A 144,179-nucleotide genomic window follows, 5' to 3' on the forward strand; every position below is an offset into this window, starting at 1 on the left:
CTGTAGCCAGGAGCCTCTGGAAGGTGTTCCAAGAAGTGAGTATGGAGGCTGCTGTGCTTTCAGGCCGGGGAAGGGGGCCAGCCCTATGCTGGGAAAGGATCGTGGTTCTTGGGGGTCCTACCTTCCCAACTCCTACTGGGGAGGTGGAAATTGGGTGTAAGTCTACACCTCAAAATTAAGTTGACTTAGATCAACCTGTGGCCATTGCAGTACTTAAAACGTTTTTGCAGGTTAGCACTTGCACCTTCTGTCAGTATTGTGCACCCTCACCAAGAGTGCTTGTGTAAGTCTTCTGCCAGGTAGCACCAGCAGCAGCCAGGACTGGGTTCAATATCTAAGGGTTCCTCTGCATCCATCCAACATAAAACTGGTGTGAGCCTCCACTCAGTAACCTGGGAAATTCAAACAATACTCTATGGGTGCCTCTGAGAGGCAATGCTTCCCTACTCCAAGCAGAGAGTCTGAGTGGAGAAAAGAAACCTTTAATAAAAGGGGAGGGAACTAGTGTGTCATTAATTTGGGAAAAACACATGGTTTGTAACCAAAACCATGAGAAACAGTCCTACCCCAAGTAGGTTGGACACTGTCCTTTTCCTCTTGACTTGTTAAATCCAGCAATGTAAATGTCCCCTTCATGTGCCCAATCCTTCTCTGCACACCACTCACAATTGCTGTCCTTGGTCAGGACAAACCCAGAGTTCAGAGGTGCATCTGCAGAGTTCGCCTCTCGTCCTGAGTGGGGGGAGATAAGGAGGCATCTTACTCCATTAGTCACTACCATCCAGCTGCTCTCTGCATTGCTGGCCATTTGTCTCACCTTGCTGCTGTTGCTCTGCTGGCCGCTCTTTACATCTCTCCATCGCTGTCCTGCTGGCTGCTTTTTTGCTTCTCCATTGTCACTCTGCTGGCTGTTCATCGTGCTGCCGACACTCTGCTAACCACTTGTCAGCATCTTTCACTGGCTTGTGGTGAATTTGGCTCTGGGCCAAATTTAGTGATTTCAATTCTTGGCCCAAAGTACAGTCCAGCCACAAGAAATTCCAGCATACATTAGAGTAATTTTAAACTAATAAAGAGACTCCTTATGGCATATGCTCTAGTTCTATCATTAGAATAGAGTGCAGGGGGGAACAGGTTGAACCCATCTTATAGCTCACACCTGGAGGGCATGTAGCTTGCCGATTCAGAGCATTCTACTCTTCCCCCAGATAAGGTCACAAAGCTTTGGCAGGTGAGACCTTGTGTATCCAAGGTTCTTTACACTGACATTCTCTCTCCTTTTGAACTGAGCTAAACACAGACTGACTTTTCTGCATTCCTACAATAACTGCAAGCACTGGTGATCATATCTCAAAATTCCTGAATTTAGTGTCAACACAGTTTGTGACTCTGTGACAACCAAACTGGTTACAATGAGCAAAACACTATTGTAACAGCTGAATATCTAACACATCTAAGCAAATCAGGGGCAAACTGTATTTACATAAACACATCCAGGATTTCTTTCCCGTTCCAACCTGCTGTAATGGAAGCATTGATTCAGACCCTGCTTACACTTGCAATAATTTAACTGTCAGTGTGAAGCATGATAGTGCACTGGCAGCTGGAGTGCTCCACCAGGATAGGCAGCCAGCTAGAGTTATTATTTTTCAATTTGTGATAGAAGGAATCTTTCCCTCTTCCTTCCCTGGGCAAGGCTGCTGCAACCCATACCCCTCAGTAGTTATTTACAGCATCTACAGAGAATGCATTTAGATAATGTTAGCACAATTTTCTTAAGCTGTGGAAGTAGGAGTACTGCAGCACCTTTAGCAGGACAGAGAAGCTTTTAACTTAGATATCCCAGTGTATTGTGACTATTACTAAATGTTGCTTTAGACCTATGTGGAAAAAAAACCCCTCACAGATTAAAGAACTTTTTGGGCAACTGGCAAATCCATAAAAAAGCCCAACCACGCTGATTAAATACCAATCAGGTGATGACCCTGGCAGCTGGAATGCTACTACTCTGAGTATCAGCTCAGCACAGTGGGCTTCTGGTCTTTTAACTGCCAGTCTGATGTAAGCAATGTAGTGTCAATGCTAATGCAGCATTGACAAAACCATATTGACCAAAATTGTCACACCTTTTGCAGAGATGAAGTTGTTCAGTCAGTATACTAGGTGACTTGCACAAGCAGGAGCAATATTGTAGTGTAGAAATAAGCCAATATAAGACAGCTTCCATTAATCTAACTCTGTAGTGTAGACCAGGCCTAAGTTAGGTATTCCTCTTGCATCAATAGCCCCCTAAGCCCATAAATCCTGACATCAGTGTGCCATAAAAGCTAATCTTTGGGATCTGCTGGAAGGTGGAACTGGCTATTTTTTTGTGCCCTATCTTGCAAATTATACAGCTTAAATATATAAAATTTATTTTCCAATGCTTCATCAAAAACCTACAAACAAAAAATGTTATTGCAGCTCAATGCAACACTACTACAAAAAACACAGTCTATACTGGGATTCTAGGGGAGCCTGTTGAATTTCAAGTCTTCAGTTTTCATTGGAATATAGAACATAGATACTACAACTGCACCTTTAAAATCTGGCTCCAAATTTCTGATCTGACATTTTGATCCTTTGAGATTTTGGCCAGAAATTGGATAACCATATTAGTGAAATGGGGAATAAGTGTTGCCTCTCCCATTTAATCAAAATAATCTGGCTCTCAGCACTTCCTGATAAAAGCAACTTTCATGTGCTCTAATTTGATAACTGTATTGGGCTGATTGAAATAATCTTGATCTGCACTACCATCTTCTAGTTCTGTTGCCTAAATTTAGTCATGGTTGATAAACATTTATTTTTTTCTTTTTCAAAATAAACCTCTTTAAAATGTGAAAACGTGGCAACCTATATTAAGGACTAAATTCACTATAATCTGTAAAAAGTAATTTGAACTACATTTTTAAAAAAGCATGCTTCCTGCTAGTTCTGTAACCTTTAAAACTTTAGTGGAAACCACTGGCTAAAGACCTGGAACCAGGTTTGGGTGAACACCTGCTTTTGACTGCAGTAGTCTCTTCTGCAGGTGAATAGACTATATTTTCTTCTTTATTCAGCTAATTCATTTAAATTAAATGATTAATTCATTCAAAGTTGAAAAATGGATTGGGAGTTAAAAAAGAAAAGCTTGTTTTTCTTCTTGCAATATGTGAATAAAAATGAGGTGTGAGAAGATGAGATTAGCTGGAGTTCAAATCTTGAAGGACGTGCTGACTAGAAACAACCTTCATTGGCTTTTGTTTGAGTTTATGACTTGTTTACATGCTAGACTCCTTGGCCTATTCAGCAGGCTATTCAGTAGGCAATGTACAGAAAGTCTGTTTATCTCTACTGGCTTTCAAGTCTATGAAAACTCCCCAATTCAATTAATTAACTACAGATAGTTACTTTATTTAATGCATTAATTAGTTTTGATAAATTTAGGATTTCCCCCCTTATTAATCATGCATATTTTAGGTAGTTTTTAATTAAAAAATAAAATTGAACAATGCTGGTTTTGTGCATTTTTAATTGAATTTCAAATGCATATTTCATTTCAAAATGAAATAATCATAAAAATATTCACAATTTTCAAACATAACAAATGTTAAGATTAGGGCTCTCCATTAATCACAGGTAACTCGCACAACGAACTACAATTAATTACACTGTTAAACAATAGAATGCCAATTGGTATTTCTTAATATGGATATTCTAGGATATTCAACATATTTATAAATAAATGATCTGGAGAAAGAGGTAAATAGTGAGGTGGCCAAATTTGCAGATGATCCTAAACTGTTCAAGAAAGTTAACAAAGCAGATTGTGATGAGCTTCAAAATGATGTCACTGAACTAGGTGATTGGGCAACAAAATGAAAAATGAGTTTTAATGTTGATAAATGCAAAGTAATGCACACTGAAAAAACCAATCCCAACTATACATACAAAAGGATGGGGACTAATTTAGCTGTAACCACTCGAGAGAGCTCTTGGATTGGATAATTCTCTGAAAACATCCACTCAGTGTGCAGCAGCAATCAGAAAAGCAAACAGAATGTTAGGAATAATTAAAGGGGATAGAGAATAAGACAAAGGATCTCTTATTGCTGCTATAAGTCCACGGTACACCCACATCTTGAATACTGCATACAGATGTAGTCACCTCATCTCAAAAAAGATATATTGGTGTTGAAAAAGGGTCATAAAAGGGCAACAAAAATTATTAGGATTTGGAATGGGTGCCTTTGAAGAGAGATTAAAAAGACTAGCCTTTTCAGTTTAGAAAAAGAGGAGATTAAGGGAGGAATATGATAAAGGTCTATAAAATCATGACAGTTATAGAGAAAGCGAATAAGGAAAAGTTATTTATTTGTTCCCATAACGTAAGAACTAGGGGTTACCAAGTGAAATTAATAGGTAGCAGGTTTTAAACAAACAAAAGGAAGTTTTTCTTCACACAGTGCACAGTCAGCCTGTGGAACTCCTTGCAAGAGGATGTTGTGAAGACCAGGACTTTATCAGAGTTCAAAAAAGAACTAGGTAAATTCAAGGAGGTTAGGTCCATAAATACTTATTAGATTGGGTAGGAATGGCGTTCCTAAACTTTTTGTCAGAGTCTGGAAATGGATGACAGGAGAGGGATCACTTGATGATTGTTCTGTCCACTCCCTTTGGAGCATCTGGCATAGGTCACTGTTTGAAGACAGGACACTGAGCCAGATGGACCTTTGTTCCAACACAGTACGACTGTTTTTATGTTTTTCTGCATCTTCAAATATATTAATTTATATTCCAATGCAGAACAAAAAGTGTATAGTGCTCACTTATTATAAATATTTGCACCGTAAAAATGATTTAAAAAATATTGGTTGGATATCCCTGTTCCGGCACCCTCAGGATCTGACCAGTCCCAAATGAGAGAGATTGCCAGACTAGGAGAGGTTCCCTCCCGATGCAGGCTTGCCATCCTGTTTTACTCTTCCCTGCTGTCAATGACAGTGGATCCCCAGCTGCCACTGGTCCTGTTGGGAATTCCCCATGCTGGGGATCCACATCACCCTCCCTCGGCCTGCAATAAGTGCCCCAGCTATGAGCTTTTTCATTCAGCAACGTTATCAAGGGCCATAATGGATTCTTCATCACTGACTATTTTAAATAAAGATTAACCATTTTTTTGTGAAGTAAATGTTGTAGCAGTTATTTTGAGAGAGTTCTGTGGCATCTATTGAAGTGGAGGTCAGACTTGATCAAAATGGTCCCCTCTGCCCTTGGAATCTATGAATTTCTGTAGTGGAAGTAATCTCTCATAAACTTTGGCAGTGAACATCTACTTCTCTGATATTTTTAATATAATTCTAATCATTTCAATATATTGTGTTAAGCTTAAATCTTAATGTAGGCTGTCAAATTAAAACTAATGTTTAAAAGTTTTTAACATTCTTAATTTATATTTAAAAATCCAATTTATATAAACATATTTTAACCTGTTTTCAACTGTGCTTCTGTTCTGAAAATTTCTGTCTAAAAATGTCATGGTCATGATTGGCATGTGTTAGCATGTTTCATATGAAAATCATTTTATGTTTGTAAGTAAACATGTTTTTGTAACTGCCAGAGCTGCAAAGTCAACATGGGACTTTAGAGAAAAGTTAGACTTTATTCTTCTTTAGCATCATCTGCAGGCCAAATAAGGTTTTTAGTTACACTTGCTCAGCTCAATTTCTTTCAGTGGAGCTACACAGATGCTTCTGAGTGCTTCTTATACAAACTGTCTGACTCACTAGTTCCTCGGGAACGTAATGACTGTTTATCTCATATATTCTAGTTAATTAAAAGTAAGGAAGCATCACATAGCTTATTAGCTTAAACCTGAAACTTCTCTATGTACTGTAAACATATATTATTTTTCTTAAAAAAACCCAAACAAACCCAAAAGTGCCCCATACAGCTGCAGTGGTATCATTTTACTCTGTTCTGTTATCAGCTATCATTTAGAGAAATTATCCTAGGAGGATGAGAGAAAATTCAGTTGGTATATTAAGGGGTTTGTTTCAAGCTATTTTGAATACAGAAGCTGCTAGGAGCTGAGATCACCAAATCATATTCATAATACTTTTTTCCTCTGTATTATAATTGTTAAAAGTCAGATTTGCCTGAGAGTTTTCTCAAAGCTAATAGTATATTGGATGGAACATTAATATGAAAACAAGTTACCAAGTGATGAATTGTTTGGATGAACTAACTGCCTGCCTTAAGTGAGCAAAGTACAGGTTGTACCTCCCTTAACTGGGACTTTCTGCTCCAGCAGCATCTGTAGTCTGGAAGGATCAAGGATGTTTCTGTACGAGAGAGCCCTGGGACAGGAGGCCCAGCAGCTGAGAGCCCGGAGAGCTACTGGTAGTGGGGCTAGAGCTGCAGAGCTGCAGCAGTCCAATTGAGGCCCCGGCAGCTCAATCAGCAGTGCAACCTGGCAGAGGTAGCCTGGCCACAGCCACTACAGTGCACCAGGGGCTACGTGCCACCCAGCAGCAGGGCAGGGTCACTTGGGTAGCATTGGGCTGGGGCCATGGCAGCCTGGCAGGGAAAGTCTGGTCGAGACCACAGCAGCCTGGTATCAGAGCTGGTGCCATGTAGGGTTGCCAGATGGTTGAAACAAAAATACCGAACACCACTCCCTCCAAAAAAAAAAAAAAACCACCGGAAAAAAATTCTGTTGAAGGGAAGAAAAAAGGGAGGGGGAGGGGGAGAGGGAAGGAAAGGACTCCAAGAACTTAAGCCAAAAAATGAAATAAAATAAAACAGCATTAAAACAGCATGTCCCCTTTAAGAGTGTGTGCAAGGATAGGAACAGGGGAGCGGTGGAGCACTAAGACCCAGGGGAAGCATTGCTTCCCCTAGGTCTTTTGGCCGGCAGCCATTTTGTGCCAGCAGCCTTGGGGAACCAAGTAAGCATGGGGGCTAGGGTCCGGGAGTTTGGGGGGGAGGAGGCCAGATGTTGAGTGTTTGTAGGGTTGTCAGGTGACTGGCATATTCGCCTCCTGGCCTGGGAAAAATTCAGAGAATACCGGACATCTCTGGTGTCCGGTATTCTCTGAATTTTTTTACCGGACAGGAGGTGAAAATACCGGACGGTCTGGATGAATATTAGACACCTGGCAATCCTAGTGCCATGGCTTCTGCCGCCTGGCAGTAGCGCGGAGAGTGCTACCTCAGCTCACCAAGATCCCATCCCTTCCACAGGTTTCACCGCCTGTGACCACTGCCAAAATTGGTGAAGTGTCCCCCTGTGACAGGGTGTATCAACCCCGCACTGTAGCTGATTGGCTCAGCTGGCTGAGAGGGCCCTACCTCCACAGCCGTGCTGGGCATGTTCCAATAGGAGGATGGCTATAAAAGCCTCTGGAGCAGCTCAGTCAGGGCTGACAGCCAAAGGGGAGAAGGTACTGGAAGAACTCCAGGGGAGGAAGCGCAGCCAGACCAAATGGTGGCAGCCGGACAGAGAAGGGATACAGTAGAAGCTTCTGGACCTAAGCTAAGGACAGAGAGGACTTCTGACAAGATTTGGTGGGAAGTCGTTCCCCAAGTGCTTAGTGTGTTGTGGCAGGATTCCCTGCTGAGGGAGCAATGGACTGTGCCACTGCCAACAGAGCCCTGGGCTAGGACCCAGTGGAGAGGAAGGGCCCGGGTACCCGTACTCCCTCCTTAGATACTCCTGCATGGAGGGAGCTTTTCCTATGACATACTGACTGAGTCCACTGGACCATAATACCCTAAATATAGGGGGTGGACATTGATTGAGGCTGCTGGACTGTAATACCTTGACTATAGGGGGCAGACCTATTGACTGAGACTGCTGGGCCATAATGCTATGAATATGGGGGGGGGGGACACAGAGTATGTCTACACTGCCACCCTACATCGAACTAGGGTGGCTAATGTAGTCATTCGAACTTGCAAATGAAGCCCGGGATTTAAATATCCCGGGCTTCATTTGCATGTTCCCGGGTGCCACCATTTTTAAATGCCCAGTAGTTCGAACTACCTGCCTGCGGCTACCCGCGGCACGGACTAGGAAGTTCGAATTAAAGCTCCTAATTCGAACTACCGTTACTCCTCATTGCAAGAGGAGTAACGGTAGTTTGAATTAGGAACTTTAATTTGCAAGTTCCAATGACTACATTAGCCACCCTAATTCGAACTAGGGTTGCTAGTATAGACATACCCTGACTGAGGCTGTTGAGCTGTAATACCCTGAATATAGGGATGGACATATTTACTGAGGCCATTGGGCTATTCTGTAAACAGACTCAGTGGCTGCTAGGTCAATCAAGAGAGTAAGTTTGAGGGGCCTTCAAAGGCCTGTCACCCCTCCAGAACGTGAGCATTAGCCCGATCCCTCCCTCACGATAAAGGGACAAGTGGCTAGGTCAAGCAGGCACTGTAAAGAACCTAGGAAAGGGAAAGGGAGCTAGTAGGATTGAAGCCATGGATCTTGGTAAGCTGTTCGAGTGGCTGCTGGAAAGCCAGCTGCAGCAGCAACAAAACCAGTTACTTCAGCAGTTGGTTACGCAACAGCAGCTGCAAACAACCCAGCAGTAGGAGCAGCGACAACAACTGCTGTGAAAGCGTGCCGCTCAGCAACAAACTGAGCAAAACCAGTGGCTCCAGCAACTAGCAACACTGTGGAGGTCTGCTCTGGCCCTGGTCCCTAGCCCACCAGGAGATGGGGGAGCTGCAGCAGCTGCCCATGTGTCTCAGCAAGATGGGATCCAGTGATGACCATGAGGCCTTCCAGGTTACCTTTGAAAGGGTTGTGACAGTGGCCAGGTGGCCAGAGCAACATTGGGCCACTATATTAGTGCCATATTTGACAGGGCCAGCCCAGGTGGCCTACCGTAATTTGGACCCCTGAGATGCTTTGAACTATAACAAAGTCAAGGAGGTAATTTTAGATCAGACAGGCATTAGCCCGGAAATGTACTGGCAGTAATTCTGCCAAGAACGATATCTTCTGGGGGCCAAGCCACAGGCTGTGGCACAAAAGCTGTGAGACTATTGCTGGCTATGGATTGAACTCAAGAGGTGGACAGGAGTGTTGGTCTGCTGCCTTTTCCTATCCTGGCAGTGTCTCTGCAGCCCTAGTATACTCAGGCCTTGCCTCAGGCCCTGCAGCCTGGGAGTGAGGTCAGGCCAGAGCTTCCTAGCTCTGCCTGCCTTTTTCCAGCACTTCTGTCTCAGCCTCCGGCTTCACTGGCATCCAGATCCCTCCTGCTCTCCAGCTAGAAGAAGGGTGTCTGCTCCTCCTTATCTCCAGGAGCCCTCATTTATGCAGCCCCATCTGGGCCCTAATTGGCTGTCTCTGCCTCAACTGTGGACTCCACTCTCTCAACACTCTACTAGGGCTGGGTTTTAACCCTTAAAAGGCAAATGCGGGACAGACGCCCCATCACACACTCCTACAAAAATTATCCCCTCCCCCCATCTTAAAGCATTTGAGTAGTCCTATCGAAGTCAATTATGAATGTGCCTAACATTATGCATATCGAGAAGTACAATGCTGTGCCAGGGCCCCGGATTGCTGTCATGCATGTAATCTTACTAAAAGTAGACCTTTAGATGGTAAATGTTTATTTAAAAAAATAGTTGATGTGGATTTGCCTGACTGCTGTTAATGTCTTACAGTGCTAGTTTTGCTGCTCCAGCATTTGAAATGAAGACTTAAATAAATAGAAGCTGGTTCTTCTAATTAGGGTTAAAGGGAATAGTTTTTACTAAATCAGTTTAAAACCTTTCTTATATGCCAAATTACACACTGGGAGATAATCAGGTCATCAGATTTCTCTGTGTTGGAAAATAAATATGAATATTTATTTGTTAGTAGTATCTATAATGTAGGTTTTAAAAGCTTTTGAACAATTCAAGGAAATAAAATAGCAAATGTGCATGGATCACAGCCATATATGTTTGGACAAGCATATAAAATTTATGAATGCTTTAAGGTAGACAGTGAAATCCAGTGTGTCATTTGTTTAAAATGATATACTAAGGTAGGTGATGAATATTAATAACATTGAGATGGAGTGGACCCCTTGCTGGAGGTCTTGTGGTCCTGTCTCTCTCTGCCCCAGAAAAGAGCAAACCAGAAGTCCTCCAGGAAGCCTAGAGTGGCAGCAAGGGAGCAGCCAATCATAAGGACCATGAGAGTGACTAGTCAGGGCCTAGAAGGACCATTTAAAAGAAGGCAGCAGAGGCATAGCTGTCAGTTTCTGCTGGCTGGCTGGAAGAGCAGTAGACTGTGAAGAGGTCAGTGTGGGCAGGCTGACCCCAAAGAACACAGACCAGAACATAGCCAGCCCAGGTGAGGATACCGTGATGAGCCCTGCTGGTCTGGTTGAAGACTGGATGCTAAAAGGACACCAGCTGACATAGACCTTGGTTGGACTTTTAAAAGAAGCATGGAGGCTGAGAGAGAAAACCAGTCACTATATCTCGAAAGGGAGGTCAGCAAGTGTGACTTGCCTAGATGGCTGAGTTGCTAAAGATGTGTCAAACAGCCATTGACCAGAAGGATCCTCATGAGAGGTGGGTGCCACCCATTTTAAGAAGTGAAAGAAAAGAATACTCATAACCGATCAGTGAGGGGGTGTCAGTAAGATGTAGGTGCCGCCTCATTCAAAAATTAGTGATTTCAATCATGTATCTGCCAGAGAAGGGCTGCCCATGAGAAGTAGCTGCAGATGCTTCTACGAACATAAATTTGAAAATGCAGAATGGAGTGGGGGAACATAAATACCTAGATTCTTGTAGTCATTGAATCATTTTGAAGCTGACTATTACAATCTGGCCTTGGTTTTCTCTTCAGGATAGACTCCAGAGTGTTATATATGGATCCAAAGTGCTGGTAAGTCATCCTCTTCCCTCCAAATCTGAGTAGTGATTGGTCAGTGAACCTTGTTCTGATCCTCTGGGTGCATTCCTGCATAAGGATTCAGTGTCTTCCACTTCTTGAGTAGTGGAACCCTGCAGTTCAGGTGCCTTATGCCTCCAAAACCAGTGTTTCAGCCCTCCTGAACTTCCTGTTAAGCATGTTCCCTTCCAAAATTCCATATAGCTTGGGAATTCTGTTTTCTAGTTAATCCCTTAATTGACAATATGATAGGAAAGCAAAGAACATAGGCCTAGCAAAGGAATTTCTTAAGCATAGTCATTCTTATTCTTGAAAGCCCTGGAGAACTACGAATCTTTGAAAAATAACAAAATCCTGAATGCCACTTTCCCTCTCCATTAATTTGATCTCATCTTTCCTTTGAGTCAGGTTTGGTCATTGTCCTTAAGCTAGGTGTCTTCTTTCCTTTTAATCTGGTCATCTTGCCTTTGGTGGTGGTCTAGCTCCTTGTGCAGAGATGCATCCACCATTTAAAACAGTCTGTGTTTTTGTTGCACCAAGTGCTTAACCTGAGGGAATTCTGATCCCTTCACTCTGGTTCACTTCTGTATAGAGAGTCATTCAAGAATTCTACCAGTAGAAAACATGTTGTTCCCATAGGGAAGAGTCACTTGTAATCAGTGGCCTTTAACTCTTATTTTTCACCTTCTTGAGATGTCCCACACCTCAGCATGCATAGGACAGTATCCAGACTGCTGAGTATTAGACAGGCTTTCAACACAAACCAGATGTTGTAGTCCAACATGGAAATTTACACTGCCAAGTGAAGGTCATACTACAGGTTACAATAAAAAAAGTCATTCACAAAACAAGTGGGTCTCCCCATTTGATTCAGTTATAACACCAATTTCTCACATGAACCTTCAGTTATTTTTTCTGCATTTTTTTCTTTATTTACTATATATTTGAGGGAATTTGTCTGTCTGTGAGCAAGTGAATCTGTCTGTTTTTGTTCAAGAATTCTTCCTAAGCAGTAAGAGTTAAGATCACCAAACGTAGCAGGCAGCTTCCTCTTACCATAATTTAAAGCAAGGAAAGGGTTTGGTTGTGCCAGGACAGTGGGATGTGCCTGGAATGCAATTGTTTCTCATAACGTGGAAAGGGAAGGTTCTGCTCACAGTCCTCTTTCCCCAGGGTACCCTGCATACTGAACTTCTTTTCCCTTACCCACCTCCTGTTGTCCCAGGCACCCATCAGGGAGGATGGGGGCGGACTGATTTGTATGGGGACATGGCTGGCTTATCCATTTGTCAGGGAGCCAGGAGAAAGTGCAGTTTTCTGCATTCCTCACCCTGGCGGGGGAGTGTAGAGACAGATGAGGTGGTTTCTCTCCCCAGGGCAGCTTGCATACTGAACCCCTCATCTCTAGCCTTACCCAAGCCTTCCATTCCCCAGGTGCCCTTTAGGTATGGGGAGGCTGAAGCTCCACTCACCCCATGTCCCCATTTGTATGGGGACATTGCTAACCTGAGCAACACCAGGTAACTCTTCTGTGGGTTGAACCTCTCCAGTCAGTCACACCCTGGTCCGGCAGCATCCAAACATCTGTGGTCCAGCATGATTTTAGTTTGCCAGGTATCCAGTTAACATGAGTGTGGCCAAGTTTCCTGCGGTACCATAAAATTTGTTTACAGGTTTTTTTGTTGATGCCAGTCCTGGCTCTCAGTGTTCTGTGCTGTTATTTAGCTCTAATTTACCCCTAAATTTCTTCTTTTAAGGCAATAATTTTTTGGAGGGGGGGGCACACCAAGATTTTGGTAAGTGGTCAAGGGCCTGGCTTTTCTTTAGAGGGAGTGCGTGGTCTAGGTTGAAGGTTGGGTGCAGAAGGGCACACAGGGTAAGGGACTGGGGTACACGAGATGGTGTGAGGTCTGAAAGGGTGTTTGGGTGGAGGTGGGGGTTGTGACCTGGGTCAGGGGATTGGGGTGTAGGGTCAGGGAGAGCATGTGGGTGCAGAGGATTCTGGCCTTGAGGAGGGGTGTAGAAGGTTTGAATTGTGATCTGGGGGATAGAGTTAGGGTGAAGGAGGGGCTAGGGTGCCAGAGGCAGGTGCAGGCTGGGAGGAGTTTACCTAAGTGTCAGGTGGGGAAAGAGGCTTGTGCTGTTCCCCTCCTCCCCTTCCCCCCCCCCCCCCGCCGTCTCTCAGGCCAATCTCTCAGCTCCAATTGGCTGGCTGTTTCCAACCAATAGGAGCTGAGAGATTAGTTGAGATCAGTTCTTATTAGCCAGTTGTCTGGCCAGTAGGAGCTGAGGAATGGGCTGAGGGTAGGGAGATTGCATAAAGGCTTCCCCTTCCTGCAGAGCAGAGAGCCATAGGGACTGTGTGTTACACGCGGCAGCTGCATGCCTGAGGGTCACAGCAGAGGGGTTCACGGGACAGATCCACAAACCCAGGCCTGTCTGTCGGTGAGCAAGTGAATATTTTGCCCAGCTCTGTTCTAAGAGCTACTGTGGCAGCCAGAGCCCCAGACCCCTTTGAATTTGCATGGGAGAGCTGGGGCCTAGAAGGGGGTAGGTTTGGGTGGTGCTGAGGCTGACTGCTTTTGGCCCTGCCTCTTCTGTCATCAGTCTGAAACATCACCCCACCACCTCCTTGCGTCCAGGGGCATGGGGCCAGCTCACTTTGTACCTTGCCCCAGGGCCCAAGGTGGCTGGTGGCCCTGCTGGTTAATACATACATTTTACAATGATATTGATCACCAGGGTGGTGTTAGCTTTCAGTAAGGAGTTCACCCTTTACTAATATAATATTGTACATACAGTATTTTGATTCAATTCTTTATTACTTGAGATTCAGCCCCATGTCATTGCAATGTATTCTTCTGAAAAGTAAACCTCAGATGAAGCTTCTGTGTCCTGCTGGGTGTAGATGTCTTCTCTCCAATTTGTTACTGTGATATTTGCCTATACCACTCGGTACCTTAATTGTTTCGTTTGCTGCTTATATGTAAACTGAGGTAAGAACACATTCCTTTTTTTTTTTTTTTTTTTAGGATAGACCCCATGACATACCTGGCCTATGCGCATTTTAGATACTCCAGTATACATCTGTAACTTTTAATACCCATTACATATATATGTAATGGAAGAATATTATGATCAGTGAGTGATCAATTTTAAGTTGAGATCTCAAGAGCATATTTTGTACAAAGTTTATTACAATAGGAAGTGTATACATCAGAGGTAGGCAAAATGGCCTCCACTGCCAAGCAGATTGATCCGGCCTGCGGAGACCCTGTTGCTCCCCTACCCCCAGGCCAACTAGGGCCTGGGGGCGGGGGAGCACGCAAAGCTTCCTCCTGCCTTGCCAGGAGCATGCAGTGCTTTGAAGCATCATGTGCTGCTTGTGGGGTGGGAGGAGACGTCACGCACTCCCCCGCCCCCAGGCTCTGATTGGCCTGGGGGCAGGGGAGCTGTGAGAAGTTTCCCCCCCGTGCAAGGAGCGTGCGGCACCTCAAAGTGTAGTATGCTTGTGCAGGGAGGAGGCAGGGTGAAGGACGCTTCCTGCAACTCCCCCGCCCCCAGACCCTGATTGGCCTGGGGGCAGCGCGCAAAGCCTCTTCCTGCCCTGCCAGGAGCATGGGTGCCTAGTGGGCAGGAGTTTGGGGACCAGTTATGGTCTGGAGATGGAGAAGCTCAGAAGCATCTTGGCCGTGCCCCTTCTGGGGTGGCCCGGGACCACTTCAACAATTTTTTGAAGTGGCCCCTGGCCAAAAATTATTGCTCACCCCAGAATACAGAGATGCTTAATGGCATAGGGGCCAATACAAACTGTAAGAAAATAAAGAAAAGTCAGGTTTATAGGAAGCAAGGTGTCATGTAAGAGAAGGCCAGGTTCGCGGAAGCAACAGTTATCTGTTAAAGGAAAGAATAAAGGAAGAAACCATCCTGCTGCCACTTATTTCACATATCAGTTCCTATAAAGCTCCTGTTTTATTTTAAAATGTCTGCTTTTGAGTCAGTATTTCTCAATTTTCAGTTATTTCCTATGTATAAATATAAAGCTCAAATGTAATACAGTGATTTTCCTCTTCAGTGTATATTTTTTGAATATTTGTTGATTGTTCTTCTGTTTCCCTCCATACTGCAAGTTAAGCAAAACAGCACTCTTTTAATATGTGCTCCTATCAGTCCCTTCACTGGGTGTGATCACAGTAGAGCTGTGTAAGATTTGTGTTTGTCTTGTTCTAAAGTATTTTTTGTATTTTTGTCTGTATTAAACCAAAAATGCATCAACCTTTTTTATTGATGAATTGAATTGCAATGTGTTCAGTTTTTGCCCCACCACTCTGTTTTGCTTTTCAGGTTTCTCCTTCCCATTAAATACCTCTGAATAATTTTTTTTGTTGATTATCAGCTTTTGCACAAGCTGAAGCTGTCATTTTGTATTGTCTTCTGCTTATGTTTCTAATTTGTCTTGAATTTTTGTATTATTGCTGTACTGACTGGTATTTGTGGCTTCTCTGAATTAATATCTGCTACTCATTCCACTAAATGCTGTTAACTCTTTTTCTAGATTCTTAATGCAATTTAAATAATTCCTTGGTTTACAATAGCTGATACTTACTGCCATTTCTCTTTTCTCTTGTCTTGAATCCAAACACACAGATTTTTTTTTCCATCTATACTTTTCAAAGTTGACTCATTGTGCATACAAGATTGTTACACATGACTTTGTTGGCATCTCTTCTTCCATCTCCTATGTAAACTATACTTATCTCTGTTGACAGTCAAGTTTTGAGAATTCTACTATATTAGTTTGCCCATTGGTTCATCGGTTGATGAAATTGGGATTAGATCAGAATAAATTTTTAAAGACTGCAATAACTTTTCTACATACTACACTTCACTCAGACAATTATGCAAAATATTTTTGCTCTTTATCATATATTCAGTCAACACAATGTTACTGCTAGAGTATAAATTTGAAGCTGATGTACTTACTTTGAAAGGTTGCAAATTAAGTAGTTAATTTTCCAGTGAGATTTTCCTTTGCCATTTGTGTTGCTGACTCATATAGGATTTATCCTCTTCCTTCATCAACAAGCGACTGTGTAAATGAAACTTGGTCCCACTGGGCATTCACTGCTAACAGCATTTGGTAAACCCTCTAGTTGGAAATTATAGCAAAAAGTGGTACGGCAATATCTCTCTCCTGAATACTGGTGGAATACAAACCAAAAAATTATGTAACTATTAACGCAAGGCATGCTTATCAGCTAATAGTAAAGAATGTGCAATGAAAAAATAGACTCCTTGTAATGGGGTGGCACTTGCGTCCTGTGACCACCCCTGTTTGGTCAAGGCCAGGTTCCTGCACTGCCTCGGTCTCCCTCACCAGGTCCCACCACCTGCCACTGTTCCTGCTGTTTCTCCTGCCTCTTGGAGGACTTGTCTATGGCCTTAAGGCCTAGTCCCATTACACTATTATACATTTCATGTTATACTTCCAGGCTGTGTCTCGACTGGCCAGTTTTTCCGGAAAATCAGCTGCTTTTCCGGAAAAACTTGCCAGCTGTCTACACTGGCTGCTTGAATTCCCGCAAAAGCACTGACTTCCTACTGTAAGAAATCAGTGCTTCTTGCGGAAATACTATTGTGCTCCTGTTCAGACAAAAGGGCCAGTATAGACAGCTCAGATTTGTTTTCCGCAAAAAAGCCCCGATCGCGAAAATGGCAGTCGGGGCTTTTTTGCGGAAAAGCGCGTCTGGATTGGCACAGACGCTTTTCCGCAAAAAGTGCTTTCGCAGAAAAGCGTCCATGCCAATCTAGATGCTCTGTTCTGAAAATGCTTTTAATGGAAAACTTTTCCGTTAAAAGCATTTCCGGAAAATCATGCCAATCAAGATGCAGCCCCAGAGTGGTAGAATATGCTGACTAGAGAAATAAGTAAGTAAAAGTTTTCTTACTATAATGTATTTATATTTAGGAACAAAAATTGCTGTGGTAGCGTAATGTCAACAGACCCAAGTCATTGGTGGCTAGGATCAAACCTGGGACTCTTGAAGTTTAATGCATGAGCCAGTACTGCATGAGTTTAAAGACACACCTCTCTTAGTTGAGGCTGTAGTAGACTCTTGAATATCTAATTGCCACTAGAGGAAGACAGAGTGCCACAACAAGCAGACATGACTTACAGTTAGTGTTCCCTCTAAGCTGGTAGCATCACAGCTTCACAAGTGATTAATCAGCCCCTCCCAGTCAGTCAGCTCTTCACCTGTGAAGTTGTGCCGCTGTGCAGCTTAGAGGGAACACTGGTTACAGTAGTATGCAATCATGTTGTGGTTTATTAAATAAAATATATTGTAAACATCTTTGAGCAAATTCAATGAAAAATCATTTAGTTTTCAAATTACAATGTAGTCCTATTAAAATTGTTGGAGTTTAACTAATATGGAGCAGCAATATAATATTTATTATTCGTATTGTAGTAGCATTTAGGATTTCCCATTAGTATTGGTTCCCCATTGTTCTATGTTCCATATAAAAGGGGTTGAAGGATATTCTTTGTCCCAAAGAGCTTCAGTGTAATCCTTAACCAGCTCTCTTATTCCTATATCATACTTGTAGAAACACTATTTTTTCTTAGGACAATTTTCTGTATTTCCTGAGCTTACTTCTTTTTGTTGTTGCTATTGTATCTCTTTCCTGTTGTGCCCAGATCTATAAGAATTGCTTGCTCAGTCAAATTCTGTGAGCTTTTCTATTATGAAAATGTGCTATCCTCTCCTGAACCACAGGATACCATCAAGTGGCTGGCTGTAGTGTGTGTCTGTGTTTGGGGGTTTCTTGCTGTGTGCTGAGCTTGTGTGTCTGTTTCTTCTTCTTCTCTCCTCCCCACCCCCTCCCCGAGTGTGTGCTGTGACTGGCAGGTGGAAGCTGTGAGCTTCTAATTAAGTTTCGAAATCTAGAAGCCTTTGCTCACTGGTTGAGTCTTAGCCTCTCCCCCTGATTATCAGGCAATCCACGGCTTTATAAAGCAGTGAGTCAGCGACCAGGGAGCTTGCAAACAGGGGCTGCTAATGGAGTTTTGAGAGGGAGTTGGGAAGGATGTGAGAGACACTCACCATTCTTTAAAATCTTTTTAGTAACCTATTATCAAAACTTCCTGAGTTCTGGTGGGGCTTCAGGCTTGATGGCATCAGAGGTAAGGCTTTAGCCGGGCCTCGTCTTAGCCTTTTTAAAAAAAAAAAAAAAAAAAAAAAAAAAGGCAGCCAGAGTGAATCCAGAGAGCAGCGAACAGGGCAGCAGCCAACATGGGAGCTCACCCTGGGAGACCCCTCCCCCCATAGTGTGGGTGCTCTTTTTCCTTTAAAAAAAATTATTTCTTGCCCTTCAAGGAGGCATTTAACATCTGAGGAATCTCTCAGAAGGAAGGCAGGTATGGATAGTGATAAGTCTGCTGTTGTTACCTGCACAGCATGTACCATGTTTGTCTTCTTCCCAGAAGAAAGAAGGGATTTCATCTGCACTAAGTGCAAGCTGGTTGCCATTTTGGGAGAAAAAATTAGAGAACTTGAGGCCCAAGTATCAACCCTAAGTTCCATCAGAGAGGATGAAGACTTCCTCGACAGAAGGCAGCATTTAATCCTGCAGGCACAGCAGGCTGAACAGCCAGTGAGGGCACTACAGGACAAGGAAGAGAACTGGCAGCATGTAACCTCAGAAGAAGGAGGCCGACTCAGCTATCCCCATTCCTGTAGAGGTAAGTAACCGCTTTCAGGCTCTCTCCAGAGGCACTGCGGTGGAGAATGCTTTGGCAGGAACATCTCAGGGAAAAAATCAGAAGGGAACACCATCTACTGGAAGGCATGGGATGCATAGTCCTAGGGATGGGGGTTTCACGACTACCCACTCTCCCCCAAAAGAAGACGATGGGTGGTGGTGGTTGGGGACTCCATCCTAAGAGGGACAAAGTCATCCATCTGTCATCCAGGCCTGGAATCTTGAGAAGGAACTGACATTCAATGATGTTACTGAGAGTCTTCCAAAACTGATCAAACCTTTGGATCGCTCCCCCTTCCTGCTTCTCCATGTAGGAACTAACAATACAGCCAAGAATGACCTTGAGCGGGTCACAGCAGATTATGTAGTGCTGGGAAGAAGGATCAAGGAGTTTGAAGCGCAAATGGTGTTCTCGTCCATCCTCCCTGTTGAGAAAAAAGGTCCAGGTAGGGATTGTCGAACTGAGGAATTAAATGCATGGTTGCACACGTAGTGTCAAAGAGAGGGCTTTGGTTTCTTCGACCATGGGGGAGACTGTTCAGGCACAAGGATGGTTAGGAAGAGATGGGATCCACCTAACCATGAGAGGAAAGAGCATCTTTGTGGGCAAGCTTGCAGACCTAGTGAGGAGGGTTTTAATTTTAAACTAGGCTCGTTGGGGGACGGTGACCAAAGCCCTGAGGAAAACGAGGAAGTTGGATACCAGGAAGTTGGATACCAGGAAGAAAAAAAGGAGGAACGAGCAACAAAGGAGAACCACTGACTTGAATGGAGAAGGTAGGGCGATAAACTGGTTATCTAAGGTGTTTGTATACCAATGCAAGAAGCCTGGGAAACAAACACGAAGAATTAGAAGTCCCGGTCTAGTCAAAGAACTATGATTTGATTGGAATAATGGAGACTTGGTGGGATGACTCGCATGAGTGGAGCACTGTCATGGATAGATGTAAACTGTTCAGGAAGAACAGGCAGGGAAGAAAAGGAGGAGGAGTTCCATTATATGTAAGCGAGCAGTATGATTTCTCCGAGCTCCAGTATATACAGGGAGAAAAGCCTGTTGAGAGACTATGGGTTAAGTTTAGAGGTGAAAGCAAAAGGGGTGATATTCTGGTTGGTGTCTGCTATAGACCACTGGATCAGGTGGATGAGGTAGACGAGGCTTTCTTCGGACAGCTAAGAGAAGCTTCCAGATCACAGGCCCTGGTTCTCATGGGCGACTTTAATCACCCTGACATCTGTTGGGAGACCAGTACACAGACAATCCAAGAGGTTTTTAAAAAGGGTTCTAGAGGTGATCCTGGCAATTACAGACCGGTAAGTCTAACTTCAGTACCGGGCAAATTAGTCAAAACAATAGTAAAGAATAAAATTGTCAGGCAAGTAGAAGAACATAATTTGTTGGACAAAGTCAACGTGGTTTCTGTAAAGGGAAGTCATGTCTTACTAATCTATTAGAGTTCTTTGAAGGGGTTAAACATACGGACAAGGGGGATCCAGTAGATATAGTAAACTTAAAATTTCAGAAAGCCTTTGACAAGGTCCCTCACCAAAAGCTCTTGTGTAAATTACCTTGCCATGGGATAAGAGGTAAGGTCCTTTCATGGATTGAGAACTGGTTAAAAGACAGGAAACAAAGGGTAGGAATAAATGGTAAATTTTCAGAATGGAGAGGGGTAACTAGTGGTGTCCCCCAAGGGTCAGTCCTAGGACCAATCCTGTTCAACTTATTCATAAATGATGTGGAGAAAGGGGTAAGCAGTGAGATAGTAAAGTTTGTGGATGATACTAAACTGTTCAAAATAGTCAAGACAGAAGCAGACTGTGAAGAGATCTTTTTGAAGTTCACCAAACTGAGTGATTGGGCAACAAAATGGCAAATGAAATTTAATATGGATAAGTGGAAAGTAATGCACATTGGAAAAAATAACCCCAACTATACGTACAGTATTATGGGGGCTAATTTGGCTATGACAAATCAGGAAAGAGATCTTGGAGTTATCGTGGATAGTTCTCTGAAAACTTCCACACAGTGTGCAGCGGTGGTCAAAAAGGCAAATAGGATGTTAGGAATTATTAAGAAAGGGATAGAAAATAACACCCAGAATATCTTACTGCCCCTGTATAAAACTATGGTACGCCCACATCTTGAATACTGTGTGCAGATGTTGTCTCCTCACCTCAAAAAAGATATTTTGGCCTTGGAAAGGGTTCAAAAAAGGGCAACTAAAATGATTAGGGGTTTGGAGTGGGTCCCGTATGAGGAGAAGTTAAAGCGACTGGGACTTTTCCATTTAGAAAAGAGGAGACTAAGGGGGGATATGATAGAGGTATATAAAATAATGAGTGGTGTGGAGAGGGTGAATAAAGAAAAGTTATTCATTAGTTCCCATAATAGAAGAACTAGAGGACACCAAATGAAATTAATGGGTAGCAGGTTTAAAACTAATAAGAGAAAGTTCTTTTTCACACAGCGCATACTCAACCTGTGGAACTCCTTGCCAGGGGAGGCTGTGAAGGCTAGGACTATAACAGCGTTTAAAGAGAAGCTAGATAATTTCATGGAGGGTTAGGTCCATAAAAGGCTATTAGCCAGGTGATAGAAATGGTGTCCCTGGCCTCTGTTTGTCAGAGGCTGGAGAAGGATGGCAGGAGACAAATCACTTGATCATTGTCTTCGGTCCACCCCCTCTGGGGCACCTGGTGCTGCCCACTGTTGGCAGACAGGCTACTGGGCTAGATGGACTTTTGGTCTGGCCCAGTGCTGCCATTCTTATGTTTTGGAGAATGTTGGAGATAACTTCTTGGTACAAGAACTGAAGGAACCTACCAGGGGCCATGCACAGCTTGACTCCCTGCTCCCAAACAGGGAGGAACTAGTAGGTGAAGTAGAGGTGAGTGACAACCTGGGAAGCAGTAATCATGATGTGTAGATTTCAGGATCCTGACCAAAGGAAGAAAGGAGAGTAGCAAAATACACAACTTGGACTTCAGAAAAGCAGACTTTGACTTCCTCAGAGAACTGATGGGCAGGATTCCCTGGGATGCTTACATGAAGGGAAAAGGAGTTCAGGAAACCTGGCAGTATTTTAAAGAAGGCTTATTGAAGGCACAAGAAGAAATCATCCTGATGCGCAGCAAGAAAAGCAAATATGGTAGGCGACCAGATTAAGCTCACCAAGGATTTTCCTGGTAAGTCAAACACAGAAAGGAAGCTTACAAGAAGTGGAAGCTTGGACAGATGACTAGGTAATAGTATAAATATATTGCTCGAGAATGCAGGGGAATTATCAGGAAGGCGAAAGCGCAATTGGAATTGCAGCTAGCAGGAGATGTGAAGGGTAACAAGAAAGGTTTCTACAGGCATGTTAACAAGAAGATGGTGATCAGAGAGGGTGTGGGGGCCCTTACTGGATGAGGGAGGTAACTTAGTGACATGTGGGAAAAGCTGAAGTACTTAATGCTTTCTTTGCCTCTGTCTTCACAGACAAGATCATCCCCCAGACTAATGCACTAGGTAACGCAGTATGGGAAGGAGGTGGACAGCCCTTGGTGGGGAAGAAACAAGTGAGGAACTATTTAGAAAAGCTAAACATACACAAATCCATGAGTCTGGATTTAATGCATCTGAGGACACTGAGGGAGTTGGCAAATGTCATTGCAGCGCCTTTGGCCATTATCTTTGAAAACTCATGAAGATCGGGAGAGATCTCAGATGATTGGAAAAAGGCAAATGTAGTGCCCATCTTTAAAAAAGGGAAGAAGGACAATCCAGGGAACTACAGACTGGTCAGTCTTACCTCAGTCCCTGGAAAAATCATGGAGGGGATCCTCAAGGAATCCATTTTGAAGCTCTTGAAAGAGGGGAAAGTGATCAGGAATAGTCAACATGGATTCACGAAGGGCAAGTCGTACCTGATCAATCTGATTAGCATCTATGATGAAGTAACTGGCTCTGTGCATATGGGAAAGTCAGTGGATGTAATATACCTTGACTTTTTCCTCCCACAATATTCTTGCCAGCAAGTTAAGGGAGTATGGATTAGATAAATGGACTGTAAGATGGATAGAAAGCTGGCTAGACTGTCAAGCCCAACAGATAGTGATCAACGGCTCCATGTCAGGCTGGCAATCAGTTTCTAGCAGTGTGCCCTAAGGATCTGTTCTAGGACCGGTTTTGTTCAACATCTTTATTAATGACCTAGATGAGGGGATGGATTGCACCTTCAGCAAGTTCGCAGATGACACTAAACTAGGGGAAGAGGTAGATACGCTGGAGGGCAGGGATAGGGTCCGAATGACCTAGACAGATTAGAGGATTGGGCCACAAGAAATCTGATGAGGTTCAACAAGGACAAGTGTAGAGTCCTGCTCTTGTGACGGAAGAATCCCAAGCATTATTTCAGGCTGGAGACCGAATGGCTAAGAAACAGTTCTGCAGAAAAGGACCTGAGGATTACAGTGGATGAGAAGCTGGATATGAGTGAACAGTGTGCTCTTGTAGCCAAGAAGGCTAATGACATACTAGGTTGCATTAGGAGGAGCATTACCAGCAGATCTAGAGAAGTAATTATTCCCCTTTATTGGGCTCTGGTGAGGCCACATCTGGAGTATTGTCTAGTTCTGGGCACCCCGCTATAGAAAGGATGTGGACGCATTGGAGAGGGTCCAGCGGAGAGCAACCAACATGATTAGGGGGCTGGAGCCTATGAGGAAAGGTTGAGGGATATGGGTCTGTTTTAGTCTGCAGAAGCGAAGAGTGAGGGGGGATTTGATAGCAGCCTTCAACTTCCTGAAGGGGAGGTTCCAAAGACGATGGAAAAGGGTTGTTCACAGCAGTGATGGATGGCAGAACGAGGAGCGATGGTCTCAAGTTACAGTGGAAGAGATCAAGGTTGGATATTAGAAAAAACTATTTCACTAGGAGGGTGCTGAAGCACTGGAATGGGTTATCTAGGGAGGTGGTGGAATCTCCATCCCTAGAGGTTTTTAAGTCTCGGCTTGACAAATCTCTGTCTGGGTTGATTTAGTTGGGATTGTTCCTGCCTTAGGGAGGAGGCTGGACTTGACGACCTCCTGAGTTCTCTTCTAACTCTATGGTTGTATGATTCCTCTTTCAGAATTCTTCTAGGGCACAACTTAATCTTCTTGGGTGTGGTCCAAACCTGTATTACAGAAGTCCAACAGAAACCAAAACCATTTTTTTAGACATAATACAGTATTTTGATTGCCAAGTCACTCACTATACTTTTCTTTTTGGGACTATTGATAGCATTGCCTTTGTTCAGTAGCACAGGAACTGCTATATGTTGTCAGGCCAGCATTCTGGTCTGTAGACAGTGGCCAAGTTACCAGACATAAGAGGATGATATAAGAACCCTGTAGTGGACATCAGTAGAACAATCTGTATCCTCCAGTAGATCTGTTATTCAAAGAATAGCTGAAGCCCCAGTACAAGATTTAATAGCCCTTCCAAAATGTTTGTCATTCATTAAGACATTTTCGATACACTTAATACCATTGTAAGTATTCAATTCCCATATCATAGAATCATAGGACTGGAAGGGACCTCGAGAGATCAAGTCCAGCCCCCCGCCCTCAAGGCAGGACCAAGCTCCGTCTACACCATCCCTGACAGATGTCTATCTAACCTGTTCTTAAATATATCCAGAGAGGGAGATTCCACCACCTCCCTTGGCAATTTATTCCAATATTTGACCACCCTGACAGTTAGGAATGTTTTCCTAATGTCCAATCTAAACCTCCCTTGCTGCACTTTAAGCCCATTACTCCTTGTCCTGTCCTCAGAAACCAAGAGGAACAAATTTTCTCCTTCCTCCTTGTGACACCCTTTTAGATATTTGAAAACCGCTATCATGTCCCCCTTAATCTACTTTTTTCCAAACTAAACAAGCCCAGTTCATGAAGCCTGGCTTCATAGGTCATGTTCTCTAGACCTTTAATCATTCTTGTCGCTCTTCTCTGTACCCTTTCCAATTTCTCCACTTCTTTCTTGAAATGTGGTGCCCAGAACTGGACACAGTACTCCAGCTGAGGCCTAACTAGTGCAGAGCAGAGCGGCAGAATGACTTCACGAGTTTTGCTTACAACACACCTGTTGATACAACCTTTACTCATATTTGCTTTTTTTGCAACAGCATCGCACTGTTGACTCATATTCAACTTGTGGTCCACTATGACCCCTGGATCCTTTTCCGCCATGCTCCTTCCTAGACAGTCGCTTCCCATCTTGTATGTATGGAACTGATTGTTCCTTCCTAAGTGGAGCACTTTGCATTTCTCTTTATTAAACTTCATCCTGTTTACCTCTGACCATATCTTTAACTTGCTAAGGTCATTTTGAATTATGTTCCTATCCTCCAAAGAAGTCGCAACCCCACCCAGTTTGGTATCATCTGCAAACTTAATAAGCGTACTCTCTATCCCAATATCTACATCATTGATGAAGATATTGAACAGTACGGGTCCCAAAACAGACCCTTGCGGAACTCCACTTGTTATCCCTTTCCAGCAGGATTTAGCACCGTTAACAACAACTCTCTGACTACGGTTATCCAGCCAATTATGCGCGCACCTTATCGTGGCCCTATCGAAGTTATATTTGCCTAGTTTATCAATAAGAATATCATGTGAGACTGTATCAAATGCCTTACTGAAGTCTAGGTATATGACATCCACCGCTTCTCCCTTATCCACAAGGCTCGTTATCCTATCAAAGAAAGCTATCAGATTAGTTTGGCATGACTTGTTCTTCACAAACCCATGCTGGCTATTCCCTATCACTTTATTACCTTCCAAGTGTTTGCATATGATTTCCTTAATTACCTGCTCCATTATCTTCCCTGGTACAGACGTTAAACTGACCGGTCTGTAGTTTCCTGGGTTGTTTTTATTCCCCTTTTTATAGATGGGCACAATATTTGCCCTTTTCCAGTCTTCTGGTATCTCCTCTGTCTTCCATGATTTTTCAAAGATCTCCACTATATCAAGGAACTCCACTATACAGTCATGTGAAAAAGCATGTTCTTTTATTGATTTTGAGTTTCCCAACTTTTAATTTAATGTCCCTGTTATTTTTTGGTATACGGTTCAGACCAGTGAGGTGTTGTAATCACTTTGTCCTATGACCCTGGGAATCTTATAATGCTTTTCTGCTGTAGCTCTAATGTCTGGATATACCAAGCCAGTACAAATATGTTTTGGGAGCCTGTGACACAAGCATCTCCGGGCCAGTAGCTCTAAATCTAGCCACCTTTATTTAAAAAAACAAAACAAAACACCACAGCTACACCTTGGCCTCCATTAGCCTTAATTACACCTGACAAAATGACCTTGTTACCCTCCTTGAGCTTCAAATTTACATCCAAACTGTATGCTCTCTAAAGTCAACCTCCCTCTTTTTTCAAGTGAATAGTAAGGTTTTTCTTCTTTAAAGAGACAATCTGCAGACCTTTTCTCTTTACCTAGAGCAGTGCTCCCCAAGCATTTGGCGTTGCCGGGCACCAGAGGGTGGGGACACTCGTGCACCTGGGGGCGGGGCTGCGCATATACCACACCCCCATGAGCCAAGTGCCTGGGACTGGCGCCCCCCCATAGCCGCGCACCAGGGGCTGGCGCTCCCCGTGCGCTGTGCACCCGGAGTACGGATGGCGCCCCTTCCCCCCTATAGCCGTGCGCCCGGGGCCGGCGCTCCCCATGCGCCGCATGCCCGGAGCATGGATGGTCACTTCGCCGCACGCCCGGGGCTGGCGCCCTCCCCCCCCCCCCCCCCCATAGATGCGCACCCGGGGCTGGCACGTAACCGCGTGCCCGGGGCCGGCGCTCACCGTGCATTATGCGCCCGAGGCCAGCGCATGTGCCACGTGTCCGGAGCCAGGCTAGCCCCGAGCACTTGGCGGGCACACACAAATGCCCCTGCGGGCACTGTGTTAGAGACCACTGACCTAGAATTAACGATCAGTTCAATTCAATGTTCAGCACTTGGTTGCTTTAGATTAAATGTAAAACAAGTTTATTAACAAAAGGAGAGTGAGTTCAAGTATGAAGAATAGAATTAAAAATAGTTACAAGCAGTGTTCCCTCTAAGGTATGTATCTGCACAGGAGCACACCAAGAATTTGAGGCCTTCCCACCTCTTCAGCAGAGGTGTGTAGAGGCTGCTCAACTGCTCTGGGGCAAGATCACATGGTGGGCAGCTGTCCTGCTCCAGGAGCAGCAGGGCAGCCACCATATGGCCCTAGTCCTAGCTTCTGCCCTTCCCCAGAGCTGGACCTGTGAGCCGTGTGGTGGGCAGTGGCTGCTCTGGCAGCCCCAGCTGGGGCCAGAGATGGAATCTCATGGTGGGCAGCTGGCCAGTGAGGTTTGGGCAGGCAGGGCCGCTCTGGCAGCTGGGGCCATATGGTGGGACTCCAACTCTCACAATGTATGTTCCAAAATTAGTACAGCAGTAGTAAATTTATCAGCTATCAGTAATTGTACAAAATATATTGCAACACATACCTGCATGTAAGGTTAATTTCAAGTCTTTGGGTTTTTTTGTTTATTCTTACTATTCTAATTTATTGGTTGGGGAGAAAATTAATCCACATGCAGGGGGGCCCAAGCAGTAGTATTTTATCTTGACTCTGCACTAGGATGAATTTTACTTTTTTTGTGCTAGCCATGACAACATACAGGTATTTTATCACATTGTGTTTTAAGGTTCATTTTAATCTGAGCATGTTTTAAAATCTTATTTGATTTATACTCTACTCTTTTAGCTGCTAATGAGGTCAGGTTAACTCTCCCTGACAAACCAGCCAGCAGTGAAGAGTTGATAAGTATAGAAGTAGTTATATCAAAAAGTACTATCACTGAAGTCATTGAATGCTTCAAACTTTTATTGCTATCCTCCCCAAAGTCCCTCCAAAAGCACTGTAAAAATCTGGAAATAATTTGATCTATCTGCAGTTACCAGTTCATGAGTTATAGAATATATGTTGGGAACTAAATGCATGAAATAATCTGGATTCCTGACAAGAATTAATGTATCTTTTCTGGTTTGTGCTCATCAGATTTCATGAATTAGGATTTCTTAATATGAAATGACAGGATGCATTTCAGCTCAGTGAGAATGCCTCATCTACTGTCTTAAAACTATTTTGTCCTAATTACTTTACACTTTCAGTTGCCCATCGCCATTCAGTCACACAAAATGACAATTTACATCGGTGCAGGTTCTGGTCCTTGGTTTTTCCTTTTTCAAATTTATCTGCTTGGAACCAGTGCTCCCTATAAGATTTTTTCCATCCATGAGTGGAGTGAGTTTTGTCATGTGTGCAGAACTTACTATAGTGCTGTAATGATGGCACCAATGTGTGAGTCCCATTCAAAGCTGAGAAACATGATCATCACCTTGCAGAAGTTTGTATTCTTTGCTACCAATCAGTAGCTAATTAATTTGGTTTTGAAAACCATCTGTTGGAGATGTTGTCTCAGATGTGTGTTATTGCCCTGGATAATATGGCTTGGCAATGCAAATGTGTGAGTATTATCTCCTGTGACTGCTTGGGGTTGCCAAATTGTATAGGGACCACTGATGGAATGCATATGTCTATTTGCCTGTCCCCCTGTTTGTCTTTTTCCCATACACTCTCCAAGCAGACCTTGGAGCTGATCAGCAGAAAAAGGGTGATATTTTCATGATCATGCAAGATTTGCTTGATCATCTTGGCAAGTTCGCTAATGAGGGTTTGGTCCTATACAGGAACTTTAGCAACTCATTACGGTTACGTGCATTGAAAAATGGAACTCTTGTTCCCATAATCGCTATGAACATTGGTGGTGTATTTTCAGCTTTTAGTCTACCTGATGTCATATCATTAATTTTAAATGGGAGTACAAGCCTCGTAGCGATATAAATAATTCCAAAATAGCTCTCTCTCCTCTTCCAGAGTAGTTATAGTGGAATAAAATGCAAGATAAAGCAAAAAAATAATTATTTGTGTGGATACAAGGCAGATTACGCTGGACAAACTGAAAGATAAACTCTACACATTTTCTCATGTAGACAAGGCCTGGGACAGATGTTCTGTGGAAGACAGATCGTATCCTCCTTCTCTCAATGAAGTTTTCAATCCTCTAAGTTGTAGAAATATGATCAGACCTACTAAAAAGGGATTGTGGATTGGACTCACCTTTTGTAGAACTCTTCATAGAAATTTTAAAAAATGTTTTAATAATTGGTTGCCAGTAAGAAAATTTGTATTTAAAAATACAAGTAAGGGTACATAACCTTTTCTGAGTAATTTATCTACAGTTGAATGCTTGTATCAAATCCATGATGCATGCCATCTATAGAGGGAGGTTAAAATACTGACCAAATATCTAAATGTAATTGTCATTCTTTTTAAAAATTGGCTACCTGGTGTGTTTCCAGGGTAGAGTTAATGCTGATGTTTGGACACACAAAATCGTAAATGATTTAGGGTTTTTCCTTCATGTAAAGGTGTCCCTCTCCCTATGTTACACTTCCACAGTTGAAATTGACAGAAGTTTTTCAACTGGAGACTCTTGGTATGAAAGAGAAATTGCTGTTGAGTAAGTGTCCTTTTCCCTTTGGAAATTTGCTCCTCTCCCCACTTCCCCGCCTTTTAGTCCACAATAGACTGAATTTGTTCACTTTTAGGGTTTTTAAATAAAAAGGGCTTCTGACTTAACAGAATAATACTGATGGTATAAAGCACAGAGAAAAGTGGAGACTATTTCTTGTTTTTAGTGTATCATTATTCAGTGATTGCTATATTGTTTAGGATTCCTACCTACACATTTATTCTGATTGCATTGGTTTGTGTTAGGTTGCTCTTGTCACTTTAAAAATACAAACTGGTGAAAACAGGTGAACTCTCTTACATTGTGATTGCAAGAATATAATTTCAATAGTCACATTATATATTTGTTTATTATGTTTTACAGTGAATAATCCTATACCTTCCAACTTGAGGTCAGAAGCAAAAAAGGCATCCAAAATATTACGAGAATTTACAGAAATAACTTCCGGAAATGGACCTGATAAGATCATACCAGGTTAGCAGAGATACAAATTTGTTGTAGTTGAAAGGCCCACTTCTCCAGAATTCTCTTGAGCAAAATTACTATTGTTTTCTTCACTACCCAGTATGTTCATTGTACATGTTCTCCAAGTGTAATAAAAATTTGGACCTCAAGCTATAATTTTTGTCAACTGAATTTACTGTTATGTAAAATTCAGTCTCATCCAGAGGTCTTGTGCTGAATCCTTCTCATGGCTTATCTCCCCCCTTCCCTTACCTCAATTAGCAGAAACTATTGTTTGAATGGCAATGTAGGTGGACCTCTGCATGCTGTGGAAGACATCTCCATATTAGCCTGGTATAGACTGGCACGTAAAGAGGATCAAATATAATAATTAAAACCTGTACATCTGTAGTAGTTTTAGTACAACCAGAGTCCTCAGGATAGAACTGTAGCCTTTATATATGCATTTTGAAAATATTATATAAAGAAAATCACATCTAAAGATTATTTTTATAATCTAAATCAAAACGGAGGTCAGTGGAGTTATACCAGTTTTATACTGATGTAAGAGGAGAATCAGGCCATCTGACTCTTTCCCATGGCCCTTCTTTTTCCTGTTATGTCTGTCTCTTGCCACCCACCCTCCTCACGCCCCTCGTGTTCCAATTTCTCCTCTTTATCTCATATTCCATGTTTTCTTTGAATTTTAAACTAGCTGTGTTCCAAAAGAGATAATAAGACTACATTTTCTTTTATGATCCCAAATATTGAATAACAATTATTACAGATTAACACATACTATGTTCTATAAAAATTGTCCACTTGAAAAAATCCATCTAGGCAGGGTTGTTAAGTCTCCATTTCTTTTTTGTATTTCACTAATATAGCTTACTATAGCACTGTCTTTTTTTTCTTTCTCAAACTTGTTAAACTTATGGCTTTTTTTTTTTTTTTTAAGTCATGAATGTGTTTTAGTATGTTCTTTATGGTTTTTTTGAAAATGCTAATTTTAACTGATTTTTTTTTTCAGCCAATGTAATAGCTAAAGCTAAAGGACTTGCAATTTTGTCTGTTATCAAAGCTGGATTTTTGGTAACTGCTCGTGGAGGCAGCGGAGTTGTATTAGCACGTCTTCCTAATGGAAGTAAGTTGCCGTTTCTCAATCAAACAAAGAATTATAGTGTTTATCTTTTCTACCTCAGGGGAAACTTCAATATAAGTGTAATTCATTTTTCTTCCTTCCTTCTCCCCACCCCCCCTTTTTTTAATAAACTGGAACATAGGAAATGTCATACTGAATCAAACCAGTGATCTGTTTAGTCCAGTAAGTAGTCTGTCTCTAAGGCTGATTTTGACATTAGAAAAATTGTTGTGTGTTCTTCAGCAACCTTGCAACTGTTGACTGGATGTAGCATCTTTGCTGGAAAACAGCACAATGTTTTCTAGTGCATGTGCAGTGTAATAATAGTTAGTGCTAGAGCCTTTGAAATACAGTGAACCCTTTGTTATCTGGCACTCTGTTAACCAGAAAACTTTGTTAACCTGCATTGCCCCCAGCCACAAAACTCACATCTTCAGGTGCACAGGCTTAGCTTGGTTTACCATGATTGGCTTAACATTTTTTTATTTAAGTAGTACTAATCATCTTTAACTCAAAATAGAAATGTGAGACCAACTGCCTCATAGTACAAAACTACTAATATTAAAAATTTGAGTTTTACTATTACTATCCATTGGTTTTTCCTAGGGTGATGGGACCCTCAGATAACCGGAATTTTTAGATAACCGGAACACCCTAATCCCCGAGCGTACTGGATAATATAGGTTTTATTGTAATGTGGAATATCACCATAGTGATATTAAAGCATGAAAGTTAGTATCTCTTGTAATATTTTAACCTAGTAGGATATCCACATATTATCATCATTATAATTTGTGTGATATTTTGCAAATATAGTTCATAGGTTATTTTTATGTTATGCTTGGAAAACACTCCAGTTTAAAAATTAATAAATTTAAATGGCCTTTTGCAGCACTGCGTAGGAAGAAAATCTTATACAGGTCAATCTTTATGAAGTGCACTTGCATGATCATTATTCTAGGAGAGCTCAAGCCTGCCCACAGAGAAGGCGAAGGGGTCAATGCTCATAAGGCCAGCTATTTAAAAAGACCCAGGTGGTTGGGATAGGGAACATATATTTTTTAAATAAAAAATGGGATTAAAAAATGCTGTACCTCGTTGTTTGTGATAGTAAGGTTTGCCAGAGCATTGCTGCACCCTGCTGGTCTGACAGAGTCAGCAGCAACAGCCTAGGGTCTGTGGAACTTTCTGCCTTTGGCTGTTGGGTGCCACTATGCCTGCCATGATGTCTTTGCAGCAGTGGAGCTGAGAGCAGGGAGACTTTAAAGAGAAACAAGCTCCCTCTGTGCTACCAGATTCCACATTTTCCCCCCCACCTCCAAGGCCATAGCTCCTCGCCAAATACAAGGCAGCAAGTTCAGTCACTCAGTTGAGCTGCTCAACTTTGCTTAGACACAGCCAGAACTAGCTCCCCCATTCGCTACTTCTGGCACTGGTTGAAAGCGCACTATGGTGGGCCACCTCCACTGCTCAGCAAAGGTGTGGCTTTTCCCTTTGCCTCTTGAGCTTCCTCAGAGATCTCCCAGTAAATGGGGCATACCATGCCTGCCATTTCCTCATTTCCTCTGGTTATTGATGTCCACCAGTAGTATAACACTTGTAAATTGTAAATATGTTGTTCACATTCAATTAAAATCTTGTATATCAGTTTTTCCCTTATTTTTACCTTACATATGAATCTCAAATAATTGATACATTAGGTGTTTTCTTACTTTGTGATTCTTTAAATGTTGTATATATTAATTTCATTCCATAATATATTTATTTATTTAAAATATATAATTCATAATAAATTCTACATCTTATATTTAAACTCACAATTTATTTAACAATAAAATTAAATACAATAATTTACACGGGGGGGGCCCTCTATTTTTTTTAATCTCTTTGATAATGCAGTAGTGTCATAAACCTTGGCCATCCCTTTCTAGGGGGGTCATTAACTTTTCTGCCCTGGGACACTGAATTGCTGTCAGCAGGCATGGGAATGCTACCCAGAATGGAAGAATTTACTTGCAAATAACCAAGTGTACTGGCTCAGACGTATTGAGGGGCAGGTAGGAATTATGTCCAGAAAATAAGTTGTAAAATAGTTGAGTGTTGAATTGAAGGTCATGTCTACTGGGTACCAAAACTATAAGCATTGTGATATTCTTAATATTTCTTCACCTGTGTTAGGTTGAGAGGTTATAGTTCAGCTCTTAGTTACATAATTTCAAGTATTCTGTCATGGACAAAGCCCTAAGTCAGAAGCCGAGCTACACTGAAATGCTGGGAGCAGAGCTATAACAAGGCATTTTAGCACTGGGGTTAGCAAGCATATTTCTGGGGCATATTTCTTTCCCATTTTTTTTCCTCCATGACTTTATGCCCTGGGCAACTGCTGCTTGCCCTGCCCTAGTTATGGCCTTTTTCACAATGCTTGGTGGAGTTTGACACTCATCATGCCTCTCCTGTTACTCAGCTAGCAAGGCTTATTTGTCTCTTGATTTATAATTTAAAATAGTGTGGTTTGTGTTTTAAAATCTATATTTACCAGTACAAGTATTACAATAAATTACATTAGGTAATACGCATTAGGAATTTAATATGCAGAAACTTGCCACGGTATTATGAAATAGTTCATCTTAGCTAATGAAGATATTTAGTGTGCAATAGATGTCTGCTCTAATGATCAGTTTAAATATGAGAACTGATTCTTTGTTTACAAAAATGTTGTGAAAGACACGAAAGCTTAGCAATGAGAAATAACGGTTAGCAGAAATACATGACCACTACTAAAGGTAAGCAAAACCAAATGTTAACTACATTGATGCACCCCATAAAACTTCAAATTGTCAAACCACCAATGTTCTGTGTGAAGTATTGCGATACCTTTATGAAGTATTGGTATTCAAAAGATTAACTGAACCTAAATATATGATGTTTGAAAGATGCTTTTGAAAACATGCACCTTAATATATTAAAACAAATTGCAGACAGTTGGCCTAAAGTAAGAGTTCTTTATTGTAAATAGTGGTGTCTTTGAAATAGTAATCAGAATTACAGTGGAATTTCCAATGTTCAGTATTTTTTCAGTAACAATGTCCTTTTAACTATTGAAATTCAATAAAATAATATTGCAACAGTAAAGAAAAAATATATCAAATAAACTGCCCGCATGTAGCACTGGTTTCACTTGCTATCTACTTGCTTTTGCCAGTTCTCCACGTGCTTTTCATGAAAAGCAGTTTTTGTTTTGAAAACATGACTGTCAAACTCAGTCAAAAAGCACTCAAATTCTCAGGCACATTTCAAAACCAAGAGAAAATGTATTTAGCTTAGTAATTTTTTTTTTTTTAGGTTTCAGTTTGAAGATTTGGATGTCAAATACAATGACTTGTATTATTTTTCATAATGGATTAGTTGACCTTTAGTTTCTATACTGCTTTTAAATGGGTATATTGCTGAAATTTTGTAACATGTATCTTATTTTGGGTGAGTCAGGTTGGTCTCCTCCTTCTGCAATAGGGATTGCTGGCCTTGGTGGTGGATTTGAAATTGGAATTGAGGTAAGGGAGAATAATAAAATTGTAATATCTTACAAAAGTAGAGGTCTTTATGCTACATCCATAATGTGTAGAAATATGCATTGTTTCAGTGTACATGAACCATAACTAAAATTTATTTTGCAATTATACATGCACAGTATGAATTTTCTCATGTTTTCATAAAATGATATGTTTTGGATGGGATTTAAAAGATCCAGCCACTAATAGATACATTATTAGCTCTCTGTGTTAACTGAACTTATCTGATGTCTTTGCTAATTAACTGAAGTACAATTAAGCATCAACTAAAGAAACAAGTGGTCTGTTGATAAATAAACACTGTATCTGTGATAAAGAAGCGAAATAAAGGTGATGGAATATTTTGTATTTGGACTTCATGGGATTAGATACGGATTTTGTTTGCAGATAACATGACATGAGATAGCTGGGTGTGCTAAATAGTAAGAAGAACTATAGTACAAAAAAAATTGATGGGAGCAAGTGAAGGTAACTTACATAAAAACAAATAAGCAAAGCTGCCCTTTTTTAAAGTTAAAGCTAGCTAAGTGATTACAATGGATTACATTAATTAACAAAAAATTTAAGTTTTACATGAAAATCACTTTAGCATATATCAACAGTAAATTTGCTCTTAAATAGTGTGCGCTGTTTCTGAACATTAGAAAATGAAGTAATAAACTTCTCAGTGCCAGAGGTGAAATATTCTCTGCTATAGTGAGAGGCACCCAATGTAAAATGTGTAAGGTTTCTTACAGTGGTCTCTAGAGAAAAACACATATTTTGATTCTTTTCTTACTGGCTTTGCAAAGCATGCTGTAACAGTCAAGGATTTAAATTTACATTTATGTCAGGCCCAGACTTGCTGTACTGTATCTTGGGGTGGTGCCAAAAATAATATCTCTTGACAGAGAGGTGCAACTTTTTAAGTAAGGTGCACATGAGCCATCAGGACAAGAAAAAGTGCCTAATCATTCAAATTCTAATGCATGTATGTTTTATATGTATTTCTATAACCACACAACACTTGATTTTTCTTTTTCTTACTACAGTATAATATGTGTGTGTACTTCTTTAGATTAAAGTGCAGGACAGACTTCCTCCTGCTTCCTGTAACACTAATGTAAATTTTTATGCATCAAAGCACCTTGTTACCTAATTTCACAGGAGACCAATCCAGGGTTACACATATACTGATTTAATCAATGCCACTATTGGATCAAGTGAAAAAGTAATGGAACTCCTCCACACATGCACCCCCACATTCATACACCTAGACAGTCATACACTTACACATGTGATGAGTTGCACAGAGAGGGCAGAAGATGCCAAGCATGGTGGGTGCTGTGTGTCTGCCTGCCGTAACCAGTCTGGGCCAGCGAACTGATCATAGACTTTAAGGTCAGAAGGGACCATTATGATCATCTAGTCTGACCCCCTGCACAGTGCAGGCCACAGAATCTCACCCACCCCTCCTAGAATAATCATATGGCCCTTGGTCTACATGCTTTCTTCTTTTCTGAGCTGGGTGGCCTCTCACATACACTCAGTTCTTTCTCTGTGTCTGTCACCGAGAGGCCCACTCTGATCTCTTTCGCCTCATGCATATTCATTTCTTCTTCTCATCTTCACTGTACCTCCATTTCTTTCCTTTTTCATGTGCAAGCGAAGATCAGATCAGACCCCACCTAGCTCCTGGCTCCAGGTCTGTAGCCTCATGGCTCCTCTCCTCAAAGGCACAGACATTACCCTATTCACACTCTCTCTCCATTCACACCCACCCACCAACTCCCTTGTCACGGAATAGAGCTTAAAGATTATCAATTACAAAGCTTGCAAGAAGTTGCAGAACTTGAAACATTACATGAAAGTTGCAGAAAGTTACATGGTTTATAATAACAGAAAGTTGAGCTGGCTCACAATGACTGAAACTTACATGACTTAATTGAGTGTTACATGGCTTACAATAGCAGAGTTACATAGAACAACTGAGTCACACAGCAGAGAGTTACATATTAAGTCACGTGACTTTTACTAGCTGAAAGTTACAGACTTACATTACAAAAAGTTACATATTTTACATCCACATTATACTGGACTGGGCGGAGCACTTCGAGAATTTCCTTCTTCCTAGCTCCTCCAGTATCTTGGTATACTTTCCTTATATGCAATTGGCTGTTCATATGGCACATTTTGTTCCAATAATTATTCAGCTCATATAACTTAATTCTATGTAAGTGTTGTGAATATAAATTTTACTATACACAGATTGACAAAAATTCCATTGATCATAAAAATGTACACCTAGCAAAGTAAGAAAAATGCCTGAGAAGCTTTATTAGAATAAAAAAATCCAGTAATTTAGACTTTTAAATTAGGCTTGATACAAATGGATTAGTACAAACATGTCTGATTTGTTGAATTAAGAATATTTACTTTGAATATTTAGATGTGATGTTGACAGTTTTTGTTTTAAAGGTTTTAAAACTTTAGTTGCTGAATCTCAGCATTTATGGTTAAATAGTTGTTGGAACCCCATAATTTCTCACAACTATAAGCATTACAGTCAATAAAATCTTTAAAATAAATATCAATGTATTATCTGTCAATTATGAAGATGAAATTCTGCCAAGCCTGTCTATAAGAGTTCTTCTCTAGTGTGTGTTTATGTAGTTCTGAACCTGATAGAATCCTTACTATTAGCGAAGTAGTAAACAAAGGACTATTTCTTAAACTTGTTTATTCCCTGAAGGTCAGTCACTCAGGGAGCCATGATTTTTATATTTTCAGTAAAATGTGATTCTCGACAATCCCTCCATAATGTTTTGCGTGTGGGTCCAACAGGCAGCCTATCTACTGGGATGCCATGTCAGGACAACAGATAGGTGTGTCCATCCCCTTCTCAGAATTGAATCTCCGATCACCTCTACTCTGCATTTCCTTCTGGGAATGATGGCTACAGGCCTCACAGCCTTGGGGGTATACAGCTTCTCCTCCACCTTAGGGGGTGATACCTCATCTCTTGCTGGCAGAGCAGTATAATGGTTCTCCATCACCATATGGGAAGGGTTGAATGTAAGAAGTAAGCTGCTCCTATTGTCCTCTGTCTGACAGAGCCCAACACTTCCTCCTCTAGTGGTGTGACAGCAATCTCCTATAGCTGGACTGCTTCCTTAGCCTTGGATGTCTCCACGTGAATATTCCTGAGGACTTTCTCATGGGCACAGATGAACCTCAGCCTAGCTACTTCCTCCTATAGCTCTTCCACATGCTTGCCTGAGAGATTCCACTAACTGGCAGCTTTCACATTGGATGATTCCACTCTCCCAGCCTGGTTTTCTGTGAGTGGAAAATGCAGTCCATGTGATATCTTAAAAAAAGCTCAGCCTGCTTACTGGTCAGGGTTCTCTGAGGGGTTCTCTACCCTACAAAATTAAGTTGACTTTAATTATAGCAGTGGCGCTAATTAAAGTGGTTATCCACATCTGTCAGTGCTGGTCATTCTCACCAGGAGTACTTACACCAACTGTTGTGGGGCATTGTAGGACACTGTCAGTTGGAGCCTGGCATCCCTGGCTGACATCTCAAGCTGTTGGTGCCAGACTGTATTGGTGTGGGGGGTTTCATCCGTTAGCTCTTCTTAGGACTGACCGCCAATAAGCTATGTAAGTAATGCACTGTCTACATGGGCATTGGGTCACCCTCACTACATCAACATAAGCACTACACCTCTTATTGTGCAGTTACGTGGGCTTAGTGGTGACTTCAGCAAAATCAACATTGTAGTGTAGACAGTGCCATAATTATTTGACACAAACAATGTAGTGTAGACCAAGCCTAATTAGAATTGTCCTTTATGTTTGTTCCATTATTTTAGTTAGAATAAAAGTTTTAATATTGCTGTGCTGTTTGCTTCCCTTGGATGAAATTCACAGCCCAAAAAAGTGGGAGCCTACTGATTAGTCATTCTACCTTTGTGATCCTGGGCCACCCAAGTCACTGGAAATGCCACAAATGTAATTTAGAGCATGTCTACACTGGGGAGTTATTTCGAAATAACAAGGCAAGTGAACACACTACGAAGCCTGCTATTTCAAAATAGTGGGCTTGTTATTTTGAAATATTAACTCCTGCTTATGAAGAGGAATAAGCTTCTTTTGAAAGAGTTATTTCAGGAGTTATTATTTTGAAATAAATAATCTGGTAGTGCAGACATAGGCTTTCATTGCTCTCTAAGGCTATCTAAATTATAGCAGACTCCTTGGGCGGCTTTGTGGAATGTAGTGCCATGTGCTATAACCCTGCACTAGCATGTACCTAGCCAGCCAGCCTGTGCTTTTTGCAAAGCATTCTTAATAAGCATTTAATCGGTATCAGCGGCTCCATTATCTTTTCAGGGATTAGTGTCAGCCTGGTGTCTCATTTAATTGGCAAACCACCATAATTCACTTGCTGTGGCTAGAAAATGTTTCCATTGATAATGGGAAACCATAATCATAGGTATTTTCCTAAATGGCTTTTTTTTTCTTTTTCCTATTGCTTCCTTCTTTCAGGACAGGTGAATGGTAAGCGAAGAGAGAATAGCAACGACAAAAATGTGTCTGCTGCATCCTTGGTCATGTGGTCACAATATTTAAATGGTCAAAAGTAATACAAGTGCTCAATTTCTTAATCTAATTTTTCACTGGGTGGATATATTAAAGCTGGTTAACTCTAGAAAATGTTTAATATACCCCTGTGTTCTTGCTCACCTGCAGATTTGCATGTTTATGTTCGTTCTTTCTTGAGAGAGATGAACTTTCAAATATTTGCTCTAAATAGCGCAAACAGTTGTTTTTACTTGATTTATAGGTCTCAGATTTAGTGATAATATTGAACCATGAAAGAGCAGTTGAAGCTTTTGCGAAAGGTGGCAATCTTACACTTGGAGGAAATTGTACAGTGGCAATTGGGCCTTTGGGGAGGTGAGTATCATTAACATATAAAATTATTTAAATATGTACATTAACAAAAGTGTACTTCCATAATCCTATTTAAAATATACTTGTAAGTTTTACTTAAATTACTAAGTAGTTTGTTAGAATAAAATATTCTTTCCTTTACCTGAATACCAGAAGTACTCTTAATACTTTTGTTCACTTGACCAGTGATATAATATGCCAGTTTAATTACACACAGATTGTGCAGTCTCAGACTATATCTACCCTACAGCAGGAATAATTGCTTTCAGATCGATCCACCAGTGGTCGATTTAGTGGGTTTAGTAAAGAACCTTCCAGAGCAACTGCAAGTCATTCTGCAGTCAACCCTGTGCTTTATCCCTGACCAGAAGAGCTAGGTAAATCAACAAGAGAGTTTCTCCCATTGATACCCCATCATAACTTGACCTAAGATACATTGTGCACCCCACAGTCATTTGAAATAAAGTATGTTGACTCCAGGTACATTATTCATATAGCTGGAATTGCGTACCTAGGGTCCACTTTCTACAGTAATGTACACATAGGCTCTGTCAGGTCTTCCCTTTCTCTCAACCAGGCCTGCAGAAAGCAATGGGAAAGAGCAATGTAATAGAAGTTCAGTCTAGTTTAGATGGAGATTGTTTGTAGGTGGGAAGAGGTATTACTTGCCTATTTCTGCATATAACAGAGAGAGAAAACATCAGGTAGGTTCACAAAGGCCCTAAATTTGAACATCTGCAAATTAGTATAGGAAGTTCTTAGTGGAGGACCCTAAGTTATAGAACTAGATTAACTTATGGTCTTTTTCACTCAGTCTTTTGCATGAGAGAAATCACTGTGGAGAACATTCTAACTTTTATTCTGATGTGGTCATTTGTTTGTTGACCAATTGTTTAACTGCTAACTTTGTCAAATTTTTGTCAAACCTACTTTTTAATAGAAAATTATGTATTAAACAATTTTGTGAAAAGTGCCTGCTTTTCACAGAGTTTTGGTTTAAAGAAACTCCATAAACTGAAAAAAATAATTGCAGTCAAAATTAAATATTTTGATTCGGTTATGTTTGCTACCTCATGGAAGTTGTATTTCTGTTTCTTCAAGTCCCCATTCTCCCCTTTGGGCCATGAACATTGATAAATGTTCTGGAAAAGTGGCATATTTCCAAAATTATTCAAAATAGTTAAGTCCAAAAATACTGTCAAGAGTTTCAAAGGAACCTCAGAAAACATGGTGACTGGGCAACAAAACGACAGATGAAAGTCAGTGTTGATAAATGCAAAGTAATGCATGTTGGAAAACATAATTCCAAATATACATACAAAATGGTGAATTCTAAATTAGCTTTTCCCATTCGAGAGAAATTTTGGAAATACCAAAGATATCTACTCAATATGCAATGGCAATCAAAAACAAAAAACAAAAAACCCACCCCTTAACAATGTTAGCAACCATTAAAAAAGGACTAGACAGAAAATATAATGCCTCAATATAAGTTCATTTACACTCACATATTGAATATTGCATGCAAATCTGACCATCCCATCTAAAAAAAAGATGCAGAAAAGGGCAAATAAAATGATTAGGAGTATGGAACTGCTTTTCTATGTGAAGAGATTAAAAGACTTGGACTTTTCAGCTTGGAAAAGAGATGACTAAGGAGAGATATGGTAGAGGTCTATACATTCTTGACTGCTGTGGAGAAAGTGAATAAGGAAATATTACTTACTCCTTCATATAACATAACAACTAGGGGTCACCAAATGAAATTAATAGGTAACAGGCTTAAAACAAATAAAGGGAAGTATTTTTCACAAAATACAGTCAACCTGTGGAACTCTTTTTGCGTGGAGATCTTTTGAAAGCCACAATTATAACCGTTACAAAAATCTGTTAAGTTCACTGATGGACCTATCCTCTAAGAACATCTCTAGCCTCTCTTTTCTAGAAGCTGGGAGCTATTAGCAAGCTTACTCCATAATTGAGTGTGACAGGGGTTCTCAACCTTTTTTCCACATGAGTTCCCTCCATCATACTATAAAAATGATGCTTGGCCCATCTATAACAAGTGTTTTTCTGCATATAAAAGCCAGGGCCAGAATTAGAGGGAAGCAAACAGGACAATTGCTTGCAACCGCATGCCACTCAAAATAAAATTTCAGAATTCTAATTCAGACACAGGTGGTGGGGCCTCGTGGCTTCTGCCCTGGACTCCAGCAAGTCTGATGTTGTCCACCTTGAAGCAAAATGCAGGACAATGTAGCACTTTAAAGACTAACAAGATGGTTTATTAGATGATGAGCTTTCGTGGGCCAGACCCACTTCCTCAGATCAAATAGTGGAAGAAAGTAGTCACAACCATATATACCAAAGGATACAATTTAAAAAAATGAACAAATATGAAAAGGACAAATCACATTGCAGAACAGAAGGAGGATGCGGGGGGGTGGGAAGGGGGAGGAAGGAAGGTAAGTGTCTGTGAATTGCTGATATTAAAGGTAGGGAGAGTGGGATGTTTGTGAGTTAATGGTATTACAGGTGATAATTGGGGAAACTGTCTTGATAATGGGTGAGAAAGTTCAAAGACTTGTTAAGTCCCTGGTGGTAAGTGTCGAATTTTAACATGAATGACAGTTCAGAGGATTCCCTTTCAAGTGCAGATGTAAAAGGTCTTTGTAGCAGAATGCAGGTGGCTAAGTCATTTAGAGAGTGTCCTTTCTGGTTAAAGTGGCAAGAAACTGTTTTCTCTTTGTGATCTTGTCTAATATCTGTTTTGTGGGCATTAATCCTTTGGCGAAGTGTCTGAGATGTTTGTCCAATGTACATAGCAGACGGACACTTTCGGCACATGATAGCGTAGATTATATTTCTGGATGCGCAGGAATATGTGTTCTTGATCTTATAACTCACTTGGTTAGGTCCAATAATGTTGTCCACCTTGACAGTCATGGCCTCAAATGGGACCCCAGATTCCTTGTTAAGAACCCCTGCTCTGAAGCATCTGGTACTGGCAACTGGTGGAGACAGGATACTAGGTTAGGTAGACCTTGGACCAAAGAAAATGTGGCAATTCCCATGTATCTATAACCTCCTCTGCAAAGCAAAATTCCTACTAACTGCTCTGTTCCCCAGCATAGCAATACAAATTTTGGTACCAGTGATGTAAAAAACTGCATTTCAAACATACGGAAAATAGTTATTTTATCTTTAAAATGGAAGTAATATGTCATTGAGTTGTCTGAGAAGATCTTTAAAAACTAATTTAAATGTATATTGCATTTTAAAATCTCCAATTGAAATAATAGGATTGAATAGAGGGGAAAAGGAGCAGATAGTCATGAAGCAAAGGGTTTAATTACAACTTATAGCTTAAAAAAAATTATAGGTGAACACATGGCTGCAGCTCAAATCTGTATATCTATTTCATTAAAAGAAAGCACGATTGCTATTTTCTTCCCTCACAAAACCCAGATGTAAAAAATAACTAAGAAATATATTTATTCAATTGTAGTGGAGGGGGAAAAAAGCAGAATAATTGGACAATAAGAAATACAGATGGTCAGAAATCATATGATCAAGGTCTCATCAAATTGTAAAATTTAAAATGAACAATTGTCAATTGTTGTCCTAGTTAAATATCATATTAAGAGTCATACAAACTGTTCTGTTTTGTAGAAATTTAGAAGGTGATGTTGCCGTACGAAGCTCAGCTGCTGTCTATACATACTGCAAATCACGAGGGTTATTTGCAGGAGTATCTTTAGAAGGAACATGTTTAATTGAAAGGAAAGAAACTAATCGCAAGTAAGTCCAGTTTAAAAAAATAGAATCAAAGGATTAGAAGGGACCATAAGTGTCATCTAGTCTGTCTGGCAAGAGGCAGGATTTGTTGTGTCTAAATCATCCAAGGTGTAAATGTCCATAATCCTCCAGCTCATAGAAGGCTGATGACTACTTTCCAGCCTTCTTGTGAAATGCTCCAGTGAAAAAACTTCCATGACCTCCCAAGGCTGTTTGTTTCATTGTCCTGTATTTACAGGTAGGAAGTTTTTCCTGAAATTTGATCTGTGATATTCCTGTATGTTTCCTCCATATCTTGCACTTCATTATCAAATGGGTATACTGAAATTTTAGTGGAATGGATCTTTAGGAAAATATTTAAAATAAATCTTATAGTGCACTTGTAGAATGAGATACTCTGTACTAGTTTTCGTTGCGTTGAGTACACAACAAGTTCCCTAATTTATAAACAAATCGGGGTAAGGTAATTTGTTGTTCAGATTCGTAAAATGTCTACTGTACCCACAGGGTGAATATTTGCGATATTTTGGTATAGTGGAACAAATTCTGTCTTTGGAATGATTTCTGTGAGAACTGCAGGTGATTATCCAAAGCAAAATTTGGCCAATGGTATCGCCAAAACATAGTAGTATTTTGAGTACTGGAATTATATTGCTACAATATAACATGCGTTCCACTGAAACATGCCAAAGTTTAATTGTGATGTGAGTTATTTATCTTTTTTTCACTAAAACAAGAAGTTTTTGAACTTGAAGTAGGTACTGAAGTGTTGGATTTGGCAGGCAATGACAGACATCTGTATCAATGTCTTTTTAAAAAATAAATTAGGGACTATGTTCAGATCCTTCCTAAAGAACTCAAGAGTTACTGCTTAGTTTTGTTTTGTTTTATTTTACCTATATCTGACTATCAAAACTGTCAGAATTGATGAGAGATTTAGGTTGTTCTTCAGAGCTGTCTTTGTGGGTGTTCCACGTTAGGTGTTTGGGTGCCTCAGTATGCCTGGCCAGAAGATTTCTATAGCAGTGCTTGTGAATAGCTTGTTCCCGTATGCACAGTACCCCTCACGCACCAGGTAGCCCTGATCCCTTCAGTTCCTTCTCTGCCGCCCAGCGCTGGTTGAATCCCGAAGTGAGCTCTGCATTGAGTGTCTCAGTTAGTTAGCCTTTTACCATAGCGTTTGTCAGACGTAGGTTTTAAAATCTTTTTCCTTCACCCTAACCCCCCCCAAAACCGACGTTCTTTGCATTGGACCGCAAATACGTGGAGGCTTACTGCATGCTGCTTTTCCCTTATGGGGATCGCTCCACAAGGGCTTTCCCCTCTACGTTTTGTTTTGGGTTTTTTTGGCTGGTTTTACTATTTTTATTATTTTAATCTTTTTATCTGCCTGAGGAGATCATCTACAGTGACTACCTCAGAACCTCTCTCCCCTGCCCCAAGTATATACCATCGTGGCTGGTGCTCAGACTCCACCTATTTGCCACTTGTATATTTCCCACCCAGATGGGCGTTCGTTTATTTCCACTTCCTGAGGGTGTAACACGGAGTACTTCAGGGCGTTCTTCGCAGAGCCCTGATTGCCAGAGCAAATATAGCAAGACAGCTATTTCACTTGGACAGCGAACTGACCAGACTTAGTTTCTGGGTTTTTCCTGCATCCCCGCTTACACTCTCTCATAGCGATGTCAGACAAGGCGGCTGCATCTGCCTCACCTGCGAGTTCTGCAACCTCAGTCTAAACGATCTAAGAAGATAAATGCAGATGCAACAGGGAATCCTCTTCACCCAAGAAAGGGTGATGCCACAATTCCAAGCCAGTTCCATCCCCTATGGGGGCTCCGCTTGCCAGGACTGCAGTCCCACTGCACCCTGAGAGTCCCAGGACCTGCCTACAATGCTGAAACAGGCTAGCAAGCCCAAGTCACCTACCCCACTCCCTGGCAAGGCAAAACGCTCACAGCCACAGTACCCCCTGTCGCCTATGCCTCAAACTTATTGTTTTACATCTATGGACCAGCTAAAGGTTACCTTAGTACCCACTACTCTGCTTTTCGGTACTGACACCTCTCCTACACTTTCCAGGTTCTCTCCAGCAAATATAACAGCTCCTGCACCTCCTTTATATAGTAAGGAGGAAGCTGTGTCTCTGTCAAATGCTGTCTCACCCAGGCACTCCTTCCCTAGGAGGAGAACACCTCAGCCACAACCAATGACACTTCAGTGGGATTCCAGCCAGTGGCTACCACCTATCATTTCCATGCCTCTCACTTGGCCATACTGGGACCCATGGGCACCTCTCAGAATCCACCAGCAGCAGCAACAATACCAGCATGCTGGTCAGGCTCCACTCAAGACACACTTCTGTGACATCCCTAGATGTGTCCAGGGATCAAACTGACTCCAATCATGCTTTTAGTGACTATGACTCCAATGATTCATCATATCCGCCAACTCAGCTCTCCTCTCCCCTGGAGAATTCCCTCATGCCACTGCCTCCATCAGTGGGCAATGATTTCAGGGCATTTCAGGACCTTTTTAGAAGGGTGGCTGATGTGTTAGAGATCTCATTAACGACACAGCCCAACAGCCAACATAAGCTCACCAGCATCCTATGTGCTACACCAGTGGTAAAATTAGCGCTTCCCATGGATCCTGCCCTCATGGATCCTGCTAAACACCTGTGGCAAACACCAGCCACCATAACCCCATTGGCAAAAAGGCGGATAGAAAATATTATGTCTCCTCACAGGGTGTGGAGTTCCTCATCATACATCCTCATGCCAACTCCCTCGTAGTTGATGCTGCCAACCAGAGGGCCAAATGTATCTTACCAAAATCCACTTCCCCGATAAAGAGTGAAAACAGCTTCATCTCATGTGTAGGAAAGCCTACTCATCTTCCTCCCTCCAACTCCACATCTCCAGTTATACGGCTATGCTGGCAAAATATACATGCCACATTTTTTAACAGATATCCACTTTTATTAAGTATGTTTCAGAACAAAAAAGGGAGCAGTTTAAAGCCAACACAAATGAGGGCTTCCTAATAGACAGGACAGCCCTACAGGCCTCCCTCGACTTTGCTGACACTGCCACTCATTCCTTGCAGACACATTACTGATGAGGATATCATTCTGGATCCATATATCTGACTTCCCAAAAGGGGTTCAGACAAAGGTCGAAGATCTCTCATTCGAGCGCCAACACTTTTCGCAGAGTCCACTGACACTTGGTTGCACGCCCTGAAAGATTCCAGAGCCACCCTTCGCATGCTGGGTATCCAGGTTCCTGTGCAGAAACATAAACAAAGTGAGAGTTGTACTCAGATGCAGACCTGCCTTCTTTACTGAACCACAAAGACAGTATGACCAGAGAAAATGACAATGCCAGAGCAGAAGGCGACAATCTGCCAAACAACCCACCACATCCCAGCCCTCTAATAATAGACAAATATTTTGAAGTTCAGGTCGGGAATAGTCAAACTCGTCCCTCCCCTCCCATCCTTCGTGGCACTCCAATATCCACACAATGCCTAGAACCATTCTATCACCACTGGTGCCTCATAACATCTGACAAGTGGGTGATGGACATCATAAAGAATGGGTACTGCATTGCATACTGTTCCTGTCCTTTCCAAAACCCCAGCCACTCACCCTGTTCCTCTTCAGGGACCCATCTCATGAGAGCATCCGATGCCAAAAGATCAACCACCTGCTCTCCATCAAAGCAGAGGAACGTGTTCCCCACCAGTCCTGCAATACTCGCTTTTATTCTAGCTATTTCCACATAGAAAAGAAGTCAGGGGGATGGAGGCCAGTCTTAGATCTCAGAGGCCTCAACAGGCATGTCTTTTCCCAACACTTCCGCATGATTATCCTCCCCACCAGTATTCGCTCCCTCAACAAAGATGACTGTTTGGTGACTCTTGACCTCCAGGATGTATATTGCCATGTGCTTATCCACCCCGCACACAGGAAGTACCTCCGATTTACTGCGAGTGGATAACACTTCCAGTACATGGTACTCCCCTTCAGCTTCTCCACTACACCGAGGGTATTCTCCAAAGTACTGGCAGTAGTTGCTGCTCATCTGCGCAGGCAGAGTGTGTCCATGTTCTCATATCTGGATGACAGCACGATAAGAATTGACTCCCTTCAGGAGACACAAGAAGCAGTTAATACCACCATGGAACTCTTTTGATCCCTAGACCTCCAGATAAACCTCTCCAAGTGTCAACTTCAACCAACTCAGGTGCTGAAGTTAATAGGGGCTCCATTAGATTGTACTACTGCCACTACATCTCTGCCCCACCAAAGATTCCTAGCTATACGGGAACTTACTCAGCTTCACTGCACAGCTCCCCAACTACCTGCCAAAGCATGTCTCCAGCTCCTAGGCTACGTGGCAGCAGCCACCACCATGGTCCCTCATGCCAGATTGCATATGAGGCCACTACAGCATTGGCTCAGCACAGTATACAGACCAAGGAGAAACAGCCTCCTCAAGCTGGTCTTGGTGCCACTCACCATCAGGAAGTCACTCCAATGGTGGCCAAATCCACAAAACGTGTGTGTTGGGGTTCCCTTCCATAAACAAGCCCCATCCTTTACGATCACCATGGACACATCCCAAATAGGCTGGAGAGTCCACCTTGGCACCCTTACCACACAAGCCTGATGGTCGCCCGCAGAGACCACTCTGCACAGAAATATCCTCGAGCTCCATGTGGTATTGTATGCCTACTGGCATTTCTGAGGCCACATCTCCAATTCCACTGTCCAGATCTTTACAGACAGCCAAGCTGCAATGATTTATATCAACAGGCAGGGAGGGGTCAGGTCTTACCCCCTCTGCAAGGAAGCAGAGAACTTTCTGGGTGTCTGGCTGATGAGTCTTGCCCACATGCTCAGGGTTTAGCTGATCGCCATATTTGGGGTCGGGAAGGAATTTTCCTCCAGGGTAGATTGGCAGAGGCCCTGGAGGTTTTTCGCCTTCCTCTGTAGCATGGGGTACAGATCACAGCTAGAGGATTCTCTGCATCTTGGGGTCTTCAAAGTATTTGAAGGCTTCAATATCTGAGATATAAGTGAGAGGATTATTCTGGGAGGGGTGGGTGAGATTCTGTGGCTGCACTGTGCAGGGGGTCAGACTAGATGATCATAATGGTCCCTTCTGACCTTAAAGTCTATGAGTTTGTTTCCGGACTTGGTGCAGTGCACACAATATAACCTTAATTGCCTTTCATCTTTCAGACCAAAAAAACACTACAACGGATTCTCTCAGCAGGAACTTCTCCTCCAACCATGAGTGGGAAATAGATCCCCACCATCTTTCACAAAATCTTCCAATGCTGGGGTTTTCCCCAGATAGACCTATTTGCGACCCAGGCAAACAAAAAATGCCTGCAGTACTGCTCACGAGTAGGCATTGGCTCTCACTTCCCAGGAGACTCACAATCCACTGGGGCATAGCACTCCTCTATGTTTTTCCACTGATACCACCTCTTTGAGTGGTGAACAACATCCGATTGGACAGGGCCAACATTATCCTCATAGCCCCAGACTGACCTAGTATACTTACCTGCTCCAAATGTTGTTCAGGCAGCCATGGCGTCTCCCTCTGCTCCTGCATCTCCTCACCCAGCATTGCAGTCACCTCCATCACCTGCACCTCTTCACTCTCCAGCACCAGGCATGATTCCTCACTGGCTCACTCCACTAGAATCACAATGCACAAACCAAGTCCAGTAAATTATTCTTAATAGCTGCAGAACATCTACTCAGAAAACTTACCTGTACAAATGGCAGCGCTTCTCTGCTTGATCCCAAAGAAACAACCTCAATGCAGCCTCAGCTCCACTACCTGAGATCTTGCAATACATCATGGAGCTTAAGAACTCAGGTCTCTCCATGAGCTCCCTTAAAGTCCATCTCACTGCATTCAGAGCTCTACACCAACCAATAGACAATACATCGGTGTTCACACACCCCATAACTAAAAGTTTTCTCAAAGGCCTGTGAAACACTTACCCGCTCATCAAACCACCAGTCCCTGCCTGGGACCTCAATCTCGTTCTTATGGCCCTAACAAGAGAGCTCTTTGAACCATTGGCAACATGCTCACTACTCCCTCTCGATGAAGGTGGCTATAACATCTGCCAGATGAGTGCGAGAAATTGCGGCCATCATGATGGACCCACCTTTTATGGTCTTCCATATGGTGCAACTTAGGCCCCATCCAAAATTTTTGCCAAACATGTCCTCCGTGTTCCACTGCAATGGGCTTATCAACTTACCTGTCGTCTTTCCCAAACCTCACAACAATGAGACGCAGGCAACACTTCATACCCTCGATCTCCACATTCTATCTACATAGATAGAATCCACAGAACCAACAGATCCACATGAATTCGCAGAACCGGATCCACACGAATTTGCAGAACCAACAGATTATTCATTTTGACTACAGAACCATCTTTGGGACTTCCCATCTCTTCTCAGAGACTTTCCAAATGGACAGTGGAGTGCATAAGACTGGCATACTGAGCCTTTTGGCAGAGATCTGCCTCCACAACATCATGTACCTTCAACCAGAGCCATGGCTGCATCAACTGCATATATCCAGCCCCCCACCCCTCCATTAGATATTTGTAGATCAGCTACCTGGTTGTCCACCCATACTTTTGTGACCCACTATGAGCTTGATATATACCCCTCTAGGGGAACCCTGTTCAACCACTTCATCCTGATCACTGTCCATAACAACACTATGCCAACCGAAGCACCTACCTCTAGTGGACACACTGCTTCATAGTCACGTAAGGTGGAGCACTCACAGGGACAGCCTTGGAGAAGAAGAGAGGGTTACTCACCCTGTGCAGTAACTGAAGTTCTTTGTGATGAGTGTCCCTGTGGATGCTCCACCACCCGCCCTTCCTGCCCTCTGCTTCGGGGCATCCTCACACATGCCTCCTGGGTCAGAGAAGGAACTGAAGGGATTGAGGCTTATGCATGCACATTAGCTGCCTGGTGCAGGAGGGGTGCTGTGCATTCACAGACAAGCTGTCCACAAGCACTGCTATAGAAATCTTCCAGCTGGGTGCCCAAAAACCTAAGGTGGAGCACCCAGAGGGACACTCATCTCAAAGAACTTCAATTACTGCAGAGGGAGGAGTAACCCTCTCTTTTCTAAATCTTAATTTTTTTTCATTATGGTGCCATTGTTGAATATATACACACACTAGATTTGTTTAACTTTGTTCTCTGTTTTCTAAGATAGTAGCAGTGCTATAAAATCAAAATTAGTCATACATAATATAAAACAAAAATCTTTCCAACATATTGCATTTTTCATCTCTTCTCCCCCCAAAATATTCAATTACCTTAATATATGGTTCCAAAGTTACACTAACATGAGGTTTCTCATGCTATATTGTAATGGGTTTGAAATCTTGTTTGAGTCAGACCACTTGGTTGAATATTACATTAAAATCAAACCTGTCTTAGTTAGAAACAATTAAAATTGTAAATTGAATGGGAGATTTTTAGAAAAAAGGAGACATTCTCATATTGCTGTTTATAAGAGTGAAGATTTAAAAAAAATACAAAATGTACAGTACCAGTTTTAAGCTGTGCAGTAGTTAAAGACATTAATTCATATTTAATAAAAGCATGGTTCTAATAGGCCCTTACATGAGAACATGTGGAAGATATGGAGAAAATTATGCAAGGAGGTTCTCCCCTTGTACAGCTGAGACAAGACCAGCAAGGAAGATGCACACAGGAGGGAGAAGAAGTTATGGACATGTCTTCCTTTGGAACAGGCAGTCCATACTAGAAGTCCTATAGGTTCAAGTAACCTGTAAAGTAGGCCACTCAGTGAGCAGTTATTTGTACAGGTTGGACCTCCCTGGTCTAGCACTCGATTGGTCTGGAACAAGGGAATTTGCCAGACCAGGGGATGTCAGGCCTCCAGGTTCTCCTGGAGCTCCTCTCCTGGCTGCTGCCTCAGGAGAACCCGGAGGCCTGACCCCCTTTGGCCCACCTCTCTGGCTTTGTTTCCCCCAGCCTGATCACAGGACTCTGCTCCCTGTCCCCAGCTCTGCATAGGGTGGCAGCTGCTCCTGGGCTTCTCTGGCCTTGACCGCCCAGCCTCATGCAAAGACAGCTCCTCCCAGGTCTCCCTGCCTTTGGCTATCTAGCCCCACGTGGGGTGGAAGCTGCTCCTGGGGCTCCCTACCCCCCGGCTGCCTGGCCCCATGCAAGGCAGCAGCTGCTCATGGGGCGGCTCCCTGCCCCCACTGCCTGGTCCCGCTCCGGGTAACCGAAGTTCCTGCCTTCCTCCACTTCAGGACAGCAGCCTCTCTCCTGGCTCTCTGTCCCCAGGTAATTGGCACTGCAGGCTGCCACCTGCCAGACTGCTTCTGCTCCCAGCTCCTCTCAACCTCTGCAGCTGGGGCTCTGGTCTAGCAATATCTGTAGTCCTGTCAGACCATGGATGTTGCTGGACCAGAGAGTCCTAGGCAAGAGAGGTTCAATCTGTACATGGTTAGAAACAAATAATGCATCCACTGAAATATTTAGCATATTTATAAAAATGGATACTGTTGAACATTACCGAGAATTCAGTGTCACTTCTTCCTCTAATATGAAAAGACACTTTAAATAAATAAAATCTGTAATCAAAATTGGGCAAGAAAATTTTAGCAAGTTTCCTATGGTTTGCCAAAGTTATTGTGATCAGTGCTAAGAAGGACACTTTAAATTATGACAGTTTTCTGTGAAATCACTATTATTTTCTTGTTTAATGCTGACTATGAATTGAGAGGGTGATTCTGAAACTGACACCACTGTGCTTTTCATTAGAAAATGAGCTGGAACAAAAAAATCACTGGTGGAAATTTAAGCTAAAGTAAATAATAAAAGGAGAAAAAGTCTATTCCCCATACTTTATTGTTCTCTATTTTGAACATAAAACTACTTCTACCATTCCTTCATGGGTAATTAGCTTAAAAAAATCAAGTAAATGTTTATATATCATGTTGAAACTTCATAAATATTGTGCAGTCTTTGAAACTGTTTGCTAATCTAGAAATATAGATGAGATGATGCTGGGTTAAAGCAACTGATATACTTTTGTGATATATTTTTTGGTAGGTTTTATGGTCAAGAGATTCGAGCTAGTGCCATTTTATTTGGTGATGTACCTCGTCCTGCTCAATCAGATGATCTGTATGAAATTCTGGATTCCTTTACTGAAAAATATGAAAATGAGGAGCAGAAGAACAATGCAAGGAAAGCAGCATGGGAACAAAGAAAGGTTTGCACACATCTTTTCCATATTAGCTCTCTATTGCTAAATGCTTCCTCAATTAGACCTAATCCTAATATTGTTGTGTGGGCGGTACTCACATTGAAGTCATTGGATCTGTAGAGTGCTGATGAATGGGAGGATGAGGGGTCTTTTTTTGGATGTGTGTGTGACTGTATTTACTCTAGTCTATTTTTCAGTATTGCATGGTAACCTCTTCTATAGAAGAACCTTACTATTAACTTCCCAATCTAACAATATAATTGTTCATTACGTTGTTTCTGCGAAAGCCACCAGTTTAGAGGGACATATATGTATTTGACTCACTACCCTCAGAAAAGTTAATTCAAAATATGCTTTTCAGCTGCGGCTTGTTTTTTGAGAAAAATGTTAATTCTTAAGAATATTTGGAATAAGTTGGGGGTTGTTAGTTGAGTTTATCTGCTCCTTCTGTTTCCAGTCTAAAATTACAACTCTTGGATTGGGCCATCATATTTAATCACTGAGAAGATATTGAGAATTATGGGAAAAGACATTGTCAATATATGGACAATATTATCTGTCTAGATGTAACAGTTGATGCTACTGAGAGAGAGATTACAATATAATTTATTTTCTTGTCTTCAAGTTAAAATATCAAGCAGTTCCATTTGTAGTTTAGGCATATTACTTCATGGTGAATTATTGTGCAACTATATCAAAATCAGTCCTTAGTTTTACCGTTTGAAATGTAAGTTTATCAAGAGGCAATTTCTGGTGGGTGGTTCTTAATTTCTTTTAGACTCTCTCTAGCTCTTCAGTTACACTAACCTTTATTTGCTAATGAAATGTGATTTCCCCCCCCCCCCACACACACACCCTCCCCTACTTCTTAAATTATTGATTTTAGGCATCTGAGCCACCTGTTAAACCATCATCAAGGCCACAGTCACGTAAGCCACCAGTGTGTCCTGTACCAGGAGGTATGAAAATGTTTGATGATAACATGAAATTGTTGCTATCTGTCAGATAAAAGTATTAGAATTACTATGAGTATTGGGCTACATCTACACTGGCCCCTTCTTTGGATGGGGCATGCTAATTTTTCCGGCTTGGGGAAAGTAGGAATAAGAGATCCTCCGGAAAAGGGCTTTATTCCGGAGGATCGCGCCAGTCTAGACGCTTTTTTCCGGCTTTTCCCCAAGCCGGAAAAAAAGCGGCGGCCATGTTTATTTAAATCCCGCGGGGGATATTTAAATCCCCCGTGGATTTCCCTATTCCCAAGTTCAAAATTAGCATGCCCCTTCCGAAGAAGGGGCCAGTGTAGACGTAGCCTTGATGTTTTTATACTATCCAACACCTTTTTCTTATGTGAGATGGTAATTCTCTATAACAGCTTGCTTTGTCAAAAAGTAGAAGTATTTTGAGAGAGATTCATGAAAGATAATGGGTGACACTTTTATGCTTAAGTTTTAATAAATATTCTTTTATCTAGTTTTTAAATACAACATAACATACTTACTAAAAAGACACAACAAAATGGTTGATTTTGTTTTTACTGCTTATTATAGATGACAGCTGAATATAGAAATTAGTGCCAGTTTTACAGTCATGAATGAAATAGCTCAGAAAAGATATTAAAATTAATTGACTAAACAATTGTCCACTGTATGTGATAGACTTTTTTTCCTATTAAAAAGGGATTGTATACCTTTAAAAACTACTGGATTTTAACAGGGAGTTAATCTCTTCTGGTCTGGGTCCATTGAGCTACTACTTCAATGTCCTCTTCAAATAGGTATATGGATCTTTCATAAGTATATCGCCTTAATTCCTACTCTCTAGTCTAGTCTTTCTTCTGCCACAGAGCAAGTAGGCTATGTGCTACTCTTGCTCATATTTTTTTCCTGCAACTCCTTTCCTATTTTTTTGGGGAAAGAGATGAATTGAGATTTCTATCTCTTAGTCCTGGTTCAATAAATAGCTATTTCTGCCATCCACCGCCACTTCTTGGCTAACTACAATAATTTTGTGGATCTTGAACATGTATTACAGAGTAGAAAACAAAGCAAATTGACCTGTTTTGGTATGTTATATAATTTACATTTTTTTCTGCAGATGTAAAAAATTCACAGAAACTTTATCCTGAGCTTCCCAATTGCCATGCTTCTGAAGGTAAGTACTACACTTTGAATTTATTTTAGAAATGCCACCTGGAATTGGTGAGACCTCATGGGGATATTTTGGAAAAATTACACTTTAAAAAATGTGTGCTTGTATCACTTTGTCATCTTTATTATTTAGACTCATCCTGTGCATTAAACAAATTAAGAATACCTTATGCATTTTTTTATGTTTTAGAAATGTTTTATAAACATCTTCCCTTATCTTGTTCCCTGACTATGCTCAGGCAGCAGGTGAATCTCACATTACTTTCTGTCTCCTTGTGGCCTAACATCTTACATTTGAAAAATCCTTTTTCCTATTTCAAATACATGTCCAGTCCAATAACTACACTATATTTGATGATACCACCTTAATGAGGTAAAAGAAACTACTTTGACATGACATAATCCTGTGTCCAAGTTTACCTATCTGTGCATAATGTAGTGTAAATCCTGCTTTAAATAAACAGGCATCCACAATGGTCAAATCTGATTAGCATCATAAGGATAGTTTGCCATTGCATTTACATCCTTTTACAGGATTATGCAGTGATTTGAGATTATAAATATGTTTTTTAGTATAACAAAGAGATCACTTGTTGACTGTACAAACCACAGCACTGTTCTGAAGTCAAAACAGAGGCCTGTCTCATTTTCATCCCTAACTTATTTATGATTCTGTGGCACCCAGCACCACTTATAGTTTATGGAGTTAGAACTGTGAGAGCTTAGCATCACAGACTATTAGAACTAATTCTGAAGCCCAGACAGTTCAGATTGTTCTACACCTGATACAAATCTATGGGCCAAGTGGTAAATTCACTTAGAGAAGGCTAAAGCCAAACGAGCTTTTGTTTCTTCAGGTATGTCTCACCCTTCCAATGGAAAAAGCAAGTTTGCGTTGATCCCCTAGAACCACAAATTGTTTTGCAAGTCAAAAAACTAATATTTTCCCCAAATAAATTGGATAGGCTTATTGAGCTATACGTTTCTTTCTTGTTCAACACTAAGGGTGCATCTAAACCAGTGTTTCCCAATTTTATTTGGCCATGGAACCCTTTTCAAAATTCAAGGAACCCCTAGGTTTGTCAAGCCAAAAAAAAAAAAAAAAAGAGAGGGAACTCACCAATGCATGAAAATCACATTCCTTCCCCAAGATCCCACCCCTTTGAGGCCCCATCCGCTCTGTTCCCCTCCTCTCCATCGCTTGCTATCCCCAGCCCTTACACACTCTCACTGGGTTGAAATAGGAGGTGCGGGCTCTGGGGTGGGAATGAAGGATTTGGGTGTGGGAAGGGGTGAGAAGTACAAGCTCTGGGAGGGATTGGATGCAGGAGAAGGGGATTCTGGCTCGGGAGGGGGCTCCAGGCTGGGGAGTGTTGGGCTCAGGTGGAAGGTTGGGGTGCCGAGCAAGTCACAGGCTTGTGGATGTGAGGGTGCAGGAGTTTGGGTTGGATATGTGAGGGGCTCAGGGCAAGGAGGCTGAGTATGATGGGCTCAGGACACAGATTTGTGATGTGTGGATGGTGCAGGAGTGTTGTGGCAGAAGACTGAGGATGAGGGGATGCAGGAGTTTGGGGAAGTAAGAGGCTCAGGACGGGGTTCCAGAATTGGGGTCAGGTGGTGCAGGAGTGTTATGATGCTGCAGTGAGATGGGGATTTGGTCCCAATTGGGGGCATGTTGGCCAGGCTTCATTTTTAAAAAAAAAATATTATGTCAAACTCAAAAGGTTTTAGCATCGTCTTTATTTATGAAAGGGGCAGGGAACCTGTTTTGAGTCAAGGATCACTGACCTACAGAAAAGTCAGTTGGGGCCACACAAACAAGATGCAAAAAAAACCCCTCCAAAACCCCCCAAGCCTCACTAATGTGGTCCCAACTGTGCTTGTGGGGACAGGGTGCTAGTGGGTGCTGGGGCTGGGGAGAGGGTGCTGCTGGATGACAGGATGCTGGCATAGGTGATGGGGTGCTGGGGCAGGATGTTGGGGTTACGGACATGGTCCTGCTGGGCACTGGGGTGGGTGGCAGGGTGCTAGGGCTGGGGACAGCGTGCTGCTGGGTGCTGGGGTGAGTGGCAGGGTAGTGGAGCTAGGGACAGGGTCCTGGAGTGGATGGCAGGGTGCTGCTGGGTGCTGGGGGGGGGGGGCAGGGCACACGTGGGGGGTCTGGACAGGAGTAGCTGGGACCAGTACCTGGCAATTCTGCAGCACTTCTGGGTTCCAGGAAGTGTGCGACTGTACTTCCTCTCTCCAAACAGCTGGCGTGCACGCTGCCTGAACAGCAGGTGCTGTTGCACTCCAGCAACTTACTTCCACAATGCCATCCTGTGGGCGGGGGGAGGGTGCGGGGAGTCCCAGGGCAGAGAGCACTGCCTGTACAGTCAAAGCTGCGCAGACCTGGGTCTCCTGACCTCCCTCTCCTCGCCCCCACTGTGCAGAAAGGCCGCAGAACTAAGTTACTGGGTGCCACAGCCCCAGCTGTTCAGGCAGCCCATGCTGGCTCCTTTGGGGAGGGAGAAGTGCTTCCCTCCCCGCTGTGGGTCACGTGGGGTCACCCCTGTCCAGCACCCCTCTAGTGTGCCGGCTGGGAGCAACTGTTCCCCTCTGCCCCCGTCTCGCTATGCCTCTGCATTGCCAGGGAGGAAGGGGAAACAAGTGTGCTGCCTCTTTAAGAAGCTGGTTAGCCGGTGCTCTCTCTTTCAGAAGGGGCAGGGGAGTGCCAGCTCCTTGCGGAATCCCTGCTTTCGCTCCGCAGAGCACCAATTGGGAAACACTGGTCTCGATAGCACCCTTCTGTTGGAATAGCTACGCAAACTTCGTAGCTTATTCCGAGTCTAAATCAAAAGAGCTTATTTTGAAATTTGGCACTATCTAAATAGCGCCACATTTCAAAATAAGGCACTGTTCCGACAAATCCCTTAACCATTACAGTGACACCAGAATAGTGCACCCACTATTTTGGTAAATAGCAGGTGCTTTTGAAGATGCAGCATTGCTATTTTGGGGGTACTTCCAGCATCCCAAAATAGTAACACAGTCTAGATGAGGTCTAAGTTTTCTACAGATAGTAATACTGACCAAGACTTACTATCAGATCCTAAACATTGGCACCACATAAACACATTGTGTCTCAGATACACAGTGCTTAAAATTTAAAACTTTCACCAAAATGTTTTAATGTATTTTCAGTTTAAAAAATACAAATCAAAATAACCACAATAGTCCAGTTACGTTAAAAACATTGTGTTCATAATGTCCACTAAGTATGATTTAATTTAACCTAAGGTCCTGACAAAAGTATCAAAGTACTGATGTTTTTTCACATCCATGAATCATTAATAAATGAACAAGAATTACACAAAAATATAAAAAATGTTAAAATTTATAATACTTTAAAAAATTCATCTTCATTTTAAGCATCCTTACTCATTCATCTCTGTACTCAGCTTTCCTTTTAAGAAAATACAAACAATTACTTGCCAATTTCTTGTAGTAATACAAATTCTTGTTGGGGAAAAGCATTTAATTTAGGATTAGGGTCAGCAACCTTTCCGAAGTGGCATGCCAAGATTTAACCATCCTGCCATGGGCCATGCTGTTCTCCCAGGGGGGACGGGCTCTCCACCATGCACCCTGTGTACTACCTTTGTCAATGCAAACCTTTCCACGGATTACCAGTTGCTAATGGAAACTCACTGTTAATTACATAATTACGCCAGAGCCATTTTGCTAGTGCTGTAGCTGGGGAGAACAGTTTTATTTAATTATTAAACAGATTAAGCGTTTTAACTTTCTCATGTTAGTTTATCAAATTTCATTTTAAATAAAGTAAAATATTATGTCCAATACAAAAGGTTTCAATGTCTTCTTTCTTTATGGCAGGGGTGGGGAACCTTTTTGGGTTGGGGACCTCACAAGTGATCCACAGAAAAATCAGTTGGGGACCACACAAGAGAGAAGCAAAAAAAAAAATCTCCTCCCAAAATCCCCAACCCTCACTGATGTAGCTTTCAGCTGAGACACCTCACTCTTCTGGCACTCCAGCCTCATGGGGTGAGGCGAAGGGGCAGGGAGGGTTCAGGGCTTTCCTTAGGCCAGATTTACTTTTCTGGGGTTCCAGAATTAGTGGATTTTTGTGGACCCCCTTAGGCTCTGGAGTGGGAACAAAAATGAGGGGTTCAATGTGTGGGACAGGGCTGCCAGCGAGTGGGATAGGGATGCAGGATCTGTGTGAGAGGTGGGATGCAGGGTGGGGTGAGAAGGGCAGGGTCTAGAAGGGAGTTTGGTGGCAGAAGAGGGTGTGGGGTAGTGGTACAAGAGGGAGTTTGAGGGTGAGAGAAGATTGGGAGAGTAACACAGGAAAGATGAGAATGCAGCCAAATAGCTAGTTAGGGAGGGAGGCAAAGAAGTGGAGAGTAAAGGAAGGAGCAACTTCTGCAAAGTAAAATTGTATCTTCCCCCCCCCCCCACCCCTCACATCTTCTCTCTGCTCCATCCTCGCTCTCCTCAACCCCATGACCCCCCCCAGCCTGATCCCCCTGCATTGCCCTATGCCCCTTAGTGAAACCCCTGCCCTCTCCCATCCTGCTCCTGCATCCTCCATCACACCCTCTCCTGCTCACACTGTGCCCCCAGAACCCTCACTGGTAGGTCAGCAATTCTGGGACGGGGAGAGGCAGCAGGGTGTGGGGAGGCAGAGTCTCTTTCATGCCCGGCCCAGTCCTTTGCCTGCAGGCTGCGGCTCCAGGGCTGAGGCAGGCAGAGCCCGGGGCTGCCCAGGGCTGGCTCCAGCCTAGCCGGGTATAGCAGGACACTGGGGAAGGGGCTTCCTAGTCCTGCACACAGCCCGTGGGGATTAGCACGGTGCAGCACCTGTGACTTGCCAGCTGAACAGGCCCAGCCCCACCCTCTCCTGTGTGTGCCTCTCCCATCCCAACAGTTGCTTTGGCCTGCAACTGTGTGGCTGAGGCGGTAGCTGCAGCACGAGCTTCCCCGTGTGTGTGAGAGGAGCGGGGCTGAACTCCCTCCCCACGTGCCAGTGAAGGTCAGCTCACATGCTGCTTGTGGCATACCTGCCAGGGGTTGACAACCCCTGATACAGGCAATAGGTCATCGAGTCCAGTCCAGGGCCAAGCACGGTTTCATCCCTGATAGATGTCTGTCAAACCTGCTCTTGAATATCTCCAGAGATGGAGATTCCACAACCCCGTTCCCTCCAGGAATTTAACCACCCAGGCAGTTGGGAATTTTTTCCTAATGTCCAAAGTAAACCTTACTTGCTGCTGTTTAACCCCATTGCTTCTTATCCAATCCTCAGAGGTCAAGGAGAACAATTTTTCTCCCTCCTCCTTGTAACACCCTTTCAGATGCTTGAAAACTACAATCATGATCTGAGGAAGTGGGTCTGGCCCACGAAAGCTCATCATCTAATAAACCATCTTGTTAGTCTTTAAAGTGCTACATTGTCCTGCATTTTGCTTTAATTCCCTCTCAGTCTTCTTTTTTCTAAACTGAACAGGCCCAATTCTTTCAGTCTTCCCTCTTGGTTTCATTTACAAGTTTGACACCTTGAATAGAGGTTTAAACAAAGACCTGACCTGGATGAGCCGCTACATTACCATAGATAATCTGACAATTTTTTCTCCATTTTTTCCTGTTATCTTTCCCTTCCCATCCCCTCTCTTTCTCTGTTTATTTGGACCCTGGGCTCCTTAACTCCATTTATCTGAAGAAGTGGGTTGTGTGCACGAAACTCATGGTACCATCTACATTTTGTGTTAGTCTCTAAGGTGCTGCAGGACTATTCACTCTTTTTTAAATTTCCTCATACATCATGTTTTCTAGACCTTTTATCATTTTTGTTGCTCTTCTTGGGTCCTTCTCCAGTTTCTCCACATCTTTCTTGAAATGTTGTGCTCAGAACTGGACACAATACTCCAACTGAGGCCTAATCAGCCTAACCTAATAACATGGTTTCAACATTTAACATAAATCTCTTCTATTGCCAGTGCAGAAAACTACAATAATTTGAAGGTAATGCATAGAAGTAGAAATAGAACAAATCCTCTGGAAGCTATGATTTTGATTTTATGATACTATAATAAACATTGCTGCAGGAATACTGCATCTTGGCATATAACTATAGTACTTCTAGTGTCATAAGTAGGAATGAATTAATCCTCCTCCCCAAAGAGGAGGGGGAGAATGATAAAACTAACAGACGGGTTGAAACATTCTATACTTCTATTATGTTACATTAAAGAAGAATTAAATTTGTGTTTGAGGCATTTTTAATTATCTGCTATGGTGACCTTCTGAGTTATCTTGTTGAGTAAAGTAATATAACCTGTTTCAAGTCCAAGACAGACTATTAAATTTAAAACCTGCATCTCTAAACTGATATTATGATATTTGATTCATATGCAAGCAGAGCAGACTAAGTTTTTTATACAGTTCAGTTCTGTAAAGAGTAATTTAGATTAATACACTAAAATGTAAATGGTGTAAAGAAAATGTAAAAGATTTTAAAGAAATAGAAAAGTGCCTATTTCTTTAAACTCTTGTAAATCTCTAGAAATTATTACACCTCTGAAATTTTTTTTAAAAAATCACAGCAGTATAATTATTAATTCAGTAGGTTGAGATTATCAAAGGAATCTCTTGGATTTGACCATCCAACTCCCTTAAGATTCTTTTAAATTCCCTATTCTAGCAAATACCATTGTGTTTGGCAGAAACCAGCTGTCTCAAAAGAAGTCGCTGATTTTAATCTGACTTTTCAGAAAGAAGCTTTGAGTTGCTACTTTTTAGGTTTTTTTAAATAAAATTCTTCTCGGAAAATGTTCAATAATATATGGTCTGTATGTCTTCCTTCTTGTTTGATAGCTTTCAAAAGAACTTACACCTCTTCTCACATAATGTAACATGTCTTACCCTACCAGGTAGCTGGGGAAACAAAAATGGTCAATTACAACTCATATGATGTGTCCATTAACTTCCCCATTAGCCTTTTTACATTTTGGAAGTATGCCACATGGGAAGCTGGATGTTTCTGATTCAATTCCTCAAATGTTAACATCCCATTCAGATCAAATGGAACAAGGCAGAGCCATAGTGGCCTCGTTTTGGCTCTGACTGTTTTAACCTTCCAAATCATACTATGACAGATCTCCAAGTAGCTGTCTTATCACAAACCAGCTCTACAAGCCAGATCCACAAGGAAGGCTTTGGAATTACAGTTCATCCACAAATTCAGTTAACATGCTAATGGACTCAATAGTGATGAAGGTTGGTTAGGACATTACCAATTTAACAACCATTGTAGGTCCTAACAGCTCTCTGAGTACAGGCAGACCCCGACTTACACGGATCCGACTTATGTCGGATCCGCACTTACGAACGGGGCTTTCTCGCCCCGGAGGTCGAGGTGGCGGATTGCTGCCTGCGAGCCCTGGGGTGAGAGAGCCCCGTTCGTAAGCTGCTCCCGGTGCCCCTGGTCTGCTGGGGGGGGGGAGGGGCGCAGCTAGTGTGCCCCCCCCAGCAGACCAGGCTTTTGTTGCGGACCCTGGGACAGAGCAGCTGGGGCGCTGCCGATGTGACCAGAGCGGCGCTGCAGGACCATACTGGACCAACCCGGCAGCACCCCAGCTGCTCTGCCCCAAGTTCTGATTCAGCCGCTGCTGGTCAGTTTCAGCAGTGGCTGAATCAGGACGCCTGGGGCAGAGCAGCTGGGGTGCTGCTGGGTTGGTCCAGTAGCGCCAAGGAACGAGGAGCGGTGCTACTGGAGCAACCCAGCCCCACCCCAGCTGCTCTGCCCCAGGTGTCCCCAAGTCAGCCGCTGCTGAAACTGACCAGCGCTGACTACAGGAAGCCCGAGGCAGAGTTGCTCTGCCCCAGGCTTCCTGGAATCAGCCGCTGATCAGTTTCAGCAGCAGCTGACTTGGGGACGCTTGGGGTTCTTAAGTTGAATCTGTATGTAAGTCAGAACTGGCGGTCAGTTTCAGCAGCGGCTGAATCTGGACGCCAGTTCCGACTTGCATACAGATTCAACTTAAGAACAAACCTACAGTCCCTATCTTGTACGTAACCCCGGGGACTGCCTGTAGTATCCTTCCTGATATGGAAATCTGTCTATTGACTTTGAGTTTTATCTGCTTAGGTTTAAGTACCCATTCTCCAGATACTAACGGTACGTCTAGACTACATGCCTCTGTTGTCAGAGGCATGTAGATTAGGCTACCAGACATAGGAAAATGAAGCGGCGATTTAAATAATCGCCACTTCATTTAAATTTACATGGCTGCCGCGCTGAGCCAACAAACAGCTGATCAGCTGTCTAGTCTAGACGTACCCTTACTGATGCTCTGTCTCCCACCCTCCTCCCTTATTCTTCTCCCCTACCCTCCGCTTCCCCTCTCCTATTTATTTCAAGTGTTCACATCCCAAACTCATAACTCCGGTCATCTGAAGAAGTGGGCTGTGCCCACAAAAGCTCATGATACCATTCACATGTTTTGTTAGTCTATAAAGTGCTACCAGACCATTTGTTGTTGTTGTTTTTTTAATGATTCTCAAAGTTAAGGATTTTGACACTAGGACTGGGTAATGTAAATGACACATTGTAGTTTGTATCTTGAAAATATAAAGCAAAAATGAAAGGTGGCTTTCTGATTGATTCTGCTGTAAGTGCCCAGGGAGACTCTTGCTTCTGGTGAAGTCTGAAAATGTAGTTTTCATATGACAGTATAGAAGGTGTTGTGACTAAGAATAGTATCACTTTCAGCTGTCCTTTGTGCATAAATGATTTATGTAGTTGACCTTTTGTTTTCAGTTTCTCATTTCTGAAAATGAATACAATTAATGACTCATTTTGCCTTCTCTCAGTCTTGATTTGCCATTTTTCACATTTATAAGACACTTATGGACATGAAGATCATATAATAATACCATAGGGTAAAGCTACTATTTAAAAATTCTACGATTTTGCATTTGTCAAAGTTCCCTTAACTTAGAAACTTTAAAAAAACTTTTTTTAAAGAATTAGCAGAAATTGAAAACAAAGACATTGTGCACCTCCTCCAAAAAGCCAGAACAAAGTCAAACTTGTGCTAGTGGAAAGATATTTAAGAAATCCAAACACATACCACTGTTTTGGCTAGAAGCCATTCACAATGAAATAGTAAAAACAAGTAATCCTGTCGCACCTTAGGCTATATCTACACTGCTAGTCCATGTCTTAAGAGAAAGCCTGTTATATAGAAATATAATGGGCTCCCTATTCCAACGGCCCGGTAAATCTCATTGCACGAAGGTTAAGGGGTGTTTCAGAATAGCGCCTTATTCTGAAGTCACCTCAAAATAAGCTATGCAATTTGTGTATCTTATTTCAAGGTAAGAGTGGTGTGTAGATGCACTCTTAGAGGCTAACAAATATATAGGATCATAAGCTTTTGTGGGTAATTAGATGAGTTGGTGTGGAAATAACAGAATCCAAGGTGTGCAAGAACTACAGAACAATTGCCTTAATGAGTCATCTAGGCAAGGTGCTGATGATGACAGAAAGATTGAGATTACATATAGAAGAATATCTAGTGGATGAGCAAATGGGATTCAGGAAAGATAGAAGTACCATACAGCAGATATTGGCACTAAGATATGGAATGGATAGCAGACTGATATGGTTGTTCAAGGATATCTACCATAATGCGGCGGCAACAGTGAGAATGTGCGGAGAGTTGGAAAGTTGGTTTAGAACGAGTAGAGGTACGAGATAAGGAGATCTGATATCGAGTATCTTCTTTACAAACCTAGAGAGAGTGATGGACAAGATCAAGGAAGAGGTAGAAGGGATATCGGTGCATGGGATGAGAATTAACAACTTGAGGTTCATGGATGATATATAGTTATTGAGGAAGATGAAGAGAAGTTAGCGAGAAAGGTGCAGGTACTAAATTAGGAAGGCAAGCTGTATGGACTGATTATGAATATGGATAAAATGAAGACAATGGTATTTGGAGATAAGGAAATAGGAAGGAAAATCAGTGTAGATGGGATCGAACTAGAGAATGTAGAGAAGTTCACGTATTTGGGGAGCAACCAGACGTATGATCTAGGCTGTAAGAAGGAAATAGCAACTAGAATAGCAAAAGCAAGAGTGAGTTTGAAGGCGATGGACAAGATCTGAAAAAGTAAAGCAATTAGCTTAGGAACGAAACTGAGTGTCTTGAAAACGTGTGTTTAGCAGCATGTTGTACGGATGTGAAACATGGATGATAATGAAAGAATTGAAGAGAAGTATATTAGTGTTAGAGAAAAGTTGTTATAGAAAGATCCTCAGAATAGGATGGATGCAGAACGTTACCAATGAGGAATTATATAGGAAGATACAACCGAAAGAGAACCAACTTCAGAAGCTTATACAACGGAAGTTACAGCTATTCGGGCATATCTGCAGAATGAACGATAAGCAAAAAGTTAAGACCCTGGTATTCAGCATAATGGATGGTCCAAACAGGAGAGGCAGACCCCACAGAGAATGGGTAGATGATATGGTAGATTGGTGCGGAGCTATTCTACAGAAACTAAACCACTCTGCATTGGACAAGGAAAGATGGAAGGAAATAGTGAGGGGAGGCATCAGACATCAATGGGCGCTGAGCCCATGGTGGTTGATGATGATGAAGGTGTTTAAATAGAACAGCAGAAGCAGTTACCTGTCAATTGTAGAACCCATGTAAATTAAGCTAATTAAGTAGGCTGGGTGTGTTGCATAGCTTTTTATGTGAAAAATATGAACGTCACAGGCAGAGGAAATTGGCTTCATAGTATGCTAACCACTTCTTCTTCGAGTGGTCCCCTTGGGTGCTCCACTCTTGGTATTGGGCTCGTCCCAGCGTCACTGGTCGGAGGTTTTCCGTAGCAGTTGTCAGCCGGACCATGCGTGTGGTCCGGCTCCTGTCAGTTCCTTTCAACCGTCCTTGGTTGCTGGCGGAGCTTCCCTGTTCTCCTCAGTGAAGCTCAGCTTCTGTGTTTTAAAAAAAAAAAGTTATAGTTAGTTTCATGTTAGGGTAATAGTTAGTTGTTAGTTTTTAGTTGTTAGTTATCTAGTTAAAAACAAAAACTTGAAATTGACATGCCTGGCTCCTCAGGCTTTAAAAAGTGTTCCTGTTGCTGGGAGACTATGCCGGCATCGGACGGGCATGTGGCTTGTATCAGCTGCCTGGGGGAAGCTCACATCCCTCACAAATGTAAGCACTGCCTAAAACTGATGTCCAGGGCGCAGAGAGAGAAATGTTGTTTTTGTTTGACAAAGCACTGTAGCCTTGAAGCGGCATTCCGCCGCCGGCTGCAATCATTATGGGAGCACAAAAGAGAGGTACTTCATTCTTCAGGCCATCTTCAGCAAAGAGAGTGAGAGCATCTCCCACTCATTCTCTACTTGCTGCACCATCCACAAGGGTCATCAGAGCAGATGAGCCAGGCATGTCGGGATCCACTCCTGCTGCCCCAGAACAACTACCGGGGCTGCGGCGAAGAAATCAGCCACCCCCGCACTGAGAGCAAATGCCATGTCAGCATGGAAGGCGGCATTAGCACCGGCACCAAAAGCCGCAGGGAAAGTCGGCTTGGCTCCACCAGCCAAGCTGGTGGCATCAGAGGTGATACAGGCACCGGTACTGAGAGCCACATGCGGGGATGGCTCGGCACCACCAGCATAGCTGGCGGCACCGGAGGCTCAGCAAGCATCAGCGCCAGCACCGAGAGCCTTGCACAGAGACAGCTTGGCACCGCCAGCACGGCTGGCGGCACCAAAGGTGCAGCAAACACCGGCACCGGCACTGAGAGCTGCGCATGCAGATGGCTTGGCACCGCCAGCACAACTGGCGGCACCGGAGATGTGGCAAGTGCCGGAGGTGCTCCAGGCACCAGAGGCATCGGCACCGAGGAGAACAGCTACCCTAGAGGCACCTTATCTGCCGGCAGAGCACAACGGGAAACCACGGCAATCTCCAGCACTGATGTTTCATGACAATGGAGAGCGTGCCAAGTGGGACAGTGGCTTGGCTGCGGCACCGAGAAAAGCCGCTTGTAAAATGACCATGCGCCTGTCATCTCTCTCCCCATCTCCAACTTTCTCCCCAGCACCATCTCCTTCACATCCTTGGCACTATTCCACCAGGGATGGGGTTGGACACTACTTGGGTGTCTTACTCACTGTGGCTCAGCCCTAGACCTCGGAGACACCACATGTCGCCTTATCACAGATAATCTCCATCATCGGCAAGGTGCTCACCTTGTTTGCCATGTTCACCAAGGCATTCTCCTGCACAATTTATTCTAGACATCATAGCAGCATTACATCGTCCAGACAGTCCTCCCCAGCGTATTCTGACCATTACCATGATCGATGCCACAGATCACATAGCTACTACAGGTCCCACTCCTATACTTGACCTGCATGCTGCTGCCACTCCCCAGACTATCAGCACGTTCCAGCAGGATCACACAGCAGAAGGAATATCTTTCCACACCACCTTCAATCAGTCCTCAGGTACAACCACAACAGTCTGATCCCGAAGAAGGACAGATATCTGAAGCTGAGGATCAGTCTGAGCGGATGTCACCAACAGACCAGTCTTCAGCATCTCCCGATGAGGCGGTCTTCCCTGCGGATATGTCCCCTCCAGATGACCTGAGACAGTTTCAGGAACTGTTCAAACGAGTTGCTAAATCTCAGGATGTACAGCTAGCAGAGGTGTAGACCAAGCAGCATCGCCTACTGAAAAATCTCCATCCACAACAACATTCAAAAATTGCTCTTCCAATCGATGAGGCAATCATGGAGGGCTGCAGACGAAATATGGCAGTCACTAGCCTCTACAGCCCCGACAAGCAAACAGGTTGACAAAGTTTTTTTTTTTTTTTTTTTTCTTCCCCAGCCAAGGGCTTCGAGTTTCTCTTTAATCATCCGCAACCTAATTCCTTGGTTGTGGATTCAGCTCAATAAAGGTCAAAGACGCCGCAATTCAGAACCATTGATGCAGACAAAGAGGCAAAGAAACTCGATACCTTCGGCAGGAAGGCCTACTCCTCTACCTCCCTACTTCTGCACATAGCGAATTATGCTGCCCTACTTTCCAATCATAATTTTGATAATTATTCGAAATTAACTGAACTGGCTCAATCTTCCAGATTTCAAGAAGCCGATCTTAGTCAGTGGTACACAAAGGTTATACTACATCTAGGGCAGGACTTCAAATCACTATGGATGTCACAGACACAGCAGCATGCTCCATGGCCACAGCCATTTCCATGCACAGAGCAACCTGGCTAGCCAAAGCAGGAGTCCCCAAAGAGCTGCAAGGCAAGGTGGAGGACCTTCCGTTTGACAAGCAAAAACTGTTTGTGGAGAAAACAGATGAAGTCCTCCACTCTGGGAAAGATTCCCATACAACCTTATGCACTTTGAGGATGTACACCACTCCGTTTAGGCGCAAGCGGTATTATCCATACCAGAGGAGATACGACCACCAGTATCAGAGGCAACAACAGCGCCCATATGAACAGACACATCCAAGACAGTGACCCCAGCGCAGATGACCTCAACCTGTGCGAGCAGCTAATCCATCATCCGTGAAGCAGCATGTTTGACTCCTCGGTCGAGGGCATGCAGACATCTCACATCGTTGCAAACCAACATCATGTTCTTCCCTTGTTCCACTATTGATTGCGGTCCTTTTACCATCAGTAGGCTACAGTAACATCTGATCGATGAGTTTTGGAACTGGTGACATCCGGATTCACAATTCCACTCACTTCCGTTCCTCCTACTACCCCCCCCCCCCCCCCCCAACCCGTCCCTTTTCAGGGACCCATTTCATGAGGAACTCTTACGGCAGAAAGCCCACCGTCTTCTCTTCATTGGGGCAATAGAGTTTTCTGGATCAGTTCAGAGGACGGGGGTTTTACTCCCATTGCTACTTAACTCAAAAGAAGTTGGAAGGATAGAGACCCATTCTAGATCTGCGAGGACTGAATCGTTACGTCCGGAAACAGAGGTTCAGGATGGTGATGATAGCTTCAATTTTGCCATCGCTCAACAATGGGGATTGGTTTGCAGCCCTCGACCTGCAAGATGCTTATTTCTGTATTGCCATACATCCAGCACACAGGCGATTCCTTCGTTTCACAATAGGAAGCGATCACTTCCAATATCACATTCTGCTCTTTGGTCTAGCAGCCTCTCCAGGGGTTTTTCCGAAAATGCTTGCAGTCGTGGCGGCACATCTCCATCAGATGAACGTCGTGGTATTCCCTTACCTGAACGATTGCCTCATGAAGGGCAGAACGCGGCAGGAGGCAGCATGCATGGTTGACTGTTCAAACTTTCAACTCCCTGGGCCTTAACAATGAAAAAAAGTCCACTTTGGATCCTACTCAAAACATAAAGTTCATAGGTGCCACACTCGACTCCATTACTGCGAGAGCATACTTACCTGTGGAAAGATTTCACGCAATACATGACCTTGTGACCATGCTCAACAATGCTCCCATGGTGTCAGTACACACTTGCATGAAGTTGATGGGCCATATGGCTGCTACCACTTTTGTAGTTCTTCATGCCCGGCTACATTTTCGATGCCTCCAACATTGGCTAGCATCCATATACATACCTTCAAGACACAGCATCCAAAAGATAGTCGCGCCTCCAGCCTACGTCTGCAAGTCCCTCACATGATGGAGGAAGCCTCACAACCTCATGACAGGAGTTCCATTCCATTGGTTGCAACCTTCCTACCAAATAACCACAGACACTTCCCTCATCGGTTGGGGCACACACGTGAATGGCGGGAAAGTACCAGGCAAATGGTCAGTCTCCGAAAGACTTCTCCACATAAACCTCTTAGAGCTGAGAGCTATTTTTCAGGCATGCAAACACTTCCACACCCATATCTTAGGCGTGGTGGTCAGGGTGTTGACAGACAACATTGCCGCAATGTATTATACCAACCGGCAAGGAGAGGCAAGATCATGTTCCCCATGTGCAGAAGCAGTCAGTCTATGGAATTTCTGCATCCAAAACAACATCACCATCACAGCGTCATACTTACCTGGCTCCAGCAATACAATTGCAGACTCTGTCACCAATTCTCACTGGATCATGAGTGGGAAATACGAGCGGACATCCTTCGCCAAATTTTCCACAGATGGGGAACTCCTCTCATAGATCTATTTGCCACTTCACACAACAGGAAATGCCGATTTTTCTGCTCTAGGGCAGGAAACAAGAAAGGATCGCTGGGGGATGCACTGTTAATCAGCTGGAAGGGATCACTACTTTATGCATTCCCTCCAACAGTACTTGTTCCCAGAACACTGGAGAAAATAAACACCGAATTGGCATGGATAATATTACTGGCCCCAGCGTGGGCGAGACAGCCACGGTATCCATTCCTCCACAGGATATTGGTGAAACCACTTTACACACTTCCCACCTATCAAATCTCCTATCATAGAATCAAGGTTCTCTCCTTCATCCCAAGCCAGGAACTCTACCTAACAGCCTGGTTCCTGATTGGCTCAAAACAAGTGAGCACGTCTGTTCGGAGCAAATGGAGGCAATCCTTCTGCACAGTAGGAAATTATCTATCTGAAAGACTTACGTTGCGAAGTGGACTAGATACACACGGTGGTGTTGCGACAATCAGGCTAACCCCGAAGCATCTTCACTCCATTGAATCCTTGATTACGTTGTCCATTTGCAAGGTTCCGGTCTGTCAATCTCGTCTGTAAAAGTATACATGGCAGCGATTAGTGCTTTTCATCACCCTATAGAAGGATTCTCCATGTTCTCCTACCCAACTACTAAAAGGTTCCTAAAAGGGCTGACAAACTTTAACCTCCCCATGGCGACCGCTTACCCCTTTGTGGAACCTAGATTTGGTACTCAATACCATGATGTATCCTCCGTTTGAGACATTAGCAACTACAGTAAAACTCCATTGGTGGATTCAATGCTCCAATGCCCCAGGCTTCCTGGAATCAGCCGCTGGTGACTTTCAGCAGCGGCTGAATCTGGGACATCTGGGGAAGAGCAGCTGGGATGCTGCTGGGTTGGTCCCGTAGCGCTGCTCCTCGGTGCTGCGGGACCAACCCGGCAGTGCCCCAGGTGTCCCCGATTCAGCTGCTGCTGAAACTGACCAGCAGCGGCTTAATTGGGGACGCTTGGGGCAGAGCCGGACTATCAGAAGGGGGGGCTATGAGGGGTCTGGTGTGGCATCCCCCCACCCCACCCCAGACCGCTCATAGCCCCCCTTCCAATAGTCAGGCATATCTGATAATCTGGCACCCCCTGGGTCCTAAAGGTGTCAGATTATTGCAAGTTTGCTGTATAATTTTTCAAATGTTAACAATGAAGGTAGTCTTCCTATTAGTGATTACATCGGCACACAGTTAGTGAGTTGGCGGCACCGATGGCAAATCCACCGTTCAGTGTTCACTAAAGAGTCGGTCACACTACATTTGCATCTGACATTTATTCCGAAAGTATGTTCTTGGTTCCATCTCAGTGAACCCATAGTATGACCATCTTTTTATACTAAACCTCACTCATCAGGGGGAAGCCTTATTACGCACCCTGGATATGTGCTGAGCACTCTCCTTCTATATCAGTTGAACTCGGGACTGGTCTGGCGCAAGACGGACAGATTACTAGTGTCGATAGCACAACGATCCAAAGGTGCTTTCCAGCCAGTGTATTGCGAAACTCATAGGCACGTGTATTACCACCTGTCACGCTACCCGAAATAGATCTCTTCTCTCACAACCAAAAGCTCATTCCACGAGGGTGATAGCTACATCCACAGCCTTTGCCCGTGGAGTGTCCCTGGAAGATATCTGCCGGATGGCCACGTGGTCATCAAATACTACCTTCATGTGACACTATGCAATTGTGCAATGTTTAGCCAAAGACTCGGCTGTGGCCTCTGCGGTATTAACAATGGTGGACAAACATTAAGTCCGGAGCACTGTCTGGGTACTGCTCTATAGTCACCAGGAGTGGAGCACCCACGGGGACCACTCGAAGACTAAGTTACTCACCTTCGTGCAGTAATGATGTTTCTTCAATATGTGTCCACATGGGTGCTCCACATCCCACCCTCCTCCCTGTTCTGGAATTTGTTTCTTTCTTGTTGCAGACAACCGAGCGGTGAGAGGAACTGATGGGAGCTGGATCACTCAATCAAAGGCGCAAAAGCCTCAAGACGCTGACCGTGCACGCGCGGTCCAGCTGACAACTGCTACTGAAAACCTCCGACCAGTGACTCTGGGACGAACCCGACACCAAGAGTGGAGCCCAACACCAAGAGGGGACACATCTCGAAGAAACATTGTTACTGCATGAAGGTTAGTAACTTTGTCATGTCTTTATTCAAGCCTAGATTGGTAGTCTAATTTGTAAATGAATTCCAGTTCAGAAATCTCTCTCTCTAACTGAATGGTGAAATTCCTTTGTAGAATAATAGCTACTTTTAAATCCATGATTAAGTGTCCAGGTAGGTTAAAAAATGTTCCTGTACAGATTTGTGTGTTACCATTCATGATATCTGATTTGTGTCCATTTATTCTTTGTTGCAGAGACTGCCCGGTTTGGCCAATTTATATGGCAGAGGGGCATTGCTGGCGCTAGATGGCATATATCACATTAAAGGATGTGCAGTTGTATGAGTCCCTGATAGTGTGGCTGACGTGGTTAGGTTTTGTGATGGTGTCTCCTATATAGATATATGGACAGAGTTGGCAACAGGATTTGTTGCAAGTGGTAGGTTCTTGGGTGAGTGTATATGAGGTGTGGTATGTGACTGCTGGTTAAGTATTTACTTCCAGGTTGTGGGGGCTGTCTCTAGGTAAGGATTGGCCTGTCCTTCAAGGACCATGAAGAGTGAGAGTGTCTTCCAGGAATGGGTGTAGATTGTCAATGGTGTGTTGGAGGGGTTTAAGCTGGGGGCAATAGGTGATGACCACAGGTGTTTTCTTATTTTCCTTGTTGATCTTGTCTTGAAATAGGTGACTTCTGGGCACTAATCTGGCTCTGTCAATCTGTTTCCTTACTTCCCCAGGTGGGTATTAAAGTTTTAAGAGTGCTTGATAAAGATCTTGTTAGGTGTTTGTCTCTGTGGAATTGGAACAAATACAGTTCTAAGGGCTTGGCTGTAGACAACTGATTTTGTAATGTGTCCTGGGTGGAAGCTAGAGCCACGTAGGTAAGAATAGTGCTCAACAGGTTCTTCTTTGAGAGCTTGCTTATGTGAATTTGAATTAGGTTCACGCACACCGCGCGTGCATGCATTCCAGAGCTTTTGTCCCCCAGCGATATCTGTTGGGACAGCAGGGTGCCCCCTTGAGTGGCACGGAGATAATGGTTAATAAGTATCCCCTACTGGCCCTTCCCTCCCTCAATTCCTTCTTACAACCTTGAGGGTAGCTGGAGAGTCTTGTCTTCTGACTTGAGCAATCCCAGTATGTAAATAGTTACCTCATTAGTAGCTCTTTTGTAGTGTAAATAGCCAGTGCTTAGAAGATTGTTCCTTTGGGTGCAAACTTTCCTCTCCCCTCCTGGGAAGGGTGATGCCAGGTCCACAGGGGTTCAACCCGTGCGGGACCTATTCAAAGCCTGTGCCCTGTGGGGACCCTCATAAAGCCTGTCTGAAATGACTGGGCCACTTTACAGAATCTTGTAAAATCTGCAAGGCTTTTAAACCCTGTACGAAGAGGGGAAAAAATTCCCATTTGAAGCTGATGCTTATGGAATCTGCACTTCAGCCAGCACTGGAGCGGGCACCAGCATTGCAGAGCACACCGGTGTCTCTGCATGAGCCTTCAGCAGCACCAGTGCATTCTGCAGCACAGAAGAAGGTTATGGTGCCACAGCACAGATCCCAGTCTCCAACCCCGAAGAAGAAGAGGTAGCCTAGAGGGAGATGTTTGGAGAGTCGGCACCGTACCCACACCCCAGCAAGAGCCTCACCTTGCCACCGTGATGCTCCAGGCCCCTCTAGGCACTGGCAGCTAAGAAGCCCAAGCCAAGAAGAGTCTATACACATGGACAGACCCTCTACCCTCGAAACATTCAACACTTCAAGGGAACTAATAGATCTGACTGCCTCGCCGGTCTCATCTCCGGCACTGAACATGTCAGCCTGCCACGTCAAGCACTTCGGTCAGTCAAGCCATGTGGCTACAGCATTAGTGGTACTGGGTACCTCTACAGCACCGGGGGCCTGGTCAGAACTGGGAAACACTATGGCACCGGGGGCCTGGACAGCACTGGGTTCCTCGTCGTTACTGGTAGCCTTGTCAGCACCATTGCCTTTGTCAACACCAGTAGCCGTGTTAGCACCATTGCCTTATATGGTGTCAGAAGCATCCTCATCATTGAGACGGCTGCTCCATGGGGACAGGAGGAGTGCACCAGTTATGACCACATTGCATAGTGAATCAGCCCCTTTGCCACCTATGGTGATGAGGCCACTCCTCCTCCAGTGCACAGTGGAAAGCCAGAGTCCGTGGCCAGGCACCGACCCCAGCATCTATTTCAGGTGCCCTTGACAGCCCTTCCTTGGTCTGCATGAGGCTGCTCATCAGAATCTGACTCGGGGTCAGGGGCTTCCTCGTGCAGATCGTCCCAGTACCGCTCCCATTTCTGGCACCACTCCTGGGACTAGGAGTACCAGCCCCATCAGACATGGCCACTGCAGATGCAACCGTAATGGCCCTTCTGGACCCCCTGGGCCTATCACCAAATGCAGGGCCCAGTGCCATCCTCCCAGGGATCTGGAGCGTCTCAGTCCAGGGGTACTCTGTTGACAACCCCCATGTCCAGGGCTCCTGCCTCAGAATATAGAGGCAGCCCACAAAGGGATTTGTCACATCTTATCAGACAGAATGAGGGATCAGAGGTCCGTGACCAGGCACAGCTGACCTACCAGGTGGCAGAGCCACCTCAGGACCAGAAGCCATTAAGGGAATTCTCCCAGGGCAGGCGATAACAATAATGCCAATGAGCGCAATAGGCGATGGAGGTCTCGCTCCAACACTGAAAGGAATGGAGGGCTGCCTCCTTCCCAGAAACCTAAGACCTCATTTTGAGGGTGTACCCGAGGACAGAGTACCAGTTCCCATCATAACATACTAGTTCCTTTGGGGACAGTCTATTCCATTTTTATCAGGCTTGGGCCCAGATTATGACTGACAGATGGGTCTTCGACCTAGTGGCTGTGGGGTATTCTATCCCATTCACCTCTTTGTCCCCTTCCCGCTCCTCTTCCCAGTCCTTCTTTCAGGGACCCCTCTCATGAGATTCTTTTGAACTAGGAAGTGCTCTCACTTCTTCAACAGGGGGCGGTGGAAAGGGTTCCTCTAAACTTCAAGGGAAAGGGTTTTTACTCCTGGTATTTCCTTATCCCCAAGGCAAAAGAGGGCCTCAGACCTATTTTGGACTTGAGAGATCTCAACACCTTTATAATAAAGGCAAAGTTCAAGATGGTCACCCTGACATCCTTTATTCCCTCCCTGGATCTGGGGGACTGGTTTGCTGTCCTTGACCTCAAGGATTCATATTTTCACATTTCAGTGAGGCCACCCACAGGCAGTTTCTCAGATTTATGGTGGGGCAGGAACACTTCCAGTTTCCTCCCCTTAGGCCTGTCCATGGCACCAAGGGTGTTCGCAAAGTGTATGGCTGCCATGGCCACCTTCCTCAGGAGGTGCAGAGTCCTGGTATTCCCCTACCTGGATGTTTGGCTCATCAGAGAATGTTCAAAGGAACAGGTGCTAGAACACACAACATTTATCAGGATTCTGTTTGGCACTTTGGGTCTCCTGATAAATGAGGAGAAACCCACCCTGATACCCACTCAAACTATAGAGTTCATGGGGGCTCAACTAGACTTAACAAATGGCATAGCCTCTATCCCCAGGGCCCGATTCATGGCCATAAGCACCATTATATGGGGCTTGGTGGCTTCTCCAATCACAACTGCAAGAAATTGCATGAAGCTACTAGGAACATGTACCTACATGGTTCTGCACGCCAGGCTGAGACTCAGGCCGCTACAGTTGTGGCTGATCCAAGCATTCAATCAGGCATAGGTACCACGGAACACAATCCTCACAGTCCCTCAAGACGTCATCCAGTCCATCGGGTGGTGGATGCAAGAGGACTTAGTATCGGTGGGGGTGCCCTTCGTGAGCCAGAGCCTGATGGTGCAGCTCATCACCGATGCATTAGACTCGGGATGGGGAGCTCACCTGAGCAAGTGGTGGACTCAAGGCATGTGGTCACCCTCGGAGCAGCAGCTCCACATAAATGTCAAAGAACTGAGGGCGTTTAGGCAGGCCTGCCAGGTATTGTTGTCTGATCTGAGCCACTAGACAGTCTAAGTATTAATGGACAATACAACGGTAATGGTTTATATCAACAGACAGTGTCGCTCTTGCTCCTGTCCCCTGTGCAGAGAAGCCCTTCCCCTCTGGGAGCTCTGCGTAGCCCACAACATTCAGGTGGAAGCAGCATATCTGCCGGAGATATGTCAGACAATCTCAGCCACGTTTCACCACCCATGATTGATCACTCAAGAGCGAGGTACTGGAGGACATTATCTGGAGGTGAGACTACCCCCATTGCAACTCTATTATTAGGATACTGGGGAGTCGGCGCACAGGCAGGCTAGCTCAGTCCCAACTCAAGCCAGATCTCAGCAACTATGCCAGCTGTGGCTCTGCATTATTAGGGGAATGAGCCAGCTTGCCTGCATGCTAGCTTCCCAGGCTCCTAATAATGCAGAAATGCAGTGTGGGTGGTTGCCAGGAACTGGCTTGAGCCGTGACTAAGTGCTTGCAATGCTAACCTTTATTGATCGTGTAGTTGACACAATTTTTGTTGACTATACAATTAACAAAGTACACACTTCTTAACATCAGTACTCCAGAGCCTAAGTAGCTACACCAGCCACTTTGAGAGTGGCCTTGGGGACAGCCACACCAGCCACTCCTCCGGCAGCCCCTAGCGGCAATCTCAGGATGGTTCTAGTCCATGGTCCTGGGCATCAGTCCCTGACCAGCTGACTGGAACAGTCACAGTCCACTATCTCCAGCTGTGATCCTCAGCCCCAAACAGCGGTCCCCAACCAGCTGGCTGGGGCAGCCACAGTCCATAGCTCCTGGTAGCTGGTGCTACTGGCCCTGAGTGCCTCCCCCCAGCAGTGACCCCTCCAGCATCTCTCACACCCCAAGATATTTGTCATACAGGTATTATTTGATATAATAATACACGTGTATTTTAGTATGTCATGTGTAGGTCACAAGCTGTTAATTTTTGTTTATTGCTCGTGACCTGTCCCTGACTCTTACTAGAAATACCTGTGACTAAATCATAGCCTTATATATAATTAGGTTTTACCAGTCTAGTAAAAGTGGTGAAAGCCCCATGACAGTCTTCTCACAGAGTTTCAGACTAGTTTCTCAGAGACCCTGCAGGAGCCTTGCCATGCCCATCAGCCTTTTCTAATTTGGTCTTTCTCATAAAACAACAGACCAACACCCTCTGCGCAGGCTCCTGACTTCTGTCCTGCCTAGTACTTCCACATGGGCTCTCTGCCCCAGTGACCACCCAGGAGTCTTTCTCTTTCTTTATAATCTTTCTACCACAGGTCTCTCCCTTATCAGAGTCCAGATTGAGTGCCATGATCCATTTTCCACACCTGGGGTGCGTCTAGACTACATGGCTCCATCGATGGAGTTTACTCAACATTGTCAATGAAGCAGGGATTTAAATAATCCCCACTTCATTAAAATAAAAATGGTTGCCGCGCTGTGCCGACAATCAGCTGATCCGGCACAGCACAGCAGTCTAAATGCAGTGTGGTCGACAAAGGCTTCCCTTGTCAACCGCGCCGTGTCTAGACTGCTGCGCTGTGCCGGATCAGCTGATTGTCGGCACAGCGCAGCAGCCATTTTTATTTTAATGAAGTGGGGATTATTTAAATTCCCGCTTGATTGACTGTTGAGTAAACTATTTTACATGGCTCCATTGACAGAGCCATGTAGTCTAGATGCACCCCTGGGGAGGCATTGTTTATCACTCTCCTCATGAGGCCAATCAACCTTTAGGAAGCATTAATTTGTACGTACGTACGTACATACATACATACATACATACATATATACATACATATATATATATATATATATATATATATATATATATATATATATATATATATATATATATATATAACATAAACACTTAAATAGGGCATACACCTGTATTTTGGTAAACTGCCTCTTAAAGTGGGACTAAAAAGAATTATGGGAAAAAATAAATCTACTCTCAAGGAAAGGACAAATATTTATTGGAATCAGAGAGACAGATACTTCATGATGGAAGCAAAAGTGTTCACACGCACAAACCTATACAGTGGTATTTTCTTTTTTATAGTAATATATGGGGTGATTTATAGCAGATTATAAACTATAAAAGCAACAATCCAGCTCAAAGTGATTAATAGATATGTTTCAGAAGATACTTACACAGAGGGATAATGTGCCTTATCTATCATAAGCCTTAGTGACGTGTGCAAATTTAGTAAACATCCAGGAGGCAACCTCTGAAAAGTACTTAGTTTTTAAAGGTTTTATTCAAGCCTGATCTATTTTTGTGATTTTCCTGACCGGGTTTGTGACATGTTTATATTTAGTTTAAGGAATAATAAACATCCATCTGGTGGTCCTTCAGTATTAATTTTGTTGCTGTTAAGACTTATTTACTGCCCGTTACGCCAATGGTGCATAGGGCAGCAACAAAGTCCTTCCACTTCTGTCGGTCGCAGGCCAAAGCGCCTATTGTTCCCCAAGTGTGATGATGGTCTTTTAATTCTTGTTCTACCGTTCGGCGCCAGGTTGTTTTTGGTCTTCCTCTCTTTCTCTTCCCATCTGGTTTCCAGTGGAGTGCAATTTTCGTAATAGATCTGTCTTCTCTTCGTAACACATGATCTATCCATCGCCAGCGTCTTTTCATAATTATAGTGGCCATGTCTTCTTGTTTACACTGAGACAGTAGGTCTTCGTTGGAAATTTTATTTGGCCAAAATATCCTGATTATTCTTCTAAGATTCTTGGTATGAAGTGTAGACAATTTAGTGAGGTCTCGTTGTATCATGCGCCAACATTCTGCTCCATTGAGAAGCACTGGGAGAACATAGCTGTTGTATAGTTTCAGCTTGGTGCGCACGCTGTACTTTGAGGATTTCCAGATGTTATTCATACTGATAAAGGCATTTTGTGCTTTACTCAGTCTATTCTGAATGTCTTGCTTACTTCCACCATCTGGGGTGATGATACTACCCAAATATATGAATCTATCAGTAAAAGGAAGATCGTTGTTATTGATCTTGATGGGGGTTTGTATTGTAGTGTTCAGAGTCATGACTTCTGACTTCTTCTGGTTTATCTTAAGGCCAACTTGTGAACTATACTTATTTAATTTATCTGTTTTATCTTGCATATGCCGATGAGTGTAAGAGAGAAGTGCCAAGTCATCGGCAAAATCCAGATCTTCAAGTGTAGAGAAAAGCATCCATCTAATGCCGGTATGCCCCTCCTCAGTCGTATGTCGCATCACCCAGTCAATAACAAGATTGAAGAGCAGTGGCGACATTACGCAACCTTGACGAACTCCGGTCTTGACTTCAAACCATATATCGCTTCCTCCAACACAACAGCTATAATTTTTGTAGAAGCTCCTAATGAGCTTCACCATATGATACGGTATTCCATAGGCCCTCAAAATCTGCCATAATCTGTCTCTGTCTACACTATCGAAAGCCTTTTCAAAGTCTACAAAGTTCACGTAAAGTTGTCGTTGCCATTCTGCACTCTGTTCTATGATGTTACGCAGAGCAAAGATCTGTTCTACCTTTTCTAAAACCTGCCTGTTCCTTCCTCAGCGTTTCATTAACTGCTGTTGATATTCTACCTATGATGATTTTAGCGAGGATCTTGCTGGGTATTGATAGAAGGGTAATTCCGCGCCAGTTGTTACAGTCGCTGAGTGTGCCCTTCTTTGGGATCTTGATAATCACCCCTTTAGTCCAATCCTCCGGTACGCAGGCTTCTGTCCAAACTGTTCTGAAAAGTGGTTCCAGTATTCCAGCTGCTGTCTCTGGGTCTATTTTGAAAAGTTCTGCATTCAAGTTGTCCTTTCCTGGGGTTTTGTTGTTCTTCAGTTTCTTGATTGCTGATATAATTTCTTCTTTGGTAGGTAGATCGATGTTAATATCTAAATCTGTCTCCCTTCCACATATATTAACACCTTCTTCCGATGAGTCTCTGTTAAGTATTTCTTTGAAGTGTTCAGCCCAGCAAGCATCTTGTTCCGCTTGTGTTGTGAGCAGTTTTCCTTGCTTATCCTTAATAGGTGGGCTGACTATGGAATGGTACTTACCACACACTTGCTTAGTAATTCTATACAGTTGTCCTTGTTCTCCTCGAGCCGCAGCACTTTCTGCCTCTTTTGCGAGGTCGTCGACAAAAGCATGATGATCAGCACGTACCATTCTCTTAACTATCTTATTGGCCTCATTATGCTGTTGTTTATAACGTTCTTGTAATCTTGTTGGAGTGCTAATCATCTAACTCTTCAATTTACGTCTCTCCTCTATAACTTTCCAAGTGTCTGGTTGGATCCATTGCTTAAATTTTCTCTTCTCCTTATAGCCCAAGCATTCTTCAGCACTCTGATGGTATGCAGTCTTTGTTATTATAGACTGTATTGATGTTACCAACATTACTTTCTGTAACTAAATCCTGCAGCACTTGAAATCTATTTTTTACTTGTGTGACAAAGCTGTTAAGAACTGTGTCTTAATACTAATAAAGAAGTAGGAAATGCCAGGAAACTATTTCAGAAACAATTTTAATTGGGGATTCACTTTTGCTAGGTGCATATTTGGTGGTGATGGGGAACTTCAGTTTGTTGGGAAAATAAAACAGTAAAGCACAGATTGCCAAACAAGTTCTTGGAATGCATTAGAGATACTTTTTTAAAATTTCACAACGTGAAGAAAACTACTAGGGAGGCTGTTCTAGATTTGATTTTAACAAATAGGGAGGAACTGGTTGAGAATTTCAAAGTGGAAAGCAGCTTGAGTGAAAGTGTTCATGTTTCTAAGGAATGATAGAAGGGAGAACAGCAAAATAAAGACAGTGGATTTTAAGAAGGCAGACTTGAGTAAACTCAGGGAGCTGGTATGTAAGGTGCCATTAGAAGCAAGACTAACAGGAATAACAATTGAGATCTGTTGACAGTTTTTCTAAGGGACGTTAAGGGTACAAGAGAACACTATTCCCCTGCATAGAAAAGACAGTATGGCAACTGACCACTCTGGCTTAACCAGGAGAACTTGAATACTCTAAAAATCAAAAAAGGATTCCTATAAAAAGTGGAAATTAAGTCAAAGTATACAGGATGAATATAAACAAATACAAGTATGTAGAGGCAAAATTAGAAAGGTAAAATCACAAAATCAGCTCAGTCTGGTTAGAGACATGAATGGTAACAAGAAAACATTTTACAAATATATTAGAAGCAAGAGGATGACCCAACACAGCGTAGGCCAATTGCTCAAAGAGGAGGGAAAAACAACAGAAAATGTGGAAATGGCAGGGGTGCTTAATGACATTTTTGTCAATTTTCAACAAGAACTTTGGTGGCAATTGGATGCCTAACATATTGAATGCCAGTGAAAATGGATAGGTTCAGAATTTAAAATGGGAAAAGAACAAGTTAAAATTACATAGAGAAGTTAAATGTCTTCAAGTCACCAGGGCCTGATGAAATGCATCTTAGAATACTCAAGGAGCTGATTGTGGTGGTATCTGAGCCATTATTTATCATTTTTTAAAAGTTGTGGAAGATGGGAGAGGTTCTAGGTGACTGGAAAAGGGCAAATATAGTGCCCATCTATAAAAGGGAAATAAGGACAACCCAGGAAACTGCAGACTAGTCAGCTGAACATCTGTGGCAGAAAAGATATTAGAGCAAATAATTAAGGAATCCATCAAAAAACATCTGGAAGATGAGGTGATAAGTAAGTCATCATGGATTTATAAAGAACAAATCCTGTCCAACCAATGGTAGCTTCCTTTGATAGGAAAAAAAGCCTTGTGAATAAAAGGGAATCAATAGATGTGGTATACCTAGACTTTTGGTAAAGCTCCTAATATAGCATCACCTGACCTTCTTATCAATAAATCAGGGAAATGCAACATACATGTGGCTGCTATGTAAGTACATAACTGGTGGAATAACAGTTCTCACAGAGCAATTATTAATGTATCTCAGTCATGTTGGAAGGTCACAACAAGTAAGGATCTGCAGGGACCAGTTGTAAGACTGGTTCTGTTCATTATCTTCATCAATGACTTAGATAATGCCATATAGAGATACTTATAAAGTTTTCAGATGATACCAAGCTGGGAGGGGTTGCAAGTGTTTTGGAGGATAGGTCATAATTCAAAATCATCTGGACAAACTGGGGAAATTGGTCTTGAGGTAAACAGGATGAAGTTTAATAAGGACAAATGTAAAGTACTCCACTTAGGGAGGAACAATCGGTTTCACATATGCAAATTGGGAAGTAACTGTCTAGGAAGAAGTACTGCCAAAAGGGACATATAGGTAATAGTGGACCACAAGCTAAATGAGTCAACAGGCTGACGCTGCTGCAAAAAAAGATTCTAGGAGTGTTGTGAGCAAGACATGAGAAGTCATTCTTCAAAACTACTCTGCACAGATTTGGCCTCAAATGGAGTATTGTGTCCAGTTCTGGGCACCACATTTCAGGAAAGATGAGAAGAAATTGGAGAATATCCAGAGAAGAGCAACAAAAATGATTAAAGATCTAAAAAACATGACCTATAAGGGAAGACTGAAAGAATTGGGCCTGTACAGTTTAGAAAAGAGAAGACTGAGATGGGACATGATAGCAGGTTTCAAGAACTTAAAACAGTATTACAAGGAGGAGGGAGAAAAATTGTTCTCCTTGACTTCTGATGATAGGCAAGAAGCAATGAGCTTAAATTGAAGCAAGAAAGGTTTAGGTTGGACATTAGGAAGTTTTTCCTAACTGTCAAGGTGATTAAGCACTGGAATAAATTGCCCAGGGAGGTGGTGGAATCTTCATCATTAGGGATATTTAAGAGCAGGTTAGACAAACATCTGTCGGAGATGATCTAGATGGTCTTGGTTCTACCAGGAGGGCAGAAGACTAAACTTGATGACCTCTTGAGGTCCTTTCCAGTCCTAGTATTCTCTGTGAAACTTGGTCATATTGGAACAAATACATAATCAACCACATAGTATTCTGAGCAAGCTGATTATAAGATATAAAGAGATTGAGGTTGCCCAGGTTTGGGGGGCGGGGAGGAAGGGGATGGTTGGGAGGGGCTACTTGGTGTGCTGGCAAGTAAGATGGTGGAGTCATAGTCCTCCTGACCATTCCATTGGTAGCATGCCTTCCCCCAGCAGTCACTCTGCAGGATAGCTCTACCCTGCATAGTTCAGTATCGCATCCCTCTGAACAGCCTCTCTCTTTCCATGTTATGGAAAACAGTCCTTTTCCTGGCACTATCAGTTGTTCTGGCACAATCAAACCCTGACCTTGCTGTAAGCTAGGAGAAGAGAAAGCTGCATATCAAATTTGGTGATCCTAGCTCTTACCTTTTACGAGGTGTTCTTGAACAAACAGGCTCACAGACAGATGGAGATGCACAAATCTCTTTTTATTTATTTATATTGAGAGAGAGAGGGAATCATCAACTTTTGCAATAGACTTTTGATTTTTTTAAAAGCTACTTTTGATATGTTTCTTCACTTTGCTTTCAACTAAATGAGCACAGTATACAAGAAATCTTATTTGTAATACTTGAAATAATTAGATTCCTGGGATGCTGTCAATGAGATTGAATTACAGTCTATTAGTATGATGAAACAATCCACAGTATTTAGTAGTGATGTTACAGTAATGAAAAAATTGATTTTAACTCCGTTTTTAGTATCAGTACTGCTCTCTGAATAATTGTTAAAGGTGACCTAAAATAATATCTTACATACAAAATGTTAATTATCCTAGTTTATTAAATGAATACAAATGAAGACTTAAAACCTACTTTATTTGTAATTTTTAGATGAAGATTTGTAGTTTATAATTGAAAAATAGTGCTTTATTGAGTTCTGAACTGAGAGCACAAACGAAATAATCAAGAGAGAGAATTTTTCCATTCAGGCTCCTGTGTCGTGCTTATTGCCACAGTAAGACAATTACTAGTCTGTTAATTGTTAAAGAAGTCATCAGCACTGATAGGAGAAGCAGGTTAACAACTCCTTGAATTTTGGTCTTAGTAAGTAAATAACTTTATACTTAATCAATGTTATGGAATTCTGTATTACAATAAAATTATTCAGATAGTTTAAGGTCAGAAGAGATCACTATAGGGGTCTGGTCTGGCCTGAATGTCACAAGCCATAGAGAAAAGTTTATTTCCTAGGAAGGATTGTTACCTTCCTGTACTATACAGGCAGTCCCCGGGTTACGTACAAGATAGGGACTGTAGGTTTGTTCTTAAGTTGAATCTGTATGTAAGTCGGAACTGGCGTCCAGATTCAGCCACTGCTGAAACTGACCGCCAGTTCTGACTTACATACAGAATCAACTTAAGAACCCCAAGCGTCCCCAAGTCATCTGCTGCTGAAACTGATCAGCAGCTGATTCCAGGAAGCCTGAGGCAGAGCAACTCTGCCTTGGGCTTCCTGTAGTCAGCGCTGGTCAGTTTCAGCAGCGGCTGAATCAGGACGCCTGGGGCAGAGCAGCTGGGGTGCTGCTGGGTTGCTCCAGTAGCGCCGCTCCTCGGCAACGTCTCCTGATTTAGTATCATGTACAAATTTAGCTAATATGCCATATATTGCCTCTTCCAAATAGTTAAAAGAAATATTTGAGACAAGGTATAGCACAGATTCCCTGAAGCAGACAAACACACATATCAGTCAACTTGATGCCACTTGATTATGGCTGGGTGCCATTTATAATTAACTTTTATGTACTGTTCTTTAATCAGTTTTCAGTCTAGATAAGTGTTCTTATCTGTGTCTACTTGAATTAATATTTCAATTTAGTTTTCGTAAGTTACAGTTTCAAATTTGCATTATATTGCACAGAAATTATGTTCAGTAAATAGCCCAACTATTTTTAACCTCAAAAATTGCAAGTATAGTTCAGGTTTTGAACAAAGATAAAGTGTTTTTATTTTATCTGAATTAATTTACCTTCCAGTGTGTAATAGGATTATCCCACAGAGAAATAGTATGGAGTTTTCAGAAAGGGAGAATGGAGGATATGTTGGTCATCAGTTGAGACTCATAAAACAGAGTGATCAGCAGTTGCCACAGTATAGACTATAAATTGTATTGAGAGAAAGTACAGAGATGTACCAATATAAATAGAAAAGAGAACATTGAAATCATTTATAAATATTTGAAATGACTTTTAAAACAGAATAATTCCCTCAGCCTGCCTTACAACATGTTTCAAAATAAGAAGGTTACACACACAAGCCGTCAGACCATCTCTTGTATTTTATTTCAATGGTAGCACTGTTTGCATTCATAGTTTGGAATGTAACAAGGGCTTCCGCACCAAATTTTCAATAAAGTTGAAGCAGTTGAATTAAATATATTAAGGACTCACAGAAAGTTGTTGGAGGGAAAATTTTGCCTGCAGCACTGTGGTGGGAGGAGCACAGAGTCATAGATCCACAAGCAACAGGAGCTAAAAGAAGTCTGTATGTTACCTTATCTTTACAATTAGTATAAAGTGCAGTGTAACAGATAACTGTGTATGTTATGTATACTTTTGAGTCTTTATCTGCACAAAATAATTGGCTAGTGATAGCAATGTGTCGCATCTGTTACTAGCAAATTGTCATTCTGCCCTATCTGTCAAATAATACATTATGAATGTTATGTGATGCCAGTCCAAGAACCAGAGGCAATTACTTCTAGTGCTGAATTTGGTCTCAAAAAATTTGGTTAGATTAACACCTAAAATGTCAAGAATCATTTAAATAAAGGCTTGTGACAAAACTTAAACAATATGGGAACTTTTAAACTTAGTAAATCACCTTGACTTGAATGCATCAATTTATTTGTTTCTGTTTTCATAGATTTTCATGCTCCATTGTTGGGATTGTCTTGTCTGACCTGCTGTTTAACACAGGCCATAGAACTTCCTCAAAATAATTCGTGTTTCAGACAGGAAATAAAGGGTAATTTTTTTAAAGGGGGAGAGTAACTAACCATTGGAACATTTTGCAAAGGGTTGTGGTGGATTCTCCATCTCTGACTATTTTAAAATTAAGATTGCATGTTTTTTTCTCAAATATATGCTCTAGGAATTATTTTAGGGGAATTCTGTAGTCTTTGCCATGCAGGTCAGACCACATGATCACAGTGGTTCCTTTAGGCCTAAAATTTATGGCTCTATGAACTAGAATATATCTTGTTTAAAAATTGCCCATGATGGAGAATACATTGTGACCCTTTGCTTTGTTGTTCCGACAGTTAATTAACCTCACTGTTAAAAATTTCCATTTCATGTGCTTAGCTTTAACTTCAAGCTGCTGGATCCTACTATATCTTGTCTGCTAGATTGAAAAGGCCATTCAAAAGTAATCACACCATTCCCAAATTCAGAGGTAATCTAACCTCTACACTTTTGCATCCAATATTTCATTAGCCCTTTTGGCCACAATATCACACTAGGAGCTCATGTTCAGCTGTGTATCTGCTTTGACGCCTAGAACTTTTTTCAGTCACTGCTTCTGAGGATAGTGTTTCCCATCCTATAAGTGTGGCCTACATTCTTTGTTCTTTGATATGTAAATTAATTTAGCTATGTTAAAATGCAGATTATGTGATGAGCATAAGCAGCCCAAGCAATCTAGAGTGGTCTGTATTGGTGATCTGTCTTCATTATTTATCACTCTCCTAATCTTTGTATCATCTGCAGACTTTATCAGTGATTATCCTGGAATAAAACAAAAAATAGGCAAGGATACAAAACTATGCTCTGAAGTGCCCCTAGCCTCTGTTTGCTACAAGCAGGAATGGGTGATAAGGGATAGATCACTACATGATTGCCCGTTCTGTTCATTCCCTCTGACAGTGGCCAATGCCAAGTGCTTCAGAAGACAGAATAGAGGGCTATTGTTATGATCCAGTTATACTATTCCTATGCTCCACCCAAACAAGATGCTCTACTTCTTATGCTTTCCCCTCTGGGGAAAGGACGAGGGAACAAACACAGATGTCTATTCATGTTCCTTAATGAACTATTACCATAAGGTGCTCAGATACAACAGTAATGAATGTGGAGTTTTAAAAAGAACCCTATATATAGACTAGAACAGAGCAAGATTTTATTTGCCAAAGCCAGAGAGAAGGATTTTGTGATAATCAAGATGTGAGATGAGAATTTTACTGTATGAGTAGGAAAAGCCAAATAATAAAGAGATTATGCCAAAGAATCTGTAAGATTTATACATGGCCTAAATGAGGCCTTAGAGAGAAATTTCAGTTGAAGATACCATCCAAATTATGGGCCTGACCAACATGGAGGATAGTGGTATTGTCCACAGTGAGAAAGAGAAGTTATGAAGAGAAGACTGGGAAAGAGGGTTTTGGGTGATCGAGCTTGTTAAGTTATGTTGAACTTAGCCAGTTGGCTAGGCTTCCAGAGACAGAATTTTTTTTTTTAGTTTAGGCAGAAGAAAATTCTGTGTAGAGAGGTAGATTTGTATGTCATTGGCATAGAGATGACATTTGAATTTGTATTTGAAAATGAGATTGCTTACAGATAAATTGTGGAGGAAGAAGAGAAAAGAAGACCAAGGACAGAACCCCCAAAGAAAGTTAGTAATGGTAATGTCATTTTTGGTCATTTATCTTTTAAAGGAAATAGGAATGATGTGGCCTGGAGAGAGATAAAGAGGCAGGAGGAGGGGGAAGGGCTTCAAGAGTAAGTCACAGATAGAGAAAAGGTGGTTTGGATTTCAGGGTAAGAATTGAATTAAGTTGGAGAAGTAGAAGTGTTTAACCAGTAAGATGGCATGAATTTGTAGAGGAGCAGCACACCTGGTCATGGGGTATCTGCCAGAGATGCTCCATATTGTGAAGGCTGGAGCAGAGGATATGGATGTCAGGAGTGAACCAGGACTAAGGGTTGAAAAGCTGGCCTATGTGAGGTGAGGGAATCATAAGAGCAAAAGGTAGAGGACAGTGAAGTATAAGAAAATCACTAAGCATATCAATGGAAGGTAGGGAAGGGGAGGAAAGGACTGAGAGCAGATGAATAGTAGTCAACACTGAGTGACTAGAGGTCACATAAGCCACGTTGGGACAATTATGAACAAAATTAGATTATGGTCAGTGAGGGGAAACCCACCAACACAGAGAGCAAAAAAAGCAGTGTTGATAAAGAGCCCACACCAAATGAAATGGTCCTTTTGGTAAGTAGGAGTGTTGAACCAGGGCTACAGGTTGAATGAAGAGGTGAGGGTGAGGAAGTATACACCTAGGGGTCAAATGGAGCATCCGGATGGAAAATTAAATTATAAGTGATGATTGTGGGAGATTGTGAGTAGAGGAAGAAAGAGAGGAGTCAGAATCAGAAATTGGGAGGAGTTGATAGGGAAACCCAATACAGGCAGTCCCCGGGTTACATGGATCCGACTTACATCGGATCCCTACTTACAAACGGGGTGAGGCAACCATGCACTAGCTGCTTCCCCCCAGCAGACCAGGGAGACGCGAAGCTAGCGCCCCCCCCCCCCGCCCTCCCAGCAGACCAGGGAGATGCAGAGCGGCTTTTCTCAGCAGACACCTCAGCTTGAGAATAAAGGACTGAGGGAAGTGAGGTGTGGGAGAATAAAACTGACCTCTGGAGAAATGTTTGGCTAGAGTTTCCCCTACAATATGTACCAGTTCCGACTTACATACAGATTCAACTTAAGAACAAACCTACAGTCCCTATCGTATGTAACCCGGGGACTGCCTGTATTGCAACAATATTGCCCAATACTGATGAGAATTAAGATGGGCCAACATCAACATTTTGCAAATAATTCTTAGATTTGAAAAATTTTCTGGACTGGAACATTGTACCCTGTCATCTTGAAGAACATGCTAGATCAAAAATAATCACAGTCAATTTAATCAGTAAAGTAAAGTGACTGATTTTGCATTCAGGATAGAGCAAGCAGGTCTCATATGGAATTGACTGAGAACTCAAGGAAATACATATGCCAATATTGCATGTCCTAAGTTGGATTGATCAGTGACCTAGGTTTTAATCTCTCCTATGTGAGTCTTAGTAGAAAATCATGTACATCATTCTGCTCCAGTCCTACATTAATGCAGTTTTTACAGCATCTCTGATCATCCAAACTCTGAAGTAAAACCAAGGTTGCTTCACATTCTTCCATTTGGCAAAGACAGCAAATTGGGAAGAAGTTGAGTTGGCATGGGGGAGTAAAACAAACTTATTTAAGTAGCGGAAAGTGGGAAGGACTCCTATTCTTCTACTCCAAAGTACTGTCTCCTGAAGGGCTGCTTCTGTTTGCTGCTGTTCAGGTCTTTCTTGCACTAAGGTAACAATTAGAGCTGGTTGGGAAAGGGATTTCCCATCCTCCAAGATATTTTAACATTTCAGAATTGTTTTGCTATCCTGGATTGGGGCAAAAAGCCCTTGCCATGTGTAGGCCTGAGTGCTGGGTGTAACTTTCCAACCAAAACTTTTTTGGTGAAAAGTTCAAGTTCAGACACACAAGAATGGGGGAGGAGCTTCACCCAATAAAATGAATAGGCAGCAGGTTTTAAACAAACAAAAGTAAGAACTACTTCACACAGTGTACAATCTGTGGAACTCTTTGCCAAGGGATATTGTGACTTCCAAGACTACAACAAAGTAAGTTCATGAGGATAGGTCCATCAATAAGTATTAGCCAAGATAGTCAGGGAGGCAACCCCAAGCTCTGGATGTCACTAAGTCTCTAACTGCTAGATGCAGGGACTGGATGATAGGATGAATACAGGCAGTCCCCGACTTACGTCGGATCCGCACTTATGTCGGATCTGCACTTACGAACGGGGCTTTCTCGCCCCGGAGCTCGCAGGCAGTGGGACCGCCCAGAGTGCAGCGGTCCTGCCACCTTGACCTCCGGGGCGAGAAAAGCTGCTCCGGATGCCCCTGGTCTGCTGGGGACCGTCTCCAGCAGATCAGGGACACCCGGAGCAAAGCAGCAGCGGCGGCGGAGTCCCGCGCCTCTGAGGCTTTGCCAGAACAAAGCCTCAGAGGCGCGGCACCCCGTCGCGGCTGCCGCTTTGCTCCTGGTGCCTCTGGTCTGCTGGGGACCGTCTCCAGAAGACCAGGGACACCCGGAGCAAAGCCGGGGAGACGGAAGGGTCCTGTGCCTCTGAGGCTTTGTTCTGGCAAAGCCGGGGAGGCGCGGGACTCCGCCGCCGCTGCGGCTTTACTCCCCGTGTCCCTGGTCTGCTGGGGGGGGGGAGCGCAGCTAGTGGGACCCCCCCCCCCCCCCCAGCAGACCAGGGAGACATGGAGCAAAGCCCCGGGCCTGTGGTAGAACAGGTGGGGCTCTGCCGGTTGGTCCCGCAGCACCACTCCTTGGCGCTACTGGACCAACCCGGCAGCACCCCAGCTGCTCTGCCTCAGGAGTCCCCAAGTCAGCCGCTGCTGAAACTGACCAGTGGCTGACTACAGGAAGCCCCTGCCCTGGGGCTTCCTGGAATCAGCCGCTGATCAGTTTCAGCAGCAGCTGACTTGGGGATGCCTGGGGTTCTTAAGTTGAATCTGTATGTAAGTCGCAACTGGCCTCCAGATTCAGCCGCTGCTGAAACTGATCAGTTTCAACAGCGGCTGAATTTGGAGGCCAGTTCTGACTTACATACAGATTCAACTTAAGAACAAACCTACAGTCCCTATCTTGTACGTAACCCGGGGACTGCCTGTACACAATAATTGTGTTCTTTTTATTCCCTCTTAAGCAGGTGGCATTGGCCACTGCCAGAAGACAAGATACTGGGGCAAGATTGTGGTCTGACCCAGTATGACCATCAAGGTTCCCTCTAAGTTGCACAGCAGCACAGCCCCACAGCTGCTTAATCAGCTCCACCCAGCCAGGGGCTTCGGACTCTATGCATGGAGCTGCCTGGTTGGGTGGGGCTGATTAAGCAGTTGTGGGACTGTGCCACCAAGCAGCTTAGAAGGAACCTTGATGGCCACACTTATGTTCTTAAACAAAATATCACAGCTACACTAGATGATAATTTTGGATAGGAAATAAAGGTAATCCTGATTGATGGAAGCTGAAGAGTGAGGTAAGTGACCCATGTGCAAATATCCAAGTTTAAAATTTGGAAGACTCTGCATAGTCATAATATGAAGTGTTTTTATTGATCACATGTTTTTTCTCAGATTTTTGTCATCTAGATTATACATCAAAAAGGACAGAGCTTCACTACTTTGTGAGGGCATTGATCTGGTATTTCAGAGAATGGCACAACTTTCTAAAGTATGTGTAGCAAATCATGCAATACTGGAATTTTCCTCAGAGTTGTATGTCCAGTTTTGCCCACCTTCTTCCAGTACAATTGCTATAAAAGTTACCCCTCCCACTAAGTCCTTGGTGCAAATACATTTGTCCATATTCTGGTTTTTCTTCTCTTGATTACTGCCACTACCTAATATCTGATCTCTCTCTCATCTCTTCCTACTCCACTTCATGCAGAAGGCTTCTGCTAAGATATCAGAAGCACAAAATGGGTGAAGTGATGAAATAATATCTTTTATTGGACCAACTTCTGTTGGTGAAAGAGACTGACACTACTTCTTTCATGTGTTTCACAACATTTCTTTAATTGTTTTATTGCATTCCATCCTCTTGAATGTTTGTGTAAGGCCAACAGGCAGAACTCAACCTGGGAGCTCTGTTTGAGTCTGTACAGCTTGAGCTAAAAGCCAGTTGGATCTCAGCTAAGGCTATAGAGCTGACTCATTCTTTTTCTCTGTAAGTGGTCTAAGTGCCACTACATGGGATAGTGAACCACACTCAGTAGGTGTGTGGGTTACATTTGCCCTGGCTTCACTTCTTCTCATGCATTCCAGCTTCTTCTTTCACTTATTTTCAAAACACCCCAGTATTACCTTCTTTTAAATCCATGGCTCTCAAAGTGCAGTCCGCAGACTGCTAGTGGTCTATGGCCTCCTTCCAGGTGGTCCACAGTAGGAGCTCACCCTCCTCCCCCTTCTCTCCCATGTAGCAGGGAGCCTGCGCTGCCACTGCAGCCTCACGATTGGTGTGCAGTTGCGAGGCTGCAGTACTAGCTCCAGCTGGCAGGCAAGGAGGTGAAGAAAGCAAACTCATCCGTCTCTGACTGTGCAGGCCGCAGAGCTACATGTGGAGGAGTGCTGCCACCATGGTAAGAGCAGCACATCCCTTGGTTGGTCCTCCAGAGTAGGCAGCAATTTGGGTTGTGTGGTACTCAACCAGGCGGGGCAGGCTTTCATGGTGCACAAGCAGCCGGCGGTGCCCTCTGTTTCCTGGCAGCAAAACTGTGTGAAACTTAGAGGTTTTGGGGCTCTGTACAAGTATTTTCTTGTGTTTGCGCACCCTCGCCTCCATATTCCATGTGGCTTTCATGCTTATGTGAACCAAATATATTGTTCTTGGTGGCATGGGGTTCTGTGTGACTGCAGAGGTCTTAAGTCTTCAGTGAAGATTGTGTCCTACTAGCTGTATAGTGCCTTCCAGTCTTTCCTTTCTTTTATTGATAAAAATTAGCTGAACCTTTTTGATTTTTTTCTTCCATTGGTATAGGACCTTATATTAACTTAAAGAATTCTTAATTTAAAAATGAACTAATGGGATTGTATGTGCATTGAAATAGTCTAATTAAAATAGAGAGCTTTTGTAATATCAGCTATTTTATCTGCGAGCTTCACTGCATTAGATCCAAAGTCTCAATAATCTAGACATTTGATGCTGAATGCAGCACTGTAGCACCATCTTGTGTGAGCTGAAAATTTGATGTTTCAAGAAATTAATTCCTGTTTCAAAGATTGTAATGTATTCAGAAATCTTCCTTTTTCCACTATAAAAAATGTACAGTGTTAACTTTGGAAATAAACTTCAGAATATTTTATTACAATTCAGTCTGAGAACTATAACACATAATAGCAAGTTAAAGATTGTTCCTATTTTTCCTTAACAATTTATATAATTAAATATAGCACTTATTAAAATGCACAGATCTTAAACATGGTTTAGCACAATGTCTAGGCAAGAGTTATAGGTAATCTTGATATACATTTGACTTATATTTTTTTTTTGCTCTCTTAAAACAAGTGAAGACAGAGAAAGAAGGTACAGAGAAAATAGAGACTTATCAAGAAATAAAATGAAAGTAATAAATTTAGAAAAGGCTGGGAAGATATAACAGACAACAAATAGTCTATGAGCTTGCAATGCAAAATAGGTAATACCAAGAGGGCTACAGCTTTAGGTTATCTGAGTTTAGAAAAGAATGCCCATGTAGAAGAGTTTTTTAAAAAAGCATAGTGGGGGGCATATTTTGCCTTCATTCTCTGGAGGAAAGGATACATGGAATTATAACTAATGGAAGGTACAGATTCTCCACAAACATGTATTCATTATTCTCTCCCTCTAGTCCCCCTGGATTGCTCTGGCATCTTAAACTTGATCTGAAGTAGCAGTGGCAAAACATCCATGAAATATTTCTGCCTGACACTAGGAACACTAAAGGAGACAATTTTATTTCTACTTTTTGAAGTACTAGCATGTGTGAGTCTAGGCTGTCCAAAATTAAATGCCCTGCCTCTCACCTAAGGGGAAGAATCTACTAAGTCTGTGCCCCACTACATCATGGGGGGAACAACAAAGGAGAAAACAGGAATAGGAGAGAGGTCAAAGGTTAAAAAAATAGGAGATACCTAAGTGCTCCAAAGCAGTACGGCCTCACCACTCCCCATTAAGCCACACTGAGTGGCTGAGGGTTGCCTTGGGGAGAGAGATCCCTCCCCAATCCCTGAAGCTGCTGGAGACAGCAAGTAGGGCACCCCTCACACAGCAGCACAGAGCTGCTGCTGTTGGGAGAAAGGCCCCCTCCTCACCTACCCCAGCAGGGAGCTGCCCAGTTAAGACTAAGACCCAAACTGCTGCCCCACCTTAAGCTCCTCCCAGTCCCGAGATACTCCTGCAGCCCAAAGCCCTCATTCTAGGCCTCCCCCTAAACTCACCCCCCCAACTTAGAGCCCCTCTAAGCCTTCCAGGTAAAGTCTTCCTGCAGGCATAATTGTCTGAGGGACCAGAAATAGGTCCCACAATCACATAACACCTCCAATCCCATGTCCAGCTTCCTCCTCCTGACAAGATGGAGAGCCATTCTGGCCAGCCCCACAGCTAGATTGATGAGAAGATCCCAATACTTTGTACAACATAGGTTATAGCCCTGGTTAGCCCCTGTGCACCTTTAAAGGCCCAGTTTACCTCTCCTGAGACTCTGCCTCTCTGCCTTTGCTCTGCGTGAGTAGGTCTGGTAAGGCAGGCCGGGAGCACAACCCAGATGTAGCTGACAGACTGTGACAGTTCTGGCTGATGGTAGTGTTGATCAGTGAAGTTGTGATGGACATGGAGAATAAGATTGTGTAATTAGTTTCAAAAGTGCCTACGTGTACAGGAAGTTTGAGTTGGGGCACTATGGTGGCTTAGGGATGAGAACCCAATAGGGGAGGCTGCCAAGGAGCATTTTGTTTTATTTTATTTTTTGCAAAAGTAAATATTTGTATTTTAAAATGCCTGAAAAATCCCATAATAGTAATAGAGATGTAGCCGTGTTAGTCTGGTCTTGCTGGAACAAAAGACGGGACTATGCAGCACTTTAAAGACTAACAAGATGATTTATTAGGTGATGAGCTTTCGTGGGCCAGACCCACTTCCTCAGATCAAATTGTGGAAGAAAATTGGCATGACCATATATACCAAAGGGATATAATAAAAAATGTGAACACATATAAAATAGACAAATCAGAGTTTAGAACAGAGGGAGGATGGGGGGGAGGTGTCTTTGAGAGAGTGATATTGGAGGTGATAATTGGGGAAGCTATCTTTGTAATATAATTAGCATCATGTTCTTCTAAAGTGAGATTGGTGAGAAGGAGCCAGAATTTACCAATGCACATTGTCAAAGAACCAATGTACATTGTCAAAGAACCAATGTACATGTCAACAGCCTTCATCATCTCCCCACCACCACTCTCAGCACATCCTGCTCCTGGCAGCCCCACTAGTCAGTGCCGCCGCCTCCTTTTCCTCCTGCCCACTGTGATCAGCTCTTTCTCAGTGGTAGACAATGGAATGGAGAAGCGTGAGTGTGACAGGCTCGGTGGAGAGAGTAGGAAGTGGCAGGATCCTAGGGGAAAAGGGTGGAGGGGGACAGCACCTAGGGCAGAGCTGGGGGTTGAACAGTGAGCACCTCCGGCCTAGTGTAAAGTTGGCACCTCTTGCTCCAGCCATGGATTTGGTACCTATGTAAGGAGGCACATATTAACTTCTGAAGAACTGTATGTGGCTCTGGAGCCACAGGTTGGCCACCCTGGATTTAGGCCCTGAATTTGGCAGTCAGTGAAGTGTGAAACAGATTTTAGTCCTTTCAAATGCAGATGTCAGTGTAACTTCATCCATGAAGGAGGCAACTGCTGGTATCACTTTAGGTACGTCTAGACTACAGGCTTTTGTCGACAGAAGCTTTGTCGACAGATACTGTCGACAAAGCTTCTGTCGACAAAAAGCATCTAGACGACATCCAGTTCTGTCGACAAAGCAAACCGCTTTGTCGACATGAGAGTGTAGACACAAAGGACAGTGTAGATGCAATAATGCCTTCTGTCAACAGAACTCTGTCGACAAAAGATGTTATTCCTCATAGAATGAGCTTTACTGCTATTGACAAAACTGCCGAGTTCTGTCGACATTATGTCGACAGAACTCAGCAGTAGTGTAGACGCAGGTATAGTTTTGTCGACAAAAGGCCACTAGTCTAGACACATCCTTTATGCCACACTTACTAAAAAATTGGTACTGCTCCCACTAGTCAGTGGCAAGGAATGTTCCTTTTAATCTTTTCCATCCACATGCAATTTTTTTCAGTCTGTGTGCAGAATAAATTCATATATGCACTGAGGCATTTGTGAATATGCGCCACCTTTAGAAATAAAACCTAGATGTGAGTGCTCTGCCAATCATCTAGGCAACATTTGAATCTCTCCTGAGTGACTGTACAACTGCACAGCTTATGGTGAACAGTGATAGCAAGACTCCTGTCAACTTCAAAGAAAATATCAGAGAATATATAGTCATATACTTCCTTCCTAACTGCTTATGGTCTTTAGGATTTTGTTGCCAATTACCATGTCTTCCCAACTCTGTTGTTACTGCTGGTCAATATATAATTAATCTTTCTTCTTCAGTCAGTCTACACATCCAAGTTCCTAATCATTTCTTTTGCTCTTCTTTGAACTCACCGAGAGAAATTTATTTGACATGAGCCAGTTTTGTATTTATTTAGGTCCACTTCGCTGGTGGAGAAAATCAATGCAAGATGTGCAATTCCAGCTACAAAAATGGCGTAGCTGAAGTCCATATATCTTACATTGATTTTTCTGGGTTGTCCCCATAGTGAGAGGCCCCACAGTAGCAGAAACCCTTTAGTATTAGACCTGCTAAATCGAACGCCGAAAGATCAATCACTGGAGTGTTGATCCTCCAGTAAGTATAGATACAGCTTACGTGTATTCACATGAGGGCTACGTCTATACTGCAGGCTTCTTGCACAATAACCTTTTTGCAGAAGAGATCTTCCGCAAAAAGTTCTTGTGCAAGAGAGCGTCCACACTACATGGACGCTCTTGCGCAAGTAAGCTCTGATGGCCATTAACAGAATGGCCATCAGAGCACCTGTGCTTTTTCCAATAGGCGTTTTTTTCACAAGAAACCCGTTTGCTGTCCACACACACCTTTTTGCACAAGAGCTCTTGCGCAAAAAAGCTTATTCCTTGTAGAAAGAGGAATAACTATTGCGCAAAAAGCCTTCTCTTTTTACAATGTACTGTAAATTTTCTTGCGCAAAAATGTGCTTGTAGTGTGGACGCTTCACGAGTTTTTGAGCAAAAGCTCTATAGTGTAGACGTAGCCAGAGGGTTTGCACTTCTTTCACTAATTCAGTTTAAGAACCAGTTTTTATTAAACCAGTGCAAGTATTGTATATAAAGCAGCGCAGAGATAGAGTTCAAGGAGTTAAGAGCGACAAAAATCATTAGGAGGTTGGAAGGATTAATTTATGAGGAAAGATTAAATATTTATACATTGGTTAAACAATGACAACAGGGCTGGGAGACACGATAATTATCCACAAGTATTTAGATGATGTAAACAGCAAGCAGGGGGGAAAAATGTGTCCTAAATTTTGTTCCTATTGAAGTCAATCGGAGTCTTGCCATTATTACAGTGGGAACAGGATTATATAAACAATATTCAGGGGATAAGTAGAAGCTAAATAGGTGTTATCCATTCCCTTAGAGTTGTTTTCTTTTATCCAGTAGTATTGCCCTCTTTCCATTAACAAACTGTGTAGGTGTTATTCAGAGGTTTAAGTCACGTTTAGCTATAAACTGCAAAGACTGAGCAGCAAAATGGGAGGAAACCATCAAATATATATCAAATGAGACTGACACAGTGTTTGGAGAAGGAGCTCAGACTAGTTTTTCTACATTTATAATGGTCACAAACAATGTTATTACATTTACTAGACAAAATTATACAGGGTCATTCAAAAAGTTATGGTGGTTTTAACTCTTCAAAATGTAATTAGTTAGGTGACACTTCCATTTTTATTTTTCTCCCACTGAGATATTTTACTATTCTGTTTTCTTTGGTGTTTTAAACCACCTAACATTCAGGAATGTGGAGTCTCTAAAGTAGAAAAAATACTTAACTCATACCTCAATAAAACTATATTCTTATTTCAGAATGTTGAAAACATTGGTGAGTTTCTCTCCGAATAGAGCTGTAAATTTGCTTTTGTTGGTTGCTTTGTCATGTACTATGTGTTTGCATTGGTAATTTGACGTTTTAAAGCTGAAAAAATTCTTTCAGAGATGTGTGTTAAAATATACCATGGTAGCTACTTAATTAAGCTGTCTTGCTTTCCATCAAAAAAACCAATTTTGACTTCCTTGGCATTCTCTCAAGCTGTCAGTAACAGTTAGACCATAAAAGACCAGAATGTGATATCCTACTCACACTTAGTAGTGCAGTTCTTGGTGTGAATGTCACTGGTGTCATTTGGGCAGTTTGCAGAGTAAGGTACTATCAAATGTGTGTGTAAGTATCACAGTCAGGCTCAAGCAAACTAAGTAACATCTCATGGCCTTTATCTTTCCATTACAAAGTTAAAAATTATATTTAGCAGATATTTTAAAATAATATTCTGGAGACTTCTAAAGAGAGATACAAAAATAGTAAGCCATAGACAGCAATTCTATGTTGATTATAGCCACCTTTCTCAGCCACAAAATTTTCAAGGTACCTTATTCAGCTTTGCCAAGATTTTATTTATTAGTGAGATCACTACTTACACTTTTTCAAAGTTCATTAGAATATTTATTTTTCAAAGTAGAACAAATGAAGTGCCTATTTCTATTTGAGATCTTGTACAGAAACAGTAAAATTAGTAGCCATAATTTCTGATTTTATTAATTTACTTTAAAACCAGACCTTTTAAACCTTTAGTTTCTTTTTCTTTTGTAAGACTTTCAGGTAAGATAATATTAATGTAATATTGTCTGCGTACAAACCACAATTCTGTGTTACAATCTTATTTTAGTTCCTTTAATGGCTGAATTATTCCTTGTTTGAGATGGATATTATTCCATTGAGAGACTAAATAAAAGAAAGAGGAAATAGCAATCTTGCCAGGGTCACCAAGAAGAGGGAATAGCTCCAATCTCATGAGAATGATAGCCATGTAGATGTAGCATTTGGGAGATGTGGCTGCTATTTGGATATGATTGGAGTTAGGACTTGAAAAAAATGTACCTAACACTTACTTGTATTCCATAATAGTTAAGATTTTGTACATTGCGTTCAGCTTTGTCTCAGAGAATGCTGATTCTTCAATATCTTGTGGCTTTCTACTGCTCTCATTGACTGTATGTGCAATCTTGAGCTCCTGAAAAGGAAAGCCAGCAATTTTTATATTGAGGCTCTGTTTTAACTGTGCTCTTAGATTGAGATCATTTATGATAACACAAGAACAGCCATACTGGGTTTGACCAAAGGTCTGTCTAGTCTAGTGGTCTCCAACCTTTTTAAGCATAAGATCACTTTCTGAATTTAAGTGCAATCCAGGATCTACCTGAAACCCACACACCCTTGCCCTGCCTCCTTCATGCCCCTTCTTCGAGGCCCCGTCCCTGCTCACTCCACCCTTTCTCCCTCTCTCATCCTCACTCACTTTTATCATGCTGGGGGCAGAGGGCTAGGGTGTGGAGGAGAAGGATACAGACTCTGACCTGGGGCTTAAAGATCTGGAGTGAGAGAGGGATTCTGAGCTTAAGTAGTTGAGCAGCAGGGGATTCAGGGTACAGGCTTGGGAGGGAGTTTGGGGTGCAGGAAAGGTTCAGGACTGGGGCTGGGGTTTGGATGTGGGCTCCAGATGGGCATCACTTACCACGGGTGGCTTCTGGGTAGTGGTGCAGGGGACTAAGGCAGGCTTCAGAGGGAATGTATGATTATCTGCCCTGTGGGTGGGTGGCATATGTGTGCACCCGTTGCAAGGGGCTCCTGACCCTCAGAGACAGAGTTCGGGCTTTGGAGGCCAGGGTGGCTGAACTGGAGGAGCTAAGGGAGGTAGAGAGATATGTTGATGAGACTTTCTGGGACACTGTAGTACTGTCCCACCTCCAGTCTGAGAGCCCCAGTGTTCTTAAGGAGGATGAAAGTCTCAAGGGAAAAGAGCATTCAATGGGAGCAGAGGGGAACCATCCCATAGTTGGGACCCTCCTCCCAGAGGATGTTGAGGAATCCTCTTGCACTGAGGATACTTCTGAGGGGGAGGGAAGTAAGGAAGATACAGGTGTTAGTAGTGGGTGATTCGTTCGTTAGAAATATAGATAGTTGGGTTTGTGATGACTGGGAGAACCGTATGGACACTTGCCTGCCTGGTGCAAAGGTTGTGGATCTCCCGAGGCATCTAGATAGACTTATGTGTAGTGCTTCGGAGAAGCCGGTGGTCGTGGTACATGTAGGTACCAATGACGTAGGGAAGAGTAGGAGAGATGTCCTGGAGGCCAAATTTAGGCTGCTAGGAAAGAGACTGAAATCCAGGACCTCTATGGTGGCATTCTCGGAAATGCTTCCAGTTTCATGCTCAAGGCCAGGTAGGCAGGCAGAGCTTCAGAGACTCAATGCCTGGATGAGACGATGGTGTAGGGAAGAGGGGTTTGGCTTTATTAGGAACTGGGGACACTTTTGGGAGAGGGGGAGCCTATACAGGAAGGATGGGCTCCACCTAAACCAGGGTGGAACCAGACTGCTGGCACTAAACATTAAAAAGGCCATAGAGCAGTTTTTAAACTAAGAGATGGGGGAAAGCCGATTGGTGCGGAGATGCACGTAAATCAGAGGGAGACTTCTCTTAGAGGAGAATCTATTGATAGAGATTCTCTAAGCTGTAGTCAGAAAGAGAGGAGGGGAGAGGGCAAACCATGGACCAGAGCAGACAAACAACCGCATACAAAGGAATCCAATGCATCAGGGAAGGGCAGACAAATAAGCAGTGGCAAATTTTTAAAGTGCTTCTACACAAATGCTAGGAGTCTGACTAATAACATGGGTGAACTAGAGTACCTTGTATTAAATGAGGAGATTGATATAATAGGCATCACTGAAACCTGGTGGATTGAGGAAAATCTGTGGGACACAATCATACCGGGATATAAAATATATCGAAAGGATAGAGCAGGCCGGGTGGATGGCGGAGTGGCACTGTATGTGAAAGATAATGTAGAATCAAATGAAATAAAAATATAAAGTGAATCAACATGTTCAATAGAATCGCTATGGATAGTAATTCCATGCTCCAATAATAAGAAATTAGCAGTAGGGATATGTTACCGACCACCTGACCAGGACAGCGATACTGACATTGAAATGATGAGGGAGATGAGAGGCTACCAAAATAAAGAACTCTATAATAATGGGGGATTTTAATTACCCCCATATTAACTGGATACATGTCACCTCAGGAAGAGAAGCGGAGATAAAATTTCTCAATGGCTTAAATGACTGCTTCTTGGAGCAGATGGTGCAGGAACCCACAAGGGGGGAAGCAATTCTCGATTTAGTCTGAGTGGAGTGCAGGATCAGGTCCAGGAAATAACTGTTACAGGACCGCTTGGGAATAGTGACCATAATATAATAACATTCAACATTCCTGTGGTGGGAAGAACACCTCAGCAGTCCAGCACCCTGGCATTTAATTTCAAAAAGGGGAATTACACAAAAATGAGGCGGTTAGTTAAACAGAAATTAAAAGGCACAGTGGCTAGAGCCAAATCCCTGAAAGCTGCATGGAAACTTTTTAAAGACACCATAATAGAGGCCCAACTTAAATGTATACCCCAAATTAAAAAACATAGCAAGAGACCTAAAAAAGAGTCACTGTGGCTTAACCACCATGTAAAAAAAGTAGTGAGGGACAAAAAGGTATCTTTTAAGAAGTGGAAGTCCAATCCTAGTGAGATAAATAGAAAGGAACATAAACACTGTCAAATCAAGTGTAAAAATGTAATAGGAAAAGCAAAAAAAGATTTTTGAGGAACAGCTAGCCAAAAACTCAAAAAGAAATAACAAAATGTTTAAGTAAATTAGAAGCAAGAAGCCTGCTAACAAACCTGTGGGTCCCCTAGATAATCGAGCTATAAAAGGAGCAATCAAGAACGATAAAGCCATTGCAGAGAAATTAAATTATTTCTTTGCTTCAGTCTTCACTGCTGAGGACGTTGGGGAGGTTTCCAAATCTGCACCGTCCTTTGTGCGTGATGAATCTCAGGAACTGTCCCGGATTGAAGTGTCATTAGAGGAGGTTTTGGAACAAATAGAAAAACTTAATGTTAACAAATCTCCGGGACCGGATGGCATTCATCCAAGGGTTCTAAAAGAACTCAAATGGGAAATTGCTGAGCTATTATCTGTGGTTTGTAACCTATCCCTTCAATCGGCTTCCGTACCTAATGACTGGAAGGTAGCCAGCGTGACACCAATATTTAAAAAGGGTTCTAGAAGCGATCCTGGCAATTATAGACCGGTAAGTCTAACTTTAGTACCGGGAAAATTAGTCAAAACAATAGTAAAGAATAAAATTGTGAAGCATGTAGAAGAACATAATTTGTTGGACAGAAGTCAGCATGGTTTCTGTAAAGGGAAATCCTGTCTTACTAATCTATTAGTAAGGGGTTAGCAAACATGCGGACAAGAGGGATCCAGTAGATATAGTATACTTGGATTTTCAGAAAGCCTTTGACAAGGTCCCTCACCAAAGGCTCTTGTGTAATTTACACGGACATGGGATAAGAGGGAAGGTCCTTTCTTGGATTGAGAACTGGTTAAAAGACAGGAAACAAAGGGTAGGAATAAATGGTACATTTTCAGAATGGAGAGGGGTAATTAGTGGGGTTCCCCAAGGGTCAGTCCTGGGACAAATCCTTTTCAACTTATTCATAAATGATCTGGAGAAAGGGGTAAGCAGTGAGATGGTAAAGTTTGCAGATGATACAAAACTGTTTAGGATAGTCAAGATAGAAGCGGACTGTGAGGGACTCCAATAAGATCTCACCAAACTGAGTGATTGGGCAACAAAATGGCAACTGAAATTTAATGTGGATAAGTGTAAAGTAATGCACATCAGGGAAAAATAACCCCAATTATACATACAGTATGATGAGGGCTAATTTGACTGACAAATCAGGAAAGAGATCTTCGAGTTATCATGGATAGTTCTCTGAAAACTTCCACACAGTGTGCAGCGGCGGTCAAAAAGGCAAATAAGATGCTAGGAATTATTAAGAAAGGGATAGAAAATAAGACATAGAATGTCTTACTGCCCCTGTATAAAACTATGGTACGCCCACATCTTGAATACTGTGTACAGATGTGGTCTCCTCACCTCAAAAAAGATATTTTGGCCTTGGAAAGGGTTCAGAAAAGGGCAACTAAAATGATTAGGGGTTTGGAATGGGTCTCATATGAGGAGAGGTTAAAGCAACTCGGACTTTTCAGTTTAGAAAGGAGGAGGCTGAGGGGGGATATGATAGAGGTCTATAAAATCATGAGTGGTGTGGAAAGGGCTGATAAAGAAAAGTTATTTATTAGTTCCCTAAATAGAAGAACTAGAGGACACCAAATGAAATTAATGGGTAGCAGGTTTAAAACTAATAAAAGAAAGTTCTTCTTCACACAGCGTGTAGTCAACCTGTGGAACTTCTTGCCAGAGGAGGCTGTGAAGGCTAGGACAATAAGGGTATGTCTACACTACAAAGTTAATTCGAACTAACGGATGTTAGTTGGAATTAACTTTGATAGGCGCTACACTAGCGCTCTGCTAGTTCGAACTTAATTCGAACTAGTGGAGCGGTTAGTTCGAACTAGGTAAACCTCATTCTACGAGGACTAAGCCTAGGTCGAACTTACTAGTTCGAATTAAGGGGTGTGTAGCCCCTTAATTCGAACTAGTAGGAGGCTAGCCCTCCCCAGCTTTCCCTGGTGGCCACTCTGGCCAACACCAGGGAAACTCGTCTGCCCCCTCTCGGCCCCGGAGCCCTTAAAGGGGCACGGGCTGGCTACGGTGCCCATGCCAGGTGCAAGCCTGCCAGCACCCAGCCAGCAGACCCTGCACCTGGCATGGCTCGAGCCAGCCACCTGATGGCCCCCAGCTCTCCCCCTCTTCCCGGGACCAGGCTGGCGGCTCCCGGGAGCTTGCCCGACCTCCGCACTAGGCATAGGAAAGTGGCCATCTAGGGCAGGAGAGCTGCCAGCCTGGCCACCCAGGAGCAGGTGTGCATGAAAATCAAGGTGGTCCACTGAGACCCCCGGCCCTGAGCTTAGAATGGCCGTACTGGGTCAGACCAAAGGTCCATCTAACCCAGTAGCCTGTCTGCTGACAGAGGCCAACCCTGGGGACCCTGGAGGGGATGGACCGAAGACAGTGACCAAGCCATTTGTCTCATGCCATCCATCTCCAGCCTTCCACAAACTTTGGGCAGGGACACCACTCCTACCTTCTGGCTAATAGCACTCCATGGACCCAACCTCTATCACTTTATCTCACTTCTCTTTAAACTCTGTTTTAGTTCTAGCCTTCACAGCCTCCTGCAGCAAGGAGTTCCACAGGTTGACTCTTTGCTTTGTGAAAAACAACTTTCTGTTACTAGTTTGAAGCCTGTTACCCATTCCTTTCCTTTGGTGTCCTCTAGTCCTCCTATTATGGGAACTAATGAAGAACTTTTCTTGATGCACCCTCTCCACCCCACTCATGCTTTTATAGACCTCTATCCTATCCCCCCTCAGTCTCCTCTTTTCTAAGCTGAGAAGTCCCAGTCTCTTTAGCCTCTCTTCATATGGGACCTCTTCCAAACCTCTGATCATTGTAGTTGCCCTCCCCTCTTCCACCCTCTCTCTTCCTCTCTCCCACCTCCTTTTCCCAGTCTCCCCGAGTTTTGTTCAATAGAGAGTCTATTTTTGAACACATGTTTTTTTTTTTTTTATTTTGTACATCAGGAAGGGGGGCTAGGGAAGGGTAAGTGGAAGGAGGTGAGGGAGGAATGGGATACGAGCCCCCGATGGGGAGGACTGGGCTGGCTCTGTGGGCTTCTGGGGGGTGGAAGCTCTCCTGCAGCCCCCCAATTGCCCCCTCTCCCCAGATGGCAGCCTGCGGCAAGTGCAGCCGGTCTGATGGCCGAGTGGTGTGATGTGCCCAGTGTGGGCACTCAGGGCACTCCAAGCCAGGACTGCTTTGCAAGCGGGGCACCCCTGAGAACTGTCTGTCTGGGGTGGGGGTCGGGTCCCTTTAAGTACAGCCCTCGGCTAGCCTGAGACAGCAGCTCCACGCTCTAAGTCCTCATCTTATGCCCTACTGGCACTGCTTCCGGCCATCCTTAACCCCGGTTCAGAGTCCAGGTGGACATGCTATTTCGAATTAGCAAAACGCTAATTCTAACTAGTTTTTTAGTCTGGATCCGTTAGTTCGAATTAGCTTAGTTCGAATTAGCGCTGTAGTGTAGACATACCCTAATACAGTTTAAAGAGAAGCTAGATAATTTCATGGAAGTTAGGTCCATAAAAGACTATTAGCCAGTGGATAAAAGGGTGTCCTTGGTCTGTTTGTCAGAGGCTGGAGAGGGATGGCAGGAGACAAATCGCTTGATCATTATCTTCGGTCCACCCTCTCTGGGGCACCTGGTGCTGGCCACTGTCGGTAGACAGGATCCTGGGCTAGATGGACCTTTGATCTGACCCAGTATGGCCATTCTTATGTTCTTAATGAATAAGTAATCCTCACCTGATCCATTCCCAGCTGCAGATTCCCAGCTTCTGAGGGAGTGTGTGAGAGAGAAACTATAGTAAATTGCATGTTACCCTCCTTAGTGGTTTCCATCATTTAGGAATACTGAATTTGAGAATATACACTGTATATGACATTCAACATGTTAATAAAAGCTTTTAAAATTAAAATAGGACTTCAATTAATCTTTCTTTTCAGGGAATTCTTGGAGTAAACCTATGGAAGTGACGGCACTTTATTCATTTGAAGGACAGCAACCGGGTGACTTGAATTTCAGAGCTGGAGATAAAATCATTATCAAAAGCAAAACTGATTCACAGTTTGACTGGTGGGAAGGAAGCATCCAAGGACAAACTGGCATTTTCCCAGCCAATTATGTTACTAAAAACTGTAACTGAAATGCATTCAATGGCCTTAATTTTCTTTCTAAACTTTTCTGAAATATCCACTGGATGATGCACAATCAATTTACAATTTCTGTTTTTACAAATTATCCTATACAAATTTTTTATTCTGCTTCCAGTTACAACACTTTTTAAAAAGTTGATTTTTATGAAAAAATTATAATGTAAAAAGATATATTACAAGGATATTTTGATTTTTAATAAGTTATTTTGTCTTCGGTGTTCTTTCCTTGATTGATAATAAATGTACTCTAATAAATTCAATTCGAGCTACTTATCAGTTGTAGTTTTTCTTGACTCTTAGGAAATGTGTGAACATTTATTTCAGAGGAGATTTTGGAAAAGGTGTATATATAACAGAAGAAATTCCATGTTTAAATGTTGGACATTTTTAAAAATGATTTTAGTTACATATGTTTAAAACATTTATCCCTAGGTATATGGGTTAGATGAATAATTTTATTGTCAGTCTAATATCAGTATATTTATTTATAGGACAAATAATTCTATAATTCTCAGGCTCACCAATGGTAGGAGGGTGAGGCAAAGAGGGTAGCTGCCCTGAGGCCCAGGGAATCAAAAAGGTCTGGGACTCCCATCTGCTGCTACCACAGAAGCAGCAGGGTCTTGAGCCCCAGGCCCTTTAAATCATGGCCAGAGCTACATGCAGTCCACTGAGCAACTATGAGGGCTAGCTGGATGGGTGAGGAGCCACTGGCTCAATCTAGGTGGTGCTGACAGCTAGTTGTCCCAGCCCCACCCCTTCCAACCAAGGCCTCACCCCTTCTAGGAGCATGGAGGTTCCCCTCCCCCCACAGTGCCTATTGCCCAAGTGCCCGGCAAGTCTGCCCCCCTGAATATTCTTATATGGCCCTAATTGTTATATTGTCCAAGCACTTTCCAGTAGTGCATTAAAAGCAGTAACTAACATCTGTTGGATGTGATTCATTCTTCCATTCTCTTCCTAGAGGGAGAATTGTGCATGAACTATAATGTTTTGTTCAGTTGGGGGTGTGTGTGTGTGTGTGTTATGTGTGTGTGTGTGTGTGTGTGTGTGTGTGAGAGAGAGATTAGAGAAAAGGCCAAAGTTGAAAAAGTGCAGCTTGTATTTTAAGCAGAAAGTTGTGGGACTTCTGATGCTCTTCAGTTCCCTGAAAAACCGGTTTTCTGCACAGATAAGCTTTCTGAGTGCTCTTGTTAAATATCCATGCGTAGCATCTCCATACCACTTTCCATCCATCGATCTCCACTTGATTTACAAAGGTACATACGTAATTTTATTCCCATTTTATAGATCAAGGAAATTTATTCACAAAAAGATTCTGACTAGTCCAAAGCAACATAATAAGTCAATAACAGTTGGAAATCGAATTCAGGTCTTCTGATTATCAATTCAGTGTTCTATCCATTCCTAGAGTCTTCTCCATTGGAACCGGTACTTTGTTACAACAAAGTCTCTACTCTTTCTGGCATTCTTCTGTACATATTAAAAATCTGACACATAATCTTTCCAGTAACAATGTCTCAGTTAATGAACTGCCCAAAGTATAGCTGTGAATAAGGCATTTTCTGCTTTTCCTTCCTTGGCCAAATGATGCTTGTCTACAGATTTTTTCATGAGAGTGGCAAGGTGAAGGATGTTGTGCTAGGCATACAAGAATCGCCCAAGCCACTTATAAAAAGAAGTACACCGTGTAGTAACTTGTTAACATTGCTGGTCAGAAAATAAGAATTGTTTTATTAGAAAAAATTGAGGCTTTGGAATTTGCTTTCATTACACATTAGAACAATACTGAGAACTTTAAAGGAGAGAAAGATCAACCCCCATCCTAGAATATCAGATGTTTAGGACATCTTCTGGGATGTAGGAAACACAGGTCATGTCTACACAATGAGGCACGGTCAAATCTAATATGGGCAGTTTCTGAGCACCGGATTTTGCAAAGTCAAAGGTTCATGTCCTCATTGCAGGGAAGAATCCAATATAATCTGAAATAGTGTGACCTATTAGGGAGCCTACTGTTGACTCTCAGAGTGATACATCGTGGGTAACTTTGCATTCTGGGCTATGCTCCCAGTGTCTTCTGGAATCAAAACTCTGTAGCAGGTGGTTATGGGCTCAAGTTGTCCCATAATGCACTCTTCTAGTCTCTTCCCCCACCTCGTGCATGAGTTCAATGGGAAGAGGTATGTGCTCTCCTTTTTGTGTCTTGGTTTCCCATTCCGGTGCCATAGCAGCGTGAGCATGGAGCCTGTTTTGCAGCGAACCATTCTGATGCTGATGTATGCTGTGGTGTACCAACTGGTGCAGTACTTCGAAAGTGTATGCATGTTGCTCCACCAGGAAGAGGACAAGGATGAATCTCAGCTTGCCGTAGAGTCACTGCTCATGCAAGCCCTGGTGCTGATACAAGCATAACTGCTATTGAATCCTGTGGACACAGTGGGATGCCAGTTTTGGCGCCGAGAGACAAGCTCAAACTGGTGGGACCACATTGTGATGCAGATATAGGACGATCAGCAATGCCTGCAAAACTTCCAAATGCACAAGGCTACTTTCTTGGAACTTTGCGAATAGCTTTCCCCTGCCATTAGGTGCCAGAATACCCAAAGGAGACAATAGCTCTCTGAAAGCATGCAACACCAGACAGCTACCACGGAGTGGGGAAATCTACAGTGAGGACTGTTGTCATCTAAGTAGCCAAGACCATCAATAACATTCTACTGTGGAGGGTTGGGATTCTGGGAAACATGGATGCCATACTGCAGGGGTGAGGAAACTCAGGCCTGGGGACAGGATTCAGCCCCCATCTCACCTGGATCCAGCCCTCGAGGCTCAGAGCCTCCTTCAACCCCTTCCCCCCCCCCCCCCCAGCATTGGGGAGCCCACACTGGCACTCTAGTTCCCCTGATGCTCCACCACGGAGCTGGAACATCCAAAATCCATTAGGCTGGGCCTCCTTAGGGTCTGGTGTGTGAGGTGGAATGTGGGGAGTGGGTTTTTTTTCATTTGTGTGTTGTGTGACAGAGCAGGGGTGATACAGCAGGTGAAAGAGCTTGATGGAAGGGGAAAGAGGCAGAGAGAGTCAGCAATCCTGGCTAATTAGGGGCAGCTGAGACAGGGCGGCTGCAAAATCAATTAAGGCCCAGGTGAAACTAATTGGGGCTGCCTGGAGGCCTATTTAAGAACTCTCCCTGTGAGTGAGGGGGAGGAGAGCTGAGAAGGAGTTTTGAGAGCTGTAAGGCTGTGTCTACATTGGCAAGATTTTGCGCAAAAGCAACCTCTTTTGTGCAAAATCTTGCCACCAGTCTACACTGGCCGCAAGCATTTGTGCAAGAACACTGACTTTGTAATGTACAAAATCAGTGGTTCTTGCGCAAATACTCTGATGCTCCCGCTCAGGGATAAAGCCTCTTGCGCAAGTATTCTTGCGCAAGAGGGCCAGTGTAGACAGCAACGTTAATGTCTTGCGCAAGAAAGCCCAATGGCTAAAATGGCCATCAGAGTCTTCTTTCACAAGACAGCGTCTACACTGGCACGGATACTTTTGTGCAAAAGCAAATCTTTTGTGGAAAGGCATATGCCAGTATAGACACTCTCTTGCGCAAATACTTGTAACAGAAAAAACTTTTCTGTTAAAAGTATTTGCGCAAAATCATGCCAGTGTAGATGTAGCCTAAGACTGTGGAGAGAATTGAGAAGGAGTTTGGAGAGCTGTGAAGGAGTTTGGAGAGTCGAGGAGGAGTTTGGAGAGAGAAAGACATCGGAGGAGCCAAGAGAATGGCATCAACCTTGTTAAAGACTACAGCAGTAGTCTCCAACCATTTGGAACTGCTGGGCACGAGAGGGTGGGGACGCTTGCGCACCTGGGGCGGGGCAGGGTGTACACCACACACCTATGAGCCACGTGCCTGGGGTAAGCAACCCCATGCGCTGCATGGCCACGGGCAGGGCCGCCCATTTGCTGCAAGCCTGGGGCCAGCGCCCGCCAGAGCCACGCGCCCAGAGCCGGCACTCCCCATAGCCAGGTGCCTAGGACTGGCACTCCCCATGTGCTGCGCATCCGGGGTACGGGCGGCCAATTTGCTGCGCGCCTGGGGTCGGCGCTCCTCATGCACCTGGGGCTAGTGCCACGTATGCGCTGTGCGCCTAGGGCCGGCACCGCACATGCGCCACGCGCCCGGGGCGGGGCCAGCCTCGAGCACTTGGCAGGCGCACACAAATGCCCCCGCGGGCACCGTGTTGGGGACCACTGAACTACAGGGAGACAACATCTCAAACCAAGGCAAGTGAGCTATATACTGTGACTCCTAGACTGTGGGACAGTGGGCTGAACAGGGGTCAGGGGCCCAGGAGTGGGGCTGACCCTGCCACAGTGGCCATAGTAGATGGCTTCACTACAATGGAGTGACAGACAGAACCCACATCCCCATCTTGGGCCCTGACCACCTTGCCAAGAAGTACATAAACCACAAGGGATACTTCTCCATGGGTGCTGCAGGTTCACCAACACCAGTGTAGGATGGCCAGGAAAGGTGCACATTGGAACTTTTTTCCCTCAGAAAAATCCGAATCAAAATGGAAATGCCTGTTGTGATCTTTGGTGGCCCAGCCTATCCCTTGCTCCCATGGTCAGCCTGGACCAGCAAGGAGGAGTTCAACCATAGGCTGAACAAGTGTAGAATCGTGGTTGAACATGCTTTTGGATGTTCAAAGGGTAGGTTTAGGAGTCTCCTAACTCAGTTGGACTTCAGCAAACACAACATTACTTTTGTGGTTGCAGCCTGCTCTCTGCTCCATAATTTTTGTGAGAACATGGGGGAAACTTACCAGGCAGGGTGAGGTGTTAAGGCAGAGTTTGAGCAGCCAGACACCAGGGTGATAAGGAGAGTACGGTGTGAGGCAGTCCAAACCAGAGAGGCCTTAAAGGACAGTTTTATGTATGCTAGTTTTGAGACTCTTCCATGTGGCTCACAACAAGTTGTACTTGTATTCCCTGTGTTTGCCTTTAATTCCACGCCCCAGCCCTGCAGTTCAAGTAATAAAACTTGCTTGTTTTTTACTGCTCTAAAAACTTGAGATTGTATTTAGGGAAAACAGGTAGGAAATGAAAAGTGGGAACCTAAAGAAGGGGTCTCAGGAATGTCAATGGGACCCCCTTTTGCCTCCCAACATGCTGAAGGATAAGGCTACTCTTGAGTCCTCCACTCTGTCCTGCCTCTCCCAGTATCCTGGGGCCCCAGCAGACCCTGGTGACCTTGGGAATGGAAACAGTGGACCTGGGGAGGAGGGAGTGGTGGTGTTATCGAGGTGGACAGGGTTCAGGGAGCAGTCCCTCTCCAGACACGCAGCCAGGTGTTCCAACATGGTTGTCAGGAGGCAAAGAGGTTCGCCTGCTACCTCATCTGCTGCTCACTCAAGACTCTCCTCTCCAGGCGTTCCATGATGCAGTCCTACTGCTCTGCCCACATCTCCTGCTTGAGGATGTTCATGCAGTCCATCTGCTCGCTGAATATGTTTTCCCTTACTCATTTTTGCCTGCAGAGCTGAGTCAGGTGGGCAGATGCTGGAAGAGGGGGAATACGCACCGAGCTGGCTGCAGTCCTAGCTTCAATGAAAAGTTACAAGGGCACTCATTACAGCAGATACATTGTGTTAAGTCTACCCCTAATCTGTTAGCCACACCAAAGGTCTCTGTAAAGACACCAGAGATGTATTCTTTGCAAGGCCAAATGTTTGCTTTAAAGCAGGCACTTCAGAGCAGGTGCACAGAGTTCTCAGAGGTGCCTCTGGACACACAATTCAGAGGCAGGCAGGCAGACAGGGTAAGGGCCCAGTCAGAGCAGGAGCCTTTAGGCCTGGAGGGAGGTAGATGGGAGAAGGTAGCTTCCCTCTGTGTCCAGTACACTCTGGGTCCAGCACACACAACCTCCCAGGGAGAGTGCTAATAGCTTCCCTCCTCCAGGTTGCCATACGAGATATCCGACTTCTCTGAATCACACAGAGTGATCCGCAGCAAATGCTGACTGTGGCCATAACCCTGAACCGCAATTCTTTGTGGTTTAATGATGCCAGACCACTTACGGGTGGCTTGGTGTGGGAAGGGTCCTACCATGGAGGATGGAATTAATCTGGCCTCCCCGGTAACCTTGTGAAAAGGATCAAATTGTTCCTAGCTGAGAGCTTCATGGAGATGTTCAGGCAAGATTCCTGCTCCACCTGCAGACACGTTAACAAGCTGTTCCAGGTGCCAGACGCTGTGTAGTCACAGAATATGCTACACATCACACCCAATTGCCTTAACCCACTTGTAATAAGAACAAAATTATGAACTCACCAGAAGTGCCCTCCCCCAGGTCAGTGCTCAACTGGGAGACATCCTTGAAGGAGGGGACTTGCTCCAGCATCATGACCAGATCTTATTGGCTCTCATCGATCACCAACTGGCCAGCATCTTCCTTCCTCTCTGTCACCATGCTGTCCTCCGTGCTGATGCCAGGAGTGTCTTGGCCAAACTCCATAGTCATGCTTGGAGAACTTCCCCCTCCTCCTCCCTTTCCCCCCCACACACCCCAGAATGGCATCCAGCTGCTTGTAGAAGTAGCAGCTGTGAAGTGCTGCACAAGATGTTGTGTTGGCCTCCTTTGCCTTGTGGTAGGACTGCCTCAGCTCCTTGATTTTTTTTTTCTTGGAACTGCTGGGCATCCCTGGACTATCCTTTGGCCACCAGGCAGCTTGCAGTCTTCACATGAAAGTCTACATTCTGCTTGTTGGTTTGGAGCTCAGAGAAACAAATTCATCTCTCAATGCCTCGATGTGGTTCAAGATCTGGGCACTCCATGGTGACACTGTTCTGCGCCCCAGGGAACAGGAGCCCTTGGGAGCAGAAGTATTGGAACTCTTTGCAGTCTTGGAATTGGTTGAAGTCATGCCCACGTGTGCCGCTCACTCTAAGGCTACATCTATACTGCACCTTTCTTCTGCAAAAGTTTATGCAAATGAAGCACAGAGTAGACTATCACCATGCTTTATTTGCATAATTAATTAGGGGCCATTTCTGTCCAAGAGTTTTTGCACAGAAAGGAGCTGTGTGGCCGGCTCCTTTTTGCACAAAACCTCCCTCTTGTGCCACAGCTGTTTTTCCTCATTTTTTTCAGGAAGAATGGCTCTTGAGCAAAAGCCTCTTGTGCAAAAATGGCCCCTAATTAATTATGCAAATGAAGCACAGCTATATTCTACTCCTTGCTTCATTTGCATAAGCTTTTGCAGAAAAGGGTGCAGTATAGACGTAGCCTAAATGTGCTTGCAATGCTGGCCACACAGAAAATGAAATTCAGATTTTCCTGGAATGTTTTCTGTTCACCTGGAGAGCAGTAGAGGCGCAAGTTCTGGTCAGAGAAGTCAGTGGGGAACTCTGAGATGCCTCCTGGATGCCAATGGCCTCGATTTTCACCAATGCTGCATCTACACTTACTGTAAATTCTACCATGCAAGGTCAGATATAGGTCAAATCAGGAGTAACTGAATAACTTCAGTAACCCTGAAGGTCAATGAGACAGGCTTAGTAGTGTGGAAGTTTCATTTAGAAAACTGACCATATACAACTTAAATTCAGGGTAAACTCCTAGCATAGGCCAGGCCACAGGTTCAAATGCTTGTCTTGCCTGATTCAGAGGGAAGACTTGAACCCAGGCCTCTCATATCCCCGGTGAGTGTCCTAACTCCTAGGCTCCTGGCTATAATAGGGTAGTGAGGCATCATCTCTCACTTTGATAAGAAATTCCATTCTGGGCTCTGTTGAGATCCCAAGACTGTTTTCCACAGGGTTCCCCAAAATTCAGCTCAATTCCAGAATTTCTTCAGGTACCTTTACTGTCATATAGCCAAACAACACATCCAAGCTGGCCAGGCGCACACAGTGGAAGCAGTGTACATCACAAATCCAAAATTACACAATCAAACTTTTCCTTGTATACATATTTCTTTAATAACACCAGCATTCCTGACTTTGCATTACATCACATGTTTCATCATTGTCTTGGCTACTTTTCAGGAGCCAGCTCTTGTACAGCACGTCCATGTGCTGTTCATGTATAAACTGATCTCTACATTCCAGATTTATCTTGTCCATTGCCCTTAGTACTATGGCCTGTTTACTTTAGCTAGGCTGTCTCTAGCTTAAAGCTTGTTGTGTCCTTTTTGGTGACTTAGTCTTCTGTTCATCTTTCCACTGAGAAATGAAGCCTGTCTTGTGTCAAGTTACTCAGTCAGGGTAGGCACACAGAATGTCAAAATAGCTGTGTTTCCACAAAAAGTTTCCTTTGGATGAATCAGCATTTTTCAGTGTTCAAGGCAATTTACTTGGGGTCATCTTTTCTATATGCCATAGATAGCCTTTCTTTTTTTTTCTCCCCCATGTGCATATATCCTTATACGCTATGCTGTACGTGCAACATGAGTTAACCTGTCCACATGGTTCATTTTAGCATTCATTATTTCAGTCTTTCTTTCCACCGAAGTTAAACAAAGCTCAGTTTCCTGGTCTGGAGAGGATTTCTTCAAATGTCATCCTAGTGATTTGTTCAGACAGGATTGCACTCAGTTTTGATGCTGAACTTCTGTCTGTGTTTTGCTTTTGCTTTTTTTCATGGAGAGAACAATGTACTTCCTCCAAAAAGTAATGGTTTTTGAAGTGAATAAACAGGATATTGTGATCTGGCAAGCAGAATTGACAGTATGTGGCCCCTGTGCCCCACACTGAGGTCTTGCTACCTTGATCCATTTTTAATTGAGAGAGTTAGAAATACTTACATTACCCATCAATAGCACTGTTAAATATTCAGGGAGAGAAGGGAAATGCTGTTAGTCATAGTCACGAGGAGTAAAAGTGCTTAACCCTTTGATAATAGCATCTAAGGAATTAGTAATATATTTGAAAGTGTACACACATTTTAAAACATAAATGTACATTGCAAAGAAGAGTTTAACTATCCTTCCCAAGACAATGTCGAATTGTCCTCCATGAATTGTAGCATTGTCTTTCTTTGAATATGCAATTTTTAAATTTAAAACTAATAACATCTAATCTTATTTTGCCTTTTCATAATCTTGATGATAACAAATCTTTCCTCATGTATAGACCTAAATTTTCATGAGGTTAACATCTCCTGCATTTTAGCAACTAATTAGCAAATAATCACATCCATGACTTTCATGTCAAGGCAAACATTCCATCTTTTGGAACTTACACATAAATATCTCCCTCAAATCTATTTTCCTAATCTTTCTTCATATAAACGATTATTTAAGAATTAATGGTAGATGTTGCTGTACTGTATCTATAATTACATGTGCACAAATCTCAAACCCAGCAGCTTCCATTTACTTTAATTGGAGTGATGGGTGCCCAGCACTTTAGGCATTGTAAACAGGTGGTCTGATTTTTCCAAAGTTGGATGTGAAGAGCCTAATTTAGGCATTTATTTTTGAAAATCTTAGCCAAAATGTTTACAAGGTTAGTTCCTTGGAACATCTGGACTTTTCCAACACTTAGAAACATGTCAATCTTAAAGGGACACCTATTCCCATTACATTTTGAGATTTGCATTGGTTCTTGGTTTTGATTGAGTTAAAATACTACAAAGAAAGCTTAGCATTTTGTAACTCATTGTTTGTTTGGGTTTTTTTTTCCATGCCATAAAATGTGAGCAAAGTATTAACTTGCTTCACCCTTCACCAATTTTGGTTGCAATTCTGTAGAAATACTTGGTCTAAATGTTAATTCACACATACACACCAGTTCATCTACCCTCTAATACTAATATTGAAATAGTGGTAGAGATGTAGCCGTGTTAGTCTGGGGTAGCTGAAGCAAAATGCAGGACAATGTAGCACTTTAAAGACTAACAAGATGGTTTATTAGATGATGAGCTTTCGTGGGCCAGACCCACTTCCTCAGATCAAAGTGGGTCTGGCCCACGAAAGCTCATCATCTAATAAACCATCTTGTTAGTCTTTAATATTGAAATAGATTTTATTAATTTTTGTGAATAGAGTATATATCACAAAAGGAGTGTCACACATGTAAATCCAGTATAACTTCATGGATGTTACTTCATAATTACATCTCTGTCTGTGAAAGCAGTCTTTAGATCTGACTTTTCAGCAACTAAAACATACTGTCGATTGAGTAAATGCTTATTTCAGTGGTTCTCAACCATTTATCTACCAGGATCTTCCTTTAGTTGGGCTCTTTCTTTCATATAGCTATCCTAGCTTGCTATCTCATCCATCTGTTATGTTTGATCTTGTAGACTGTGTATGCATTTGGGAGCAGAGGTTGTCAGATACTGTATGTTTGCATAATGCCTACCACATTGGGGGTCCCAACATTATTGAAACCGACAGTACAGTATAAATGTTAAATACTCTTCTTTCCCCTCTCACCAATGAGTAGGTAATTATTACTCAGTGGAGTGACTAAGTTTTCCTGAAAAGTTTAACTAACTAAATACATTCTTACTAGTAGTAAAAAATACATATGTTATCTGTAGGCACTAATTTTGACCTTTCAAAACCACATCATCCATTAGGTGCATAAACAATATTTATATGGCTTTGTAAATTTATTTTCTCCAAAATATTTGCCATAGCTGCTTATACTTTTGAAATATCGTCCTCTTCATTATCCAGTTCTACAGTGTCTTTCATTCTCAAACTTCAAATCACTATAGTTAAGTAATTAATTACACAAAATAAATCTGTCAGAATATTTGGGCAATATTGTTGAGCAACATAAGAAATATATATATAGAGAGAGGTACAAATATACTTTTACTATTTACAGCCTCAGTTCACACAGCTTTATGGTCGATATTTTTGGCTTATAGAGTATCACTTATACATTGATGCGTTTGTACTGTGTTTTCATCAAAACAAATTTCTTTTAAACAGAAATGCAGTCTTTTTTGAGGATTGATCTTGATTTACATTATTGTGAAAGCGACGAGGAGTCCTGTGGCACCTTATAGACTAACTGAAGTGTAGGAGCATAAGCTTTCGTGGGCAAAGACCCACTTCGTCAGATGCATCTGACGAAGTGGGTCTTTGCCCACGAAAGCTTATGCTCCTACACTTCAGTTAGTCTATAAGGTGCCACAGGACTCCTCGTCACTTTTGCAGATTCAGACTAACACGGCTACCCCTCTGATTATTGTGAAACTTTCTTCAGAGTGTTCATTTTCTATGAAACCTACGCTTGCCAATTACACTTTAAAATTTGACTCATGTTGTTAGTTGCACTCAGTCTGGCATTTCCTTCAGTTTATATTTCAACCTTTATATTTCAATGTTCCTAATTTCCTTCCTTCATATTTGATTTCAAAATTAAGGCCACATTTCAGCCATAAACCTAACGCTGCACACTCATTAGAACTGCTTTCTTGTCAGCAATCAGATTCTGACAAACACATATCAGAACAAAACCCTTTATAAATATTAGCAGTCCTGAATGTGTCTGATATGTTTGGGTCCCTCCTTTTGCATATCTGATTTAATTCTTTTCAAACGTGGACCTTAAGTTTCCTTTTACTGAAACTAATAGCATAGACGTAATCCAGCTCCGTTGGAATGAATGGGTTTGTTTTCATTGACTTCATAGGCTTGGGAACAAAACTTCTTTCATTTAAAATCTATGATTATTGCTGTTGTCTTCAACGGGAATAGGATGCTGTTCAAGTAAGCATATTATTGAGATCTACTTACATCATCTTGGGGATCGTCACTTCATGTTTATATACCAACTTTCATCTGAGTGATTATAATCACCATAATTTGCTACTTATTCTCCATGCTGGAACTTGCATCACCAAAGAATAAATTCTGTCCATCTCATTGAAATGTTTGGTGACACCTAGTTTGATATTTATCCTTTGCAGTTAAATATTTAGCTACATGATGAATTTGAAAACCTGCTGTCAAGAATATTCATTCCACTCTGCAGCTGGCATCTGAGCAAGAAAGCAGTCCCTTTGTCTTCCTCATAATGGGGGTAAAAGCAATCAAGGTACCCTTTTTTCCCCACACTTTGTCAGATAAAGAGTTTGCTTTATGATAGTGACTCTCCCAAAGGCTAATTTTGGTGTACTACTGAGTGCTTTCCTACCTGAGAACCTTTCAAGAATGTAATTCAGTTTTGTTCATGTCATTAACTCAGGGATCAGCTCATCATATGAAGAGCACTTCTGCTACATGAAACATGCAGTGTAAAAGCCTACAATACTGAAGATTACTTGTCATTCTAGACTGTCACTTCTTCAGACAATTAAGATCAAGCTACATGATAACTGCCATAAACCAATGCTTTTCTTTCCATTCAGATACAGAGGTTGCATGTCCGCCTTGTCCCCTTCAGATGACCTAGTAAGTTACCCAAAGTGACCCCATTTCAGACTCCTCATAAAAAAAGTTTAAAAGCTGAATCATACATCAAACTGATATACCTCTGCAAATCTGAGTGAAGATTGAAAAATCAATGGAGGGGAAAGATACTGGGAAAAATAATTTCATATCTATTTTTAACAGAAAATGATGCATGATGCTGACAATTGTTAATTCCTGTTGCTTGTTTTGACACATTAAAGCTATCTGTTAGCATTTTTTGGTTTGTTTTGTTTTTGTTACTAGGATGGCAGCTGGATGGGAAAAATATAACCCCTGGCTCTCTATGTTCAGAAAAACTGTGTCCAATCCTTTCATTCAGGTTAACAAAATATCCAGTGGCTTATTGTTCACTGATTGGCAAAACAAAAACAATATAAAATGAAGGGAGCAGTTCCTCATTGGTACACATCATATAAAAATGCCTTATTTAAGCAATTGTAAAAGTACTATTGAACAGATGGTCTTAACAGGGTTACTTAATTTAAAACTGCTAATTTTTTTTGCAATATCTATAGCTTCAGAAATGTGCTCGCCATATCCTAGAGATTCATGTACCTTGGAATCCCTTTCTGCTACTAATTATTAAATTAATAAATACATTTCTGTGGCTCTCTAGTGGATGAACATATAGAATAAATTAGATTTTCTTAAAATAAAATCTTCCAGTTTCTTTTTTCTATAATGTAAAGACATTTCCATTAACAGCTAGATTCCAAGATCTAAGTGAACAAAATGTTTAACAAGAGACTAAAAAATTTTACGTTAATAGCTCTCATCTGACAGTGTGAAACTTTGACATTATTGATTACAATTCAAATGTGATATACTAGCCCTAATAAAGCCCTGCAAGCAACATGTGCAGGCAAGCCAGATGCAAAATGTAAACATTATCTAAACAGAGCTGATTTCAAATGTTTCAAATGTAAATAACACACTGGGTGGTCCTTCAGACTGTCAGCAATCATTATTTCCTCCAACATAAATAAGGCTGTCAAACAGGATTTTTGTCACTACAAAAGTCATTCTTCGCTACTAAATCCTAGGCTGTTCCTTCTTTTAAAAATAAAAATCTTTACCTTTAGAATAGAGGAGTGCTTTTGCAGATGTTTATGAAATAATTTTGCAAGAAACCTCCTAAAACAACTGTAGATGTTGGAACAAAATTAGAATGGGGAGGTGAGGGCGAAAGTTTAGTAAGTCTAGTAAAGAGGTGGCTATAGTTAATGTCTACATAACTGTTTTCACCTCCAGAACCTCAGCATTTGAGATGTTTTTATAGATCGTGAATGATATAGCATATATATAACAAAGAAAACGTTTCTGAGGGCCACCATTTGCACTGAAAGAATACCAAATTATTAGTTCAAAGTGAAACAAAGTATTAGTATGGTTGAAGCCCTTATACAGTAAGTCAAGGGGTGCTTACATATTTAATGAAGTATACACTCTATTATCATCCATGTTACCAATAGAGACTAATCCTATACTCATTGAAGTCAAAAGGAGCTTTGTCATGGGCTTCAATGGAGACAGGACACGCTGTTAAAGAATAGACCATTCGAATCTTCAATTCATTTCAGTAATGTTTTAATATATATGAAAGACTAACTCTAGCATAGAGTTCTTGGAAAATAATCAGTTTGTCACACTTTTTTTGCTGCTTGTTCCAGGTTTCCATATGGGAGATGGCCTTCAACATATGTCTGTCTTGAGGTCCACAAAACAATATGATTTCCCTCATACAGGATGTTGGATCACTACTGAGAATCACTTGCTCCTCCTGTCAGGGAACCATGGAGAAACAGGGCCCAACGTACCACTGGTTTGTCTTCCTTAGCAGAAAGCAGAGCCTCCGGTTCAGCAGGGGAAGATCATGTTAAAAGCAGCAACAATAACTTCCTCAGGTAGTTCCACTGTTTTTAAGAGAATACACTATGATGAACTGAGTATCTTTGTGCTTGCAGGGACACAAGTGCATCTCACACATGTTTTTCTTCCTCCCCTCCTTGAATTACAATTTCTTTTTAGTCTGTATCCAGTTTCTTTTTAGTCTCTTTCTCCCTTCTTAACCCTGCATAGTGGAAAGTAGCATAGTGGCCCAGAGTATCAAGGATTTGATTAAATATCACAAAGACTTTCCTGGAAGAGAGAGTTCTGAATACTCCCTATAGCAATCAACTGCAGCAGAAAGGAAGAGGGATTAATACTTCCTCTCCTCTGTCTACTGTGGAAGTAGGGTGAGGCAGAAAGGACCTGAAAGTCCATAGAAGCAGCCAAGAGAGCTGACAGCCTTGCCGTGCCCCTGGAAAAGGTGTGGTAGGGGTAACTCTGCACTTCAAGAAGTAACAGAGCCTTGGGTGAAAGGGGCGTGGCAAGGGGCAGCCAGCCATCAGTGTCACATGGACTACAGCACCCCCTCCTTTGCCTGGAGCATGCTGTGTGGTGCTCCAGTTGCAATTTAAAGGCCTCAGTGTTCCAGATGCCTCTCTTGTCACAATAGTAGCAGCAGTGGCCTCACTGGACCTTGGGGCAGTTGCCTTATTTGGCCCTCCCTCTCCCCCCTCCTCCCCCCACTGGTGGACCTGGAAGAGGCATGCATTTAATTTTTACATGAAAATTATAGAGAGCTTTTTGGAGACATCTGTCAGGCTCTTGTGCGGGCCCTCCTGAGTGCAACCCCAAGGTAACTCGTTTTGCTGCCTTTACCTCTCTGTGGATAGAGTCATAGGGCTCTATCACTTTTAGTTGGGATCTCTGGGTTACAGACCCTTTGTTCTCCCCCTGTGATAGCATAACAGACCCAACAGTATTTGGCATCTGCAAGAAACTTCTCCCTCCCCCCAAACCTATGATCAGTCACCGAATAAGGTGACAGAGAACAGGTCCTTCAAAACAAACCTATTGTTTTTTCTTGCAAAGGTATGTAGCAAGCAGAGAAAGAGTTAAAACTACAAAGTGTGTCTTACCTAAAACCTTATATTTTCCTTGCAAGTTTTGGTAAGTCCCGCTTAAACCGGAGACCCTTGCCTGCCTACCTATCTACTTGCCTCCTTTTTTCTCTTCCACATCCTCATTAGCTGCTGACCATTCAATTTTCCTTTCCTCCCCCCATCCTACTTTCTCCATGGGAATGCTTTTAACTGCTTATGATTCTTGTGATCTCTAGGCTCTGTTCCTGACACAACAGCTGTGTAACTGTCCTGCCATCTGAAAACAGCTTCCCAATTAATGCTTCAGCCATTGTCACCTTAATTCCCCTGAACTTGTTTACCACAGGTGCCTTATCTTTACCATTGTTTACTTTCCTGATTACTGTTCCTAACACCCTATTTTTATTCAACTCCATACAGTCAGAATAACATCAAGATGGTAAGATGAGGTACATGACATTCCTGAAATATAGTACTAATAGCTCACTCATTTGCCACATCATCCAGATGATTTAGATGCCCAGCTGCCTTTGATTTTAATGGGAGCCGAATGTCCAAATCGCATAGGTAGTTTTGAGAATTCAGCCTTATGGCACAAATTTTGGAACTACCTGTTAATTAAAAACTTTCATCTTCTTGTGAGTAGGGCCTTTTGTTCATTCCTCATTAACCCACTCTAAGGCTACGTCTACACTGGCCCCTCTTCCGGAAGGGGCATGTAAATTTCACCAGTCGTCGTAGGGAAATCCGCGGGGGATTTAAATATCCCCCGCGGCATTTAAATAAAAATGTCCGCCGCTTTTTTCCGGCTTTTAAAAAAGCCGGAAAAGAGCGTCTAGACTGGCCCCGATCCTCCGGAAAAAGTGCCCTTTTCCGGAGGGTCTATTATTCCTACTTCAAAGTAGGATTACGAAATATTAAGAGGGCCTGAATTGAAGGAGGTAAAGCTACGGGGTGCTGAGAGACAACAGTGAAGTGGTACAGAAATACCTAGACAGATAGATTAAAAGAAGCCTGTTGCAGGATGTGAGATTGTTGATTTGAGTGACAAGCAGGCCTTTTAGTAAAATATTGAGTACTCCAGAATTGTAGTGCAATCCCTGACTCTGGAATAATTTGAATGTACATTAATCATAGAATCATAAAATTGGAAAGAACCTTGAGAGGTCATCAAGTCCACTCTTCTGCACTCATGGCAGTACCAAGCACCATCTAGACCACCCCGAGAGGTGTTTGTCTAACCTGTTCTTTAAAATCTGCAATGATGGAGATTCTACAACCTCCCTAGGCAATTTATTCTAGTGCTTAACCCTTCTGACAGTTAAAGTTTTTCCTCATGTTCAATGTAAGCCTCCCTTGCTGCAATTTAAGCCCATTGCTTCTTGTCCTATCATCAAAGGTTAAGGAGAATAATTTTTCACCCTCCTCCTTGTAACAACCTTTTAGATTCTGCAAAGCTGTTATCATGTACCATTTATGAAATGGCTGTGAATTCCTTAGTGTGGGTGATTTGTTTTTATTTTGATTTGGGCTTTTCTTGTGTTTTGGTTTGTGTCTATTACTAATTTTTATACACATCTTTTTCAGTATATTTATATTAAAATCTAGAAAGTGAGATAAAATTAAAAAAGCGGCATCCTTTTAGGCAATTGTATAGACCCTGTATTGATTTTTTTCCCAATTGCTTTTCCACCCACAGCTTTACTCCCTGAACAAAATCCTTTTATTCCTTTTAATCCTTTACTCGAAAGGTTTGGCGTATTAATGTACTGTTTTCTCCAAAGGTTGATCAACTGCAGTCTTCAGAATTAGAGAAGGATTTGATCCAAACCTATTGAAGTCAATGGGAGTCTTTCTATAGTGCTCATCTGACTTTGCATCTAGCCCTGACTGTCCAGAGTCAATATTCTGGTGTTTCATGTCAGTGATCACCACAAATATGACAGTGAGACATATCTGTTTAATACAGTAATAGGCTACTAAATGCTGTATCATCTTACCTTTAAAGGTGTGGTTTTATTTTACCTCTAAATGTAATTACACATTATTTTTCATTAAATTTTAGAATTGTTTGATTCGTGTGTAATGTAGGTCAGATAAGACAAGATATTTGGTTGGATTCTGTGAGAATCCAAATTTATGTGCAGAATACTATAGTTATTGCCCTTTGTACAGTTTTGGCTCTGAATTATGCAGTGGGAGTCATCTTGACAAAGTCTTCTCTTAAACAACTAGTCATTAGCCCGTCATAAGATGGGATTTTCAGGTTTCTCCTCTACGTCGGTCTTCTCTCCTGAGCCTCCAGTCTCTCGCTCTGCCTCTCTCTCCATCTCTCTCTTTCTCTTCTCCCCCTCCTGCCTCTCACTCTCTCTTCGCTCTCCTCTGTCTCCATTGGGGATGCAAGCTCATCCAGGCCCACCCCCTGGGCGTGTACGTCACAGCCCCGCCCCCCTTCACCTCCTGCTGTGCGCTGCTCAGCCAGGCCGCCGTGCGGGAGCAAGCTGCGCCAACGGCCTCTCTCTCTCTTCTCCTCCTACTGCCTCACCCTTTCTCTCTCAGCTCTCGTCCACCTCTTGCCTCTCTCTCCTTCTCTCTCTTTTTCTCTTCTCCCCCTCCTACTTCTCACTCTGTATTTCTCTTCTTCTCCTCCTGCTGTGTCTCTCTCACTGTCCTCCGCCTCCTCCGTTCTCCTGTCTGTCTCCTCCGCGTCCTCTGTGTCTGCTCCACTTTCCTCCTTTTGAATCCGGTGCCCTTTCCTGATGTCAGAGACACATGCTCATGCAGGCCCTGCCCTCTGGCTGTTCCCTCTGGGTGGCGCTGTTGCCTCCCGCTGTGGCACTCATCTGACTTCTATCCCTGTGTTGCATGGGGAGCGCGGACCCCAAACAGCTGCTTGCGCTGCTTGTTCCTGTGCGGTGGCCTGGCTGAGTGGCGCAGAAGTCAACTGAGCACCATGGCAGGAGGCAACAGCGCTGCCCAGAGTGAACAGCCAGCGTTTCAGCGTTACAGAGTCTCCGGGTATGTCTACACTACCACCCTAGTTCGAACTAGGGTGGTAATGTAGGCATACCGCACTTGCAAATGAAGCCCGGGATTTGAATTTCCCGGGCTTCATTTGCATAAGCCGGCCGACGCCATTTTTAAATGCCAGCTTGTTCGAACCCCATGCCGCGCGGCTGCACGCGGCACGGGCTAGATAGTTCGAACTAGCAAGCCATTCCGAACTATCTGTACACCTCGAAATGGCTTGCTAGTTCGAACTATCTAGCCCATGCCGCGTGTAGCCGCGTGGCACGGGGTTCGAACAAGCTGGCATTTAAAAATGGCGCCGGCCGGCTTATGCAAATGAAGCCCGGGAAATTCAAATCCCGGGCTTCATTTGCAAGTGCGGCATGCCTACATTACCCCGCTAGTTCGAACTAGCGGGGTAGTGTAGACATACCCACAGACATTAGGCTACTATATCATAGAATCATAGAATAATAGGACTGGAAGGGACCTCGAGAGGTCATCGAGTCCAGCCCCCCGCCCTCAAGGCAGGACCAAGTTCCGTCTACACCATCCCTGACAGATGTCTATCTAACCTGTTCTTAAATATCTCCAGAGAGGGAGATTCCACCACCTCCCTTGGCAATTTATTCCAATATTTGACCAACCTGACAGTTAGAAATTTTTTCCTAATGTCCAATCTAAACCTCCCCTGCTGGACTTCAAGCCCATTACTCCTTGTCCTGTCCTCAGTAACCAAGAGGAACAAATTTTCTCCTTCCTCCTTGTGACACCCTTGTAGATATTTGAAAACCGCTATCATGTCCCCCCTTAATCTTCTTTTTTCCAAACTAAACAAGCCCAGTTCATGAAGCCTGACTTCATAGGTCATGTTCTCTAGACCTTTAATCATTCTTGTCGCTCTTCTCTGTACCCTTTCCAATTTCTCCACATCTTTCTTGAAGTGTGGCACCCAGAACTGGACACAGTACTCCAGCTGAGGCCTAACTAGTGCAGAGTAGAGCAGCAGAATGACTTCACGAGTTTTGCTTACAACACACCTGTTGATACAACCTAGAATCATATTTGCTTTTTTTGCAACAGCATCACACTGTTGACTCATATTCAACTTGTGGTCCACTATGACCCCTAGATCCCTTTCCGCCATGCTCCTTCCTAGACAGTATATATGATATTGTTAAACAAAAGAGTCAGCAGCTTATCTTGGTTAAATGTGGTGCGTGTGGTAAGGAAAGCAGAATTTTGACTACATTCTTTCAACGCTCTCTGCTGTAGGAATTATGGTTCACTCTCCCTGGCACCTTACATGAGAATTTTGTATTTTTTTAAAACACAATCTACAATAATTATCCAATATGTTATTCCATGCAATAGAGTTAGTATTTTGTTTGGGACCATTACTTACTATAGACCCTGAGGGCTTGGATCACCATTCAGACCACACTGCCATCAGTAATGATCCAACCAGCACACATAATTTGGTAATGAATCCTAGTCACTTGGCACCTGAGGCTATTTGTGTATTTGCAAAGAAGACTAAAGATCCAACTGATAAAGGGAATACCTCTTCTGCTTTCCCACCAGGAAGAAATACCTAGTAAACTTCTGATAATCCAGCACCTTTGGGACCCAGGAGGTGCCGGATTATTGGATATGCCAGAGTATCAGGAGGTACTCCAGAAGGAGAGTTGTGAGGGGTCGAGGGGGGGGGGACTAGGTGGGGAACGGTGCAGCATGGGGCGAACCCTCCGCCATTTTGCAGGGAGGCAGTGTGCAGCCACTGGCAACAGGCCAGCTGGGGCTGCAAGCAGCAGCGGCGACTTGGGGAAGCAGTGGGGCAGAGCAGCTGGGGTGCTGCCCAGTTGGTCCCGCAGCCCCTCCCCTCACCCCCCTGCTCGGTGCCTGGCAGCACCCCAGCTGCTCCACTCTACACCTTCCCCAAGTCTGCCGCTCGTCAGTTTCAGCAGCAGCAGCTGTGCAGAACAGAGCAGCTGGGGTGCTGCTGGGCACCGAGCAGATGGGTGAGGGGCCACACTGCGGGACTAACCCGGCAGCACCCCAGCTACTCTGCTCTGCGCCTCTTCCCCAAGTCTGCCACTGGTCAGTTTCAGCAGCAGCTGCAGCGGACTTGGGGAAGTGGCGCAGAGCAGCTCCAATTGTCCAGCTGGCTGGAGTACTTCCAGGTTCCAATTGGTGACGGACTATCGGGAGTGCCGGACCACTGGATGCCAGACAATTGGAGTTTTACTGTACTAGGCACAGGGAACCCAAAGAAAAAGAAATCATTGTCCCAAATTAAGGAGAATGGTGTATTTGGTAATGCTTGCTAGCAAGACAGGTTTTATTTCTTAATTCTGACAGAAGTATGAAGAGGTGGAGCATGTCAGAAGAAAGGAAAGAACCAGTAAAGGAAAAAAGGGGGGATAACTCATCACAAATTGTGTATTTTATAGAAACATGAAAAATAGTTTATTTGTAGTGCTTTGAAGAGCTTTATAAACACAAAGGCTGCGTCTAGACTGGCAAGTTTCTGAGGACAGGACAAGCAGTAATGGGCTTAAAGTGCAGTTTAGATTGGACATTAGGAAAAAATTCCTAACTGCCAGGATGGTCAAATATTGGAATAAATTGCCAAGGGAGGTGGTGGAATATTTAAAACAGGTTAGATAGACATCTGTCAGGGATGGTGTAGAGGAGCTTGGTCCTGCCTTGAGGGCGGGGGGCTGGACTCGATGATCTCTCGAGGTCCCTTCCAGTCCTATTATTCTATGATTCTATGATTCTAAGTTTTTCCGCAAAAGCAAAAACTTGCCAGCTATCTGGCCGCTTGAATTTGTGCAAGAACACTGACGATCTAATGTAAGATTGTCAGTGTTCTTGTGCAAATACTATGCTGCTCCCGCTTGGGAAAAAGCCCTCTTGCGCAAATGCTTTTGCGCAAGAGGGCCAGAGAAGACAGCTAAAAACTGTTTTGTGCAAAAAAGCCCCGATGGCGAAAATGGCAATCAGGGCTTCCTTGCACAAACCGCGTCTATATTGGCATGGAAGCTTTTCCGCAAAAAGTGCTTTTGCACAAAACCGTCCGTGCCAATCTAGACGCTCTTTTCCGCAAATGCTTTTAACGGAAAAACTTTTCCGTTAAAAGCATATGCAGAAAATCATGCCAGTCTAGATGTAACCAAATAGTATGTTGTGGAGCAGGACAAAATATGACTGCCTTAGAAATCTATTTTTCCACTGATTACTGAGTTTGTCTTAATTACTTGGGACTTCTCTCATAGAGGAGATTATAGCTGTACCAGATGTGCAGGGTAGGTGCATTCCATAGGTTGGACTATAAACTGAAAAGAGGATAGTCTGGAATGAGGAATGCCAAAATGCAGGGCATCATGCCCATGTATATATTAGAATGAGAGGAGAATGGAATCCCAGCATTTTTGGGGCCTTGTAAGAAAATGTGGAGGCCTTCTGGAAACATGACATTTGAATGGTCTTGTCTAACTTTATTCTGTCATAAGAGTGCTATGGGCTTTGCAAATCGAAGAATGCATGCATGAATTTCACAAAGCACTTTGCAAGTGTCTAAATATTTACTAAGATACCAGGCAGGATGTTACAAAATGTTTCTTGGGGAGCATGTCTGAGAGCGGTGAGTTAAACTCTAAAGGGAAATGAAAACTCAACTGAAGAATTGGCTAGAGGCACACAAGTATATGGAAGTCTTCAGTTGTCTGGATGAGGTTATAGGCATCTACAAATCCTAAAACAGAAAACAGAAAGAGTGCTGTAGGTGGGATGCACATCATTACATTGCAGAGAAGTTAAACCAAATAGGGTGAAACTCTGCAGACTTGCTTCATGAGGAGTCAGAGAAATCTTTGCTTTGCTTTGATTCAAGCAGATGCCTACCATGTTCACTTAGAATGCAAGCCTATGTTCTGCATTTTGTCTACTCTCGTCCTGCTTTATGCTTTCATGGGTAGGATTGCCATCCCTCCTGGTTTTGCTGAGAGTCTTCCGAAAGTAGGCTCAACTCCCAGAGGCTCCTCAAGTCAAAATGAGAAATAGGCTGCTAAAAGCTAATGTTGCAGTGGGACTAAGGCAGGCTCCCTGCCTGCCCTAGCCTTGCACCACTCCCAGAAGCAAAGAAAATGTCCCTCTTCCCTGTGGCCCCTAGGAGGGGAGGGAGAAGCATGCTGTCCCCTCTTCAAGCAATGACATGGCAGCTCCCATTGGTTGAAAACTGCAGCAAACAGGTGCTGCGTGGATGGTGCCTACAAGCAGGGGCAGCACATGGAGCCACCTGGGCCCCCCAGCTGGTGGTCACAGGGATGTACTGGCCACTTCTGGGAGCAACACAGGGCCAGGGTCAGAGAGGAGCCTGCTCAGAGTTGCCTAAGGTAAAGATGGCACCTTCCCACATCCTAAACCCCTGCCTCAGCCCTGACCTCTTCCAGAGCAAGTACCTCATATCTCCCTGCCCTGAGGCTCTCCTGCATCTTAGCCCAGAGCCTACACCCCCTATGGCACACCAACCCTCTGCCCCATCCCGGAGAAAGTAAGGGTGGGGGACAGCAAGTGACAGAGGGAGGGGGGATGGAATGACCCAGACAAGGGTGAGGCAAAATTGTTTGGGTTTGTGTGATTAGACAGTCAACAATCCTACTCCTGAAGGGTGCCAGAAGAAGGCAGCAAGTGAACATGTGCCCCATTTGATTTTTGTGCATTTTTCAGTGTGACTACAGGGCAGCAATGCAGATGCCCAAATAAATGATTGGGAGAGGGCACAATTAGGAGACTGAAAGGTAGGTTGCAACAGCTGTGAGCCCATAGTTCAATGGCTGAACAATGTAGATATCAACTTCTGATGCATAAAAAAGAATACCTTGTCAATTTTTGCTTAAATGTGTATTTCAAAGAAACCTCAAAACAAAATTCCAACAAAACTGCAGATTACTACGTAGTTTTGAATCAAAATAATGTGAAACCACAAATTGGATGAAAAAACCTAAATCTACCCAGGTTAACTTTGAACTGGATCTGGGTGCACTTGAAAAGTTCACAAACCTTAACAAACATCATGACAAGTCTGGACAAAGCTTTGAATGTTTAATGTTACCAAAAGGCAGGTGGGTTTCCTGTGGTTTCATTCTGGTTTTGAACACTTTATCCACAGTTTGGTACAGTATGCAAAGTTCAGCTGTTTGATAACTGTGAGATCTTATACCCTTTGGTTTACTGTGGATGAAAAATATATTCCTTCCCAGTTTACAACCTTATTTCTGGATAACCAAGAGAATGTAGCATATATCCAAATCATGAATAAAATGGCTGTGAGGAGTGGATTGGTTTTTTTGAGGGGGGGGAGGAGAAAATGCTTTTTTCAACATAGTGAAGATTTTTGTTAAACTCTATTCGCATAAAGTAATGTATGGTTCTTTACAAAATATTTACATAAAAACATATTGACTTTCAGCAACTTGTATATTTCCCTGATGCCCTCTCCCCCACCTCAGCTCTATTTCACAAGCTTTAGTGCACGGAGTCCTTTTTATGGTAAACAAATCTTTAACTTGTTCATTTTAAGTTGTATTTTTCACCTCAAAAGCTGAGTTGTTTAAACAGTTTGGGGTGGCTTTTTTTGTTGTGATAAAAGCTCTGTGTGTGTGTGTAGTGTATTTTTGCTACAAGTTGTGTTCTGCACAAATCCAGAAATTAGTAAAGACAGAAGTAAAAAAAACAGAGTCAAAAGAAAAGTGAATGAAGTTTCTAGTTTGGGTATTTGCTTTAGAGAATTAGTTATAAATAAACGGCTGCTAATCATGTTCCCTCTCTCCCTTTCATGTTTAATTCAAAATAGTCTTTTCTCCTTTCACTGCCCACACAGACTTGCATCCACTCTCACTACAGCCATCAGAGAATAACTTTTCCCCTGGACTGACATTGTCTGCATTTCTCACCCTCTTTATGGTTGTCATATTGGTTCAGAGAAGTGCTGAGTCAGTTTCTTATGCCCAGAGTGACCTCCTCATCCCTAGTATACTTAGGCCATATTCCTTGGGGAAGGTCAAGTCAAGCTATACAACTCCAGCTACTTTACTTACATAGCTGAAGTTGACTTACCTTGTTTCGAGTTTCCCAGTTGTCCCTGCAATGGGAGATGATGAGAGCAAATGCTCCCGTCTGCTTCCCTTAGAACATAAGAATGGCCATACTGGGTCAGACCAATGGTCCATCCAGCCCGGTACCCTGTCTGCCGACAGTGGCAAATACCAGATGTCCCAGAGGGAGGGAACACAACAGGTAGTCCTCACGTGATCCCTCCCCTGTCAGCCACCTCCAGAGAAACACAGACAACATTCCTACCCATCCTGGCTAATAGCCATTGAAGGACCTAACCTCCATGAATCTATCAAGCTCTTTTTTTAACCCTATTAAAGTCCTAGCCTTCACCTAGCCTCTGGCAAGGAGTTTAAGAGGTTGACTGTGCGCTGAGTGAAGAAAAACTTCCTTTTGATTGTTTGTTTTAAACTTGCTATCTATTAATTTCATTTGGCAACCCCTAGTTAATATATTGTGGGAATAAGTAAATAACTTTTCCTTATTCAGCTTTTCTACACCACTCATGATTTTATAGACCTCTATCATATCCTCCCTTAGTTCCCCTCTTTTCTAAGCTGAAAAGTCCCAATTTTTAAAAATTTTCTTCATGTGGGACCCGTTCCAAACTCCTAATAATTTTTGTTGCCCTTTTCTGAATCTTTTCTAATGCCTATATATCTTTTTTGAGATGAGGTTACCGCATCTGTATGCAGTATTCAAGATGTGGGAATACCATGGTTTTATATAGCAACAATAAGATATTACCTCTGTCTTATTCTCTCTCCCTTTTTAAATGATTCCTAAGATTCTATTTCCTTTTTTGGCTGCCACTGCACACTGAATTGATGTTTTCAAAGAACTGTCCACAATGACTCCAAGATCTCTGTAGCCAAATTAGTCCCTACCATATTGTTGATATAGTTGGGATTATTTTTTCCAATGTGCATTACTTTACATTTATCAACATTAAATTTCATTTGCCATTTTGTTGCCCAATCACTTAGTTTGGTGCAATTTTTTTAAGCTCATCACAGTCTGCTTTAGTCTTAACTATCTTAAGCAGTTTGGTATCTGCAAATTTTGCCACCTCACTGTTTACCCCTTTCTCTAAAATCATTTATAAATAAGTTGAATAGGATTGATCCCAGGACAGACCCTTAGGGGACCCCAAAGACCTTTCTCCACTTGGAAAACATATCATTTATTCCTATCCTTTGTTTCCTGTCTTTTAACCAGTTGTCAATCCATGAAAGGACCGTCCCTCTTATCCCATGACAACTTACTTTACTTAAGAGCCTTTGGTGAGGGACCTTGTCAAAGGCTTCCTGGTAATCTAAATATACTATATCCACTGGATCCCCCTTGTCTACATGTTTGTTGACCCCCTCAAAGAACTCTAGCAGATTAGTAAGGAATGATTTCCCGTTACAGAAACCATGTTGACTTTCCCGTAACAAATTATGTTTATCCTTACCTCCAAGATTTGCTAGCAATGCTCCTACTAATGCATCCCAATATGCCAGTAGCATTCCTGACTACAAGGGCACACTGTTGACTCATAATAACCACCCTGACAGTTAGGAAGTTTTTCCTAATGTCCAACCTCAACCTGCCTTGTTGCAATTTAAGCCCATTGCTTCTTGTCCTATCCTCAGAGGTAAAGAGAACAATTTGTCTCCCTCCTTCCTCCTTGTAACAACCTTATATGTACTTGAAAACTATTATGTCTTCTCTTCACTTTGATCCAGTGGTTTAGCGGGAAGAGTATTTTATCACTTTTCATTTACTTAAATCTGTTTGATTAGACGTTCCACTTGTGGATGCTTCACTGTGCTCATCAGTCTCCTTTCTCTTCACCAAGCCTGATTTCAGCCACAGATCCATGTTGAATGTATGGCTAACGTTTGTATGCTTCTAACCATCACAATTGTTTTGTCACACATAGGTGCCACAACATAGATTTTCAGACAGCAATAAATAACATTATTGAAAGATATTTAATTTTAAAATAATAATCTATTGTAACTTTGCAATTTATTTAAAACTTATTTTCGATGATCATTTTTATTTATCTTCTTTTTTTCACGGACCCCAGGTTGAGAACCACTGATATAGAAAGTGCTTTTTCCTGCCGTGATGGCAGGGGACTGGACTCGATGAGCTCTCGAGGTCCCTTCCGGCTCTAGTGTTCTATGATTCTATGATTTTGGAGAAGATTATTGCAGGTCAAAAAAAAAAAAGGCGTGGCAGGTCAGAGTGGGGTGGAGTGGAAGGAATGGAAGGAAGATGGGTAACGTGTGGAAGTAGCAGAAGCTTGTGCAGTCAGATGGACAGTAGACTAATAAGCACCTGATCAGCTAACAGGGATTTATCAATTGGCCTTAGTGAGAAGCTGTAGCTGTGTCCCAGATCTGCCCATCAGTAGAGTGATGAGTGAGAGGTGAGAAAAGGAAAAGCTCTAGCTGGGGGAACAGATGAGACACAAGTTTGTGAGGGTAGCTGCAGACCTGTCAAAGAACAGTGGAAATGAATGTTATCCAGTGTTTTTCATCTTGCATGGAAATACCACATGCTTCATTTGGGAAATCATTCTTCATTACTGGGAGGTTGGAGGGATTGAAACTAGGGTAACACTCCTTCCATATATTAATAAATAAGCAAAAAAAGACCTCTGCTGGGCTATGCAGGATTTGGATCCTATAAAAACTCCTATAAAAACTCCCTTCATTTGCTGCTCATCCTCATTTCACAACGCCAGAACATTAGAGGGCCTCTGAAGAGGAATACTGGCTCAGCTAGTACTGTTTGTAATTTTCAATAGCAAAGTATTGCCTTCTGTTGATTATTAATAGCTGCCATGAGCTTTAGCTAAAGTAAGCATGCCAGCTATAATGGAATGAACAGTAAACACAAAGCATTCAGCTAGGATCGAACGTAGTAGTGAGAAAATGTACAGATCTCAGTGAAGAAATAATCCTCTTGATCTTCATGTTCATATCACCAAATCTGTGATTTTCCCAAGCCATCAGATCTAAATATAAAATTCCTGTTGTCAAACTTGGCATTCCCTGAATAATTCCTTACTGTGCGTAAAGCACCTGTTTGCTTCCTTAAAGAAAAATACCCTTTTCAGCTAATCTCACAATTTATCTTCCAGACTAGAGAGACGACCTGATCTTTCTGTTCTTAAATACTTGTGAAACACTAAGGCATTGATCCTTAAAGGCAATTAGGTGTTCACCTGGCTTTTTTAGGTGCCATTTATATTTCCAATACTGGGTCGATACTGGGAGGAACTGTTTGATGTCTCCTCTTCCTGCCCTCATGAAGAACAGGCCGCCTTGGAGCCTGAAGCAACACAGAATGGACAGAAGCTGCCCCTGAGCCTAGTACATTTCAGGCTCCATTTTGTCGAAAAAATGGCCATTTTTCTGACAAAACCTGAGTTACGTCCACACTGCAATCACATTCTTTCTAAAGTAAATCAAAAGAACAGAGGGGTTTTTCTGACAGCAATACTCCTCGGCTGTGTCTAGACTGGCAAGTTTTTCCACAAAATCATCTGACTTTGTGGAAAAACTTGCCAGCTGTCTACACTGGCCGTTTGAATTTCCGCAAGAACACTGACGATCTCGTGTAAGCTCGTCAGTGTTCTTGCAGAAATACTGTGCTGCTCCCATTCGGGCAAAAGCCCTCTTGTGCAAATCATTTGCACAAGAGGGCCAGTGTAAACAGCACAGTGCTGTTTTTCGCAAAAAAGCCCCGATCGCGAAAATGGCAATCGGGGCTTTTTTGCGGAAAATTGCGTCTAGATTGGCCACGGATGCTTTTCCGCAAAAAGTGCTTTTGCGGAAAAGCATCCTGCCAATCTAGACGTGCTTTTCCGAAAATGCTTTTAACGGAAAACTTTTCCGTTAAAAGCATTTTCGGAAAATCATGCCAGTGTAGATGTAGCCCTCTTTCTTTATATGAGGAAAAAGCCTTTATGTATGGACGGAGAGGAGGGTTTTCTTTCTAAAGAAGAGGCCTCCAGGAAATAACGTAGGTGCCCTGTTGGACACTCCATCCATACTAATCACAACTCTATAGTTCCTGTCTCCTGCCAGCTCTTAAAGCTACAGGCACCCTGAACAAGCCTTGTAGCAGGAAGCCGGCCTGAGAGAAGCACCCTTACCACGTGGCTCTCCCTGCCATAGGCCTTGCCACCCATGGCAGAGCCACAAGCCCCCTGGAACCTATCTGGCCCTCACAGGGAACAGACCCAGGAGGCCCAGGACCACCCTAGGGGACCAAGAGGAGGGTATCCTCCTGGTGCACACCACAAATACTGTCCCTCCTCAAGCTGTGGGGTGAGGAGGAGACATTGCAGGATCTCCGCTCCAAGCACCTCAGCACGGACATCTCCGAGCACATGGCCGAGTCTTTGGTGGAGTGCAGACACCCACCCAGGACCTTGGAATAGGTCCAGAGTAAGGTAAAGGAGCTCTGCCAGGGATACGTCAGGGCCAGAGAGTGAAGCTCACACTCAGGGGCAGCTCCTACTTCCAGGAGCTCCACCAGATCCTGTGGGGTGGGGAAACTTCTTCCCCACCTATTGTCATAGACTCTGGTCTCAAGGTCCCCACCATTGCCCAGCCACAGGTCACAACAGAGGATGAGGAGGACTAGGGCCAGCAGGAGAAGGAGGTGGAGACGGACACTATCACCCTGTCCCTGCAGCTGGTGCCCATCAGCCAGGACATCTCCCAGGCCTCGTCTGGCCCAAGGACTGTTGGTTACTGGTCACAGAGGAGGGCACGGCCTCAGGGACAGTGTCTGCATGGATGACTGACCGCCTCTCCCTCTTTGTGTTCTCCACAGCCGGACCAGTCAGGACTGAGGGGCAAGCCACGCCACCCGTGCCAGCTGCCACAGACTGTGGGACCTGAAGGCATGCCAGGGTCTAGGAAGACCTCATGCGGCAGCATGTCAGCATCCTGCGTGACATGCATCAGACCCTGGCACAGAAGATCCACGAGGATGCTGAGTGGCAGAACCGTGCCTGGGACCAGCTCATGCAGCGGTACAATAGCATGTGTGCTGTCATGAGAGAAATGATGGCACACCCACCTGCTGTTGCTCCTCCTACCTACCACTCTCCTGACCCCCCTGCTATGCCCATTCCAGCTCCCACTGCCCCCATGCAATGCCTCTGCTCCTTCTCCAAGCACTGCCCATGCCCCCTCCCCGCATGATGCCTATTCCCCCTCCCCCTGCTATTTCCTGACCCCACTCCAGACCCCCTCCTATCCACGTCCCTTTGCTCCCCAAACCCACCCAACCCCAACTCTGACGAGGCAACCGCATCCAAGGTGACACATCTAGTCACCACTCCGAGCCTCCCTTCCCATCCAGGTTATGAGCACCTCTCTTCCTCCCCACCTTTTTTTTTAAATGAAAGATAAATACAGACTTCATTTTGTTGTAAACAAATCATTTTATTGAGAGGTCAGGGTAGGGGTGAAGGGAGGAGTTTTGGTGGGGAAGGGATAGGGCAGCAAGCCAGAGTCCCTTGAGGAGGCCCTGGGGAGACTTGCTGGGGTCCTTGAGATAACCTCTCCCTCAAGGCCTCTCAGATGTGCACCCCAGGCTGATGAGCCTGGCGGATGGCAGCTGTCCATGTAGCTCAAAGGCTCGCCCCTCGTGATTGGCATCTGCCCCTCACTCTGGGAGGAAGGCCTCCCTCTCCCTCTCCACAATATTGGGGAGGACACAACATGCCACGACCACCTCAGGGATGTTGTGCTCCCCCATGTCCAAGCGAGTCAGCAGGCACCTGAACTATGCCTTGAGGTGGCCAAAGGCACACTCAACCTGGATCCTGGCCCAGTTCAGGTGGTCATTAAATTGGTCCACTGTGTGGTCCAGGTGTCCGGTATAAGGCTTCATAAGCCCTAGCATCAGGGGGTAAGCTGCATCCCCCACGATGCCTAATGGCATCTGCACATCCCCAACTGCTAGTTCACAGTGGGGGGAAGAATGTGCCCGCCTCCAGCTTTCCATACAGGCTAGAGTTCCAAAACACACGGACATCGTGTGCCCTGCCAGACCACCTGACAAAAATGTCCATGAACTGTCCACAGTGGTCAATAAGGCCTGCAGCACCACCAAGAAGTAGCCCTTCCTATTAATATACTGAGCCGCTCGATGCTCCGGTGTGCGGATCAGTACGTGGGTCCCATCTATGGCTCCAGTTCAGTTTGGGAAACCCAGGGCAGCAAATCTGGCCACGATCAGGTCCAGGTCTCCCAGGCGGATCACCCTCTGCAGCAGGATGGAGTTGATGGCCCTCACAACATGCAGAAGGAGACAAACAAACACACAAAACAGAGAATGAGAGGAGTGCCTGAGCCCTTGGGAGGTGCCTGCCTCCCGCCCCTCCCTCAAACACCCCAGGAGCCACCCTGTAAGAGGCCACCACCCAGCAGCAGGGCTGTGTGAGGGCAGGATGGCACAACCCCACGGGGATGGGGCTTTCCCCCCCGACTCCCACTCCACCCTCCACAGCCCCGAACCTCCCTTTCCCGAGGGACCCCCTTTTCCAGGACTCTCCCCCTCCCACCCCCGCACACAGAGCTGTGGCCCCAGAGTGCCTTACCTCCATGAGGAGAGCCCCGATGGTGGACTTTCCCATGCCAAACTGGTTGCCCACTTGGGTGGCAAGCTTCAAGATGGCAATTGTGACCCACTTCTCCAGGGGGATGGCGGGCCTCAGGTGGGTATCACATCTCTAGAGGGAGGGTGAGCCAGGCACACAGCTCCAAAAAAGTGGCCTTCTGCATGCAGAAGTTTTGGAACTGGTCGTCCCACCACTTCATGACCAGAAGGTCCCACCTGTCCAAACTGGTGTTGAGCCTCCACAAATGCCTCTCCACAGTGGGGTGCAGTTGCCAGAGTGGAGCTCCCGCACCCAGGGAGAGGGTCCCAAGAATGAGCTCCGGGTCAAGCTCATGCAGGACCAGGAAGGCAGCAGGCACAAAGTTCTGCAAAAACTGCATCGTGGCCTTGTGGAGCCATTGCATGCCCAGGGCAGCTCCGGCTCCATGGCATAAAGAGAAAATCTGTGGCATCCAAAAAAGTGGGGCAGCCATAGTAGGTACTGCAAGTAGGCTTTGCTGTCCCTTGAATCATAGAATCATAGGACTGGAAGGGACCTCGAGAGGTCATTGAGTCCAGTCCCCCGCCCTCAAGGCAGGACCAAGCTCCGTCTACACCATCCCTGACAGATGTCTATCTAACCTGTTCTTAAATATCTCCAGAGAGGGAGATTCCACCACCTCCCTTGGCAATTTATTCCAATATATGACCACCCTGACAGTTAGGAATTTTTTCCTAATGTCCAATCTAAACCTCCCCTGCTGCACTTTAAGCCCATTACTCCTTGTCCTGTCCTCAGAAACCAAGAGGAACAAATTTCTCCTTTCTCCTTGTGACAACCTTTTAGATATTTGAAAACCGCTATCATGTCCCCCCTTAATCTTCTTTTTTCCAAACTAAACAAGCCCAGTTCATGAAGCCTGACTTCATAGGTCATGTTCTCTAGACCTTTAATCATTCTTGTCACTCTTCTCTGTACCCTTTCCAATTTCTCCACATCTTTCTTGAAATGTGGCCCCCAGAACTGGACACAGTATTCCAGCTGAGGCCTAACTAGTGCAGAGCAGAGCGGCAGAATGACTTCACGAGTTTTGCTTACAACACACCTGTTGATACAACCTAGACTCATATTTGCTTTTTTTGCAACAGCATCACATTGTTGACTCATATTCAACTTGTGGTCCACTATAACCCCTAGCTCCCTTTCCGCCATGCTCCTTCCTAGACAGTCGCTTCCCATCTTGTATGTGTGGAACTGATTGTTCCTTCCTAAGTGGAGCACTTTGCATTTCTCTTTATTAAACTTCATCCTGTTTACCTCTGACCATTTCTCTAACTTGCTAAGGTCATTTTGAATTATGTCCCTATCCTCCAAAGAAGTTGCAACCCCACCCAGTTTGGTATCATCTGCAAACTTAATAAGCGTACTCTCTATCCCAATATCTACATCATTGATGAAGATATTGAACAGTACGGGTCCCAAAACAGACCCTTGCGGAACTCCACTTGTTATCCCTTTCCAGCAGGATTTAGCACCGATAACAACAACTCTCTGACTACGGTTATCCAGCCAGTTATGCACCCACCTTATCGTGGCCCTATCTAAGTTATATTTGCCTAGTTTATCAATAAGAATATCATGCGAGACCGTATCAAATGCCTTACTAAAGTCTAGGTATATGACATCCACCGCTTCTCCCTTATCCACAAGGCTCGTTATCCTATCAAAGAAAGCTATCAGATTAGTTTGGCATGACTTGTTCTTCACAAACCCATGCTGGCTATTCCCTATCATTTTATTACCTTCCAAGTGTTTTCATATGATTTCCTTAATTACCTGCTCCATTATCTTCCCTGGGACAGACGTTAAACTGACCGGTCTGTAGTTTCCTGGGTTGTTCTTATTCCCCTTTTTATAGATGGGCACAATATTTGCCCTTTTCCAGTCTTCTGGAATCTCCCCTGTCTTCCATGATTTTTCAAAGATCATAGCTAAAGGCTCAGATACCTCCTCTATCAGCTTCTTGAAGAGGTAGGCAAGTGCGCAGCAGAAGCAGAGAAACAGCTGTCCAGGTCCCTTTAAGCGCATGTCTCTGCAAGGCTCCAGCACCAGCACTCAGAAGCAACTGGTGACCTAAAGCCCTGGCTGAAGTGGTTCCGGAGGCCTTATATGCGAGAGAGCATCCAGTCAGTCTGGACACTCTCTTTTGGAAAAGCGTATTGCTTTTTCAATGCACTTTTGTGTGTGGACGCTCTCTTTTGGAAGAAGTTTTTTCAGAAGATCTCTTCCAAAAAAAGCTTCTTCCGAAAGAAGCCTGGAGGCTAGACGTATCCTTTGTTAGGCTGAGGCTAATGCAGCAGCCTGTTGATGCTTTCATGAATTCTAACCCAATCCTAGGCACTCAGACCTGCAAACTTTTCCTCCAGATGGGTATTCACACGGTAAAGAAGGGCTTGTTTTCCAGGACCACCTTGGTAGCTGGCTGGCCCACTCATAGATGTGTTGTTCAATCGTTATATATTTGATTGTGTTGGCTACATACTCTGCAGTTTCCCACTGGAAGCTTGGAATAACAGCTCCCTTTGCCAATTAGGCACCACTAGATCTTGGCCTGAAATACTAGGAAAAGCTTCTGCAGCACGTCACTGTTTGCTCCACCCATAATCACCACCCCAATGTAGATAGTTCTGCAATTTGTAGAAAACGAAAATCAGCTTTGAATTTTCAGCTTGTCATTGTCTCTGCATTTCTTTCATTAGCCAATCTGTGTCCAGGGAGCTTCTGTAGACTGAAGTATCCCTCTCACAAAATACTGAAGTTCAGTGTTCGAAAATAATATTTTCTAATCTTGACATTTCACAAGTATTTTTTCTATGCTCCTGCACTGGGGTATTTGAAGCCATAACCCTCTGTGTCTTCTCCTATTCCAAGCCCCTTGACCTCTATAGGTTGCTGTCCCTCCACAGCACAGAGCAAGCCTGGTCCAAAGTACCTTCACAGAGTGTTCCAAGAGGAAGTGGCTGAAATTCTGGAGAGGGCCAACAAGCAGGTTCACTCCCAGAAAGACAGAGGCACTTGCAGTTGGAGGAAAGGCATGTCAGGTAGAAAGTCTGCACAGCCTGAGGACAAGATTTCATCACTGGAACTGGTGTTTGCTTCACTGTTTCTGGAACAGAAATGGTCTCTAATTGAGGAGTACAGAGCTTAGCAGAGAACTGTTTGAGGGGTTGCAATAGTACCTGTTCCTGTTGTATCACCCACACTATACCCTGAGTCTCCTGAGCTGTGCTCTGATGAGATGCAAGCCAGAAGTAGCTTGGAAAACTTCATGGCTGGGTTGCCCAGGCAATTAGGCCCCATGAGTGGCTAGCCAGGACAACTGATGCCCATACAGTTCTCCTTCTTAACTCCCTTTCCTGTGGAAGTTTTCACTGCCCTCCCCTGGTCCTATGTAAGTGGTGGGCAACCTGCAGTCTGGAATTCCAGCTGTGGCCCAAGGACCCCTGTCTCTCCCTCCACCACATGCCTCTCTCACACAAGGCACTGGAGCCTAACATTTCCTACTTCTCCCTGAACCTCCCATCACTTTTGGAGCACAATGAATCTGCTGATTTGCACTCTGGCCCTGTTCCTCCCCTTCCCTCCCAGGGCATGAACAGCTGATTCCTGGCGTTCCAGCTTTGGGAGGGAGGGAAGGAGAGGGAGGAGTAGGGACTGAGTTCAAATCAGTGGATCCATGGCCCTCTGAAAGTGTTAGGCAGGAGAGGGAGGAGTAGGAAGTGAAGGGCTCCAGTGCACCAGAGGGGAATGGGGGAAAGGGGCAGAGAGGGGGTGGGTAGCACAAAGGTGGAATCCCGGTGGGCCATGGGTTGCAGGTTGCCCACCGGTCTTGCAGCCCACTGAGTTGGAGGGCCACAATGTTGCCCACTCACTATTCTTGGTTGCCCATCACTGCCCTAAATGCATGTCAAATGGGGGGGGGGGCATCCAGTGGTAGCTGGAGTTCCCTCTGGTACATGGTTTCTCTCTTTGCACTTGTTTATGCACTTTTTTTGTTTTGAAAAGGTTTGGTTGTTACTGTGCTTTGGTGTTGCAATGGTAGCTGGCCTGCCTAGCAGTGGGTGAATGCTGTACGTTTCTAATACATAGTTCCAAAGAAAGTATTCTATGGCACCAAGCAAGTTTATTGCTATCACTGCATCTCTTCATACCATGTGTATTTGAAATAATAAAGGTAAACACATGAGCTGAGACAATTAGAAATTAGCAAGCAAACTTTATTCCTCTATACACTTATGTACATCAATCCACATTTCAATCACTTCCTTAGTTGAATCCAGACTGGGCAACACTTTCACCCTCCATTTCATAAGTGGTCATGTCATTCATAAATTCCCAAACATGAAACCCTTCCCCAAACCAATTTGTCCCAATCCGCACAAGTACATCTATCAATGTACTATCCCCTTCTTCCATTGGGCCATGCAAATCCATTATATGGGAGCAGAAAGCATCTTTCAGGTGAATCTTGTTCCTGCAATGGAAGGTGCATTCTCTGACTGAATGTCCTGGTTCAGTGGCACCTTGCTGTCATAGGTCCATTCAGGGAGAAATGGCTCACCTCTGGCTGCACAAAGATTGCGAAGAATACAGCAAATCACAGGCATGAGGACAGCAATGATGATACCGACATCCAAACAAATCTGTAGACATCTCCAATGGGATTTCAATCTGTCACTACCACATTCAACAACCAGAGAGTGTAATTAAACTGCCTTTTGCCAGAGCTTCTAAAAATCAGGCAAAAGGGATTATGAAGGTCCCCCAGATTAATGGTAGGAATGGGAACACCATTTATGACAATGTCATTTGATGGGAATAATGTGTTCCTTGAGGAAGATAAATTATAGAGTCTCATAAATGGCCCTGGCATAATTTGGAAATGCCATTGTCTCAAAGCCAGCAGTTACTTCAGGAATATGAATTACACCTGCCACATTGGGGTAAACCACATGCTTGATTACCTCAGAAACCTCCATTATTCACAGCTGACTTTCCAACACCAAACTGGTTGTCAGTGGACCTTTAGCAACCTGGGGTAGCCATCTTTAGATGGCCTTAGCAATATGTTTCTGGGCTAGCAAAAATGGCCTCATGAATTTATCTTTAATCTGGAATAGAGATGTTAATGATTAATTGGTTAACTGATAAGCCTCACCCTTAATGAGTTAGGCTTACTAGTTACAGTTAGCCAGTGGGGGTTGGAGCAGATCTAGTTAACTGATCTAGCTAACTAATTAAAGAGGATTTTACCACTCTACTCTGGAGGATTGGGGAAAGCTCCAGAAAGTAGCTTTCTTCATGCAAAAGTTCTGATCCCAGTGCAAGTCTGCCTGATGATGTAATCCCACCAGTCTGTGCTTGCAGCCCCAGCCCAGAAGCATCAGTGGAATATCATGAGTGGCATCAGCCAATCTGAGTTTGCCATGCCTGGGTTCTCTTCTCTGCCTCCTCCATCATAAACTCTGGCAGGTGCCTTTGATTGGTCAGAAAACACCACCAAAATGTCCATCAGAGCCTCACAGAAATTTTGCCCAATTCCTGATAAGTATGAATTGAAAGTGCAAGTAAGAGAAATTCTTAGAAGGTGACCCCTCCATATTGCTTGGCAGGCTGTGTTGGTGGGCTGGTTAGACTTCCCCTAACTGGCAGAGTAGACAGCAATTATTACCACAGTCAAAGAGCTAGAGTGGCCCCATTTTGGGAGGGATTCTGGGACGTGGCTGGTTTGATTCAGGTCTGTATGCTACAGTGTGAAAACCAAAGCCCCTTGTTACAGCTCAGATTAGAAAATGTTTAATGTAGAGTTAGCAATCAGTATAGATGCTCAAGGCCTGGGATCTCAAACCCAGGATCAGCTGACTCAACTTCCACTAACTCTGGGTTTGTATTGCAGTGTAGACATGCCCTTAGGGGTTAGGCTGAGTGGAGGTTAATGACTAAGAACCTTTACTGATCCAATCCTCAGTACGATGGTGATTGGAGCCGTATGATTGCTCTCTATAAATATATCAGAGGGATAAAAACCAGGAAGGGAGAGGAGCTGTTCAAGTGAATTGCCAGTGTGGGTACAAGAACAAACTGGCCATCAACAAGTTTAGGTGAAGGTTTCTAACCACCAGATGAGCAAAGTTCTGGAGAAGCCTTCCAAGGCAACAGTTGGGGCAGAATACCTAACTGGTTTCAAGACTGAGCTTGATAAGTTTATGGAGAGCCATAGGCAACTACCATTAGCAAAAATCCCCAATGGTCTGAGACGAGACATTATCTGGAGAGGGCTTTGAGTTACTCCAGAGAATTCTTTCTAGGTGTTTGGCTGCTTGGAATTGCCCACATACTCAGGGTCTCTAATTGTCATATTTGGGATCAAGAAGAATTTTTCCCCTGCATCAGATTGGCAGAGATCCTGGAGGGGTTCTTTTAGGGGGGTTGTTTCCTTGTTTTGGGGGTTTGTTTTGTTTTTTCTTTCTTTGGCAGCAAGGAGCACAGATCAAGTTGAGCTTTAAAATGATGTAAATGGGGGATTCTTTTTTACATGAAGACTTTAATTATAATATGAGGTCATCAGTAATTCAACCAGAGCTCAGGGGAGCTATTTCAGGAGCGGGTAGGTGAGGTTCTATGACCCAGCATTTCATAAACAGAAACCTGAAGAGCACATTAACCATTTATGTGAGCCTAAAATAACTCTAAATTGAAAATAAATTCTACTTACACTGATCATTTTTGGCATCAAGGTCTTTCTGGTAACTTGGTAGTTTGTCATGAATTTTATAGATTCATGAAGAAGAACTACGTGTAGCTTGAAAGATGGTCACCAAAAAAGAGTTTGTCCAATAAAAGATATTAGCTCACCCATCTTGTCTCTCTATAGATTCATTATTTTCGTAATACTTTACATTGATTGCAAGCCCAAGTGGACTTGTGAATGAAAAATACCTTTACTTCAAATCCTGAAATAACAGGATCTACTGTACTAAGGAAATAGTATATGGAAAGAGAAAAGCTTTTGTAGCAAAAGTAAATTTTGATTGTGGTTTGGCTGCTAAAAATTACGAGTGAAATCCTCAACCGACTGAAGTCAATGAGAAGTTTACCATTTGACCAGTAAGGTCAACT

At 43.3% G+C, this 144,179-nt stretch overlaps 1 protein-coding gene and 1 long non-coding RNA gene across 3 annotated transcripts in view; one reads left to right on the forward strand and one right to left on the reverse strand.

Annotated features, from left to right (window-relative positions):
- Positions 1-18,343: 18,343 nt before the first annotated feature.
- On the forward strand, positions 18,344-106,153 carry SH3YL1 (SH3 and SYLF domain containing 1). Of its 2 annotated transcripts, XM_089777064.1 has the most exons (11): positions 18,344-18,680; positions 29,672-29,782; positions 30,783-30,896; positions 34,380-34,444; positions 39,293-39,405; positions 43,075-43,203; positions 52,358-52,520; positions 53,401-53,473; positions 54,609-54,665; positions 71,854-72,061; positions 105,675-105,810. In XM_089777064.1, exons 1-10 carry the CDS (start codon positions 18,359-18,361, stop codon positions 72,057-72,059), a joined length of 1,353 nt encoding a protein of 450 aa, XP_089633190.1. In that variant the 5' UTR covers positions 18,344-18,358; the 3' UTR covers positions 72,060-72,061; positions 105,675-105,810. The 2 variants fall into 2 exon arrangements, with proteins under 2 accessions (XP_089633190.1, XP_089633191.1); XM_089777065.1 differs by lacking the exon at positions 71,854-72,061 and having other exon boundaries at positions 105,675-106,153.
- Positions 106,154-141,256: 35,103 nt separating this feature from the next.
- Positions 141,257-144,179, reverse strand: part of LOC142827583 (uncharacterized) — a 4,383-nt gene continuing 1,460 nt past the window's right edge. Inside the window, exon 2 of the long non-coding RNA XR_012902260.2 lies at positions 141,257-141,627. This is a non-coding gene — a long non-coding RNA (uncharacterized LOC142827583). The remainder of the gene's footprint in view (positions 141,628-144,179) is intronic.

This window comes from Pelodiscus sinensis, chromosome 3 (genome assembly GCF_052426305.1).
Source record: "Pelodiscus sinensis isolate ZL-2025 chromosome 3, ASM5242630v1, whole genome shotgun sequence".
Taxonomy (NCBI): domain Eukaryota; kingdom Metazoa; phylum Chordata; order Testudines; family Trionychidae; genus Pelodiscus; species Pelodiscus sinensis.

Bases quoted from the DNA above. Each gene is read 5' to 3' on its own strand.
- SH3YL1 (XM_089777064.1), top strand. From the start codon at position 18,359: ATGGATAGTGATAAGTCTGCTGTTGTTACCTGCACAGCATGTACCATG. The intron at 30,897-34,379 runs GTAAGTTGCCGT...TGGGTGAGTCAG, and splicing joins AGCACGTCTTCCTAATGGAA to GTTGGTCTCCTCCTTCTGCA. The intron at 52,521-53,400 runs GTTTGCACACAT...TATTGATTTTAG, and splicing joins CAGCATGGGAACAAAGAAAG to GCATCTGAGCCACCTGTTAA.